General features: G+C 49.1%; 1 protein-coding gene and 1 pseudogene across 1 annotated transcript; one reads left to right on the plus strand and one right to left on the minus strand.

The window, feature by feature from the left end:
- Positions 1-9,905: 9,905 nt before the first annotated feature.
- On the minus strand, positions 9,906-92,066 carry LOC144806669 (B-cell antigen receptor complex-associated protein alpha chain-like). Its single transcript, XM_078672985.1, has 5 exons — positions 91,876-92,066; positions 77,644-77,985; positions 63,674-63,792; positions 15,004-15,072; positions 9,906-10,039 (listed from the first exon to the last, which is right to left on the minus strand). Exons 1-5 carry the CDS (start codon positions 91,967-91,969, stop codon positions 9,926-9,928), a joined length of 738 nt encoding a protein of 245 aa, XP_078529111.1. The 5' UTR covers positions 91,970-92,066; the 3' UTR covers positions 9,906-9,925.
- Positions 49,471-50,928, plus strand: LOC144806668 (RNA-binding protein 38 pseudogene; annotated as a pseudogene).
- Positions 92,067-144,179: the final 52,113 nt, after the last annotated feature.

The raw sequence follows: 144,179 nt of genomic DNA on the forward strand, positions 1-144,179 counted from the left end.
AGTTATCAGTCCAGCCCTCCTTCTCTGCATTCCTAAGCTACTGAATCGCATCAATAGTTTCCGTCACAGTCTAGCCTTTACGTCTCCATGTAAAGAGAAATACTGTATTAATGGTCATTTAATATTCTTCATCACGCACTACACGTAGAATAATACATGCACCAGTCTTAGAGTCTGTTAGCCTTTACCCCGATACCTTTTAGTTTATATCAACATGTTCTCTAAACATCAGATACTAGATAGTGTTAGGTACATGTCGCCCTGACTCTCCAGACTTCAGTCTCTGCTCCTAGCACAGAGTTCATAGCCCCCAGCTTCTCCTAGTAACACGTCATTGTCAGTTTGCGCGCACCATTAGGTTAGAGGTCCCGGCTCCTTAGGTAGCCCCCTCCATGTTTCCGCCCCATTTATGACATATTCTGTTACGTTTACATCACATGTCCATGTATACGCCTCTTGTTACACCTACTTTCACCCTTATCTTTCGCGACCGCTATTGACCACACCCACTGCTCCGCCTACTGTATTCACTGTAATGCAATTGTTTTAGTATATATGCTTGTACATTGTTATTAAAGTTAGCGCGCTCATTCCCTGTCCCCCCTGCAGGGCCCTGCCATCCTGTTTCCGTGCAGGTTGTCCTGTTCCTGTCCTTTATGCTGTATTAAAACCTGCAAACTCCTACTACCTCGAATCTTGACTCTTATTTATTGAGCTATCTGTTATTGCTATGTCCAGTCAAACCTAGATCCGGTATTATTTATTTATATACCACAAAAGCATGAAGATGCACCCATTTAAGAAGAACTTGAGTTGAACTCCTTTTGACTTGTGCAATATTCGTGAAAGTTGGCTTTTTTCTCTGTCGTTGCCAAAATGTGGAGAAGGTTCCTTATTAAAAGTAAGACTGAAGATGAAGTCTGAGACAGCAACATTAAATTCAGGAACGTAGTTTATTCGTAGGGTAAATCCAACTGACAATGGAGCACATTCGTTCAGCAGAGTATCCAACCGACAAATGACCCATTCTACAATGCATTTCAAAGAACATAGAAGAGTTACTTAAATGATACATAGTAAATATGGCAACATACTAAATAATGAATAGAACAACACATTACAGTGCTGCCACATATTTATCTATAGACTCTCCTGCCTCCTGTTTTCTTTGTTGGAAGTTGCACCTGTCTATGGACGTGCACACCACCGGTCTATAGTGGTTGTCTAGGTCTTCAAATGCGTGTTGGAACACGTCATCGTGATCAGCCTGTCGTGCTTTAGGTACAAGATTTTGGAAGACTCTGTTGCCTTCAGGGCCCAGGTTATGGAGTAGTATCCTCTTCTTTCTTTTGCTGGGAAACTCTCCGCCACTTTCATCTTCCAGCGCTTCTAGATAATTCATAAAGTATACCTTCCAATCTTCCCACTTCATTGAGGGTTCCCCTGGCCTGGGTAGGAAGGGGACCGGCGTTGCGAGCGATAAGGCTTGGGCACTCATCTGTGCTCTTCCTCCTTGGAGCTCTTCCGCCCCTCTGGGACTTCCTGGCTCACTAGGCCTGTGCTGGCGTGGTGGGCTCCTTTGAGGCGCAGGTTCGCCACCCGGGCTGTGCTGTGCCTGTTCCGCCTGGGCCTCAGGCGGTAAGGTCGGCTGCCGCAATCGTGGGGTGTTTCGCCGCGTGTAGAGGCCTCAGCTGGTGGGCCAGGTTGGGAACACGTGGTCACGTCCCCGCTCTTCACACCACTCCGGCAGCTGTATTCACTTTTGGCGCTAGACCCCAATGATCAGGCGTGCCTGTGGGTGGTCCTTGTGGTACGAATCCCAGGAGGTTTTTACGCTCCCCTTCATGCCCTCTAGTGGTCAGGCTGACCTGCTCACCTGTCCTTGGCTGTGAGCCTCACTCTCCGGTCACCGGCGGTTTCTGCGTGCTGTGGGCCAGCATTGTGTTTGCGGGCTCTCTCCTCTGCCACGCTCTCTACCCGGTTGCCACCTGCTGTGTATACTGGTTGTTGCCTCGTGGTCATCTGCTGCAATGGGTTGTCTGCAGAAGTGGTCGTATCGCGCAGCGCTCGTTATCCACCAACCCTCGACGCCAATTTGTAGAAGTGTGAGGGAACGCCAATAAGAGGCAGAGGCTGGGTTGCAGGTAAGTATGTTTATTTAAACTTGCAGGTACCGAGAGCGTCGGGATCCAGGACCGCGCTCTACGCGGGTTCCGCACCTCTCGCCAAGATGGCGGTCACGCTCTGCGTCGTTGCGTCACACCGCAACGACTAGAGCACGACACTACAAGGGATAGTTAGCAGTCCTGCCAAGTATCACGCATTAGGCGTGATACTAACGCATTTCAGTGTGGTGCTCTGCATCACCGCACTGAAATGCATTGTCACGCATAATTAATGCATGTCTCAGCTGTCACTGAAGAGCTGCAAAGTGTGTGTGGCAGCTTTGGCAGTGCGCTGCCGGTGCTCGCTAATCCAGCCGGCACTTGGGGCACTCGCAGGTGAGAAAAGGCTGGCAGATGGATTTAGATACAAAGTCTCTTTTTCATTAATTTCCCGGGGCTCTGAGTCAGTCAGGCCACCTGCCGACGTCACAGCTGTGGTCTAGTCAGACAGAATTGTCTGTATGACACAAAAAAACGTGGCCGTGGCGCTACGGGAGACGTCACGTCCTATGCCAGAGAGCATGGCGTTTGCATCTTGAGTGTTTTTTCGGCGGCCGGCCAGGTTTGGTTTGCCGCGCTGCTGCTCGCAATAACGAGTCCACACTGTCTGCAGTGGTGAGCACAATATGGCCGCCATTGGTGCCGTTTAAGAGGGAGAGTGCTGTCCAGGTAGTGGACGGCGCAGGTAATCTATGACAGAGTCAAGTCTGACCGTCACTGGGTTGCGGCGGCACTAGCAGTTTAGGAATCACGTCGAAGGACAGCTGCCACTGCAGCCTGGATCGATAGGATTGCTCTGGAGTGGTTCACTCGTGACCTGATGTGAGTCTGATGCCTTGAAGAGAGTCCCCGCCGAATGTGCCAGTCACGCAGCGATATCTGGCTGAAACAGATCATTCAAAACTCCGGAACAGTAAGTGTTGTTGTTTTCCAGCTACTTGTTGCCACCCAGCCCGAGTGTGTGACAGTCCGTGTAATAATAATACAAATTATTGGGAGTGCGTGCGCAATCAGGTGAGGCTGCTGCCACTCCTGCAGTCTGAGGCAGTGTGCGTGCTCACTTAGACAGGTGGCTCCTCATCCGTGACAAACAGTCCATGATGCGATTTGTAATATTCCAGCATGTCCTGAAAAATTGAATATTTTAGAGATTTAGCAAGTGCCATTGTTTGAAGTCGGGAAGTGTTGACAGAACGCAATGAGGGACAGAGGAATGGGGTCGCCGGGTGGAGCTGGGGTGGTAGAAATTTACCCCTCACACAAAATGGAATAAACTGAATTTACAGACTCTGAATGTATGCGCAAAATCACCTCGGAGGTTAGATAAACAAAGCGGAGGTACCCTATAAAACCGCCATTCCAAGGTTTAGCAGCTGATTTATGGTTTGAATTCACCATAAAGACTCCTCAGCTTAAACAAGTCTAATAGGAATTAGATTACAGAAAGCATTTGGAGGATTCGCACTCCTCACAAGCACACACCAGAGTTATCCTTTAAGTTGCCTTAGTAGCACCACTATCTGCCAAGTTTATATAGATCGTACGAGTTCTTGGTTTAGGTGGCATAACAGTCCCACAAGAGTTTGCACATGATGTAACAGCACAGAAGTGAGCAGAGCTTTCTATCCAGCTTTCTACATAAACTTAAAAAGTCAGATGTGACAGTTGAACTATCGCTCAGGTTATATAGCTGTAATGTGCAAGACCATAGACAGCAGAGCTGCCTGTCATCCTAAAGAGAACGTAAAAAGTCATGCCTAATGGTCTTCATTGACTCTTACTGAATATCAGGTGTGATCCGTTTCTTTAACCCAGGTACTGCACTGTATTTAATTTATTAATACAAGATTTTTGTTTTGTACCAAACATTTTCTTATCACTGAGGGTGTCACACGAGATTTAAATGTCAGTCATAGGTGCCTTTGAAACATACAAACGTAACTCATGCACGTGCTGAAAACTTGGCAGCTGTGTTTGGTCCACCTTGGTGACGGTCCGGTAACTCTGGTAAGTGGTGACGGAGAAAGTGTCACTCATAGTCGCTGCGATGTCACTCATAATTACACTGAAATTATAAAAATGTCACACATCACAATCTGAAACCTTGGCAGCTATGAGTTAGCAGTTGTTTCAAGAAAGCAATCTAATTAACAGGCACGCTTCTGGGTTTAAAAATTGCATTTTATGTATGTTCTAGCTGCCTCTTCTGTAATTCTGTGCTGAGGAGAACTGTCATTCTGTGCGCTTGCATGACATAAAACTGTAGTCCTTCTTCTATGTTCATGAAATGTCCCGGCTTTTGGCTTTAAAATTCTGGTCACCCTACCCGGGGTCCTCCTTGCCCCCACTACTCCACAAAACTAAATCAGACCTGGAAATGGAAAGTCATATCAGGAATACCGAAAGGCGCTGCGATGCCATACTAACGCAGATTGTGCCCTACAGAAGAGCCATTTAACAATAGCGCTTTCCTTAACAGAGACTGCCACCTGCAGGCCACATGATGATCTGCTATTAGATTGTAACCCTTTCTGTCATGATATAAACGTGTAGACTGCAGGGAAGGGCCATCAAACTTCCTGGCATGCTACACACATCCCTGACAATTGCCTGGAGCGTCTTTTGTCTTCCCACCCTCTTTTCTTCCTGAGTCCCACAATTCTTGGAAATCCAGATATTGTCCGCTTTTCCAAGAAATTCTGCTGCCATTTCCTTGTATTTCATTTTGCCAGAGTTTGGAGAGAGCGTGAGAATTCCTACTTTCCCCACACTGCAAACATGCTACATATTTTGCGAATATTTCGTTTTCACTTCCCAGCCTTCCCTCTGACCCTGGGAATACCCCTCAGAGAGCCCCAGAGACTGTCACAGCGAGGAGAACCAGGTCAGTCCAGTTTACGTTTATTGCACAACTATATCATCAGCATTGAAAATAACAGTAATTTTACAAATTAAAGAAAATCATTTCCAGCACATTAATGATGCACAAAGCTACACTAGGCGCTAGTTTTTAGGCAAGGGGGAAACAAGAGGTTACATTCCTAGCACATTCATATCATTTGCAGTATGTCAGATATTGAAATTATTTATTCAATATTTCGAATGAAACACATTAACAAAATAAACAAAGAAAAGATATGGAATACGGGCTTCACACTGAAAAAACAAATACATTTTTAAACAAGCTCCAAATTAAAACAAGAGACCCTGAGTTTGCTTTGCTGAGGTTAAATGTGCCTCCCTCCTCCTGCTCTTGTCGGTAAAGGCTGCATTTTAAGGCTGAGAAGGCCGCTATAGCTGCTACATAACACGAAATCAATACATATAACAAAGAGGGTCGGCGGGTCACCTCATCCGCCATTGCTTGCTAGCAGTGTCCGTCGCATTTTAGATGTGTCCACATTACAGTCATTCAGTACTGTAACTATCGCTCACGAGGTAAGCGTCCTCTTTATTCTACAGGTCAGCAGGGCAGAGTAGCCTATAGCCAAGATCCGTCCTGCCAAGTCCCACGCATCGAGGTTTAGACTCACGCATTTCAGTGAGGTCGCATCACCTCACTGAAATGCAATGTCATGCATTATAATAGCGCCTCTTCAGCTGCCACCTGGAGCGCTGCTACATTCATGCACTTTACAATTTGCAGTAAGACTATGCACTGGTTGCTGACGCGGCATTAGCAATCATGTCAGGACGGTCAGTGCCCGATGGCAAAGTGAGTTGTTTTGAGACAAAGCAAACACAAGGAGATGATGGACAGAGCGCTGAAACTTTTCAGACACTCACCCCCAGTCATGGATCTGGGTTGAATCCATCATCATTATTTTGCTCACTATGCCACCTCAGTTCAGACCCAGCCATATGCAAATCAGCCTTGACCCTGTGCCTCATGGGGACAGTTCAGCCCGAACTGCCAAGTCAGGATTTCCCTGAACCGGAAACAAGCTTCCTGGGACCGGTTTCTGGGTAACACCCTTCATCAGCCAGGCTAGCTTGAATCCAGTGGCAAAGTGCGCAAGGGACCCACATCTGGGCATACCCTGCCAACTTTGGACGAACAAATCAACCACAAGGAGATGATGATGGAGCGCTGAAACTGTTCAGACACTCACCCCCAATCGTGGGTCCCGTGCTCTCCATGCCACTGGAGTCAAGCTATCATGGCTGATGAGGGCTGAAAGCCAGAAACCAGTCCTAGGATGCTTGTTTCCAGTCCAGGGAGGACCTGACCTGGTAGTTTGGGCTGGACTGTTCCCATTGGGCGCAGGGTCAGACTTATTTGCATATGGCTGGGTCTGAACTGGAACGGCATGGTGAGCAAAAAAAACGATGGATTTTGGCCCAGATCTCTGTACTGGGGTGAATGTATGACATTGTTCTGCAATCTGTCCACCAATTGTTCTTTTTGTTTTGAGACACACTAATCGGCAGGTGCATGCAGAGACCAGGGCCAGATGTGCCAGGTGTTTCCGTCACCGCCCTGTGGTTGTGATTCTCCTCCCTATAACCCCCTGTTGCCTGGGTCACTTTACTGATATGCTGAGCGATTCATGCCGCGTCTAGAGCTTCATTGGCATCAAAGACTGAAGCACCGAAGTCGTGAGCTCCAAGGCCTGGTGAGTTCTGGCCTCGACTCAGCACTGGTCTCCCCTGCAGTGCGGTCCCAAACCAAGGGATTCAGGGGGAGACACTGCAGGTGTGTACGAGAAACACCGCTGCACGAGGACTCAGGGAAGGGGGGGAGGAAGGGAAGAAGGGTGGAAGAAAGTCGAGGAAGGAGAGTTAAATACATGTTAAACTTAAGGACGCTTTCACCATGATGTCACTTCACGCTGAGTAATCAGACAAATGTAGAGAAAGTTGGAAAGAAAGAGAAAAGGTGTCATCAGCGGTAGGCCTGTTTGAAAAGTAAAGTTTTTAAATGATTCCTAAACTCTATGAAATTCTTTTCAAAGCTGCAGCTGCCCCGGCAGAGAGCTCCATAGCATCGGAGCCTGAACAGAGACGCCCCCCGCTCCCAGACATCTCTTCCTGTAAGTTGGAATCACTGGGGGGCATATTATCAAGGAGGGCGATAGGCAGTTTTTGCCGCTTTAGCGGCCGTTTTCGACGATAATACTATTGCCCTATTAGCAAGCTGTCGCTATCAGCAGTTAACAACAGCTTGTAGGCGATAGCGAGCGGTTTGGGGCCTGCTTTGCATGTCAGCGATATTTATCGCTACTGATATGTAAAGTGGGTGTACCCAACCTGTTAGCGACTGAAAGCCGTCGCTAACATCGCTATAGCCTATTATCAACACAGGCGTAGTGATGGAAATATTTGCGCTAAGCGCGAATATCTTCAGAAACGAACACCTGCTCAGACCAGTTCTTAGCCATTATATCCAATGGGAGGTGGATATAAGCTAACACCCTGTTAGCGATAATGAGTCAATATCGCTTTATTCTCAACGATATTCACTGATTTTGCCGCTATCGCTGGGAATTTTATCGCTCTTGAGATAAACGTTGCTAATAGCACGTTATCTCAGCGATACAATCCCGTGATGCGCGGCGATAAAAAAATTGCTACTAACCCTACTTAGCGATAAATATCGCTATTTGTTGATAATATGCCCCTGGATTCTTTGAGTCGGAGGGACTTAAAAGTCGGGAGAGGGTTTACTCCCTAGTCCTTTCGGTCACAGAGTGAGGGACCTCAGAGCAGGTCTCTGCTGTGTTTCTTGCAGAGAAGCAGCTGGGCTGGGAGCTGCACCTGCTGGAAGCAGAATAAACCTATCTTTGATGCCGTGCTGGGGTGGGACTCTCCTACCCTTTCCTGTGCTGTGCACGGCCCAGCTGTACCTCTGTGCTGCTCTGCACCACTGGGAGCTGCCATGGCTGCTCTGCTCCCAACACTGCGTTTCTTTGTTTTATGTTGTGAAATAGTGAATTGTTGCAGAGGGAAAATAACTGCTTTCATCTCAAAGGGATGTATGACATTACAACGCGTATATTTACATTGCGGTACATTACATTGCGGTTTTTACAACACAAGTCGTTACAACGCCTTGCGTTGGAGGGCGCTGGACTTAGGAGTAGTATTTGTTTACTATTCCAACTCCAGTCTACGTACAGTAGGGAAGGTGTTGGATGGTAGATTATTCCATTCCTTGTCCTAGAGCGCCATCCAGCACAAGTCGTTGTTGCGTTGTAAAAACTGCAATGTAATGGCATTGCGATGTAATCCCCGTGTTGTAAACGATGTTTCCCTCTCAAAGAGCCCACCCCTGCAGAACTGGGCACGAGGGGTTGGGGGGGTGCTGGGGCAGTCAGGATGCTACCTTGTGCAAATGCTATAAGAAAGCATAGTTTTCAATGTGCGTACTCCTGGAAATTCAGGTCTACTGTAGAGCAGTCAGGCGTAAGCCAGGAGTAAGTCAAAAATAAGTTATAGTGACAGCTACTGACAGACCAATCTTTGGAAATGGGCACCGTGAATGGCCACCAGCCCCTCTACCACCCGGCTGTGCTGCCCATGTCTAAAGACGTAAGCTATTGATTCCCAGTTTCCTGGGCCTCCAGGCGCTGCGTGGTATGTGGAGGAGAGGGCACAGACCTCTGGACACAAGCCCAGGACCATTGGCCACCACAGGAGTATTCCGAACTTACTCCTGAATTCAGGTGACTGATCAATGAGTAAGTTACTTGCGTTCACAGCAAAATCTTTATGAACCCTGACTCAAGGTTTGTTCGAATACAGCAAGAGGATAGGGAGAAGGACAGAGTGAGCCAGCCCTGTCCCTATAGGCAAAGGGCCCGAGAGGTACCTATGTCCTCCTCCTCGGAGAGAGAGAGAGAGAGAGAGGTGCCCAGAGGGAGCCAGCCCTGTCCCTGAAGACAGAGGAGCCTAGAGGGAGCTACATTCTGTCCCACAGAGGCAGAGCGGCATAGAGGGTGCTATGTCCTGTCCTGCAGAGAGAACGGGGTGGGGGCACAAAAGGATCCAGACCCAGCCAGAGCTTAATTTGTGAAAGATGAGTGCCAGTACTCTCATCAGGTGGCCACTGCAGCTTGCACCACATATTGCCCCTTCCAGCGCTGCCAATGATAGAAACAACACAACTTCTAACCATCACACTCCTACAAGTGTGACAATTCAGACTATTTCAGGCCCCAAAAGCTATAAGAATGGCTTGGGAGGCAGGTAAAAGTAATTTTTTATGTAAATTGAATTAATAATGAATTGTTGTAGTGGTCATCTCTAAATTAGCCATACAGCGCCACCTTGTGGCAGAATGTTACAAGGGTCAGAGTTGACAATTAAGTACTGGTGCTACGCACCGGAAACCACCAGCTCAAATTAAGCACTGGACCCAGCCACTTTGTCAGTAGAGGAGAACAGAAGGAACCAGGCCCAGCCAATCTGTAGGTAGAGAATCACAGAGGGAGCCATACCCCTCACTTCTGTAAGTGGGGTAAAATAGAAAGAGTACCAGGCCTGCCTCCTGGAGGAAGAGGAGCTCAAAGGGAGTCAGGCCTGCGTTCCTGAAGGTAAAGGAGCACAGAGAAAGTCAAGCCCCGCCCCCTGAAGGGAGGTGACGTAGAGGGAGCCAAGCCTCCTTCTGAAGAGCCAGGCCCTACTCCCCTAAAGTGGGAGGCCCTGCGCCCCTAAAGTGGGAGGCCCTGCGCCCCTAAAGTGGGAGGCCCTGCGCCCCTAAAGTGAGAGGCCCTGCCCTGTAAAGTGTGGGAGAGGCCCAGAGGGAGCCTTCCTGTCCATCAGGGCTTCTCCAGCTGGATGTCGGGCAGCCGCACACTGGCCACGTCCTGGTAGGTGGACTGGAGGCCTCTGGAGATGTCTTCATACATGGAGCACTCGCCCAGGTTCAAGCCCTGACAAGGAAACAAAGGCAAACGTCAGGAATGGTGGTCCAACAGGTGAGGTGGGGGATACTGGGGTTAAAGGAAATAATGCTAAATAACATGTCCTTGACTCCCTGATTGAGAGTGAGGAAAGGCAGTGGTCAGCCCAGAATCACTGGGAGCGTTAGCGCTGGTAGTATATGATGCTACTAAAGATTTCTGATTGCACTCGCATGTCTACTGGTGTCTCTATTAGGTGCTAGCTCATGATTGCTGACCCCTGACTCTGGTGGGTGCTGACCCCTCACTCTGGTGTAGGTTGACCTCTGACTATGGTGGGTGCTGACCCTTGGCTATGGTGGGTGCTGACCCTTGACTCTGGTGGGTGCTGACCCCTGACTCTGGTTGGTGCTGACCCCTGACTCTGGTGGGTGCTGCCCCCTGACTCTGGTTGGTGCTGACCCCTGACTCTGGTGGGTGCTGACCGCTGACTCTGGTGGGTGCTGACCCCTGACTCTGGTTGGTGCTGACCCCTGGCTCTGGTGGGTGCTGACGCCTGACTCTGATGGGTGCTGACCCCTGACTCTGGAGGCGGCTGACCCCTGACTCTGGAGGCGGCTGACCCCTGACTCTGGTGGGAGCTGACCCCTGACTTTGGAGGCGGCTGACCCCTGAATCTGGTGGGTGCTGACCCTGACTCTGGTGGGTGCTGACCCCTGACTCTGGTGGGTGCTGACCCTGAATCTGGTGGATGCTGACCCTGACTCTGGTGGGTGCTGACCCCTGACTCTGGTGGGTGCTGACCCCAGACTCTGGTGAGTGCTGACCCCTGACTCTGGTGGGTGCTGACCCCTGACTCTGGTGGGTGCTGACCCCTGACTCTGGTGGGTGCTGACCCCAGACTCTGGTGAGTGCTGACCCCTGACTCTGGTGGGTGCTGACCCCTGACTCTGGTGGGTGCTGACCCCAGACTCTGGTGAGTGCTGACCCCTGACTCTGGTGGGTGGTGACCTCTGACTCTGCTGGGTGCTGACCCCTGTCTCTAGATGGGTGCTGACGCTTGACTCTGATGGGTGCTGACCCCTGACTCTGGTGGGTGCTGACCCCTGACTCTGGTGGGTGCTGACCCCAGACTCTGGTGAGTGCTGACCCCTGACTCTGGTGGGTGCTGCACCCTGACTCTAGATGGGTGCTGACGCTTGACTCTGATGGGTGCTGACCCCTGACTCTGGAGGAGGCTGACCCCTGACTCTGGTGGTGGCTGACCCCTGACTCTGGTGGTGGCTGACCCCTGACTCTGGTGGGTGCTGACCCCTGACTCTGGTGGGTGCTGACCCCTGACTCTGGTGGGTGCTGACCCCTGACTCTGATGGGTGCTGACCCCTGACTCTGGAGGCGGGTGACCCGTGACTCTGGTGGGTGCTGACCCCTGACTCTGGTGGGTGCTGACCCCTGACTCTGGTGGGTGCTGACCCCAGACTCTGGTGAGTGCTGACCCCTCACTCTGGTGGGTGCTGACCCCTGACTCTGCTGGGTGCTGACCCCTGACTCTGCTGGGTGCTGACCCCTGACTCTGCTGGGTGCTGACCCCTGACTCTGGTGGGTGCTGACCCCTGACTCTGGTGGGTGCTGACCCCTGACTCTGCTGGGTGCTGACACCTGACTCTGCTGGGTGCTGACCCCTGACTCTGCTGGGTGCTGACCCCTGACTCTGCTGGGTGCTGACCCCTGACTCTGATGGGTGCTGACCCTTGACTCTGGAGGTGGGTGACCCGTGACTCTAGTGGGTGCTGACCCCTGACTCTGGTGGGTGCTGACCCCTGACTCTGGTGGGTGCTGACCCCAGACTCTGGTGAGTGCTGACCCCTGACTCTGGTGGGTGCTGACCCCTGACTCTGCTGGGTGCTGACCCCTAACTCTGGTGGGTGCTGACGCTTGACTCTGATGGGTGCTGACCCCTGACTCTGGAGGAGGCTGACCCCTGACTCTGGTGGGTGCTGACCCCTGACTCTAGTGGGTGCTGACCCCTGACTCTGGTGGGTGCTGACCCCTGACTCTTGTGGTGGCTGACCCCTGATTCTGGTGGTGGCTGACCCCTGACTCTGGTGGGTGCTGACCCCTGACTCTGGTGGGTGCTGCCCCCTGACTCTGGTGGGTGCTGACGCCTGACTCTGGTGGGTGCTGACCCCTGACTCTGGTGGGTGCTGACCCCTGACTCTGGTGGGTGCTGACCCCTGACTCTGGTGGGTGCTGACCCCTGACTCTGGTGGGTGCTGACCCCTGACTCTGGTGGGTGCTGACCCCTGACTCTGCAGGCGGCTGACCCCTGACTCTGGTGGGTGCTGACCCCAGACTCTGGTGGGTGCTGACCCCTGACCCCTGACTCTGGTGGGTGCTAACCTATGACTCTGGTGGGTGCTGACCCTGACTCTGGTGGGTGCTGACCCCTAACTCTGGTGGGTGCTGACCCCAGACTCTGGTGAGTGCTGACCCCTGACTCTGCTGGGTGCTGACCCCTGACTCTGCTGGGTGCTGACCCCTGTCTCTAGATGGGTGCTGACGCTTGACTCTGATGGGTGCTGACCCCTGACTATGGAGGAGGCTGACCCCTGACTCTGGTGGGTGCTGACCCCTGACTCTGGTGGGTGCTGACCCCTGACTCTGCTGGGTGCTGACCCCTGTCTCTAGATGGGTGCTGACGCTTGACTCTGATGGGTGCTGACCCCTGACTCTGGTGGGTGCTGACCCCTGACTCTGGTGGGTGCTGACCCCTGACTCTGATGGGTGCTGACCCCTGACTCTGATGGGTGCTGACCCCTGACTCTGGTGGGTGCTGACCCCTGACTCTGGAGGAGGCTGACCCCTGACTATGGTGGGTGCTGACCCCTGACTCTGGTGGTGGCTGACCCCTGACTCTGGTGGGTGCTGACCCCTGACTCTGGTGGGTGCTGACCCCTGACTCTGGTGGGTGCTGACCCCTGACTCTGGTGGGTGCTGCCCCCTGACTCTGGTGGGTGCTGATGCCTGACTCTGATGGGTGCTGACCCCTGACTCTGGAGGCGGGTGACCTGTGACTCTGGTGGGTGCTGACCCCTGACTCTGGTGGGTGCTGACCCCTGACTCTGGTGGGTGCTGACCCATGACTCTGGTGGGTGCTGACCCCTGACTCTGGTGGGTGCTGACCCCTGACTCTGATGGGTGCTGACCCCTGACTCTGGAGGCGGCTGACCCCTGACTCTGGTGGGTGCTGACCCCTGACTCTGGTGGGTGCTGACCCCTGACTCTGGTGGGTGCTGCCCCCTGACTCTGGTGGGTGCTGACGCCTGACTCTGATGGGTGCTGACCCCTGACTCTGATGGGTGCTGACCCCTGACTCTGGAGGCGGCTGACCCCTGACTCTGGTGGGTGCTGACCCCTGACTCTGATGGGTGCTGACCCCTGACTCTGGAGGTGGCTGACCCCTGACTCTGGTGGGTGCTGACCCCTGACTCTGGTGGGTGTGGATCTCTGACTCTGGTGGTGGCGGCTGACACCTGACTATGGTGAGTGCTGACCCCTGACCCCTGACTCTGGTGGGTGCTGACCCCTGACTCTGGTGAGTGCTGACTCCTGACTCTGATGGGTGCTGACCCCTGACTGAGGTGAATGCTGACACCTAGCGCCGGTGGGTGTAGCTGTGTGTCTTCATGTTGTGTCTCTGTCTGCCAGAGTTTGCGTGACTTATTGTATTGTGTGTGCCTGCATCTGTGTGTGACTGTGTGTATGTATCTCTTTGTATGTGTCTTTCTAAGTGTGTTTATTTGGGTCTGTTTGTGCATGTGTCAGTCTGTGACAATGGTGTGTAAGTGTGTACCTATGTTTTTGTGTGCCTGTTTGTGTCTGTTGTGTGCTGGTATCCCTAAGTGTGTGTTTATATGTGTGTGTTCCTGTACATGTTTGCACATGTATCTGTATGTCTTTGTGTGTGCCTTAGACTTTGTGTCTCTGTGTTTAGGTCTATGTTTGTGTGGTGACAGTGTCTCTCTTTGCCTGTTTGGATGTATGTAAAGTTGTGCTTCTGTACGTTTGTTCCTGTGTGATTTTGTGTGTGTCTATATGGGTGCATTTTTGTGACTTCGTGTGTGAGTGTCTGTATGTGATTGTGTTTGCCTTGTTCTCTCTCTTTATATGTTTTTGTATGCATGTTTTGTGTGTATGCGTGCATGTTCGTATCTGCGCACCTGCAAGTGTGTGACTGTGTATGTGCCTGTTTCACATAGTGTATTTTTTTGTCTCTTTCTTTGTACGAGTGTGCCCATGAGTGTGTGCCTTTGTCTCCCTGTTTCTGTGTCTGTCTTTGTGTATGTGCCAGCATAGGTGTCTATCGGTATGCTTGGGTGTGTGCCCATTAGTCCTTGTGTTTGTTTGTGTGCTTCTGTGTGTGTCTACATGTTTGTATGTGCTTGTGTGTGCCTGTCTGTGTGCATGTGTTTGTGTGTGCAAGTCGCTGGCCCTCGAAGCCCACCTTCACCTAATGCAGGTTGTGCCTGGCTGTGAGTGTATATGCGTACATGTGTGTATGTTTGCCTTGCCCTCGGAGCCCACACTCATCTCAAAGAGGTTGTGCCTGATCTTCAAAGCTCACCCTCACCTCATACAGGTTGTGTCTGTGTGGGAGTGTGAATGTGTGCCTGCCCCTCGAAGACAATCCTCACTTCATGTAGGTTGTGCCTGTGTGTATGGTAGCCTGTTTGTGTCCCTATCCATGTGTGTGTCTTCGTTTGTGTGCACGTATGTGCCTAGCCCTCGAAGTCTACCCTCATCTCATACAGGTTGTGTGTATGCAAGTGTTTGTGTTAGTATGTGTGCCTATCTGTGTGTGTGTGTTTATGTGTGTCTCTGACCCTTGAAGCCCACACTCACTTCATACAGGTTGTGCATGTGCAAGTGTTTGTGTTAGTGTGTGTGTGTGTGTGTGTGTGTTTGTGTGTGTGTGTGTTGAAGCCCACACTCACCTCATACAGGTTCTCGCCCTCGTCCAGGTGCTTCTTAATCTGAAACTGCCGCTCATTCTCCCATCGTTTCTGCAGGAGAAGAGTAGAGGGGTGAGTTCATGAGAGTCATCCACTCCAAAGGCTGTGCTGGGAGAAGTACTCTCACACTTCACACAGTGTGGGTATAGCAGGGTGGAAGCGCCGTACAACAAGGTGTGTGCTGATATATGAGCGCCGTACAACAAGATGTGTGTTGATATATGAGCGCCGAACAACAAGGTGTGTGCAGATATATGAGTGCCGTACAACAACATGTGTGCTGATGTATGAGTGCCGTACAACAAGATTCCAATCAGGCTTCAGACCTGACTACAGTACGGAGTCAGCGCTTCTCGAGGTATCTGAGTCGATCCGAGAATGCACGGATAAGGAAGAGGAGGCCATGTTGGTCCTCCTCGACCTATCCGCAGCATTTGATACCATCTCCCATGATAAACTATTGTCTCGCCTGCAAGAAGTAGGTATCTGTGGAGCCCCTCTCTCATGGGTAAAATCTTTTCTGACTAACAGAGTGCAACAAGTGATGCTGGGATCCTTTCTCTCCTCCAAAAAACCACTGGTCTGGGGTGTACCGCAGGGCTCTGCCCTTAGCCCTCTTCTTTTTAATGTATATCTCAAACCACTAGCAGAAATAGTTGAATCCTGGGGCGTCAAAGTAACCTTTTACGCTGACGACACCCAACTGGTGTTCTCCTTCAAAGACCACACAGATAAATCATTCAACAACTTCCGCCTCTGTATGCTAAACATTGCCTCTTGGATGTCTGCCAACAATCTAAAGCTGAATACAGATAAAACTGAGGTCTTATTCTTTAATCAAAAATCACCCTTACCTTCCAATCTCTGGTGGCCGACGGAACTCAACCCCCCCCCGGAACCAGCTCAAGACGCCCGTAACCTAGGCTTTCAATTCGACACCGCCCTTTCATGTAAGACCCAAATCAACAAAGTCACCTCAGCCTGTTTCGGGAAGCTTCGAATGATAAAAAAAATCATCCCCTTCCTTCCGCTTGACTCTCGCAAAACAGTCATCCATGCCCTCATCACCTCTCATCTGGACTACGCCAACAGCTTGTACGTAGGTGCCCCCACGTACCTCATTTACCAACTACAAAAAGTTCAGAATGCGGCTGCTAGACTTATCTGCAATATCCCCTACCGTCATTCCATTTCACCTCACTTGACCAAACTTCACTGGCTCCCTATAAAAATGCGCATTCACTTCAAAACCTTAACCCTGGCCTTTAGAGCGCTCAATGACCGAGGCCCCTCCTACCTACGCCGCAGATTGAAATTTTCACAAGCTCCCCGAAACCTCAGATCCAACCACCTCCGCCTCATGTACTGCCCCTGTTTTCGTCTCACCCGCACGGGTGGAAGGACCCTGGCAGTGGCCACTTCCAAACTATGGAATCAGCTTCCCACTGAGATAAGGTTTCTGACATCTGAATCCCAGTTCCGGAAAAAGCTAAAGACATGGCTATTCTCCCAGATCTAATTCCTACCCTTCCTTTCACACTCCCCTGACCCTCCTGAGTCAGTGTCATCAGCGCCGGGACACCTCCGTTGGAGGTAGCTGTGCGCTCTACAAAACACTAAATAAATAAATAAATAAGGTGTGTGCTGATATATGAGCGCCGTACAACAACATGTGTGCTGATGTGTGAGCGCCGTACAACAAGGTGTGTGCTGCTATATGAGCGCTGTACAACAAGATGTGGGCTGATATATGAGCGCTGTACAACAAGATGTGGGCTGATATATGAGCGCCGTACAACAAGGTGTGTGCTGATATATGAGCGCCGTACAACAAGATGTGTGCTGATGTATGAGCGCCGTACAAGGTGTATGCTGATATATGAGCACAGTACAACAAGGTGTGTGCTGATATGTGAGCGCCGTACAACAAGATGTGTGCAGATATATGAGCGCTGTACAACAACATGTGTGTTGATATGTGAGCACCATACAACAAGGTGTGTGCTGATATATGAGCGCCGTACAACAAGATGTGTGCTGATATCTGAGTGCCATACAACAAGATGTGTGCTGATATATGAGCGCCGTACAACAAGATGTGTGCTGATATATGAGCGCCGTACAACAACATGTGTGCTGATGTATGAGTGCCGTACAACAAGATGTGTGCAAATACATGAGCGCTGTACAACAAAGTGTGTGCTGATATCTGCGCCGTACAACAAGATGTGTGCAGATATATGAGCGCCGTACAACAAGGTTTGTGCTGATATCTGCACCGTACAACAAGGTGTGTGCTGATATATGAGCGTCGTACAACAAGGTGTGTGCAGATACATGAGCGCTGTACAACAAGGTGTGTGCCGATATCTGCGCTGTACAACAAGGTGAGTGCTGATAATTGAGCGCCGCACAACAAGGTGTGTTGAGGAAAATGATATTTTGCCTGACCAAATATGTCCACTACATATACCCTATGTTACATGTCATGTGCATGTCACCCATGCATATTTCCCGTAGTGGCCTGAATCACTAGGCCTCTGCAAACATGTCCTGCAAGTCAAGTCATCAAGTCTCCCAAACGTTAAGCTAAAATGAAGGCCCATGTATTTGCATTTTGCATTGTGCTCTTTTAAATAAATATCGTACTGGTTGAGCCTGAAACCACTTTCTGAATTAATGTTTACATGACTCTTGGCATACTGAGCTGCAGTCACGTCAGCAAGAAGTCTGCCAAGACAGTATTATGAATAACAGTTATCCGTCTGCTGTACAGAGTGGCATCCCTGCCCGGTGAGGAAAAGTAAACAGACCCGTCCGATAGCCATTCTGTCTCCATTTAAGTGAATTACAGTGCTTGCACCCATAGAAAGCTCATGCAATGAACGAATAAATATGCCCTCTCTGTCTTTTAGTGATGAACAACTTGTGCTCCAGATAATACATCCCCTATCATATCAGATTGTACAAGACGTGCTCAAGTCGCCTTGACACAAGAGATCTCTCTACTAGGTTGAAAGTCAGCTTCCTCCCAATTACACGTCAATTGCACGTCATGTCCAAGTTGCACACAAGTAGGGCAGAGTTCCAGCTGGTCATGCAAACTCCTCCTAAGTACCCACCCACCTATGACACCTACCTATCACCTCGCTATGACTCATCAAAGTACACACCCTCATGTACACCCACATGTTCTTATCTCATTTTCTTTCTTGCTCTGCTTAGCCTATGTACAAGAAATGTATATATACTATGTTCAGTAAATAATTGTTAGAAGTTCCCTTCCTGAACCTCTGTGGTGATGGAACTGATTCTCCCTTTGACTCGAGTTATTGGAATAAAGCCCATTTTAACTCAGATACCACGGACTCTGCTTCTCACTTGATGCATGATACTTTGTTAATGCCTAGAAATTCTGCCAGTGTAATATTTTATTTACCACATAATTTGGCGCCCGAATAGGGACATATCCCTTTCCCCACTCGCCGGAGTTGTCGGTCTAGTCTTTGCCCCCTTCTACAGCCGTGACGGACTTCAAAGCGCTCCAGCAGGACTTCCTGCCACTCCCTCAGGCCCAGGAGGAGGACGGACTGCGACCAGGCATCCATGTGAGGCGGTGAGGAACGCGGGTCGTCTCAACCAGAGGCCCAGCCCGTGAGAGAGCAAGGTCCGAGGTCTCCAGAGGTCCACCTGTTCCAAGGCGCAAGCGTAGTCAAGTCAAGTTTCTGAGGCCTTCAAGTTTCAAGTTCTGCTTTCCCGGTGAGTACCACTATGGGGAATGCATCAAGTTCAAGACGGGCTCATTTTAAATGAGAACGGTCAAGACGGGCCCACGGTTAAACGTGGGCCCGGTAAAGACGTGTCTCATTTCTGAGACCGGTATGGTTGTACTGTATTTTCAGTGCACAAACTGTTTTTCAAGTACATGTTTAACTCTCTGTATCAGTTTCAGTGGCGGCTGGTGAGATTTAAAAGTGGTGGGGCGTAAACTGGTAATGATACTGCACCCTAGCGAGCGAGCGTAGCGATGGAGCCCGGACCCCCTAAGGAGGGTTCGGGGGGATTTCCCCCCGAGAAAATTTTGAAAAAATAGTGGAAAAATGGTGCATTTTCAAGCAAATTTGAGAAAGCAGGAAGGTTAAAAAAGCAATTGTGAAAGTGCAGGTATTACATTATTAAAGAGCTGTCATATAACATACTAGGTAGCTGCTTATTCAGTATAACAACAGAGCTTCATAACAGACAAATGCAGTGACTCACTGACCTATTTACAGCATTTTGTGATCTCGATCAGGTACAAGGTCCTTGCAGCAGGCATATTAACCTTCTCTGCTACCTTTCCATGAGTCAAAACCTCCATTAGACAAAACTCTGATCTCTCTCTAGGATAAACATGACCTGGGGCCACAAATTATGGCAGAGCAATGCGGGGAGTGTTTTAGGGTGTCCCATGGCAATGAGGGGTCATGGGCTCCAACTGAGTCAATTCTATTCAGTTCTTCACCTCTATAGTTCGGCCCCCCTTACCATGAGCCCAGCACTAAGCAGTGTCAGCAGCACCAAATAGACCTCGGTAGCGCCTGTCCTTTTAGGGGCGTCTGGGCAGTCAGCGACTACTGTCCTCTGACAACCAGACCCCTTTTTGCTGTTGATGTCCAGAGGCTCAACCCTAAGTGTTGGACCCAAAGCAGATCGCCAAGTAACCCTACAGCAGTGGCCCTGTGGGCAGTGAAGTCCCTTCGTCACACACCATGAAAAGCTAGAGTCGATCCACCTAACCCGGCCAGCAATGCTTGCCTGCCTGCCTTAAAATCCCAAAAGCCCCCTCTATGCAAACCACCCTCACACTTAATACCGTTTCTGTTCAGAAAAGCACCTAGAAGCAGTTCAATTATGTTGCGTGCGCCTTACAAACAACATTGTCATGGATTATAACAGAGGGTCGGTCTGTCTCACTACTCACACATCATGAAAAGCTAGAGTTGAGCTAATGCCTGCCTGCCATAATATGAAAACCTATTCAGTAGCACTTGAAAAAGGGAATTGTGTTTACATACGCTACGCGGAAATATTCCACTTCGGCTGCCAGCTGTTTCCATTATTTGTAAACAGAATGTTTCCCTGAATGGGGATGAAGCTCGACTCTGTTTGGTACTGACAGCTAGAGAAAGGAACAGTTTACTGAGCGGGATAAAATGCTTTACTGGCCCTTTAAAATGAAAATTGCATTCTACCTTTGTGGCCCCTGGCTACATCTTATCAGGTCTGCTAGAGACAGATTTTGCGTTAGCAAGATCTCATTTAACAGCAAACATGAGAATGCCTGGGAAAATATAAACAGGGGATTTCGGGGCTTTTTTGAGCACTTGTACATTTTGAATTGAGTTTTTCATTCGTAAGGGCAATGAAAAACAGTTCCTTTATGCGACTGAAATATGCAGTTTTCCTGACACACATTCTGCCCCCGGTACTCCCAGTGACTTGAGTGAGCATTCACAACAGAGACTACAGTAGTAGCCACATCTATCACCACAGAAGGGACCAGAGCGGCAACAACAGCTGTCACTACAGCAGTAACACATGTGCTGTCATAGCAGTTACCAATGACGCAATCACAGCTTCCATCATGACAAGGACCATACAAGCAACAACCGCTGTCTGCACTGCAGGGACAACAGCAGCGACCACAGTAGTAACCACACCAGTGGAGTATAATAGCATCAACAGTTTCGATTGAGTCACAACCGATGCGACAATTGCCACCACCACTGTAGCAACAACTGATGCAACAGCAGTAACAACGGCTGCAAGTACTACAGAGCTAATGATATAACAGGACTCCAGTAGTGATCAAAGGTGCCATCAGGGTAGAGACCAACGCAGTGACCACAACTGTAACCACAGCAGGGAAGACAACACCAACCAATGAATGCAGCATACAATCACAAGCGCTGAGTGCAAACCTCTCTCACACGTACTGGTGCTGCTCTCGAAAGCACCTCCTAGAAGCAATTTAACTAGTAACAGTGTGCGCTTTACAAACAAAATTAACTTGGTTGGATGTACCAGCAGGTAAGTGCTCACTAATAGGATTACTCATTAGTAGGACAAGGATGACGTATAGCTACCTTACTGTTTATAATTTAAGTTTTAGGTCCTTGCTCATGGCAGACCAACCAACCAAACCCACCCACACCCCCCCCACACACACCCCCCCCACACACACACACCCCACACCCACACACACAAACCCCCACACACAACCCCCCCACACAACCCACCCACACACACACAACCGCCCCCCCACACACACACACACACACCCACACACACACACACACACACACCCACCCACACCCCCTGCCCCACATCTACCATTCGAATGTGGGCCAAACCAGGGGTTAAAAGTGGGTGGCGGCCTCCTTAGAACCATTTTGGGCACCGACACCTATGTGTGTTCCAAATTAATCACTGCTCTTTGCTCTTCTAGGTCTCAATAAGAAAACAAAAGTGAGATTACGGAAATCTCACACACAAAGGAGATCAGTGCCAGCGCGTGCAGTGACTGCCGGAAGCAAACAACATGCGTCATTACTTTATTCACCTTCACACCACATGTCAGGCAAACAAACTTTCATAGTCTCGTTGTGGTCACGTAATGAACAACATGGGGGTTCACTCGAGCTGATAATGCAATGCGATGCAGTGGTTGCTTAACCTACAGATCTAATATTCCCCAGTTCTCTTAATACTACATTACTACATTCAGCATTTAAAATAGACTTAAGGTCAAACTTCACATCTCTGGTTGCAAACTGCAGCCCCAATATCTGGATTATCTGAGTGGAAAACATTGCCTTTCATGTGTCAAAAGTGGATAAAACATTATAGACCCATCTGAATTAAGTAGCAATCACTAAAGTTCTAAGAGACAATTTTTTAAAGAATCACATGCAGAGTCACAATGAAGGATGGTAGGAGCACTGTATGCTCCGTAAGCCAACACATTACACATACAACACCTAAAATAAGAGAACAGGCCATATTGAAAACAGTAAAACCATAATAACCATGTTATTGATCCTAGACAGATGAACGCTGAAAGCCACCCATCCTCATCACCACCCCTAGAATTGGTTTGCATAATGTTGTAAATCTGATCCCTACTGTACCTTTAAAAAATCTGATTGCTTTGTCTTCACCTATGCCTCATTTCCATTAAAGTAACTATTTTCTGTGTAAAGCACTCTATCACTGATGGGTTTCAATGGTGCTATATAAAAACCACTACAATGATTGCCAAACAACTGAGTTGGAAAAATAAATAAGTAAACATGCAATTTTTTAAATCATGCATGCGATTCAATCAGCTTTACCTCAAAGAACTTGTGCTTTAATGTGCTGTGACTTATTCTTGGTTTTCTATTTCTAAGAAACACTAAAGAAAAAAGTGCTTTGTTTAGTTGTGTCGAAGGGCTGCAGCACTACATTGCAAACCAGCGCCTATGGGGCCTACAAACGCAAAACCACAGTTAATTGCACAGATCTAAGGGGACTTTAACCCGGGCTGGAAATGTGTACAGTACAGGGCAAGTACACATGGAATGCGAGGATAAAAAGGCATCAGACCCATTATTTAGGCTTTGGCCTATTGTAGTTCGTATTAAGTCTCCATCCCTAACCCTGTGTGCTTCTTTGTGTGCTTATGCAATAAAAATGTCACAACATCGCAAAGATTCTCTGGCCAGTAAAGGCAAGCAACTATTACTTGTTGCTTTACAGGTTTATGTTTATTTTTTTGCAGTTTTATATGGCGTAATATCAACCTGAAAGTATTGTCGCTTTACATGAACGATTCATCACCACCCCCTTTTCTGAATCTCTTTACATGAACACCAGCTATTACAGAACAACATATTCATTTTTGTAGCCACAGGGAGATTAAGTAATGTGCCCAGACTCACACGATCTTGATATGGCGCCTAAAATAAACGTGTGAAAAGCAGGTCTACTGTATGGGATTACAACTCCAAATGTGTGAAAATTACCCCTGTTCAAGCCGAATCAGATATGACCTGCAGGAAACTCCTCCTTTCTGAAAATCAAACAGGCATGGGCCATAGGAACAGGTCCTGAGCCCCCGCCAACCCTACAACAACTCCGGCAATGTCTGAACCCCAACCTGATCCCACACACCAGAGTTAATAAAAAACGATTCCTTGAGCATTGTTGTGAAGGGCAGCCTTCTGCCAGTAAAACGGAAGCTTGGTAAACCACAGGCGGCACTGCAGTAGGCCTGCTTCTCACCCTTCCTGGGGCATGTGGCTCGATAGCAAGGCTCAGAAATGTGGTATGATAATTAGCAGCAGGCCCTGAAGTAAGTGAAAGAGAGCAAGAAGGGTGTGTTGATGAAAGGAAACACATCGAGGCACACAGGAGGAGAGGATTAAAAGAAGGTTTATAGTGATGTCCCGTACCAAGAGAGGTGTAGGAGGGACCCAATTACATATGCCTGTAGTTAAGGCAGGTTTGTGCAGGCATAAGTTAACCCCCGTAGTCTGCCTACCTATTGTTTCTGCAGCGTGCAGCCCAACTGTAACGGGTGACTGTGGCTCGGAGGAATGCATGTGGAGGCTCCAATGCCCGAGTGGAATGGAGCTTTTGTACATGAACCCCCTCCCCCCACCGCTCTGACAGGAATATGCATCCAGACATCACGTGCGTACTGGGCATTGTAACGTAACTGGTTCTAATCTATTGTAAAGCGCTCTGACACCTTCGGGTAATGTCAGGCTTTTAAATCTGCACTAAATAAATAACAATTTTGTAACGTAACTGGTTCTAATCTATTTTTACATCACTCTGACTGACACCTTCGGGTAATGTCAGGCTTTATAAAAATGCACTAAATAAATAACAATTGCGGGGAACAAGGCTTTGATGTTTTACTCCAAAGGCACGCAGCTGATTTGAGCTGTACAAGCTGCTAATGACCAACCTACTGCAAAGTCTTGCTTTTCACTCGTGACCTGCCCTTGACACTGCAAACAGATAAACCCACTCACCACGAAGAAGCTCTCGCTGCATCTAATGGCGGAAAGGAGCTCCAATTTCGGGAATACATCCCCTCACCGTCCCACAAGTACATGGCAAGGAGAGACACAGCAGATCTCTCTCTGGCGCCGTTCTTCGTTCTTCTCAGCAGTGGCAGTCAGCCACAGTAATTCTGCCAACGAACCACCTCCTGTAAGCCTGGGTGGTTGGTGTTTGGTGTACATTACAACGGACGCAAAATCTGCACGGCGCCACTTTCAGGTACAGGCGCCATCTAAGCACAACTTTCACGGTGCACAGCCAGCAGCAGTAACTTGAAATGTGCCCTGGCCCGCGCTCCCACAGGCAGTAGGAGGGAACTGACAGACACCGTAATTTGATTGGTCACAGTCAGGGCAGGGTGGGGTTAACACTACAGTGAGGCTTGCTCAGCTATGATTGATGTGTAGCCCTGGCTCTGTGGAGCTGAAGCCGTCAGCGCCCAGGAATAGCTTTAATGGCGGGGGAGGTCCTTCAGCAAAGACTTCAATAGCTTTGCCGAGCTGGTGACGTCACAACCCTCGGGGCTGTAGCTCCTCAGCCGGCAAATCTGTGTTGCTGGCGCATGCCCAGAGTTAATGATTTGTGCCTGCCATAAACCTGACTAGCGAACGCTGCCTGAAGTCATCAGACAGCCCGAGTCAGTTTACTGGCACGCCGCACTTTGGCACAAAGTTGTTTTCACTCGTCACAATTGTGCAATAAAATTAAAGCACAAATTAGGGGGCAGAAAAAGGACGAGGGCGTAGCCCCTCCGCCCATATAAAGGAACCGCCACTGATCAGTTTAGGTTGTATCTGTATCTGTTTCAGTGTTTAAATTGTTTAGTGTGAATGGTTGTTGATTGTTTCAGTCTATTTTTGTGTATTGTGTTTCCATTGTGTTGATTTCAAACATGCCACTGTTTTCAAAGTTACGTCAGATAGGGACCAGAAAGGGTATACTAGAATAGACAGTTAATATCCGGCCTAGAGACACACCTGGTCATTTTATGTATAATAAGCATGGGCTAGACGCCATTTGAAAAAGAAAGTCAAGACCCTCTCAGAAAGACGCTATTGAGTTATGGCGCAAAGAGTGACACAGGAGATCAGAGAAAGAATTCAATAAAGCAGAGAGAACTAAAACAAGCAGAGAAAAAATAAAGCCAAAGAAAAAGAACTACGGGATAAGGGGGAACAGGTCAAGACAGAACAGACTGTTAGAGAAAGAAATGCCGTCATTACTGGTAATTATCCCGCCCTGTCAGAAGAACTAGTTCAAGTGACCACCTCAGAAAGACCCAGTAGGTAGAGAACGCCACCACCTGTACCCTTTAGAGTATGTAAAATAAGTCGACAGCATCTGAAGCGTTCATTTCCTTGTATCTAGACGAGTCCCTTCTGGACTGCGAAAGCGCCTTGTAAATATGCCTTGTGAATAGCGTGTCATTTTTGTGACATGTTGAGTTTCTTGTAAATATGGCTTGTGAATAGCGCCATGTGGTTATGTTTTGTGCAGAGCATGTTATCATCAGGTCCCTAGCCATTACGTTAGGCAGGAGAGAGCTGGATCTCTTTCAAGTGTTTGGAGGAAAATGTTTTGAAGATGTGCGTATGTGTTATGTGATAACGTGGAGAGATGAGTTCATGACTTTCCCATGTACTGCAGTCATTGGGGAAAGATTGTGCTTCAGCTGCCAAAGAGTTAATTTCTTGTACTGAGTAGGCAGTATTTGTTTTAACATGCTGATCAACAAGGTGTTTGCGGGGGGGGGCGTGTTTTTGAGCGGAAATTCGTACCCGTTCCAGTGGAGGGATTTAGTTGCTTTTTGGTGAGGATTTAGGAAATAGCTTGGACTACTGTGATGCCAAATTTGAAAAGGATCTGAGCTGTGGAAGTGGTGAAAAAAGCATGTTTTGTGTGGAGGTGCGATTTGCCATGTTATCCAATGGGCGTATTTCTGAAATGTGAGATAAGGGTTTGCACCACGAAGAGTGCTTCAATGTTTTCACGGTTGGAAAGAAAATATGAAACAGACCCATTAGAGAATGTGCTTTAAATTAGTGTAATGCAACAGTGTTTTTTGTTTAAATAGGAATGTTCCTACAGAATATTTTTCCCAATGCAAGCTGCCCTTTAGAATAGCGTGTGACAGTTATCCCACTCACTTAGGAAAGTGGCTATTTGTAAATTAATGAACGTGGCTCTTTTTGATAGCTATAATACACTACCATCTTAATGCATTGCTAAGAGTCCCCTACATTAGTTCAATTTGCATTCATTTAGTTTCAAGGCTCACCTATGTACTTTGACAGGATGCTGATAGAAAGGTATAATGTTGCACGGTAAAAGCAGTGTTCATTAAACAAGACTCTCAACTGCAAAGTGCTTAGCATTGTGTGCAGAAGCAAACTGTCCCTTTTTGTGTGGCAATTTGCATGCTAAACAAATGCCCATGTTTCAAATGTCTTGCCTTCTAGCTGAATTAGTTAGACAAAAGTGTTTTTTAGAAAGTGGAGCTTTTAAGTAGCAGTACAGAATTATTTTAAAATGCTAGCATGTCACTAGGGGCCCGATGTAGGTAAAACGCATTTACCGATTTTAAAATACCGATCCGTACCGAATCGGTATTTCAAAATCGGAAAATGATATCTAGGAAATAATCATCGGAAAAATACCGAATCGGTAGCATTCGGTATCGAGAGTCGATACGTACCGAATCGCCAACTACCGATTCGGTATAGGCCGGGTCGGACAAGTCCGAATCGGAAAAAAAAAATGCGGAACCAACAGAATCGGTATACGCCGATTCGGAATAATAAATACGCCCCATGGGCCGAAAGGCCAATAGGAAGACATTATACATTCCGAATCGGTATTTACCGAACACATTCGGAAAATACCGAATCGGAAAATACCGATTCGGAGAATGCCGTTTTGCCGAGCTGGTTGAGTGACACTGAAGACATCAGCCAATGAGCTGTAAGCACCCTCCCCCACAGGGTGTGGCAACCCAGGCAGGTGCAACTCATCAGAACTTTCTGGAAAGCTGCCTGAGCTGAGCAAACACAGAGAGAGCAGCATTGTGAGCAGGATCCCTGAGAGACATGGACACCAGCACAGAGAGCCAGAAGGCAGGGCGTAAGCGCAATCCTAAATTCAGCACCATGGAGCTACAAACTTTGGTGGAGGAGGTGGTGAGGGTGCACACCCAGCTATATGGCAGGCAGTCCCTGACTGTCCCGGAGAGCACCAAGAGGAGGCTGTGGATCGACATCGGGGAGAAAGTGAATGCAGTTGGTGTCACCCACAGGAGCCTAGACGACCTCAAGAAGAGGTTTTATGACATCCGTGGCGTGACCAAGCGCAAACTGGCCGACCTGCACAAGCAGGCTGGACTCACTGGAGGAGGAACAAACCGTGCGCCACCCCTCACTCAGCTGGAGGAACTAGTGGCGACGACCATCGAGAGGGCCAGTGTCGTGGGCATTGGGGACCTGGATAGCTCATCCCGAGCTACAGCTACAGGTAAGAAGCATGCGCAACTTGACACACCATACCAGACACCTCCCCTACAGACCCAATGCACAGCCAAACCCCAGGCCAGTACAGCTAGCAACAGACATGAGCAATGCATCGTGCTAAATGTACTCAGCAAAAGTTACCAAAAATGCCACAGCAGAAGCATGAGATAAATAACTGTAATACAGCATCAACGTGTTTGTAATGAGATGTGCAATGCTTTAATAGTTGTGACTGGAACACATTAGCACCCACTTGACAAATGCTTCTTTGTTCCTAGGGGCACCATCAGGCGGGGGAGCAGCATCAGCTCCAGCACCAGCTCCAGCACCAACAGCCAGTGCGGCAGTGGCAAGCACCAGTGCAGCAGCACAGGAGGAGGAGGACAACAGCTGTGCCCTGGCAAATGAGGAGGACACAGGACATTCCCTCACAACTCCACACTCCCCCCGACTGTCTCAGTCTCAGTCGCCCTCATTGGTATTCTCCCCGGACAACACACCACCACAGAGCCACCCTGCACCTGCCACTTCCCCGACCCGGAGGAGAATAGTGGCTCCATTAGTCATCATGGAGGGGGCAGCGGGTCAGGCTCCTGCACAAGACCCCGTGACACCAGCGACACCAGAGCACACACAGCAGGGCAGCAGAATTCCACGTAGGCCACGTGCTACCAGCAGCCCAATACCAGCACCGGGAGGCAGCGTCTTCGCAGGGCTGGAGACCAGCATGGTCACAATACAGAGGATGCAGGCGAAATCCATCCTGGCCTGCCATCGCCAGTTGCGCCTGCACAACCTGCAGATGGGTGAGATGTCACAGGGCTTCAAGACCTTCGTTGACAGCAACAAGGACATAGCAACATCAATTGGCCGAATGACCACTGCCATCACCCAGCTCTGCACCAGGTTGGATGACCATGAGCTGAGTCGTCGCAGGGATGCAAGAGTCACGAACAGGTCACTCACCCGCCTTGCGGCTGCGACTGCCCAGCTATGCCAACGTGGGGCAAACATGGAGGCCAGCCTCACACAGAACATGTCCGAGGTCACTAGGGGCATGGGCCGTATAACAACAGCCATGGAGACACTACTCATCTCCAACACCGCAGTGAATCCCGTCCTGGGCGAGGCTGGGGACAGCAGCAGCCGCAGCAGCCCGGCCAGCGCTGCGTCAGAGCCGCGCCGGAGCACCAGGCGCTCAGCTGAGGCTGCAGGGCATTCTGAAGGGGGTGAGGTTCATCCCAGTGGGCCTGCTAAGCGCAGCAAAAAATAGGACTGCCACTGCGGGTGAGGCAACCCGGACATTGGACATTCCTACCCCTTGTTGTTTAACTTTTCTTTTGTTGCACATCAGTGCAGTAACGTTGATGCAACATTATTAAATTTAATTTCTGAACACATACATTGACCTGTTTGTGCATCTGTACTCACTCAGAAATAGTTGTCTGTGATCTCCTGACGCCTGTATCTGCCGTCAGATGGTGCAGAGACTCCAGCAGGTAGTGGTAGTGGGACAGCATTGTCATCGTCGGGGTCCTCGTAGTCGGATAACTCTACCTCAGTGCCTTTCCTGACTGCAAGGTTGTGCAACATTGCACAGACAGCAATAATCTTGCAGCAGGTGATGGGGGTATATTGCCTTGCACCTCGGCTCTTGTGCAGACATCTGAACCTGCTCTTCCAGATGCCAAAGGTCCTTTCCACTACGTTCCTCGTGCTTTTGTGTGCAGGGTTGTACCTCCTTTGGCTGGGTGTTGAGGGGTTGAGGTAAGGTGTGAGAATGAACGAGCGTAGGGCATATGCACTGTCGCCTGGAAGGAGAAGGGGTAACATTACTCACATGCATACATGTATTTCACACTGCAATTTTGGTAATGGGGGTCTGACACTGTGTCTTACCTAGGAGGTATCCTTCGCCAAATTCCCCTGCCATCAGCCGTGCATAAATCCCGCTACTCTGGAAGATATAGGAGTCATGGGTACTCCCCGGAAACTTTGCAACCAGGTCAGTGATCACACACTTGGCATTGCATATCACTTGCACATTTATGGTGTGCCGTGACTTCCGATTGCGGTATACGTATTCGGTGTCAGCAGGGGGGCAAATCGGTATGTGTGTGCCATCTATGCAGCCAATGATGTGGGGGAATCTTGCCATCTGATAGAATTTAGCTTTTGTCTGTGCCAGTTCTGCATGGGTGGAAGGGAAGGAAATGTAGTGGGCCATCCTCTGGATCATGGCATCAAGGAACTTGTGGAAGAACCTTGACAGGCTGCTCTGGGTCACCCCTCCTGCCACAGCAACTACACTTTGATAGCTGCCAGACGCCAGAAGATGTAGGCAGCATAGCACCTGCACCTGCACAGGGATTGCATGTGCCCTTGGGGTGGGGTGCTGCAACAGGGGTTGGAGGTCCCTGATGAGGTCTCTGATGGTGTCTGCCTCCAGCCTGTACCTCTGTAGGATCTCTGGATCTGTCAGCATGCACAGGGTCACCCTCTGCCTGTACACCTGCTCCTCTCTCTGCCATTCCCTCTCTCCTTCCTGCTGTAGCCGTAGCCGTCTAGCTATGACATAGAAAGCTGCCATGTTGCAAGTAGAACTGCATTTTGGGTCCTTTTTTATAGGTTGCACCTGGTTACCACCTGATTCCAATCCATGGTAATTTCCGACTCAGAAATACCGATTTTTGAGCAAAATCGGTATTTCTGTGCTTACCTACATCTCAATCTTAGGGTTTTCGCATGGAATCGGATTTTCACCGAATCGGAATATATACCAATTCGGCGATTTTACCGAATCGGAAAGTCACCGAGTCGGTCGGATTCCGAATCGGAAAAAAGTAGTAATCGGAAAAAATCTCCGATTCGGTAGATTACCTATTCGGAGATTTTTTCCGATTCCTACATTTTTCCGATTCGGAATCCGACCGACTCGGTGACTTTCCGAATCGGTAAAATCGCCGATTTCGCTGGATTTCGGCCTCCTACATCCCGTTGTCTGTATTCCGATTGGTAACGGCCGAAAATACCGATTTTCGGCCGTTACCGACCGACCTACATCGGGCCCTTAGTTACAAAAAAAATATATGTCTTTATTAATTTACTTTTTACCACGTTTTAAAGTTTGCTTCAGTTAAGTTAGAGAACGTGGGTTAAGCTCTCTGTCCTGGGAACAGATATGTTTTGAAGTACAAGGAATGTGTTATTTTGACCTTGAGACACAGTCCGTCCGAGATGGCCTGGTTCCCAGTAAATGATGTTTATGTAAAGGGAGGGCTTTTTCTCTCTTGGAGTGCCTGTCTTGTTGATATTGGCCATCCTCCAATTCCTTTCCGCGGACGATTATTGGCTGTTCTCCAGCTAAGTCAGGCTTCCTTCGCGAACAGAATAAAAATACTTGACGAGCCACGGAGACAATGTTTATGTAAAGGGGGGCCAAGTTGCTCCTCTGAAACGGTCAACACTAAAAGCTTCATTGACTTCAGATAAAGTCACGCTTGCAAATGGATAGTTATTCCCCCAGTAGTGTAAACAGAATAATTGGCAGGAGTCTTGCTCTTGCAATGAGTTCAGCATCTGGCAGTCATTCAATTGTAGATCTCAGTGTAGCCCGGCTTGGAGTTGATTCAAAACTCCGAGCGCGAACATAATTCTAGAGGGAGGGGCTGTTTCTCACAGAGGCTCCAGCCTTCTGTCTATGACAAGAATACTTTGGTTTTATTCAGATACATTTAGAGAACATATTGTAGGTAGTATGGTCATACTATTACCAGGATTTAGCGTAGGATTTATTGTAAAACTGCAGAGGTTTTGGATAGAGGTTCCCCAATATAAAATAGTGCTTTTGAATTGAGAATTCATTCTTATTTATTTAATTATTTATTTATATAATTATTTTTGCTAGATTGATGACAGTGAGCCCTAGCATTTACAGTCAGACACTAAAGACAGCTAGACAGTATTCACATGCCTGCCAACACAGCACTGATACAGTACATAAACGACATTCTAATTACAGCAAGATCAGAACCAGACTGTGACATTGCATCTCTGACAGTCTTGCACTTTCTGTGTAAAGCAAGTGGTGTACAACACTTGCTTTCCAAGGAGGGTACACCAGGTATACAGCTAACACGGTAGACAGTTAACACAAGAATCATACAGCTCATTACTAACCTTTCACAGCCCAGGACACAAAAGGAAGTACGTGCCTTTATTGGCCTCACTTCTTACTGTAGGCAATGGATTCCCCAGTATGCATATCTAGCAAACCGCTCATACAGTTAACTACACAGAAGGCAGCCATTTTGACTGTTCTCCCTAGGACACAAGAACACACCTTGGCATTTGAGGAATTAAAAAGAGCATTATGTCACGCGCCAGTTTTAGCGACTCCATGTCACAGTAAACATTTTATGCTTTTTTTATTTTTATTTATTTTTACATTGACTGTAGCGAGACTGACAGGATATGAACTGACATTATTTCAACCACACATAGAGATCAGACGTTGTAAGATTCTGAATCCTGCAACGCTTTTGCCCTCAAGTACAGTAAATGCATCACCACATGACTGTGTGGAAGTAATGAATAAACCAAGACAAGACCTGACAGATATTGCACTTCTAGACCCAGACCTGACACTCTATGTAGATGGATCATGCATGAGAACAAGTACAGGAGAATTAGTAGCAGCCTATGCTGTGACCACAGGAAATAGACACACTGTCTGCTCAAGCAGCAGAGCTCATTGATCTGACACAAAGCACTTGAAAGTAAACATTTATACAGATTCACAATATGCCTTTGGCGTAGTCTTGACCTCTCATGGTGCCAAGATTCAGCACAGCCGGCCTATTCAGGCCCTGTTAGAGGCCATACATTTACCTACAGCCATTTCTATCCTGAAATGCAAAGCTCATACCAAAGGTACAGACACCAACAGACACGACAAAGACAGAGGTACCATTACTGACAACATGTATGACAGTCAGGGTTCCCACTCAAGATGTACTCGACATACAGACATATGCCACCACAGATGAGATAAAGAGATGGACTTTTACAAGGAGGGGTCCAGACTGACCAAGGTTAGATGACTAAGGGAAAAAGCACATGGTTTCTTTCAGATTCTATGGTACAAGTAATCATAAGCCCAGCACATAGTCCAACACACGTAGGAGAGAAGATGATAGATGATGATAGACTGCTTACAGAATATTTGGTTTAACAAGCACCTACGTGCAGCAGTGAAACAGAAAGTGCGAACATGTATGAACATGTATGATCTGTTGTCAGTTCAATCCAGGTAAAGGCATTCCGGTGGAACAAGGCGGATTTCATCCTCCTGACCACCCTTTTGAAGTTCTCCAGATGGATTATATCCAAATGGACAGATGTAGAGGTTTAACAAGTATGTCCTAGTAGTTGTGTGTGCACTGTCTAGATGGACAGAAGCATATCCAGTTCCAGATTATACTGCTGTTACAACAGCCAGACAATTAGTGCGCAGTACTTCCCCAGCTATGAATCACCTCATGTGATCTACCTCATGTGATCTATTCAGATAACGATCAGCCATTCTCCTCTGAATTAATGAAACAAGTGTCCCTTCTGTTAGGTTATACATGGAAATTCCATTGTGTCAGACACCCAGAAGCCGCAGGCCTTGTAGAAAGACAAAATCAGACAATTAAGACAAAGTTGCTGAGATCTGTACAGACAAAGGCGTGGATTGGATGGTGGCCTTGCCGGTTGCCCTCTTTTACATGCGTATGGTAGCTCATTCCAGAACAGGCCTATCTCCTTATGAAGTGGTTTTCAGTAGACCGCCAAATATGTGGGGTACGCCTATGCCAAAGAAAATAACTGATGTTGACAGTAACATGCTGACAGATTACCTGGCTTCCTTGATTTCTGCACTACTCTCTTTTCATTCACAGGTTGCTGCCGCCTTCCCTGACAACACCCAGGTCAAGGAACATGCCATAGCACCAGGAGAATTTGGACTCCTCAGGATCTTTGATCGTTCAAGTCCCCTTGAGCCACGTTGGAAGACGCCGAAGTTGGTGGAAGGACGTAAAGGCCGAACTCACCTTCATCACTACAAAAGACACTTTGGAAATTTGGAACTTTGGAACTTTGGAACTTTGAAACTTTTAATAAAGAACACTGACCTTTGCTAGAAAATACCCCTCAGCAAGAGTATAGGTCTAGATTAAGAACTAGTAAGTTAGACGTAGTTTAATTGTTTAAGCCCACCCGGTGGTGAATCGGTTAGACTCGATTCTGACATGTATAAGATCACATATGAGAATAGCAAGAAGAGAGATAAGAAGGAGAAGTACTGCAAGGTATTACGCAGTAGATGTATAGTTACTTTGATCATCCTTTTTATTCTGTGCATTGTTATAATTGGTGTCAGTTTATTGCTACATGTTTTCTTTCCCATTTCCTCACATATACATTCTTCCAGTAACAGTACCATAGAACATACATTTAGTGACCTGCCTCCCCATGAATTGTCATATCGACTTGCACTACGTAACAATACATTTATTCGAATGTTACACCATTCTCACCAGACCAGCAATGCGACTGACTGCTGGGTATGTGGCCAACTGCCCCCTTATCAGAAAACGGAGGGAGTTCTGCCCTTCTACCCTTTACCGTTCTCACGCAATGGTTCGTGTGGAGCATGGTTTGCCTTAATGACCTCAATAGATAGAAGGTACATAGCTTATCCAGGTGGCTGGATATATGGAAACCTGAATAAAGTAATGAATGAAGCATGCTTTCCAGACAAAGACGGATTCCCCCAAAGAAAGGGAACCGATTTAGAGAATGAAGAGTACGAACAGGGAAATGCATCTGTTAATTTTATAATGTTAAACGTTCAGCCCAAGCAAAACACAGGTCCACCGTTTATATCAGTCCTGCCAGCAAAAGGTGATTTATGTGTTAGTAAGAAAGGCTCAGTACATATGGGACACAGCGAGTGTAACACTGTAGTAGAGTTTAATGATGAAGGACTTTCTTCTTTCAAAACATCACGCCATACCTATTTCATTTGCGGTCAGACAGCCTACGTACATCTGCCCTTAGACTGGGGTGGGACTTGTTATATAGCATTCTTATTGCCACCCGTTTTTCTAGCCCCATCAAATTATCATAGAGATTCACGACTAGAACATGTTAGACAAAACAGAGAGACAGATTCCGCAGGGATCGATCAGACTGAAACAGCATGGGAGCAATATACAGATTTCAACAGAGGATTCTTTTTCTTCATAGGTCCCGTCCAAAACAGTAAACTGATACGCAGGTTAACAAGGACTCTTGAAACAGTTGTAAATATAACTGCATCTGCCCTGGCGAACTTGACCCAGGAACAGTCTGCTATTAGACTTGTCGTTCTTCAAAACCGCCTCGTTCTAGACGTCATCTTGGCGGATAGGGGCGGAGCTTGTAGAGTCATCCGATCTAGTTGTTGCATTTTCATCCCAGATAATGCACCATCTGTGTATGAAGCAATAACAAGGCTCCACAAGATTGCTCATGCCATACATCAAGATCCAGGCACATGGACTTGGTCCAGTTGGTTCTGGGGTGTAATATCTGCATGGGGATGGAAAGTTATGTCCTTCCTAGGAATGGCCCTACTTATGGTATTTGGTTGCTGTCTCTGTCTGCAGTGTGGTCCGGCGATTTGCGGCCTGTGTGCCACTGCCTGTGTTCCTCATCCACGTAAACAAAGAGTTAAAGATGAACAAATGATTCTGTATGATGAACTATACGGTCTCATGAATATAGATGTATCCTAAAGGGTTATGTAGGGGACAAGGAGGGAATGAGGAAAATGATATTTTGCCTGACCAAATATGTCCACTACATATACCCTATGTTACATGTCATGTGCATGTCACCCATGCATATTTCCCGTAGTGGCCTGAATCACTAGGCCTCTGCAAACATGTCCTGCAAGTCAAGTCATCAAGTCTCCCAAACGTTAAGCTAAAATGAAGGCCCATGTATTAGCATTTTGCATTGTGCTCTTTTAAATAAATATCGTACTGGTTGAGCCTGAAACCACTTTCTGAATTAATGTTTACATGACTCTTGGCATACTGAGCTGCAGTCACGTCAGCAAGAAGTCTGCCAAGACAGTATTATGAATAACAGTTATCCGTCTGCTGTACAGAGTGGCATCCCTGCCCGGTGAGGAAAAGTAAACAGACCCGTCCGATAGCCATTCTGTCTCCATTTAAGTGAATTACAGTGCTTGCACCCATAGAAAGCTCATGCAATGAACGAATAAATATGCCCTCTCTGTCTTTTAGTGATGAACAACTTGTGCTCCAGATAATACATCCCCTATCATATCAGATTGTACAAGACGTGCTCAAGTCGCCTTGACACAAGAGATCTCTCTACTAGGTTGAAAGTCAGCTTCCTCCCAATTACACGTCAATTGCACGTCATGTCCAAGTTGCACACAAGTAGGGCAGAGTTCCAGCTGGTCATGCAAACTCCTCCTAAGTACCCACCCACCTATGACACCTACCTATCACCTCGCTATGACTCATCAAAGTACACACCCTCATGTACACCCACATGTTCTTATCTCATTTTCTTTCTTGCTCTGCTTAGCCTATGTAAAAGAAATGTATATATACTATGTTCAGTAAATAATTGTTAGAAGTTCCCTTCCTGAACCTCTGTGGTGATGGAACTGATTCTCCCTTTGACTCGAGTTATTGGAATAAAGCCCATTTTAACTCAGATACCACGGACTCTGCTTCTCACTTGATGCATGATACTTTGTTAATGCCTAGAAATTCTGCCAGGGTAATATTTTATTTACCACAGTGTGCTGATATATGAGTACCATACAGCAAGGTGTGTGCTGATATAAGAGCACCGTACAACAAGGTGTGTGCTTTATATCAGTGCCGTACAACAACATGTTGGCCGATATATCAGCTCCGTACAACAACATGTGTGCTGATGTATGAGCGCCATACAACAACATGTGTGCTGATGTATGAGCGCCATACAACAAGATGTGTGCTGATATATGAGTGCCGTACAACAAGATGTGTGCTGATATATGAGCGCCGTACAACAAGGTGTGTGCTGATATATGAGCGCCGTACAACAAGGTGTGTGCTGATATATGAGCGCCGTACAACAAGGTGTGTGCTGATATATGAGCTCCGTAAAACAAGATGTGTGCAGATATATGAGCGCCATACAACGAGGTGTGTGCTGATATATGAGCGCTGTACAACAAGGTGTGTGCAGATACATGAGCGCTGTACAACAAGCTGTGTGCTGATATATGAGCGCCGTACAACAAGGTGTGTGCAGATACATGAGCGCTGTACAACAAGGTGTGTGCCGATATCTGCGCTGTACAACAAGGTGTGTGCTGATATATGCGCGCCATACAACAAGGTGTGTGCAGATACATGAGCGCTGTACAACAAGGTGTGTGCTGATATATGAGTACCATACAACAAGGTGTATGCTGATATATGAGCACCGCACAACAAGGTGGGTGCTTTATATCAGTGCCGTACAACAACATGTGTGCCGATATATGAGCTTCATACAACAACATGTGTGCTGATGTATGAGCGCGGTACAACAAGATGTGTGCTGATGTATGAGCGCCGTACAACAAGATGTGTGCTGATATATGAGTGCCGTACAACAAGATGTAGGCTGATATATGAGCGCCGTACAACAAGGTGTGTGCTGATATATGAGTGCCGTACAACAAGGTGTGCGCTGATATATGAGCACCATACAACAAGATGTGTGCAGATATTTGAGCGCCGTACAACAAGGTGTGTGCTGATATCAGCACTGTACAACAAGGTGTGTGCAGATACATGAGCGCTGTACAACAAGGTGTGTGCTGATATCTGCACCGTACAACAAGGTGTGTGCTGATATATGAGTGCCGTAAAACAAGGTGTGTGCTGATATATGAGCGCCGTACAACAAGGTGTGTGCAGATACATGAGCGCTGTACAACAAGGTGTGTGCTGATATATGCGCCGTACAACAAGGTGTTTGCTGATATATGAGCACCGTACAACAAGGTGTGTGCTTTATATAAGTGCCGTACAACATGTGTGCCGATATATGAGCTCCGTACAACAACATGTGTGCCGATATATGAGCTCCGTACAACAAGATGTGTGATGATATATGAGCACCGTAGAACAAGGTGTGTCCTAATATATGAGTACCATACAACAAGGTGTAAGCTGGTATCAGAGCGCCGTACAGCAAGATGTGTGCTGATATGTGAGCGCCATACAATAAGATGTGTGCTGATATATGAGCGCCGTACAACAAGATGTGTGCTGATATATGAGTGCCATACAACAAGGTGAGTGCTGATATATGAGCGCCATACAACAAGGTGTGTGCTGATATCTGAGCACCATACAACATGATGTGTGATGATATATGAGCGCCATACAATAAGATGTGTGATGATACATGAGCGCCAGACAACAAGTTGTGTGCTGATATATAAGCACCGTACACCAACGTGTGTGCTATCGGAGAACCATACAACAAGGTGTGTGCTGATATATGAGCGTCGTACAACAATGTGAGTCCTGATATATTAGTGCCATACAACAAGGTGTGTGCTATCTGAGCACCACTCAACAAGGTGTGTGCTGATATCAGAGCGCCGTACAACAAGATGTGCGCTGATAGATAAGTACCATACTACAAGGTGTCTGCTGATATATGAGCGCCATACAACAAGATGGGTGATGATATATGAGCACCATACACCAACGTGTATGCTATCTGAGAACCATACAACAAGGTGTGTGCCGATATATGAGCGCTGTACAACAAGGTGTGTGCTGATATATGAGTATCATACTATAATGTGAGTGCTGATATATGAGCGCCGTACAACAAGATGTGTGCTGATATATGAGCGCCATACAAAAAGATGTGTGATGATATATGAGCGCCGTACAACAAGTTGTGTGCTGATATATAAGCACCATACACCAACGTGTGTGCTATCGGAGAACCATACAACAAGGTGTGTGCTGATATCTGAGCGCCATAAAACAAGGTGAGTCCTGATATATGAGTACCATACAACAAGGTGTGTGCTATCTGAGCACCATTCAACAAGGTGTGTGCTGATATCAGAGCGCCGTACAGCAAGATGCATGCTGATATATGAGTACCATACAACAAGGTGTGTGCTATTTTTCAGCGCCGTACAACAAGATGTGTGATGATATATGAGCACCATACACCAACGTGTGTGCTATCTGAGAACCATACAACAAGGTGTGTGCTGATATATGAGCGCCGTACAACAAGGTGTGTGCTGATATATGAGTTACAAGGTGTGTGCTGATATATGAGCGCCGTACAACAAGGTGTGTGCAGATACATGAGCGCCGTACAACAAGATGTGTTCTGATATCAGAGCGCCGTACAAGGCCTGTGCTGATATATGAGTATCATACAACAAGGTGTGTGCTGGTATATGAGCGCCATACAACAAGATGTGTTCTGATATCAGAGCGCTGTACAACAAGATGTGTGATGATATATGAGCGCTGTACAACAAGATGTGTGCTGATATATGAGGACCATACAACAAGGTGTGTGCTGATAATTGAGCACCGTACAAACAGATGTGTGATGATATATGAGCACTGTACAACAAGTTGTGTACTGATATATAAGCACCATACACCAACGTGTGTGCTATTGGAGAACCATACAACAAGGTGTGTGCTGATATGTGAGCGCCGTACAACAAGGTGTGTGCTGATATATGAGCGCCGTACAACAAGATGTGCGCTGATATATGAGCACCAGTACAACAAGATGTGTGCAGATACATGAGCGCTGTACAACAAGATGTGTGCTGATATATGAGTACCATACAACAACTTGTGTTGATATGAGCGCCGTACAAAAAGATGTGTTCTGATATCAGAGTGACATACAAGGTGTGTCCTGATATATGAGTGTCATACAACAAGGTGTTTGCTATCTGAGCACCATTCAACAAGGTGTGTGCTGATATCAGAGTGCGGTACAACATGATGTGTGCTGATATATGAGCGCCGTACAACAAGATGTGTGCTGATATATGAGCTCCGTACAACATTCTGAGTCCTGATATATTAGTACCATACAACAAGATGTGTGCTATCTGAGCACCACTCAACAAGGTGTGTGCTGATATCAGAGCGCCGTCAACAAGATGTGCGCTAATATATAAGTACCATACTACAAGGTGTGTGCTGATATATGAGCGCCATACAACAAGATGGGTGATGATATATGAGCACCATACACCAACGTGTATGCTATCTGAGAACCATACAACAAGGTGTGTGCCGATATATGAGCGCCGTACAACAAGGTGTGTGCTGATATATGAGTATCATACTATAATGTGAGTGCTGATATATGAGCGCCGTACAACAAGATGTGTGCTGACATATGAGCGCCATACAACAAGATGTGTGATGATATATGAGCGCCGTACAACAAGTTGTGTGCTGATATATAAGCACCATACACCAACGTGTGTGCTATCGGAGAACCATACAACAAGGTGTGTGCTGATATCTGAGCGCCATAAAACAAGGTGAGTCCTGATATATGAGTACCATACAACAAGGTGTGTGCTATCTGAGCACCATTCAACAAGGTGTGTGCTGATATCAGAGCGCCGTACAGCAAGATGTGTGCTGATATATGAGTACCATCGAACAAGGTGTGTGCTATTTTTCAGCGCCGTACAACAAGATGTGTGATGATATATGAGCACCATACACCAACGTGTGTGCTATCTGAGAACCATACAACAAGGTGTGGGCTGATATATGAGCGCCGTACAACAAGGTGTGTGCTGATATATGAGTTACAAGGTGTGTGCTGATATATGAGCGCCGTACAACAAGGTGTGTTCAGATAAATGAGCGCCATACAACAAGATGTGTTCTGATATCAGAGCGCCGTACAAGGAGTGTGCTGATATATGAGTATCATACAACAAGGTGTGTGCTGGTATATGAGCGCCATACAACAAGATGTGTTCTGATATCAGAGCGCTGTTCAACAACATGTGTGATGATATATGAGCGCTGTACAACAAGATGTGTGCTCATATATGAGGACCATACAACAAAGTGTGTGCTGATATCTGAGCACCGTACAACAAGATGTGTGATGATATATGAGCACTGTACAACAAGTTGTGTACTGATATATAAGCACCATACACCAACGTGTGTGCTATCGGAGAACCATACAACAAGGTGTGTGCTGATATATGAGCACCGTACAACAAGATGTGTGCAGATACATGAGCGCTGTACAACAAGATGTGTGCTGATATATGAGTACCATACAACAACTTGTGTGCTGATATGAGCGCCGTACAAAAAGATGTGTTCTGATATCAGAGTGACGTACAAGGTGTGTCCTGATATATGAGTGTCATACAACAAGGTGTGTGCTCTCTGAGCACCATTCAACAAGGTGTGTGCTGATATCAGAGTGCGGTACAACATGATGTGTGCTGATATATGAGCGCCGTACAACAAGATGTGTGCTGATATATGAGCTCCGTACAACAAGGTGTGTGCTGATATATGAGCACCCTACAACAAGGTGTGTGCTGATATATGAGCGCCGTACAACAAGGTGTGTGCTGATATATGAGCACCACACTACAGGGTGTGTGCTGATATATGAGCTCCGTACAACAAGGTGTGTGCTGATATATGAGCGCCCTACAACAAGGTGTGTGCTGATATCAGAGCGCCGTACAACAAGGAGTGTGCTGATATATGAGTATCATACAACAAGGTGTGTGCTGGTATATGAGCGCTGTACAACAAGATGTGTTCTGATATCAGAGCGCTGTACAACAAGATATGTGATGATATATGAGCGCTGTACAAAGAGATGTGTGCTGATATACGAGGACCATACAACAAGGTGTGTGCTGATATATGAGCGCCGTACAACAAGATGAGTGCTGATAGGTGGGCACTATACTAGATAGTTGTGTGGAAAATGACCAAATTAGGTATATATAAGCGGCGTTCATTTATGTTCACCCCACCCACTATTGAAAGTAAAGTGAAAATCGTGAAACAGTGGCCACGCCATCTTGTCCCTTTTAGGCCCCATCATGCGCGTAAGTGGCAGCCATGTTGTGTGTCGAGGCCTCTCTGCCCACTGCCAATAGCCTGCGCGTCTCTCTCTCCCCCTCACTCCCCGGCCTCGCAAGCATTCCCCCGCTCCCCGACGGCCCCCGGTCTCTCCTGCTTGGGCCATAAACGCACCTCTAACGCGACCCTGTCTCCGAGCCACATCCCGTGCTGAACCCCCTCGCTCTTTCATCTCATTCCAAGAACAGGCCCTTTTGATAACCTCTTCCTCCCTGCCTGATTGTCCGGCCTGATCCCAGGCCATCACCTAGCCCAACAGATGCAGTTTATTGCCCCCTACAGTAGGACCTCGCCTCACATCAAAGGAGCGGGGATTAATCAATGCTTTCGCACCCCGTAGATCCGACTGATCACACACATCCACGTTCCCAGCGGAATGTCCAGCTGAGCGATAACCACCACATGCTGAGATCGGGGTGGGAACTCTACTGTAGGTATGTGTGGGAACGGGCCCAGACCGGGGATTCTGAGGATGTCTTTTCTGTCCTTCAAAGAAACATTACGGATGCAGTGTATGTAATAAAGCCATAAACCTGTGTATAAGAGGCCAGGCCTCAGAGATGCGGTTAGAGCACCTCGAGAAGATACCCTGTTGTCTGATTTGACGTGTTCTGCTCCGTCGGAATAAACTCCTGTTTCCTGCCTTCTGTCTCCAGCGCCTGCCTCTTTGTTTGGTAATCTCGAATGGTATGAGAGGCGGCTAACGCCGGGCAAATACTGAAGGGTTCTTGGTCGAATTTGGCCCTTACCTTTTAACAATTGGCGTCCCAAACGTGGGGCCCATCAGCGACACGTGGATCCAGTGGGAGAGGTCCCAACGACAGAGTGAACGACTGCAACGATCGGGAAGTGCACCTGCCCGATAGACCCTCTTCTGGCAGCCGATCATCGGAACTTCACTGGTTCCGAGCAGACCTCTCGAGTGATCTACGGTCCTGACTGGGAACCATCAGGAGTGCCACAGCAATTACGGAGAATAGAGGATGATCAGGTGCTGGAAGCGGAAGACAAGAAACTGTCCATGCGGTCCGGGTAAGGTCGTGTAACACGACAAATTGCGAATTGATTGTTTGATTGTTTGAAAATACTAGTATTACTCATTTGATTGTTTCTGAGAGATTCTCTATTTGCAAACAAGCACAGAGTCGCAATACTCTGTTTAGTCTTTGCAGATAGTGAAGGGTAGGTAACGCAGGCTTTTGCCCCCATTGTAATCCGTCGTGCCTGCTTCCCTCTCCATTTGATTGATTGTTATCCAAGCATTTACTGCTTTGGAATGGGTTCTCTTTGGATCATTCTCTATTTGCAAATAAGCAAAGAGTCGCAATACTCTGTTTAGTCTTTGCACATAGTGAAGGGTAGGTAACGCAGGCTTTTGCCCCCATTGTAATCCGTCGTACCTGCTTCCCTCTCCATTTGATTGATTGTTATCCAAGCATTTACTGCTTTGGAATTGGTTCTCTTTGGATCATTCTCTATTTGCAAACAAGCACAGAGTCGCAATACTCTGTTTAGTCTTTGCAGATAGTGAAGAATAGGTAACGCAGGCTTTTGCCCCATTTATAATCCGTGCCTATTTTTATTCCTCATCTGATTGATTGTTTATCCGAACATTGATCGTTCGGAATTGGTTCTCTTTGGGTTATTCTCTATTCACAAATAAGCACAGAGTCGCAATACTCTGTTTAGTCTTTGCGGATAGTGAAGGATAGGTAGTGCAGACTTTTGTCCCCTTTGTAACCCGTCATGCCTATCTTCGCCCCGTTTGTTGGTAGTTGGTTCAGCCCGGACCGCTTATTAGAGGTGAACCATCCGGCTCCACTGGAGGACACCCCTAATAAAAAGGACATATATATATAAATACGGATTAGCCGCTGTATCGTGCTAGCAAACTATAACATAAAAAATCGTTAGGAAAAGCAAAAGGAATCGAGCAAAATCAGTAGGCCACTGATGGGATCTTTTTGACCCCGCTAAAATAGAAACATTAGGAACAACCCCTCATGAGAAATATGAAACTAGTGAGAAGAACCGAGCTCGACGCCATGATGGCTGCAAGACAGCTCGGCTCCGCCGCCCACCCCGCCCAAATAACGACAAACCCTATGCAAATATTATAAATATATACAACACTCCAGCAAAGTAACATGTTAAAACTTTTTATTAAACAACTATTTACATGGCAAACGGCTGCAACAACAATCCCAATGCATTCGACGCTGTTCCTGTCCCTCCTTCCTTAAAGTAGCAATGTTGGGCTACTTTGGGCTGCTTTTTAGTTGGTTTTGGGCTACAGAAAGTCTACAAAAGCCGTCAGCCGGCGAGGTAGCGTCGGTGGCGGCCTGGGGTGGAGGACCGTTGTGCGAATAGGCCGGAGGCAACCCAACGCGCCGAGGCCCGTCCACGGATCATCCAGAGGTGATGTCCAGCAAGTTGTGTGCGGGGGATGCCTTGCTGATGGCTCCCCCCTTTGTTGCCTGGTCCGGCCATCTTGTATATCTACGCCAGGAGATGGCGTGGGGCGCCCGCGGAGAGGCGGCACGGATGGTCCCCTCTCCCCCGCGCCCCCCCCAGGTGGAGGTTCCTCTCCTGCATCAAGACTGCCATTAGCGTTCCACTCAACGAGCCCCCGCGGTTGACTGGCCGGGGGACCCGCTCCGGTGGCCGTGGTGAAGGGCGGCTGCTGGGGGAGGGGCTCTCAAGATGGCAGCCGGCTCCCCGGGTTTGGGCCTGGTCCACTAGGATGGCTCTGGGCTACCATGGAACTCGGATGCTTGCCTGCTCGGGCATGAGCCCCACTCTTGAAGACGTCCTCTCAGTTTTAAAGATTCTACGAGAGTCGTTGGCCCTCGACTCCCGCGGGCTTCCGGTGGGGGCAACCGCCACTGCTGCTCGACTATCCCCCATGGATATGCCGCTGCCCCGGGCGACCGCCGCCTTATCCACATCTGGTGCCGAAGGAAAGACTGATTCAACGCATCTGTGGAGGGATACGCCTGCTGTCCCGCTCTCCGGAGTGGCCACAACGTTGTCGCAAGATGGTGATGCTCTCATGCTGACACCAGCTTTTGTCCGAATGACTAAGAGACACTGTAGACTGCCAACTCGATCAGTTCCGGTGGGACCTCAGCGTGACCCGGTAGGGAAGATTTTGCCTTCCTCGCCTTTAAGTCATGGTTCATGCTGCCCGTCTCTTCTGCTGGCATTAACGGAACATTTTTTTTAACTGCCGAAAGGGATTCTGGTCCGGCCGCTAGTTATTGGAGGCATTTGAACTATACTCTGGACCCGCCTGGCCTCGACCAAAATGGCGCCAGTATGGGCGGGACTTGCAACTCCTTATGACGATTCTAGTTACTTAGCCTTGATGGTTATGGGGGATGTATGTGGTCTTTGTGCACATGGCGGGTGGGGAAGTGTACTGACTGAGCATGCGGACAACCCTATTGATGTCGGGTTTATTTACTATTGATTATTGTATTATTAAAAGCTCCGAAGTAATCTTACTTATGATACTCGCCCATGGTATGCGTATGAACGATTTTATTGTAACTGATCCTGTTATACTTTCAATTATAAAATCAACCTTCACTGATCCTGCAACCGTTTGTCACGTTTAGTTTTTTCCAATTAAATGGCTCGCTCGTTACGTACTCCTATACTACAGTGTAATCTCTCCTTACCTCATGCGTTTCCCGTCTGCCCCGTGGCCGGCCTGTATGGTTGGAGGCCCGTATTTGAATGTTGACATTTTTACAATCAAGGTTTTTAAAAGGAAAATATATGGAACTAGCATCGTAACAGTCATTTAGATTGATAGGGTTGTTTTTTTAAATACCATGCTCTGCGAACAGGAACGACCCTATACCACCGTAAACTTTTTCTTTTCCTCGAATGAAAACATGAATCCGTCACCCCCCCCCCCACCTTATACTGAATACCCCTGGCCTTTGACCCTCTCCTACACGCGGTCTGTACTACTGCCCTCGGGCGATCTATGTAATGAACAGACTATCATTGGTTATCTTTTCCGCACTACCAGTTCCTCTGGGCTTCAATGCCGAGACATAAAGGGACTGCATCCCAGAGAAACAAGTCAAGTACGTGGTAGGTAAAAACATTTTCGTGTTTATGCGCGCTGATGTGCTTTGAACGCTGCACCCTCTCCCCCCTTCTTTTTCTTTTTGCAGGTTACATCGGAATTTCAGCTGAAGTATGGAGACGACCTAAAACCGCATTGTGTTCCACGCGAGGAAAATAGGCTAGCTCTGTGAGACGGTACATTATATGTAGGAGCTATCTCTGGGAGCGTGAAAAATTGTATGGTATGAATGTGGGCATGGGCCCTGATTTGCACGGTATGAATGCGTAAGTGTGGCGCACGTCTGGGTCAATAAAAGAATGCTTTTTGTATGATTGAGGCGTTGATCGAATGGTTAATGGAATAGGAAAATTAAGCCCGAACATGGTACCTGCATGTGAAAGACGAATAAAAATATAGCACTTACATTACTTAGGAATGACTCTCTCTGGAGCTAGCGAATGGGAGAGTGGCCTACACCAGAAACTTGAAGGCTTATTTCAGTACGACGAACCCAACCCCCAACCGATATCCCAAATGTACACCCAAAATAATGCGCACCAATGAGTCAATTTATGTGCTGACTAAATAAGAAAAGTTAAGAGTACCCCGGGTTGGGGTTCTTCCAGAACCCCCCTCAGCCCAGATATTAGGGATATTGTTATTTTTTTAGATTTACCCCTTCTTCTTCCACCCTCATAGAAAAGTCAGAATTGTACCACCGCACGTCCGACTAACACCCCTCCTTTACCTCAGCTTGGATCATCATTTGCTAGATGTTGGAAGACCCCACCGTGAGTATAAGCACGACTGGACTAGTGTCCGACCAATTAAAAAGGAGTAAGTATTTTTTCGAAGCGAGGTTACCAACAAAAATTGTCTACTATTAGGAAGGAAGGAGAACAACGAGCTCGACCCCCAGAATGAATTAAAGGGAATACTGAGAATACGCAACATGCATGACAAAGTCCTTTTGGCCAAAATAGCTCTGTGTTCTGTCTTAGGTTTCCGTACTTGATGTATGTACTGTCGCACCCTATCTGGTATTTGTGTGTACGTAAACTATGAATTTATGTTTTCCCTCAGCTTGTGTTTTTACGTGAAACCGACCCGTACTGTTCTATATGTGTGTGCACTGAATAACCTATTATTATCCACGTTTCTCTCTCTCTCTCTCTTTATGTTGTACGTGTACTAATAGCCTATTTGGTGCACACGACGCTCTCTCCCTCTGTGGGCTCCCTTGCTCCCTTTTGAATAAAGGACGACACTGTACCTCGCCGGTACAGGTATAATTGGCTTTAGACACGACAGTGTTTGAACAAATTGACAGAAACAAAACGATCGTATTTTGCCATATTACTACCTCTCCTTTCTGTAAAATGATGGAACTTAATTGCCTGAGAAAGAAAGGACAGGTAAGACGACTAATGTCCCCTAATCTGACACTCAAAAGGGAACTATATGTCAGTGGCTTTTGTTTTAATGCTTTAGTAACACCGCCCTCATCATTCGGATTACCACCGCCCATTGCACTTGAGTAGAATGTCCGAAACGTCCCCGTTTTTCCAGAATGGTCCCAGTTCTGTAACCAGCCGTCCCAGAAAATCTCAAAGACTGTAGCTGATGACCTTGTTTTTAAAGATAAATCGTCCAAAAGCTGATAAAAGTTAGCCGTTGCTGTCAGAAAAGAAAAAAATGCTTAACGTATGTCCTTCCCTGGAAAAGGTAGCTGTAAGCCCATGATAATAAGCACTTCACACTTTTTTATGAATTAGCAGACTCTGAAGAAAAATATAGCTCAACAGGATTCGTTTTAGAAAAACACAAGTCTTTACTGGAGAAGCCGGTTTGAATTCAATGAACCATGTAATTGTTGGATATCAGACTTCTTGCCACGCTCGCGAATATAACAGGAATAAACACCAGACAGACGATGTTTGAAAATAGAAAGATACTTGCAGACCTGCACCACAGCAATAATGCATGAGTTAACAGCATACACCGATGTAAGGATTACTAAGCACCCACCCTATCGTGACCAATAAACGTTTCCCCAACTACTTGGGGTTGGGAGAGAAATTAAAGTGTATAAACATCTTCCCCTGCCAGTTCTTTAAAAACTTGTTTTTTTTGTACTCATTTAAAGATAACGTGCGGTCGTCGGAGGAGAGGGGCCGGACGTGACGCACAGCCTGGCTGCAGATCGGAGAATATCTATGACCTCGACCAAGGTGGAGCCACTGAGCAAAGAGTTGCGGGACAAGGCACCATTCTCAACGTGGAAAGTGAAGGAAAGAAGGGCTGTCCAGAAGCCCCTGCATGGTTGATGAGCTCGTGCCGAAAGTCCCAGCCCATTCTGCCCGATTGATGGGCCCACTTGCTTGAAATTTCTGCCCTCCTTGGTCCGTTTCAGACCTGATCCCACTCCACCCTCTTTTCCCTCGGCCTCCCAAAGCACGCCCCATCACCCCTTTTTCCATATGGAGTTTTTGAACTTTGACTTAAAGAAGAAACACTGCACAAAAGATAGAATAGGGTTTGTCCCGGAAAGAAGAACGGGATACGGGTACCCCGACTAAAGTACCTATGGTAGATTAGTTAGGTAACAGGACAAACAGGACTGTGGTCCGAGAGCAATGAGTGGCCACACCCTGCAACGCGAAATCTGAATCCGAGCTGGACGCATAGCTCCACCGCCGGTGCTCAACAGCGCCAACGAAAGAAGAAAAACAATGAGAGCCTACCAGTGATGGCTCGCTGTAATAAGACACTGGAACGACGAACCCTTTTTAGGTCGAGCTGGTAAACTTGGATGCAGGTGTCCAGCTGGAGACCTAATGTTGCCTGTTACGGGGGAAGGAGAGACAAGAGGGTGTTACGAGCTTTTTCCCTGGATTTGTGTGCGGGAACGCGCACGTTCCGTCTCGCGCCATGCACATGCGCGCGCATACAGACAGACACTCGCTCACACCCCCCCTCCTCCACAGTCACACACACACGCACTCCAAGACACATACACACACGCACGCACGCACACACATACATACACAGCCCCCCCTCCCGCCGCACGCGCGCGCGACACACATGCCCCCCGCCCCCGCAGCTCAGCAACCCACTCACCGGCTTCCTTGGTGCAGCGGCTCTCCTCAGCTGCTCTCCTCAGCTGTAGGGCCCGGCAGCAGGACTCTTCCTCCCTCCTTCGGCACCGGGGCGCAGGGTAGGCTCCTGCCTGCTCCGGTGCTCCAAACAATCACGGCTCTTCCGTGGGAGGCGGGGTAGGCTCCCGCCCTCCTACTTCCTGTTTCCGGTTGTCGCGCCGGCCTGCCTGACTTCCTGGTTGCAGGCCGGCGGTACTCGAAAGGGGGAAAAACGACTCCGGCATAGTAAGATATTTTTGCAGTATGGTTTTCACTGGACCCACGAGTTTAGCTCAGGTTTTTACAAGCCCATCTGCTTCTGGTACACATCGGATCGGCGGTGTAGGGCGCGCATCAGGCGTATGGGGACCCGCGCTGCCTGAGGACTGCTTCCCGCTCCCGTTTTCAGCCCTGCCCGTTCAGAGCTCTTCTTCCCCCGCACATCGCCGCCGCCCACGGGTGCCCACAGCCCCTGTCACATGCTGCTCCAGCGCCTGCCGTTGCATAGTCCACCGGCCGCCATGCACACGCTGCAGAAGGACACCACCATGACCAAGATCTTTGCTGGCGGCCTCCCCTACCACACAACCGACGCCTCGCTCAGGAAGTACTCCGAGGTGTTCGGGGACATCGAGGAGGCCGTGGTCATCACCGACCGGCAGACCGGCAAGTCCCGGGGCTACGGCTTTGTGACCATGGTGGACAGGGCCGCGGCGGACCGGGCGTGCAAAGACCCGAACCCAATCATTGACGGGAGGAAAGCAAATGTCAGCCTGGCCTACTTGGGAGCAAAACCAAGGAATATTCAGAGTGGGTTTACCATAGGAGTTCAACAAATACATCCCGCCTTTCTACAAAGACCATATGGGCTGACACCTCAATACATCTACCCACAAGCCATTGTGCAGCCCAGCATGGTCATCCCCACCCCAGTCCAGTCGTTGACTTCTCCGTACATCGATTATACCACTGCTGCAGCCCAAGCCTATGCACAGTACACCACCGCGGCCTACGAGCAGTACCCCTATGCCGCCTCTCCTGTGGCGGGATTCATGGGTTACGGCTACCCCAGTGCGGCCCAGCAGCCCATCTCCGCCACCACCCCTGCAGCAGCCACCACCGCGGCCTTCCTCCATTATCCCCCTCAGCAGCTGCAGCCTGACCGGATGCAGTGACGTGGGGCGGACCAGGGGAGGTCCCCTACATCACCCTAGCAGGCACAAAAAAAGCAAAGAAAAAAAAACTTCGAATAAATATAAACTTTAGGTGCATATTTATACCTAAGCTATTTATAGTGTTAAGGGTGTTTAAACCCTTAAATCTGACTACACTTGTAAATGCGAACACTTCCTGTGCAACTTTTCAACTGGGAGACATTTCTTGAAGGCGGCCTGGACTGAACTACAAGTTCTGCGCACAAGTCAACCTGCTTTCCCAATTCTTTTTTTATTCTTTATCTCCTATTAATCTACAAACCTGCGATATGCTATGAGGTACTCAAAGGACAGTGGACACAAGCAATCGTCGTTTTTTTTGTTGTACAAACACTTTGTAACACTTGAGATGCCTTACAGAAATAACTAGTTTTTAATATTTATTGCGAATTCTATTCGCATGAGCTGTGAATTGCAGAAAGGAGTTTAGTAAGTATCTACCTTTGTCATTCTCATTTTACTAAATTATTGTATGTAGGTAAGTTGTAAAACAAATGCTGAGAATCATTTCAATATGCAAAAAAGAGAATATTGGCTTTTTTAAGACAGCAATATTTCCTTAGTCAAAGGCACTGTAACATTTTCTTATTGTAACTGTTTGAATCCTCGAATTTAGGTATATTTTTTAAATGGAAAAGAATTTTGATGGGTCTCGCAATTGCTGCAAGGTGGGGGCCTGTTTCAGTATTTATGTAAAGGCATATGGTACAAGCCCATTGGCTGGGGAGGGTGGAGGAGTTGGGAGGGGTTTAATGCAGATTTTGAACAAATAGTATTGAGCAGCCTACAGTCTCAAGTTGAATTCCTCACTTATTTACAAGGAACGCAGCATAAACTGTTATTGACACCCTGCCGATGCGATATTTGACACCCTGCTGATGCAATATTTCACTATTTGTAGAAATGTGGTTTAACGGCTCAAACATGTACTAAGTTCTATATGGAAATATTCATACATGCATCTGTAGGTTTTTTTATATTTTATTTTGAGAGCGGCTAATGGCACCTTTAAGTCGTATCCTGATATGGGGGCAACCGTTTACAGTAATGATCAAAGCCATTAACCTGTCTGGGCAACGGGAGATGTAGTTTTTTTTCCCCATTTTGCCCCCCCCCGCCTCTTTATATACTCTTTAATAAATGGCATGGTAAAAGCTGCTGATTATCGCTGCCCCACCTTCTTGTCTACCCACCTCACAAACCCTCCTCCTCGGTTCTGGGTCATTAACTATAATTGCCCACCTGACTGTGGTCCTCCTTGTCCCCTCAACCTTTCTCCTCCTTATTTGGTTCTCAAAATACACTTAAAAGTATAAATAAACGTCAAGCAATGTTTTAAAATAAAGTGACCATATTTAAGCTTCTGACAGACTATTGTCTCTTGCTTGTGTTGGCACCTCTCTAACCACTGCCCGATCTTGTGTCCGGTTGCTCTTTTCCTTATTAATTTTTTTTGGGGGGGGGGGTTGTCATTGTTTTAGTAAGCGTGAATGTGGGTCTTGGTTCACAAAAGTTCTTTAGAAAAGTTTAAGCTATTGCCATTATAAATTACAATAACTTTTATTTGAGTATTAGTTATTTAAAAAAATTAAACGCCATTATTATTTGTAATAGCAATACATCTAAGTCATGTAAATACAAAACATATTGCATTACAAATGCTATAGGTGTCACATTTGCGAAAGTTATAACTATTGGCATTGTAAATGACAAAGCTATTAATTTCGCTATTTTCAAAAACAACACATAAATAAAAACTTTGCCATTTACAATACCAATAGCTCAAACTTTCCTAATGCGAGACCTATTGCATTGCAAATGCTTGTTTTGAACATTGCCACCCCTTGACTGTCCCTTATATTGAGTTGAATTCCTCTCCCAACCGCTTTGTATTGATTACCACCCAATTGAGCTTTCGAAACCTTACATCGGTCACTTTCAACTGTACATGGATAACTAAGAAGGCGTTAACTCTGTATCTTGATGATTGTAGAACACCAGTTATGCACATGAACATGCTGTCTAGTTTTGACCCCCATGGGGTCCAGACCTCAAGTGATAATAGCCCTTATCCTGCCAGAACATTTTTTTGTATGACATCATGTTTGTATTCGGACGAATCCCCTACATCGTCTAAAGCAATGTCCCCGCCTCCAAGGTCTGCCGTATGACGCAGCTAATAATTTTGTATGCACTGTCTCCCCGCCCATCACATTGACTACATATGGTTATGTACGATTCTGTCTGCATTGATAGCAAAATTATTTCCATCTACCTGTAATGCATATGGGTTACCAAAGCGAATTGTATAACTAATGTCAGCTCGTACATCCTCACCTATGACGTGAACAGGAATGAACTAACTTATGATAAAAACTGGGGACTGTGGAAAATGACCAAATTAGGTATATATAAGCGGCGTTCATTTATGTTCACCCCACCCACTGTTGAAAGTAAAGTGAAAATCGTGAAACAGTGGCCACGCCATCTTGTCCCTTTTAGGCCCCATCATGCGCGTAAGTGGCAGCCATGTTGTGTGTCGAGGCCTCTCTGCCCACTGCCAATAGCCTGCGTGTCGCTCTTTCCCCCTCACTCCCCGGCCTCGCAAGCATTACCCGTGCCCCGACGGCCCCCGGTCTCTCCTGCTTGGGCCATAAACGCACCTCTAACGCGACCCTGTCTCCGAGCCACATCCCGTGCTGAACCCCCTCGCTCTTTCATCTCATTCCAAGAACAGGCCCTTTTGATAACCTCTTCCTCCCTGCCCGATTGTCCGGCCTGATCCCAGGCCATCACCTAGCCCAACAGATGCAGTATATTGCCCCCTACAGTAGGACCTCGCCTCACATCAAAGGAGCGGGGATTAATCAATGCTTTCGCACCCCGTAGATCCGACTGATCACACACATCCCCGTTCCCAGCGGAATGTCCAGCTGAGCGATAACCACCACATGCTGAGATTGGGGTGGGAACTCTACTGTAGGTATGTGTGGAAACGGGCCTGGACCGGGGATTCCGAGGATGTCTTTTCTGTCCTTCAAAGAAACATTACGGATGCAGTGTATGTAATAAAGCCATAAATCTGTGTATAAGAGGCCAGGCCTCAGAGATGCGGTTAGAGCACCTCGAGAAGATACCCTGTTGTCTGATTTGACGTGTTCTGCTCCGTCCGAATAAACTCCTGTTTCCTGCCTTCTGTCTCCAGCGCCTGCCTCTTTGTTTGGTAATCTCGAATGGTATGAGAGGCGGCTAACGCCGGGCAAATACTGAAGGGTTCTTGGTCGAATTCGGCCCTTACCTTTTAACAGTTGCTGATATATGAGCTCCGTACAACAAAGTGTGTGCTGATATCTGAGTGCTGTACAACAAGGTGTGTGCTAATATCTGAGCGCCGTACAACAAGATGTGTGCTGATATATGAGCACCATACTCCAACGTGTGTGCTATCTGAACACCATACAACAAGGTGTGTGCTGATATCTGAGTGCCGTACAACAAGATGTGTGCTGATATGTGAGCTCCGTACAACAAGGTGTGTGCTGATATATGAGCACCGTACAACAAGAAGTGTGCAGATACATGAGCGCCAAACAACAAAGTGTGTGCTGATATATGAGCGCCGTACAACAAGGTGTGTGCTGCTTTATGAGCTTCGTACAACAAGGTGTGTGCTGATATATGAGCGCCGTACAACAAGGTGTGTGCTGATATATGAGCACCGTACAACAAGGTGTGTGCTATCTGAACACCATACAACAAGGTGTGTGCTGATATCTGAGTGCCGTACAACAAGATGTGTGCTGATATATGAGTACCATACAACAAGGTGTGTGCTAATATCTGAGCGCCGTAAAACAAGGTGTGTGCTGATATATGAGCTTCGTAGAACAAGGTGTGTGCTGATATATCAGCGCCGTACAACAAGATGAGTACTGATAGGTGGGCACTATACCACCCCTGGTGACCATCTGGCCAATGATGAACTACTCCTACCAATGATTACCTTTGAGCCTATATTTCTTTTAGCCACTATGTCTGCTGTCTTGAGCTAGAACCTTAGATTCTTGGGCATCTGGCCTCTCCTGTTACACATAATATGTGCCACCTGACCTCCATTGGGACCTCTTGGTCCAGTACCGCAGCCATTACCCGTACTATCTCTTTCAATACTGTGGAATACGAGGGCAGGTCCATAGCGTGTGAAAAAATTGCCTCTCTCCCCAAAACACCTGGTACACAAGTCAATATTGCTGCCGTTCATTCGGTGTAAAAGTGTCCTTTAGATGTAAGATCTATGAAGTATACATAATTGTATAAGTTGAAATTGCACCTGTGTTGCCACTTTCCTAGGGCTTTGTATCGCCTCTGCCCAATCATCACCCTCCAGTTTGCCCAGTTCAGCTTCCCATGACCCGCGGAGGGCCACCAGTGGGTCCGGTGGTTTGTTCATTATTTTTTTCATATATGAGGGGAGTGGCCTTGTCAGTCATGGGATCTATATCTTGGAGTGGCGTGTATTCCGCTATGTGCTCACCGCCTGAGATGTGACACCGCGGCGCATGTTTCAGCTGTATGTAACTGTATTGCTCTGAAACAGGGTCGGTTGACAAAGTGTTTCAGGAAGACCACCGTCTTCTACCAGAAATATAACAAAGAAATGATTTCATGAATAGAGACGGTGTTATGAGCAAAAAAAGAAATACGGAAATTTGGAACCACAACAAGAATGGCTTCTAATGTAGTCCCCACATAATTCAACAAATTTTGATATACGAAGTTCATGAGTGGAACACATGAGATCGGCTGATCTCGTGAAAAAAGCTATTGATCCTGATGAGAACCCTGTGAATTCATAGTTGGGTTCGAAACGCGTCAACCATGCAGTTTTTCCAACAAGTGCAGCGAAAAGAAATTTACCCCTAGTCACGTTCTAACACAAGAAATAACCTCTTCCAAAATTTAAGTGAATATACTGTGACGCTTGACATGCAGTGGGTTCATTTAGAACAAGGCACAGTTGGGTATAAACGTAATATTTAGTCAATTAAATTAAAATGTGCTAAAAGGTGTTTTGTGTTGTATGTATATAAATGCATTTGTATGTATTTTGTTTTTTGTCACAAAATGTGTTAGGAATTGTCTTTTCATGTTTTTTTCATGTTGTGTTTAGGTCATGAATAATTGAACTTTTATGTGTAAATTGTAAAATTGTAAAACATGGTGGGTGTGGTTTGTGAATATGATTTGTGTAGACTGTTCAAACTTGTTTTGATATATGAATGAAACAATTAATTTCTAAAAATCTAAAATTAAAGAAAATCAAGTGAATTTTGGTGTCACATTCAGTTTGTTTATGTGTCCCTTCCACAAATAATGGAGTAAAAAGAGAACAGTATTGGCATTTTGGTGGTGTTTATGATTGTTCTGAGTCAGGCATCTCATATTCCGTTTGTAGGTCTTCAAAAGCTATCATCTTTTGCCTTCTCCACTTGTCTTCCAAACAGTCAAACCCCAGTAGTCCCCGTTTACGGAATGCTTGTAAGTCTCAGACCTTCCTTTGACTCATTTGAGTAACTTGTAGATGGATTAGTACTGTATCTACAAGGCACACACACCCATTTATAAGTAAACAGAAAGCTCCAACAGTGGAGCAAACATACATTTGTGATGTAGTTCGGTGTTATCAAAAGCTGCACTGCAATTGGTGCATTATTTATATAATGAATTACAGCTACAGACAGTAATAGGCTAAATGTTGACTTAGAACAGGTATGCACCAATTTACAGTCAGACAGTTTTGGCATAAAGCCTTGCACACCTACCTCATCGCCTTGTATGCCCTTTAGCCCTGTGATGTCATACCTCAGGGGTCCCTGCTTCCAATATTCTAAACAGAGTAGAATTCTCAAGCCAGAACGTAGGGGCCGATTCACAGAACTAATCTGACACAAAATCCTAAACGTACTACTTTTGGTATTCACAGAAGACATTTAGTTGTAGTAAAGTTAGGATTTTGTCTTACGTTAGGATTTTGTCTAAAGATAGGTTTTTTTTTAATTAGGATTTTGTCTTAAGTTAAACTTAAGTTAAATTTAAGTTTGTCTTAAATTTTGGTTTTAAGACATAATCCTAATTTAAGACATAATCCTAATTTAAGACATAATCCTAATTTAGGACAAAATCCTAACTTTACTACTACTAAATGCCTTCTGTGAATACCAAAAGTAGTAAGTTTAGGATTTTGTCTCAGATTAGTTCTGTGAATCGGCACCCTTGGGTTGGGATGCACTCTTCTATGTGTATGCTTAAACGGTTTTACAAGTGATGAGTAACATATTCCTTCACAAATCTTTAAGTAAAAGGCTTCTTTTCATTCTAATCGTTTTATGTTCCCACAATTATTGTTGGCTTACCAGCTGCAGCAGACATCAGTAAAAGCAACGTGTTTCGTTCCATTTAGGGAACTTCTTCAGGGCAGTCATGCCATTCTTCTCCTGTGTTTCTTAATTAATACCACACTTAAGTGGAAATAGAATGCCGATGAAAACAATAATATGAAGGTTCGAGGAGTATGACATTTTTTTTAAAAGAAATTATAACTGCTACAGTGTAAAACCATGGGTCTGGTAAGCCAGCAGTGAAGTAAAACACGTGAAGTTGGCGCTGGTCTAACACGGGGAATGGGATCTAGCCCAGGGCGAAAATTGGGAAACCTGTTGTACCAGCAGTGTGTGCACCGATGAGCAGGGGCACTGTAGGTATCATAGGTGAGAAGGCTAGTACCAGGAAGGGCCAATGTGTCTGGGGGCCCTGGAACCTGCTGCCACAGTGTGCTTAGAGCCACTCAGGGCTCACAGGAGGGAGTCTTGGGCCTGCTGGTACTGGGTCATTGAGTCCAGATCTCTAACAGGAGACAAGCCTGGGGACGTGTGCCCCTGGGTACACAGAGCCATAGTGGAGAAGCTGGGGCCAGACTGCTGCCAGGAAAAGCCACTGCATCTAGTGTCCCCAGAGGAGATGTCTGTGACCTGCTGGTACCAGGTTCAAGAGTCTCGGTGCCCACGCACCTCTCAAGAGGGAGGCCTGGGGCCTTATGCCACTCTGTCCTCAGAGCCACTCAGGGCCTCATAGTAGCGAGGATGGGGCCTGCTGATGGCAAGAAAGGGCCACTGAACCTGTGGGACACACACAGGATAAGCCTGTGAGCTGCTGGTACCAGAGGTCAAGGGTCACTATGCCCAAGGTCCTCTCTGAGGAGAGGCTCGGGGCACTGCCACAGCTTGCTTAGGGATCCCTCGAGGACTAACAGGAGAGAAGCCCTGTTAAAATGGTGCTAGGACCGCCCTCACAGGGGGTGGGCATGGGGCTTGCTGCAAAGTGTGCTCGGATGTAACCTGGAGTGAAACCAGCTCAACACTCAGACACCAAGGCTTGTTCAATGATATTTGAATGGGCCGTAGGTTGTTTAGTCACAGAGGGGCATATTATCAAGAACGGCAATAAAATTATTGCCGGTTTAGCGGCAGAAAACTGCGGCGATAATGGGCTTGATAATATGCCCTGGAGAATTCCAATAGAATTCCAATAGAAGCCCATGTTCACACCAGAACCGGCGATAATTTTAACGCCGTTCTTGATAATATGCCCCATAGTTTTAGGAAGTATGAAATAGCGGTGTTGGGTGTTTAGTGTGGATATTTTATTAGGTGTTGAGGTCTCTTTTTGCACTGTTGTACTTGCGCTTGTGTTTGCCCTCACTGTGAATGCTGGACCGGAAGTACAAGATGAAAGAACAGGTGTGATTGCTGAGCTAACGGTTTCCTATTTCTCTACCTTACCAAGCAAGTTAAAAGCAACAGCCTGTGCGAAAGGTGAGGGGCAAATCTGGTCCCACCCAGGGAGCCACAGAGACATTTTAAGGCATGTTGCAAAGTGGGCTTTGGGCCGGGGCCCCAGCCTTTCAGGGGGCCCCCTAATACAGCAGATGACCTTGAATAATTCTTAAACAGGTGGTTTTCCTTTAAAAAATCCAGGGGCATATTTACAAGGACTTTATCTCCGCTTTTTTGGCTCAAAAAGCCAAAGAAGCGGATAGAACCAGCGCCCTATTTACAAGAGGGTGCTAACATGCATAATCGCATGTTAGCACCCTTTTTTCCCAACGCCTCCCTTTGCATCTGAGATGCAAAGTGGGCGTTACTGGGCATACCCCGGACGGACTACCTTGCAAATGTCGCTGATGTTTACATCACGATATTTACAAGGCAGCTCACATGATTTTAGCAGACGTTAGATTTTGGCCAAAATCTAACGTCTGCTAAAATCCTGACTTAGCCATCCTTAACATAGGGGGAGGATTATGCTGATACGACCCTGTGGGTCGTATCAGCAAGGTTATCGCTGTTTTGCAGGGAACATCGCTGGCAAACCAGCGATGTTCCCTGCAAAAGGGCGATAACCTCACTATCTCTGGAATTTTTATCGCCCTGGAGAAACATGTTGTTAACCGCATCGCTGCGGCGGCTATTCCGCCGCAGCGCTAAGTGGGCGGGGCGGCCGCGCGGCGGCCGCATGCTGGTGACGGAACCGCTCCGTCACCAGCCGCGGTTGAGCTGTGCTCGTGACGGAGCGGTTCCATCATGGACCCGCCCGCTCAATAGAACGCGCCGCACAGGCGCGAAATCAGCGCCGCGCAGGCTCGGCGGCGGGGTCATGACGGAACCGCTCCATCATCAGCACAGCCCAACCGCAGCTGATGACAGAGCGGTTCCGTCATCAGCATGGAAAGGGTTAATAACGCGATGCCAGGGCGATAAATTCTAGAGATAGCCTGCGATAATATTATTATCGCTAAGCACGGCCAGCGATAATTATCGCTGGCCGTTGATAATATGCCCCGTAATGTGGGTGATGTGTGAGAATCTCTTGCAGCCATTTTGCAGAATTATGGGGCATATTAGCAAGAACCTCGTTAAACTTATTGCCTTTTTAGCTGCAAGAAACTTCCGCTAAAACGGCGATAATGGGCTTGCTAATATGCGTTATAGACTTCCAATAGAAGCCCAGTTTAGATGTGCAGGACATCTAACCTGGGCTTCTATTGGAATTCCATAACGCATATTAGCAAGCCCATTATGTTTCATGCAACATCCATAAAAAAGTTTCTTTTATATCAAAACAGGAGTGTACATATGAGAAATGGGGGGGTGTCACAAAGAGTATTTACAGTAATGTTAGTGAGCTGCTGCTGTGTTACAATATTGAAAACAAACAACACAATCGCTGAATATTAGATGCAAATACATTAAGAATTTGCACAAGTGTGCAAACTTGGCCCAAGAGGGCATAAAGAGCTCAAACTGGATCATAAACTCGAAGGTGTTCCAAACAGGGGCCGGCCGCCAAAACACGTTTGGTCCAGGGCCCCGAAAATACTTAAGATGTTCCTGGGGAGCTATCTTAGCAAAGGTTGTCCCTCTGTGAGGCTCTTCCAACCTGAACGAGGAAATTTCCTTCTTCAGCCTCCTGCGATTGCCCCTCTCTCACTCACACACATTCCTCCCACCCGGAAAAGCAAAACTGGAGGTCGCTTATTCTCCTACATCACACTCAGGACCTGAAAAAACCTCCCTCAACTAATCAGAGCCTCCTCCTCACTTCTTGAGACCTCACTCAACACCTCAGAGACTCCTCCTCCCTTCTTGAGACCTCCCTCAACACACCAGAGCCTCCTCCTCGCTTCTTGAGACCTCCATCAACACATCAGAGCCTCCTCCTTCCTTCTTGTGAACCCCCTCAACCAATCAGAGCCTCCTCCTCACTTCTTGAGACCTCCCTCAACCAATCAGAGCCTCCTCCTCACTTCTTGAGACCTCCCTCAACACCTCAGAGCCTACTCCTCCCTTCTTGAGACCTCCCTCAACACACCAGAGCCTCCTCCTCGCTTCTTGAGACCTCCATCAACACATCAGAGCCTCCTCCTTCCTTCTTGAGACCTCCCTCAACCCACCAGAGCCCCCTCCTCCCTTCTTGAGACCTCCCTCAACACCCCAGAGCCTCCTCCTCAATTCTTGAGACCTCCCTCAACACCCCAGAGCCTCCTCCTCCCTTCTTGAGACCTCCCTCAACCCACCAGAGCCTCCTCCTCAATTCTTGAGACCTCCCTCAACACCTCAGAGCCTTCTCCTCGCTTCTTGAGACCTCCCTCAACACAGCAGAGCCTCCTCCTCACTTCTTGAGACCTCCCTCAACACCTCAGAGCCTCCTCCTCCCTTCTTGAGACCTCCCTCAACACATCAGAGCCCCCTCCTCACTTCTTGAGACCTCCCTCAACACATCAGAGCCCCCTCCTCACTTCTTGAGACCTCCCTCAACACATCAGAGCCTCATCCTCGCTTCTTGAGACCTCCCTCAACACAGCAGAGCCTCCTCCTCACTTCTTGAGACCTCCCTCAACATCTCAGAGCCTCCTCCTAGCTGCTTGGGACCTCCCTCAACACATCAGAGCCCCCTCCTCACTTCTTGAGACCTCCCTCAACACACCAGAGCCTTCTCCTCGCTGCTTGAGACCTCCATCAACACTTCAGAGCCTCCTCCTCACTTCTTGAGACCTCCCTCAACACCTCAGAGCCTCCTCCTCACTTCTAGAGACATCCCTCAACCCCTCAGAGCCTCCTCCTCGCTTCTTGAGAACTCCCGCAACACCTCAGAGCCTCCTCCTCACTTCTTGAGACCTCCCTCAACACCTCAGAGCCTCCTGCTTGCTGCTTGAGACCTCCCTCAACACATCAGAGCCCCCTCCTCCCTTCTTGAGACCTCCCTCAACACATCAGAGCCTCCTCCTCCCTTCTTGAGACCTCACTCAACACATCAGAGCCCCCTCCTCACTTCTTGGGACCTCCCTCAACACATCAGGGCCTCCTCCTCCCTTCTTGAGACCTCCCTCAACACATCAGAGCCTCCTCCTCCCTTCTTGAGACCTCACTCAACACATCAGAGCCTCCTCCTCCCTTCTTGAGACCTCCCTCAACACATCAGAGCCTCCTCCTCACTTATTGAGACCTCACTCAACACATCAGAGCCCCCTCCTCACTTCTTGGGACCTCCCTCAACACCTCAGAGCCTCCTCGTCCCTTCTTCAGACCTCCCTCAACACACCATTGCCCCCTCCTCACTTGAGTTCTGCAAGAAGCTGAAGATCTGACTCTTCATACAAGCACCTCAGGGACCGCACCCACACACCAGCCACATGCCTGGATATCCTCTCTGTGATTAGTGTGCTATACAAATCAACATAACATAACAGAGGTTAATAGAATGCCAGCACTGACATCATACCAAGCACACACAGGTGTGTGAGGACAAGGGTATTCACACCTCACCAAGCCTGATGTGTCCATGCATGACATCACTCTCATATCGCGCCGGGACACTCATGAGTATCCGTGCGCGTTACAAGTGGACATAACATAACATAACATAACATAACATATCTAATCTTCACGGCACAGGCCCCGCAAGACTGTAAGCGAATAGTATCTCTCAATCCTCATGCAGAGGCCCCCCAGGGCTGTGGCAGGACAGTACCACTCACACCTCAGGCAGAGCCCCCCCGGGGTGCTGACCGGACAGTACCACTCAGACCGCAGGCAGAGGCCCTCAGGGTGGTGACCGGACAGTACCACTCAGACCTCAGGCAGGGGCCCTCAGGGTGGAGACCGGACAGTACCACTCACACCTCAGGCAGAGGCCCTCAGGGTGGTGACCGGACAGTACCACTCAGACCTCAGGCAGGGGCCCTCAGGGTGGAGACCGGACAGTACCACTCGGACCTCAGGCAGAGTCCCTCGGGGTGGTGACCGGACAGTACCACTCAGACCTCAGGCAGAGGCCCCCGGGGTGGTGACCGGACTGTACCACTCGGACCTAAGGCAGAGGCCCTGGGGTGCTGACCGGACAGTACCACTCGGACCTCAGGCAGAGTCCCTCGGGGTGGTGACCGGACAGTACCACTCAGACCTCAGGCAGAGGCCCTCAGGGTGGTGACCGGACAGTACCACATACTCCTGGGGCCGAGTCCCTCAGGGTGGTGACCGGACAGTACCACTCGGACCTCAGGCAGAGGCCCCGGGGTGCTGACCAGACAGTACCACTCGGACCTCAGGCAGAGGCTCTAAGAGTGGTGACCGGACAGTACCACTCAGACCTAAGGCAGAGGCCCCGGGGTGCTGACCGGACAGTACCACTCGGACCTCAGGCAGAGTCCCTCGGGGTGGTGACCGGACAGTACCACTCAGACCTCAGGCAGAGGCCCTCAGGGTGGTGACCGGACAGTACCACTCGGACCTCAGGCAGAGGCTCTAAGAGTGGTGACCGGACAGTACCACTCAGACCTCAGGCAGAGGCCCCTAGGGTGGTGACCGACAGTACCACTCAGACCTCAGGCAGAACCTCTAGAATTGTGCTCCGATAGGTCCACTGACTCCTCAGACACATGTCCCCTAGGATTGTGCTCAGATAGGGCCACTGACCCCCCCCCCTCCCGGCACTTTCCCCTAGGATTGAGCTCAGATGGGCCGCTGACCCTCCGGGAACATACCCCTAGGATTGTGCTCAGATAGGGCCACTGACCGCCCAGGCACATGCCCCCTAGGATTGTGCTGGGATAGGGCCACTGACAGCCCTGGCACATGCCGCCTAGGATTGTGCTGGGATAGTCCTACTGCCCCCCCTCCCAGCACATGCACCCTAGGATGTTGCTGGGATAAGCCCACTGACCCCCCAGGCACATACCCCCATAGGATTGTGCTCGGACAGGGCCACTGACCCCCCCAGGCACATACCCCTAGGATTGTGCTCAGATAGGGCCACTGACCCCCCCAGGCGCATCTCCCCTTGGATTGTGCTGGGATAGGGCCACTGATCCCCCAGGCACATGCCCCCTGGGATTGTGCTGGGATAGGGCCACTGATCCCCCAGGCACATACCCCTAGGATTGTGCTCAGATAGGGCCACTGATCCCCCAGGCACATGCCCCCTGGGATTGTGCTGGGATAGGGCCACTGACCACCCAGGCACATGCCCCCTGGGATTGTGCTCAGATAGGGCCACTGATCCCCCAGGCACATGCCCCCTGGGATTGTGCTGGGATAGGGCCACTGACCACCCAGGCACATGCCCCCTGGGATTGAGCTCAGATAGGTCCACTCACGCCTCCTGCACAGGTCGCACCCAGATTGTGGTGGGATAGGAATGCTTCCACCTCATGAATCTTCTTCCAATATTGTATTGTTGTAGGATCCCTCATATCTTATGCACAGCCTTCACCATCACATATGGCTAGTAAATAGTGACAGCTCACCTGGAATAGGAGGATGGTGCCGGGTACCACGGCACAGATCAGCAGGATCACACCCTCAGCCGTGATGATGGTATTCTTGGTCCCTTCCTCCAGCTGCAGCAAGGCTTTGGGAACAGGCTCTGCAAGGCAGCAAATTATAGAAGTCCTTGAGTTTTGAGTTAGAGTTCTGTGTTACCATCCCATAGAGCTCTAGTGCAACCGCGGAACTCAAGGGGGCGGAGTCCTAGAGCACCCCCCAGTAATGTGCTCAGGTGTGGAGAACATGGGACACCAGCCCCTAATGGACCCAAATCTTGTTCATGTCAAACAGAACCCTGCAAGGCCTTTTCATGAGTCCTGTGGAAGTCTTTGGTTACTGGCCAGTATCCTGGTGTGCCAGAGCCACAATACTAGCCCCCTCTAGTGTGGGTCCTTGACTGTTCAGCGGTAGCAAGGGTGAACAGACAGGGCTTACCCTGACAGGTGGTTCGGGTTAGAGGCTGAGACACAGTATGATAATAATATCCAGTAAACCCAATAGACAGTATCTGAAACCCAATTGACAGTATGTGATTTATCTTCAAAGAAGGATACCCATTTTATTAACAGGTAGTTAAATAGGTAGTTACCAGCGTGGCACTAGAGCTGATGCCATCCTCTAGGAAGGGTGTGTCAGCTCCTGGCTATGGCTTCAAATTTCTGAGAAGGGTCTGAGCCACAGGCAGTAGGCTTGAGTCTCAATCAGTAGGCAACAGTCAATAGGGTTGAGTCTCAGTCAATGGGGTTGAGTTTCAGTCAATGAGGTTGAGTCTCAGACAATGGCGTTGAGTCTCAGTCAATGGGGTTGAGTCTCAGTCAATGAGGTTGAGTCTCAGTCAATGGAGTTGAGTCTCAGTCAATGGGGTTGAGTTTCAGTCAATGGGGTTGAGTCTCAGACAATGGGGTTGAGTCTCAGACAATGGGGTTGAGTTTCAGTCAATGGGGTTGAGTCTCAGACAATGGGGTTGAGTCTCAGTCAATGGGGTTGAGTCTCAGTCAATGGGGTTGAGTCTCAGTCAATGGAGTTGAGTCTCAGTCAATGGGTGTGAGTCTCAGTCAGTGGGCTTGAGTCTTAATCAGTAGGTCTCAGTCAATGGGGTTGAGTCTCTGACAATGGGGTTGAGTCTCGGTCAATGGGGTTGAGTCTCAGACAGTGGGGTTGAGTCTCAGTCAATGGGGCTGAGTCTCAGACAATGGGGTTGAGTCTCAGTCAGTGGGGTTGAGTCTCAGTCAATGGGGTTGAGTCTCAGTCAATGCGGTTGAGTCTCATTCAATGGGGTTGAATCTCAGTCAATGGGGTTGAGTCTCAGTCAATGGAGTTGAGTCTCAGTCAATGGGTGTGAGTCTCAGTCAGTGGGCTTGAGTCTCAATCAGTAGGCCTGAGTCAATGGGGTTGAGTCTCAGTCAATGGGGTTGAGTCTCAGACAGTGGGGTTGAGTCTCAGTCAATGGGGCTGAGTCTCAGACAATGGGGTCGAGTCTCAGTCAGTGGGGTTGAGTCTCAGTCAATGGGGTTGAGTCTCAGTCAATGCGGTTGAGTCTCATTCAATGGGGTTGAGTCTCAGTCAGTGGGCTTGAGTCTCAATCAGTTGGCTTCACTCAATGGGTCCTCTTCAAAGAAGGATACCAGTTTTATTAACAGGACGTTAAATAGGTAGTTACCAGCGTGGCAGTAGAGCTGATGCCATCCTCTAAGAAGGGTTAGTCATCTCCTGGCTATGGCTTCATATTTCTGAGGCGGGTCTGAGCCTCAGGTAGTGGGCTTGAGTTTCAATCAGTAGGCTTCAGTCAATGGATCTGAGCCTCAGTCAGTGGGCTTGAGTCTCAGTCAATAGGGTTGAGTCTCAGTCAATGGGGTTGAGTCTCAGTCAATGGGGTTGAGTCTCAGTCAATGGGGTTGAGTCTCAGTCAATGGAGTTGAGTCTCAGTCAGTGGGGTTGAGTCTAAATCAGTAGGCCTCAGTCAATGGGTTTGAGTCACAGACAATGGGGTTGAGTCTCAGTCAATGGGGTTGAGTCTCAGTCAATGGGGTTGAGTCTCAGTCAATGGGGTTGAGTCTCAGTCAATGGAGTTGAGTCTCAGTCAATGGGTGTGAGTCTCAGTCAGTGGGCTTGAGTCTTAATCAGTAGGTCTCAGTCAATGGGGTTGAGTCTCTGACAATGGGGTTGAGTCTCAGTCAATGGGGTTGAGTCTCAGACAGTGGGGTTGAGTCTCAGTCAATGGGGTTGAGTCTCAGTCAGTAGGGTTGAGTCTCAGTCAATGGGGTTGAGTCTCAGTCATTGCGGTTGAGTCTCATTCAATGGGGTTGAATCTCAGTCAATGGGGTTGAGTCTCAGTCAATGGAGTTGAGTCTCAGTCAATGGGGTTGAGTCTCAGTCAGTGGGCTTGAGTCTTAATCAGTAGGTCTCAGTAAATGGGGTTGAGTCTCTGACAATGGGGTTGAGTCTCAGTCAATGGGGTTGAGTCTCAGACAGTGGGGTTGAGTCTCAGTCAATGGGGTTGAGTCTCAGACAGTGGGGTTGAGTCTCAGTCAATGGGGCTGAGTCTCAGACAATGGGGTTGAGTCTCAGTCAGTGGGGTTGAGTCTCAGTCAATGGGGTTGAGTCTCAGTCAATGCGGTTGAGTCTCATTCAATGGGGTTGAATCTCAGTCAATGGGGTTGAGTCTCAGTCAGTGGGCTTGAGTCTCAATCAGTGGGCTTCACTCAATGGGTTTGAGTCTCAGTCAACGAGCTTGAGTGTCAGCTAATACTAATAGGCCAAACTATCTGTTAGGGAGCTTAGTTCTCAGTCAATTGGCTTGAACCTCAATCAGTGTACTTCAGTCAATGGGTTTGAGTCTCAGTCAAGGGGCTTGAGTCTCAGTCAATGGAGTTGAGTCTCAGTCAATAGGTTTGAGTCTTAGTCAATCGACGGGAGTCGCAGTCAATGGGTTTGGGTCTCAGTCACTGAGCTTGGTACTCAGTCAATGGGCTTGAGTCTCAGTCAATTGGCTTGATTCTCCATCAGTGGACTTCAGTCGATGGGTCTAAGTCTCAGTCAATGGGTTTGAGCCTCAGTCAAAGGGCTCAAATCTTAGTCAATTAGCTTCAGTCATTGAGCTTGAGTCTGAGTCAATGGGCTTGAGTTTCAGTTAATGGGCTTGAGTCTCAGTAAATGGGCTTGGGTTTTAGTCAATGGGTTTGAGTCTCAGCCAGTGGGCTTGAGTCTCAATCAGTAGGCTTCAGTCAATGGGTTTGAGTTTCAGTCAATGGGTTTGAGTTTCAGTCAATGGGCTTGAGTTTTAGTCAATGGGTTTGGGTTTCAGTCAATTTGCTTGAGTTTTAGTCAATGGGTTTGAGTCTCAGCCAGTGGGCTTGAGTCTCAATCAGTAGGCTTCAGTCAATGGGTTTGAGTTTCAGTCAATGGGTTTGAGTTTTAGTCAATGGGCTTGAGTCTCAGTCAATGGGTTTGAGTTTCAGTCAATGGGTTTGAGTTTCAGTCAATGGGCTTGAGTTTTTTGTCAATGGGTTTGAGTTTCAGTCAATGGGCTTGAGTCTCAGTCAATAGGCTTGAGTTCCAGTCAATGATCCTGGCTCCCAGACAATGGGCTTGAGTCTCAGTCAATGGGCTTGAGTTTCAGTCAGTGAGATTGGCTCTTAGTCACTAGGCTTGAATCTCAATCAATGCTTTTGAGGCTCCAGACAAAGAAATACAATGTAGTGAAAGAGTATGATTCACCTGGGATTTTCTTTCAGTGGTTTATGGCCCTGGGTACAAAATGGACAACTCAGTGGAATGATGCCTGAGCTGCGGAGCTTTCAGTAAAACAAATGGTGAAAAGTTGATCTGGATACAAATTATGGCAACCAAACAAGGGTTCCAAACCACGTAAAATACATGGTAATTTTAGAGTGTCAGGATTCTCGGTGCTCAGTTCCAAGTGGCATTCAGTTAGGACACAAACCAGCTGGAGGGGAGACAAGTTTGAACTGACCTCCCAGTTCTTGCAATGGGGCACTCAATGTGAATCCCCCCTCCCCAGTGACTTTAAGGGTCAGTAACTCATGAAGGACCAGTCACAGCTGAGACTGTCTGGGCAGGGACAACATGGACCAGTCTACACCCACAGGGCTGAATGGCGTTACCAGGGTTTTAGGTGTTACTTGTCCTAAAAAACAGTGTAATAGGAATCATAAGGGTTAGAAGGATGGCTCACGCGCTCCCAGAATCAGAATGAGCAGCCGCGGCTGAGGGAGCGCAGCCTTAAGGTGGAGTGAAGAGGAAGGACATTCATGGTGGGGATGAGGGCAGATATCAGCCCCCAAAGGGAAGGCTCAGGGCTGGTGCAGGCTCTCCACAGACCATGGCAGGACGCTGTCTCTGCAGATCCACAGTCACAGGCCTTGATTGATGAATTGGAGAACCGTAAATTACATTAGCGTAGTAGGTGTAGTGGCACCAGGGTCCACAGGTTGGGCACTCTGAACCTCATTTATAGCAGTATTTTAATACTAGCTGAGGGCCTAGTTTCATTGCTGCACTCGGGCCCTTGACCCAATACTACCCTACTGGACCGCCATAGCTCTTCCATCAGCTGGGCCTTGTGCAGGCCTTCCAAACCTGTCAGAGGTCAGCTCCTCTCCACACTGGGCAGTGCCAATCCTCTCCATGCACCCAGGTCAGAGCTACAAGGTTCTCTTGAGTGCAAAGCTGGTCCCCAGTCTACCTAGCAGACCACTGGACGTGTGCCAACACTGCTCAACACCAGTATGCAGAGTCCCCGGTAGTCTGACAAAGTATGAGATACTGTCTTGAGGGAGGCAGACTTTATACAACTTTGGAAGTGCAGGCGGGAACCTCGGGACAGCCAAATTTGTGTTGTCTTTTAAGATGCCATGCGGAGTGCCTCAGGGCTCATCTTTGAGCCCTACTCTTTTTAATATTTATGTGGCCCCGTTGGCAGAAACTATTAGACAATGTGGCTTTTCGGTCATATCTTATTCCGATGACGCTCAAGTTGTGATCTCGGTATCGGACAATGTTGAGGAGACAGCAGAACACTTCAATAACTGTATGCTGCAGATTAACATCTGGATGCAGAGGAACTGTTTCAAATTGAACAGTGAGAAGACTGAGGTGTTGTTACTGGGCAACCATACCCCCTTCTGGTCCCCAAAGTGGTGGCCGGAGGATCTGGGTGATTGCCCAGTGCCAGTGTCAAATGTGAGAAATTTGGGGCTCATATTTGACCAAAGATTGACCTTTGAATGTCAAATCACTAAACTCACTTCCACTTTTTGGGGGATTCTTAAAATCATCAGGAAGATCCGCCCATTTATACCTATGGATGCATTAAAGACGGTGGTCACCACCTTAGCCATATCAAGGTTAGACTATGGAAATGCGCTGTATACAGGTCTTCAGACGCAGCTTCTGCTCAGACTCCAGCGGATGCAAAATGCAGCTGCGAGGTTGATATTGGATATTCCTAAATATGAACCAATAACCAATCGTTTAAAGGACCTCCACTGGTTGCGGGTGGGTCAGAGAATCATATTTAAGTCACAGTGTCTGGCTTTCAAGGCGTTGCAGGGGAAAGGACCTCTCTTTCTCAGAAATAAACTTAGGAAATATGTACCCACCAGAAATTTAAGATCAGCACAGTCTCACCTATTGGTAGTGCCAAGGTACAGGCAGTTGCACTGGGGGGGAGGAGCTTCGTCGTTGGTACAGCCAAGGTATGAAATTCCCTTCCCCTACAGATTAAAAAGAGCAACTCCTTGATGTCGTTCAGAACACAGCTGAAGACCTGGCTATTTAAAAACTAATTAGTCATTTTAAGCGTGTCTCAATCGGTACTCGAGTCTCCCAGACTAGGTCAGCGCCAAGACGCCCTCGGGCATACCCTGCGCTTTATAAAACGTAAAATCAAATCAAATCAAAACAGTCTTTAAATTTCCAAAGATTCCTACATTCCCTGGAAGAAGTCCCGGGACAAAGGAATCCAAGTTGATTGAAGCCAGGGTGTGGCCTGGGCTGAGAATGGAGGGCAACAGAGTTCACATAGCCAGGTAACAGGAAGGCAGGAATAGGAGTTGGGTTGGGACAAGCTTCACGGCGCTAAGAGAGACCTGTGGTCACTGTTGTGTCCTGTGTTTATGCACATGAAGACTCTACTGGTCCTCGGCAGACTCCTTACAAGTATTATGTAATCTGATGGGCGTGGCTGGGTGTGGTTGATAAAGTTTGTGACACAGTGCGTTCAGTTAACGGCTTCATGCTGAAGAATACAGATGTGCAAAGCAGAGCTCCGTGCGTGGCGTGGTCTGTTACATGCTCTCGGGCCGGGGAGGGCACTCCAGTCACTACAGAACAGGAGAGATGAGAATTGCTCCGTCCGCCCATCAGGTCATTTCATTCTAGGGGAGGAAGTCACAATTAAGGGAAGAGGCAGGCTGTCACTTCACCTGCAGGATACATGACCACACACAAGCGTGTGTGCACCCACGTGCACACACGCACACACACCGGGCTGCATCCCAGTTATGTGGGAATTGATGCAGGCTTCACAGGAGAGGGTCGAAGGTCACCTCCACACCGGATGTGCAGGTAAATCTGTCTGGCTGGATCTGAGGCAGTACCTTCACTTTAAGTTTAGGGGTACACTTTGTGTGTACCATGTACCCCCTTTTAACTGAGCTTGACTCTCTTCTCCAACATCTGTCATTGAAAGGTGGGCGTCCTCCTATGGGAGAGAAGACTGCTGATATTCCACATAGAGAAACAGGTCAGAAAAAGGCTCAGGACAGTGAGGCTTCCCACAGCCATGCAGAGGACTTCAGCTGAGAGAAACATCGGCCCCTCGGGGACCTGAACAGTGTTCATGGCAGAGGGGCACCTGCCCTTGGGTACCCGTACAGTGTTCATGGCAGAGGGGCACCTGCCCTTGGGTATCCCTACAGTGTTCATGGCAGAGGGGCACCTGCCCTCGGGTACCCGTACAGTGTTCATGGCAGAGGGGCACCTGCCCTTGGGTACCCGTACAGTGTTCATGGCAGAGGGGGCACCTGCCCTTGGGTACCCATACAGTGTTCATAGCAGAGGGGCACCTGCCCTTGGGTACCCGTACAGTGTTCATGGCAGAGGGGCACCTGCCCTTGGGTATCCCTACAGTGTTCATGGCAGAGGGGGCATCTGCCCTCAGGTACCCCTACAGTGTTCATGGCAGAGGGGGCACCTGCCCTCGAGTACCCCTACAGTGTTCATGGCAGAGGGGGTACCAGCCCCACAGGTACCCCTATAATGTCCATGGCAGAGGGGGCACCTGCCCTTGGGTACCCCTACAGTGTCCATGGCAGAGGGGTCACCTGCCCTTGGGTACCCCTACAGTGTCCATGGCAGAGGGGGCACCTGCCCTTGGGTACCCCTACAGTGTCCATGGCAGAGGGGTCACCTGCCCTTGGGTACCCCTACAGTGTCCATGGCAGAGGGGGCACCTGCCCTTGGGTACCCCTACAGTGTTCATGGCAGAGGGGGCACCTGCCCTTGGGTACCCCTACAGTGTTCATGGCAGAGGGGTCACCTGCCCTTGGGTACCCCTACAGTGTCCATGGCAGAGGGGGCACCTGCCCTTGGGTACCCCTACAGTGTCCATGGCAGAGGGGGCACCTGCCCTTGGGTACCCCTACAGTGTTCATGGCAGAGGGGGCACCTGCCCTTGGGTACCCCTACAGTGTCCATGGCAGAAGGGGCACCTGCCCTTGGGTACCCCAACAGTGTTCATGGCAGAGAGAGTACCTGCCCCACAGGTACCCCTGCAGTGTTCATGGCAGAGGGGGCACCTGCCCCACAGGTACCCCTGCAGTGTTCATGGCAGAGGGGGTACCTGCCCCACAGGTACCCCTGCAGTGTTCATGGCAGAGGGGGCACCTGCCCTTGGGTACCCCTACAGTGTTCATGGCAGAGGGGTCACCTGCCCTTGGGTACCCCTACAGTGTCCATGGCAGAGGGGGCACCTGCCCTTGGGTACCCCTACAGTGTCCATGGCAGAGGGGGCACCTGCCCTTGGGTACCCCTACAGTGTCCATGGCAGAAGGGGCACCTGCCCTTGGGTACCCCAACAGTGTTCATGGCAGAGAGAGTACCTGCCCCACAGGTACCCCTGCAGTGTTCATGGCAGAGGGGGTACCTGCCCCACAGGTACCCCTGCAGTGTTCATGGCAGAGGGGGCACCTGCCCTTGGGTACCCCTACAGTGTTCATGACAGAGGGGGCACCTGCCCTTGGGTACCCCTACAGTGTTCATGGCAGAGGGGCACCTGCCCTCGGGTACCCGTACAGTGTTCATGGCAGAGGGGGCACCTGCCCTTGGGTACCCATACAGTGTTCATGGCAGAGGGGCACCTGTCCTTGGGTACCCCTACAGTGTCCATGGCAGAGGGGTCGCCTGCCCTAGGGTACCCCTACAGTGTTCATGGCAGAGGGGCACCTGCCCTAGGGTACCCCTACAGTGTTCATGGCAGAGGGGGCACCTGCCCTTGGGTACCCCTACAGTGTTTATGGCAGAAGGGGCACCTGCCCTTGGGTACCCCTACAGTGTCCATGGCAGAGGGGGCACCTGCCCTTGGGTACCTGTACAGTGTTCATGGCAGAGGGGGCACCTGCCCTTGGGTACCCCTACAGTGTTCATGGCAGAAGGGGCACCTGCCCTCGGGTACCCGTACAGTGTTCATGGCAGAGGGGGCACCTGCCCTTGGGTACCCCTACAGTGTTCATGGCAGAGGGGGCACCTGCCCTTGGGTACCCCTACAGTGTTCATAGCAGAGGGGCACCTGCCCTTGGGTACCCGTACAGTGTTCATGGCAGAGGGGCACCTGCCCTTGGGTATCCCTACAGTGTTCATGGCAGAGGGGGCATCTGCCCTCGAGTACCCCTACAGTGTTCATGGCAGAGGGGGTACCAGCCCCACAGGTACCCCTATAATGTCCATGGCAGAGGGGGCACCTGCCCTTGGGTACCCCTACAGTGTTCATGGCAGAGGGGTCACCTGCCCTTGGGTACCCCTACAGTGTCCATGGCAGAGGGGTCACCTGCCCTTGGGTACCCCTACAGTGTCCATGGCAGAGGGGGCACCTGCCCTTGGGTACCCCTACAGTGTTCATGGCAGAGGGGCACCTGCCCTCGGGTACCCCTACAGTGTTCATGGCAGAGGGGTCACCTGCCCTTGGGTACCCCTACAGTGTCCATGGCAGAGGGGTCACCTGCCCTTGGGTACCCCTACAGTGTCCATGGCAGAGGGGGCACCTGCCCTTGGGTACCCCTACAGTGTTCATGGCAGAGGGGGCACCTGCCCTTGGGTACCCCTACAGTGTTCATGGCAAAGGGGGCACCTGCCCTTGGGTACCCCTACAGTGTTCATGGCAGAGGGGCACCTGCCCTCGGGTACCCCTACAGTGTCCATGGCAGAGGGGGCACCTGCCCTTGGGTACCCCTACAGTGTTCATGGCAGAGGGGGCACCTGCCCTTGGGTACCCCTACAGTGTTCATGGCAGAGGGGGCACCTGCCCTTGGGTACCCCTACAGTGTCCATGGCAGAAGGGGCACCTGCCCTTGGGTACCCCAACAGTGTTCATGGCAGAGAGAGTACCTGCCCCACAGGTACCCCTGCAGTGTTCATGGCAGAGGGGGCACCTGCCCCACAGGTACCCCTGCAGTGTTCATGGCAGAGGGGGTACCTGCCCCACAGGTACCCCTGCAGTGTTCATGGCAGAGAGAGTACCTGCCCCACAGGTACCCCTGCAGTGTTCATGGCAGAGGGGGCACCTGCCCCACAGGTACCCCTACAGTGTCCATGGCAGAGGGGGCACCTGCCCTTGGGTACCCCTACAGTGTCCATGGCAGAGGGGGCACCTGCCCCACAGGTACCCCTGCAGTGTTCATGGCAGAGGGGGCACCTGCCCTTGGGTACCCCTACAGTGTTCATGGCAGAGGGGCACCTGCCCCACAGGTACCCCTGCAGTGTTCATGGCAGAGGGGCACCTGCCCTCGGGTACCCGTACAGTGTTCATGGCAGAGGGGGCACCTGCCCTTGGGTACCCATACAGTGTTCATAGCAGAGGGGCACCTGCCCTTGGGTACCCGTACAGTGTTCATGGCAGAGGGGCACCTGCCCTTGGGTATCCCTACAGTGTTCATGGCAGAGGGGGCATCTGCCCTCAGGTACCCCTACAGTGTTCATGGCAGAGGGGGCACCTGCCCTCGAGTACCCCTACAGTGTTCATGGCAGAGGGGGTACCAGCCCCACAGGTACCCCTATAATGTCCATGGCAGAGGGGGCACCTGCCCTTGGGTACCCCTACAGTGTTCATGGCAGAGGGGTCACCTGCCCTAGGGTACCCCTACAGTGTCCATGGCAGAGGGGGCACCTGCCCTTGGGTACCCCTACAGTGTCCATGGCAGAGGGGTCACCTGCCCTTGGGTACCCCTACAGTGTCCATGGCAGAGGGGGCACCTGCCCTTGGGTACCCCTACAGTGTTCATGGCAGAGGGGGCACCTGCCCTTGGGTACCCCTACAGTGTCCATGGCAGAAGGGGCACCTGCCCTTGGGTACCCCTACAGTGTTCATGGCAGAGGGGGCACCTGCCCTTGGGTACCCCTACAGTGTCCATGGCAGAAGGGGCACCTGCCCTTGGGTACCCCTACAGTGTCCATGGCAGAAGGGGCACCTGCCCTTGGGTACCCCTACAGTGTCCATGGCAGAGGGGGCACCTGCCCTTGGGTACCCCTACAGTGTCCATGGCAGAGGGGGCACCTGCCCTTGGGTACCCCTACAGTGTCCATGGCAGAGGGGGCACCTGCCCTTGGGTACCCCTACAGTGTCCATGGCAGAAGGGGCACCTGCCCCACAGGTACCCCTACAGTGTCCATGGCAGAAGGGGCACCTGCCCTTGGGTACCCCTACAGTGTCCATGGCAGAAGGGGCACCTGCCCTTGGGTACCCCTACAGTGTCCATGGCAGAGGGGGCACCTGCCCTTGGGTACCCCTACAGTGTTCATGGCAGAGGGGGCACCTGCCCTTGGGTACCCCTACAGTATTCATGGCAGAGGGGGCACCTGCCCTTGGGTACCCCTACAGTGTCCATGGCAGAGGGGGCACCTGCCCTTGGGTACCCCTACAGTGTTCATGGCAGAGGGGGCACCTGCCCTTGGGTACCCCTACAGTGTTCATGGCAGAGCGGGCACCTGCCCTTGGGTACCCCTACAGTGTCCATGGCAGAAGGGGCACCTGCCCTTGGGTACCCCAACAGTGTTCATGGCAGAGGGGGTACCTGCCCCACAGGTACCCCTGCAGTGTTCATGGCAGAGGGGGTACCTGCCCTTGGGTACCCCTACAGTGTTCATGGCAGAGGTAGGGGTGGTGGTGTCTGCCCCTCAGGTACCCGTACAGCATTCATGGCACATGAGTACTGCCTCTCAGATACCCTTGCAGTACTTCTGCTTGAGGGGGTACCTGACCTCGGGTACCCCATACAGTGTTCATGGCAGAGGTAACGGTGGTGGCGTCTGCCCCTCAGGTACCCATAGTGTCCATGGCATGGGCGTGCTGCCTCTCAGGTACCTGTACAGTGCACCTGGTTGAGGGGGTACCTTTTATCCCTGTATATGCAGCTCTGCCACCCATAGTACACTGGCGGGCATTGGAACCTGGCACGGCAGCCTTGACCCTCCCTTCCCCACCCTCACAGACGCCGGCTGGAAGCACCTGATCTTCAGAGACAACCTGACCTCCCTTATCTAGCTGGGGCAGGTGGAAGGAAAAGAGACTGAGGGGCAGCAGGACTGGCAGGGGCAGAATGAGGCGTAAACAAAGAATGAAAGAGGGGTGACCTGGAAATAAAGGCAGATATGAGCGGGGGCCGTGATAGAGCCAATGAAGGGGAGGCGGGGTCTCCCTCCGCGTGACGCTGACTTCCTGTCAGTGCAAGGTCTGTCAGGTGTACTACTGCCACGTGCCCCCCTGACGCCCATGACTCCTCTTCCGGTTGGCACTTGTAGCCAGCAGCGCTTTGCTGTAGGAGCCTGTAGCTCTGATTGGGTGCTCTGAGTGAGGACTCCCTAGGCCCAGGTTCAGAGTAGGGTGACCAACCATCCAAAAATTTCACCGACCGTCCGTTATCTTAGTATGATGTCCGCAAGGCGTCCTTAATTTGGGGTCCCCAAATTATGGGCACCTTACAGACATCATACTAAAATCAATTTGGGAAATTTCATTAAAGGTATGCTGTTTCCCTGCCAGTGGCCCCATGAGTTTAAAAGTTTTCACTGGAGTCCTCTTGCACTTATCTTTTAACCCCTTAGCTGCGGCGGCTATTCCACCGCAGTGCTAAGGGGGAGTGGGGGCCGCGTGGCGCTCCCGTGCTTGTGACGGAACCGCTCCGTCACGAGCCTTGGGTGGGCTGTGCTTGTGACGGAACGGTTCCGTCATGGCCCCGCCCGCCCAATAGAACCCTCAGCGCAGGCGCGGAATTCGCGCCACAAGCGGGCCGTGACGAAACCGTTCCGTCACCAGCACAGCCCACCCGAGGCTTGTAACGGAACGGTTCCGTCACAAGCACGCAAGGGGTTAAACTGAAGAGGCTGCCTGCAGCGGGCCCCTCGCGGACTTCGCACGGACTGTGGAGTGGCGGTTGTCATTCTGAGACTGGAGCTGATTAGCACTTATAGATTGACAATGGGTCCTATAGTGGTGACAGCATGTGGTGTGCCTTCTCCTGCATCAGACTAGGGCAAGGCATTCTGCTTTTGTCTTGGGGCCACGCTGAAGAATATAAAATTAAAATAACTAACAGTGTTTTCACTGTACATTTAAAAGTAAGTTTTAAAAATACAAATAAAAAAATGCTGTTTAATGTTTATTGTTACATTAGCATAATCTTGATTGCAGAAAGGGCCTGATGTCGCTTTGCAAAGCTGCGCGCATACTAAAAAACTGTGAATTGCACGATTGTCTTAACCTTCTATCAACTTATTTTGACTTGTACTTATTTTGGTTCTCTATTTACTTACTTATATATTATTGTGCGACCTACTCTGATATGTCTGTAAAACGTATGTTTTGTCCCAAATTTTGGTCCTGAATTTTGACCTTCTGTCCAGAATTTTTGCCCTGACTTTTCTCCCTTTGTCCTGAATTTTTACGCTGACTGTCCTGAATTTGCACCCATGCCAGTTGGTCACCCTAGTTCAGAGGGGAAACAACCTTTATAACGCAATTTTTACAACGCACTATCATTACAACAAAACTTTTACAACGCAAGATCCATTACAACGCATGTCATTACAACGCAGTCATTACAACGCATACCATTACAACGCATACCATCACAATGCGTGTCATCTCAACGCAGTCATTACAACGCATACCATTACAACTCATACCATCACAACGCATAGTACCCTTACACTATCCAACACTTACCCTACTGTTGCACCCCCTGGAGTTAGAATAGTAATTTGTACCCCTACACTATCCAACACTTACCGTACTGTTGCACCCCCTGGAGTTAGAATAGTAATTTGTACCCCTACACTATCCAACACTTACCCTACTGTTGCATCCCCTGGAGTTAGAATAGTAATTTTTACCCCTATACTATCCAGTACTTACCAAACATGCGTTATAATGTTATGCGTTGTAAAGGTAGTATGCGTTGTAATGGAATGCGTTGTAATGGTAGTTTTAGGAAATTCGCTGTAATGGCATGCGTTGTAATGGAATGCATTGTAATGGATATTGCGTTTTAAAAATGCATTGTAAAGGCATGCGTTGTAAAAGTATGCGTTGTAACATCATACATCCGTTCAGGGAAGTGTTGGCTATCAGCTAGAAGAGGCTGGAGAGGGCCTCTGGAGCTATGAACCTCTAGCAGGGTTGGTGGGGACCCCCCCTCCCATGGTTCCCTGCGGTACTTACTCAGGACCCGCAGGTAGGTGCCGCAGGAGCTGCGGGACTTGCCCCCTCTGGGCATGGACACCTTGCAGACGTAGAGGCCGGAGTCTGCCTTCTCCACCGCGCTGATGGTCAGGTTGGCAGAGCCCATCCCTGGCAGGGAGTAGAACTTGTCCTCCGGATTCCTGCTGGTGGTGACATTGGTGACCACAGACTCGTTCCTGGCCGCCTGGGTGAGCTTCTTCCAGGTCACTATGACGCCAGCCTTCTCCGGAGCGTAGTGGCACTTGAGTGTGGCGCTTTCTCCCTCCAGGCACTGCAGGGAAGTGGGCACCCACTCAACCGAGAGGTTGGTGCCCTTGTGGCCTGCAAGGGGAGAGCATAGGGTGAGAAGAGCACAACTGTGGGAAAGGGGGTACAGGGGTAACAGTAACACTGCTACCTTATGCACATACACCTAGGCTATCTCATATGGATGTATGACGTTACAACGCACACTTTTACAACGCATACCTTTACAACGCAACATCCATTACAACGCATTCCATTACAACGCATGCCATTACAACGCAATTTTAAAAACTACATTTACAACGCATTCCATTACAACGCATAATACCTTTACAACGCATACAATTACAACGCATAGCATTTCATTGCATGTTTGGTAAGTATTGGATAGTGTAGGGGTAAAAATTACTATTCTAACTCCAGGGGGTGCAACAGTAGGGTAAGTGTTGGATAGTGTACGGGTAAAAATTACTATTCTAACTCCAGGGGGTGCAACAGTAGGGTAAGTCTTGGATAGTGTAGGGGTAAAAATGACTATTCTAACTCCAGGGGGTGCAACAGTAGGGTAAGTGTTGGATGGTAATGTTATGCGTTGTAATAGTATGCATTGTAATGACTGTGTGGTAATGACATGCATTGTAGTGGTATGCGTTGTAGTGTCATGCGTTGTAATGGTCGCGTTGTAATGGCATGCTTTGTAATGGATGTTGCATTGGAAAAGTTTCGTTGTAATGGTAGTGCGTTGTAAAAGTTGCGTTGTAAAGGTTGTTTCCCATCTCATATCATTATGCTAGTTCTTTACTCTTTGCGCTCACTTCTCGCCGATAGTGGCACACTATAAATACGCTGTTAGTTTAACTTGCACATTTCTCGTACACACCATTGTAACGCTTTATTTTTGTGCTTAGACACCGGTATCAGTTTGCATCTTATATGCAATTCATGTACTTCGAAGTCCTTATGTGATGTAACTGGTTCTAATGTAAAGCGATCTGACACCTTTGGGTAAAGTGCACGCTTTATAAAAATGCATAAATAAATAAATAAGCATGGGGCACCGCTGCCCTTGGTGTATGACAGGGGTTTTTATGCCCTGGAAAGAGTGAGTTGGGGTCCCGCAGAGCCTCGGTGTATGACTGGGGTGTCATTGAACTGAGGACAGAAAATGGGGGTGCTGCATGTATGGCCGGGGTGTCGGTGCCCATGGGGTACGATGAATGGGGGTGCTGCATGTATGGCCGGGGGTCGGTGCCCATGGGGTACGATGAATTGGGGTGCTGCATGTATGGCCGGGATGTCGGAGCCCATGGGGTACGATGAATGGGGGTGCTGCATGTATGGCGGGGTGTCGGTGCCCATGGGGTACGATGAATGGGGGTGCTGCATGTATGGCCGGGGTGTTGGTGCCCATGGGGTACGATGAATGGGGTTGCTGCATGTATGGCCGGGGTGTTGGTGCCCATGGGGTATGGTGAATGGGGGTGCTGCATGTATGGCTGGGATGTCGGAGCCCATGGGGTACGATGAATGGGGGTGCTGCATGTATGGCTGGGGTGTTGGTGCCCATGGGGTACGATGAATGGGGGTGCTGCATGTATGGCCGGGGTGTTGGTGCCCATGGGGTACGATGAATGGGGGTGCTGCATGTATGGCCGGGGTGTCGGAGCCCATGGGGTACGATGAATGGGGGTGCTGCATGTATGGCCGGGGTGTCAGGGCCCATGAGGTACGATGAATGGGGGTGCTGCATGTATGGCCGGGGTGTCGGAGACCATGGGGTACGATGAATGGGGGTGCTGCATGTATGGCCGGGGTGTCGGAGCCCATGGGGTACGATGAATGGGGGTGCTGCATGTATGGCCGGGGTGTTGGTGCCCATGGGGTACGATGAATGGGGGTGCTGCATGTATGGGCGGGATGTCGGAGCCCACGGGATACGATAAATGGGGGTGCTGTCGTAGCCTGGTGTGTGTGGCCAGGGGCATGATTGACCCGCGCTAGACAACGGGGGCAGTTTTGCAAATACTGGGATGTACTGCTCTGTACACAGAGTGACTGGGGTACCTCGGTACATGGCTGCAGTGTCACTGACCCCTGGCCAGAAATAGCAAGGTACCCCTGGCCAGAGCCAGCCTTTGTTAAGATAGCGCCTTGGGTGTGAGAGATTTGGCGCCCTTGCTGATGGTAATGAATTAAATGAGGCAGCAGGGGGTCCCCCGGCCCTAATTGTGTTTACTGGTCAGTGCCTGGATAAGCAGGGACTGGCCCCTGAACACAAACATCCCCGCATCCTCCAGCGCACTTGAATCTCCATCGCTTAGCTGCCTCACACAGATGATGGTTTTGTTGATGTGTGCCAACAGGGGTCCCTCTGAAGGGAGAGCAAGGAAGGGGGCTAAAGGGGAGTTAAAACACTGATGATGAAGGGCTAAAACCACTGTAAAATGGCAAATCGGACAAGAACAAACAGGCAAGGACAAGGCCGGAGCAAGGTGAGAAGGGTGTTGCTGTTGGCAGAACCTTAATGCACCCAGCTTCCTCAGAAAATTGGCGCCCTGGGCATGGGCTCAGCTCACCCACGCTAAAGCCACCCCTGACTGTGGCTTATTATTAGTAGGACACAAGCGGGAAACACCCATTGGGCTCACCGGGCTTCAGTACCTCCCCCCTCCCCCCACCGTCCTGTTTGTCAGCCGGACTGAGACAGCTTCGCGGGCTGGCGACCCTCTAATTGCAGCCGCACCCGAGTACTTCACAGGTCTTTAAAAGCCCATTTATTCTTAATGAGTCTTTTGTTGTGTTTTCACCCCGTCTTAGAGCCACTCTGCCTTTGGCTGGCAGAATTAGCCTCCCTCCCCCTCCCCTCCCCAAAATCTTTTTCAGCCTCTCTCGAAATTTGGCTCTAGTTGCCAGCCAAGGACGTGACTGGCCCGTGCACCGCGGTACCCTGGCACTGTTGGGTGAGAATGGAAGATGATTTTGTGTTCCCTGTGATAGGTTCTTCCTAAAGGCATAGATGGGCCACTGCCGCCCTCTAGTGGCTGGACGCAGAACACTCCCCGGTAGAGAAAAAAGATAAGCAAAGAAAGTGATGTGCAGCGTTCACCGGACAGCTTCCTCTTACAAACCATTGTTATTCTTTTATAACTCGCCCTTCGGTTACAAGGGTCTGGCTGCATAGAGAGGCCACTTTAAAACATCCTGGAGCGGATCCAGAACGCCTCAGCAAGACTCATCCTCGACATCCCCCGACACAGCCACATCTCCGGACACCTGAGAGACCTGCACTGGCTCCCGGTCAACAAGAGAATCACCTTCCGTCTCCTCACCCACACACACAAAGCCCTGCACAACCAAGGCCTGGGATATCTCAACAGCCGCCTCAACTTCTACACTCCCACACGCCAGCTTCGATCGACCAGCCACGCCCTCGCCACCGTCCCCCGCATCCGAAGAGCCACCACAGGAGGAAGGTCCTTCTCCTACCTGGCCGCCAAGACTTGGAACTCCCTCCCTACCCACCTCCGCCTGACCCAAGACCACCTCGCCTTCAGGAAGCAGCTCAAGACCTGGCTGTTCGAGCAGTAGCGGACCCCCCTCCCCAAGCGCCTTGAGACCCTCCGGGTGAGTAGTGCACTATATAAATGCTTTGATCGATGATTGATTGATTGGAGCGGGCGCAACTAGAAACAGCAGCTAGCCAGGAATCTGCACAGGAATGACACTCAAATCTACCTCAAGGTTGACTCCACTCATGATCTCGCCATCCTAAGCTCGACTCTCGTCTCCATTCAAAACTGGATGTCAACTCATCAACTGATTCTGAATCCCTCCAAAACTGAATTCCTCCTCCTCTCCTCCTCACTTTCTCCTCCCCCAGTTCAATCATGGATGGATCAGATGAATCTATTTAACAATAAACCCATCATTGTCAACAGCGCAAAATCCCAGGGTGCATACTCAACAAAAAACTCAATCTAATCTCCCACATCAATTCCATTGCAGAGTCTGCTTGATACCAACTGCGCCTTCTGTGGGGAATTCGTCGCTTCTTCCCGGAGCAAGACCTTAAAACCCTGGTCCAATCGCTGGTCCTCTCCAGACTGGACTACTGCAATTCTCTTCTTACTGGCCTCCCCAAATCCCACCTGTCCGCCCTTAAATCTGTTCTCCATTCAGCAGCTCATTTCATTTTTGGGGCCAAAAGAAGCGACCACATCACACCCATGTTATCCACCCTCCGCTGGCTTCCCATCGAGGCTAGAGCTATCTACAAGACTGCCTGTCTCACCCACAAAGCCTTGCACTCCTCCTCTCCTCGCTACCTGACAAATAAACTGAAACTCTCTGGAGGCTCTAGACCATCACGAAATGTGGAAAAACTACTGCTTGAACCTCCCACTTTTAAGAAGGAAAGGTCGATGGCCCAATCCTTTTCAGGCAACGCGGTGAGAATCTGGAACTCCCTTCCGCCTCAGCTCCGGACCACCACCTCCTCCCAGGCCTTCAAAACTGACCTCAAAGTTCTCCTCCTTCAAAGACACTTCCAAATTTAATTCACGCCCTCTATATTATCTGAAGGAAGACCTTCCATTATAGAAAATTCTATTCTCCATGACTATGGAAGTGCCGGGGTGGGGGTGTATTGAGAATTTATACAGAGAGAATGCAGAGGGCGTGGACAAGTTCCAGACTCGTTGTCGAAGAAGGCGGGATCGGCAGGGCACTGCGTGCCCCTACTTCTTTAATTTAATAGATTGTGTTGCCCTCATTTTTTATTTTAAACACGTGTCCCGGGACAGCAGAAATAGCCAAGACTAAAAGATAAAGCTCCGCTGTTCGGGGATGGGCAGGGCGGGCAGAGAAGGAACCGGACTCTGGGGCAGATTTACAAGCCCCTTGCGACACCAGTGCGTCACTTTTTGTGCCCTACCAGTAGCGCATATTATTGCTCCATATTTACAAGTTCAGAAAAAGCCACACTGCGTGGCTTTGCCTGTTTTTGGAAATATGGCCCCTTTACACACAACTTTTTGCGTGAAAGGGGCGTTCCATGGGTGTTGCTGTGGGCAGGGCTTTAAGTGGGGTTTATCCAGGTCTGAGCACCAGCAGTTATTTTCAGGGGGCCTCGAAACAGGTCTCTATCGGGCTCTATTTTCGGGCCTCGCAGAGGTAGTCTGTTTTCTTTTTTTTCTTGCATCAAACTTATTTTAATCATGACCCCCACCCCATTTCTATCTGTCACCTTCTGCGTCTCTTTCTCTCCCGTACTCTTTCCCTTCTCTTATTTTCCTCTTCTCCATCACCTTGTTTATCTCTCCCTGTTTGTCTCCTGTGTACCCTTCATTTATTGGTTCCACCCCCGTGCCTCATCTTTCTGTAAGTTAGTGCCTAGCTCTCTCGCTCGTTCATTCACCTCCTCACATCACCACATCCCTCCCTCTTTGCTCTTTACACTTGGGCGCTTGCGCTGGGATGGGGGTGTTACTGGTCTCTGTCCCACCCAAGTGGCAGCTCTCAGCACTGCTGCTGCTGTCAGTGGCGGGAACATCACATGCAGTCACTGTGAGGTTGTCGTGCCACGTAGCCACCCATCTCATTCACTCCCGATAAGGACAATCATGTCTATTCTGCTTCGTATCCGTAAAGGGGGTCACCATCACATCCAGAGTCTCTTGTGAGAGTCGAAAGGGCCAGCATCAAAAGCAGAGTTCTTTCTGACGGTGAATGGGACCTCCATCACCAGAGGCGCAACTAGAGCCAAATTTCGGGGGCTAATTCTTCCAGCAAGAGACAGAGTGGAGATGCAGGGGCTCTAAGAAGGGGTGAAAAAACAACAAAGCCTCATTAACAAGCAAATGGTCTTTTAAAGACCTGTGAAGTACTCGGGTGTGGCTGTGAGAATGCCCAGGAAGCTGTCTCAGCCGGGCTGACACACACAAGGGGGGGAGGGAGGAGGGTGGACGCTGAAGCCCTTTGACCCCAATGGGGGATGCGCGCCTGTCCATCACATCAAGAGGTAATGATTTTTCAGGCACCTATCTCCGAGTCATTCTGAGTAAAGCTTTGTTTGCTGGGTAAGTTATGTAGTACTAAGGAGAACAAAAAATATTGTGATTTCATAAATTTAGCGCCTTATTTTTGGTATGCATAAGATTGCGATCCTGCAACCAGTCTCCAAACACACACAGCCGCTCCAGAGTACGTCACAGGTCTTTAAAAGACCATTTGCTTGTTAATGAGGCGTTGTTGATTTTCACCCCTTTGTACAGCCCCTACAGCTCCACTCTGCCTATTGCTTGAAGAATTAGCCCCCCCAAATGTTTTCTTAGCCCCCCCCCCTCGAAATTTGGCTCTACTTGCGCCTCTGGGGAGGGTGATTGGCATTATCCATACATATCTTGCTTTAGACCACGCCCCTATGTGGATAGGCCACACCCCTTTAAGAGGTTTGCCCCGCCCCTTTTAGAGCACCCCCAGTTTTATTTTCCCATTTAAAGCCCTGCCTGTGGGTGTTCCCACGCAACACCCATGGACCCAGACACATTCCCAGCTTTACGAGAAATCATAAATCTGGAACTGCGTCTGCCTGCTACGCCTCCCCAGGGGAGGCCTAGGGAGGCGCAATGAGGAGAAATGTTTAATTTATCCGCGTTTTCTTTTCCTCTTTCTATGCGTGCTGCAAACCATGACTTAAAGAAACAGTTGATTACTCCCTCTTTCCTCTCCTTTCATTTATTTGTTCCTCTGTGAAATGGATCCAAAAAAGAAAAACACTTTTCCTGGAAATGTGATTTTTTGGGACCATTTTTCTATTCCAAAATGCAGCCTTGGGACCGAGAGAAATGAAAGGTTCAAAATGTGACAAATAACTAAATAAAGTAAGATAGAGTGGTCGCTTGATTTTATTCACACCCAAGCACATTAGCGCCACTTTACAAAGTTTGCCAGTGAAGCACTACTCGTTTTCTCGTTTTTGTTTTTTTAACATCATTGTTTTCCCTGGATGGGGAAGTGCACCATTCATGGAAGTACTGTGCAATACATGCGTGATGGGTGGATTGGAAAATAAATTGTGTACCGTGGCTCTGTGTTCAGGGATGTGGTCATTTAAAACCATACTGCTTACAGTTTGTGAGGATATAAGCACTGGACATTGAAACGGGTCCCTTCTGTAATCATGTCCTTAACTTTTCAGGCACAAATACTCATTGCTTCTTTAATAATAAGTGTAAAAGCGTTAAGATAGCCATGTTGTTCCTGCCTACTTCACTTAATCTTGCATTCCCCTGAGTGTTTCTTTTTCAAGGATGTTGGTACTTTTTTTTAGGCAGCATATTGCTCTTGTCTAGTGCGTAATTTAAATTGAGTCACATCCAGGTGTTTATAGTCGGCACAATTGGGTTGTAGTTGAAGCAGTGCGAGTTTCTCCCAGTGGGCAGTGTGGTGTTCAGTGGGGAAGACGATGTGGCACTATAGTCAGAGCTGTCGAATTTGGAACTGGGGAACCAGGGTCAGTCTTAATGACCAGTCCACCAGACCACTCTCCCGAGGGAGCACATTCCTTTCCTTTAAATTAGAAGAACCAGCAAGACCTTAGAAGCCCTGGTGCCATAGCACCGGCAGGTGGACCCTAGCGGTGGCAAGTGTGGGTTAACCTTGAAGGCCTGTCCACCACAATCCATGCAGATATTACCCTCCAGTCTTGCGGGCAGACCTATGAAGCAGCACACCCTAGAGAAACAGCGACTCTGGTATTGAGGTCACAGAACCCTTGAGCAGGGAGGTGCGACCGGTGTAATCGCACCAGGAGCTGACTTCAGGTGGGGTGTCATGTTTGCAAGTATATTATATTTTTAAAGCACTTGCTGCCTCCTTCCTGGATGCCAGCAATTTTCGGCAACAATAAAAATGTCATGATAAGTCCAGTGATTAATGTTCTTCCTATAGAGAGATGGAGTTCTCTCAAGTGGAAGTTTTGACAAGTGGAGAAGTAGCACAGAGGGTTAATGTGCCTGTTGCAAAGAACATGTGCCAAGCAGATCACAAAGTGCACATAATGTAAATAGGTCAGTGGGTTACTGCTTTTGTCAGAGAGATCCTTTTGTTACTTGAAGTTTATAAGACAAAATCCTATCATAGACCAGTGAGCTATTAACTGTCATCTAAGAGCCGCATGCAAACTGCAGGTTATAAAGTAGAGCGTTATGTTTTTTTCCGCAGTCTTTGATTATCCTAATGTTGCAAAAGGGGTTCATTTGGATAGAAATCAATTCTGGTTATTGAGGAGAACCCGAACCATGATATTATGTTTTAAATTCAGAGTTTGTGTTTCTCCAGACCAATCACTATTAAACTATGCTACCTACTGGTATGTCATGTGACTCCTACACCTTGTAGTCCTTTGTCTTATATAACATTTCCTATACAGTGATTTACACCTGTATGATTGATTGTCTCTGTGTAATGTGTGTGATATAAAGTTCTCTGACACCCTACACTGGTATCGGTGGTGCTGTAAGTCAAATTAAATGCATCTGAGCCAGAGTGTGGTTATGGAGACTTGAGGGGCACTGTTAAAGGGTGGCAGTGAGGGAATCCGAGACAGAGGGAGTCATTGGGGGCACCAACAAACATTGTCGCACAGGACTCCACCAGCGCTAAAGCCGGCCTTGCCTTTGAGACCAGTCCGCTGCCCCCTTTGGTACCTCCATTGGCCTTGTTTCAGCAGTAGTAGCTGCAACTCACCAGGGATCGGCAATGCAGGATTTGCACGCACACCAAAGGAAGTTCACAAACCTCAGTCTCGCTGCTTCATGCACAAGCACTTTTAACATGTGCTGCCTGCTTTGGGGACACTGGAATTATGCAGCAATGGAGGACAAAATGATGCTGCAGTGTTGACTAAATTATGCAGCAAAAAAGGGCTGAAGCATAATGCAGTATATTTTCTGATACTTTATTATTTTTAAATTTTTACATATGCTCCCAGTCTGTGCAAAGATTTTGCCTCATTAGTACCAGTGTAACATACAAATGCAGTAGTGAGAAAGGTGATCAGTCAACCTTTGAAAAGGGCTGTCCCCTTTGCAGAAACACAGGTCAGATTTGTTAGTAACTTTTGATCCGTTTGAGCTGCAAACAATTTATTAGTTAAAATCATCAAACTATGCAGCAGATAGCGCATTGTGTGGCAAATATTGCAGAGACATAATTGTATAGAAAACATTTGCAAACTAGGATATTTTGCCATTCATGTTTGAACTGCTCTTGTGGAAAAGGGGAGGAGAAGTGCTGATGACAGAAACTGCATGGCTCGGAGACTAATGTCTTGTGCTTCCACTTTTAAGAGTATTTGGGCCATTATGTGATTGGAAGCATGTCCCACTATGTGAATGTATTTTAATGTCACTAACTCATATTAAACCTTAAATAAACATGTGTATCCATTGGTTGAATTAAATAACGTACTAAGCTGCAACTGGGTAGTGAAATGCCAAATACAAAAAATTTGAATGATTTGCTCTTTCTGCCACACCTCTGACTCCGCCCACTGACCCAATCCTCAGGTTATTCCCGCCCTCTATTTCTCCATCCACAATTCCCCTACTTTTTTCCCCCTACTTCGACCACTGTATATATGAAAATGATCATTGTCATTAACGCCACAACAGGCAGGTAGTTCCTTATCTTAACTGCTTAAAATATACACATTATAATTTTTTAACCAAGGCGGTCAGTGCAATCCAGGGATCTCCCACAATCACTCAGGTTCTGGCGGGAGGTCGGCCGTTCTGGTTTGCATTTGCTCTTCTTTGCCGGCCATGACCAAGGCGCAGACAGACACCGTCTGAGTGTGGCCACAAATTTGGCACATCTTACCTTTGCATATGGCCATGTCTGAACTGGGGTGGCAGAGTGGGCTAAAGAACGGTGATGGATTAAACCCAGATCTCTTGACTGGGTGTGAGTGTTTGATTGGTTCAGATGCTCCGTCCATCACCACCCCCTTTTGTAACATCTTACCAGGGCTCTTTGGATAGAATTTGAGAAGCAAATATTAGAAGCTTCCTGGCATGCTCGAGCCCCGTAGGCCACACAGACCGGTTTAATGAATTGCCTACTCCAGTGGTCAAAGTGGGCGGGATCGGAAGGGCACGGCGGGCCCCTACTTCTTAAAATTTAAGCAATCCGTTCCCCTACTTTTCTGCTAAATGTGTTCCAGGACGGTAGAAATAGCGAAAGCTTATAGATGAGTTTCGGCCACTCATGGCCGTTCGGGGACGGGCGGGTGGGCATAGAAGGAAAATGACTCTGTCTGTCTTCCTTCTTATTCAGGGAAGACAAGGACAGTGTCCGCTTCCGCGGTGCCGCTGCTCCCATCTCTCTCACTTCTTTTACACTCTCTTCCCTTTATTTGCTCCCCTGTGAAATGGACCCAAAAAAAGAAGAAACCCTTTTGCTGCAAATGTCTGTAATGTATTGAAGACGCTTCTCATAAAGAATTTAGTAGGCTGATGATAATCTGCGGGTACCGGAGTACGAAGACCGATATAGTTCAAACAGGCATAACAGAGTTCTGAAATAGAACATGAAGGGATCCAATAGACTTATTAATTCCAATTTACATAAAAATAGACCTAACAGAGAAGAAATGGTGACATAGCATGCCACAATGTCTTTTTCTGACATTTTTCCATTCCAAAGGGCAGCCTCGGAAAGAGAAAAATGGTTAAAAATAAAAAAAAACTAAATAAAGCAAGTCAGAGTGGGCGCAAAGTGGCCAGATTGGTTTTATTCACAACAAAACACATTAGGACCCCTTTACAGAGTTTGCCAGTGAAGCGCCACTTTTGTTTTGTCGTCTTTCTTTAAACAACAGGGCATATTTACAAAGAGCTGCCCCCCTTCTACTCAGGCCTGGGGGGGGGCCCCAGGCCTGAGTAGAAGGGGGGCAGCTCTTGCCGTACCCCTCTTTTGAAGCATCGGCTCCATCGTGCCTCCTCACCCTCGGACTTGTAGTAGTCAAGCCCACACAGGTTGATGTAATTCAAGATGGTTTATTGTAGTAAGTTACAGGATAAGTTGATAAGATCAGAACAGACCCCACCAGGGGCTGCTCAGCCCACTCTCAACTGAGACTTCTCATCACAGGCTCCCAACATTGCTAAGCGCATCATCACTGCAACATCCCACTGGCTGAGCAGGTAGTGAAAATGGTAGAACATTAGAAGGACAGGATACTACAGGATGCCCTGGACCCCAAAGGTTGGCTCCTCCTTCAGGGCCAGCGGGCCCGTCCTCTGAGCCCCTGTCGGACAGTGACCGCGACAGGGTATAGGACGCACCTCACACCACCCCAGGGGCTGCCCCGACGGGGGTGATTAACATTCACAGTACAGTGCTCTCGTGATTTCTGAAGGATGAAAGTTTGCCTCTCAGGGGTGGGGCAGGGAGGGGGTCGCGCTTTCACTTCTTCTTTCAGAGTCCAGGCACGGGCCTCTGATTTGAAGTCACGGACGGAAGACTGTTACAACACCCCCCCCCCCCCTGCCTTAACACTGGTCTGAAGAGGGTTGCGTGTGGATGGATGTTGGAGTACCCGTACTGGTAAGCAGGCGCGCAACGCCCCGGCTTGGACTCAAGGGGCCTCATTTATGAGGCCTTGCGTGAGTTTTGCGCTTCCGATGTGTCACTTTTTGTGACGCATCGGCGGCGTAAAACTTGCCTCCTGATGCGCACTATTTACGAAGTGACGCATCTAAGCAGATGCGTCACTTTGTAAACCCCTGCGCTACATTATACCTGCGTCAGGTATAACGTATGCAGAGGGGGGCGTTCCCCCGCAAAAAGCCTCGTAATAGTGACGCAGTGAAATCTATGATATTTCACTGCGTCACTTTTAGGACGCTGTTGCGTCAAAATCTTGCGCCTGCCTCACAGCAGGCGTAAGACTGACGCAGTGCCCTTTCACATGGGGCTTGCCCCATGTGAAAGGAAGCATTGCTGGAGTTGTGGCACTTTTGTGACACACTCCAGCAATGCGTCACTTTTGCGCCTACAGAAACGTCAGAAATACTGACGTATCTGTAACTCCTTGCGACATGATGTGTCATACTGTAAATATGACGCATCAATCATGTCGCAAGGAGAGCGCAGTGAAAAGTGACGCATCGCTGTTTTCACGCAGCGATGCGTCACTTTTCATAAATGAGGCCCCAGGGGCTTCAGCCCCCCCCCCCCCCCCCCGTCGTGTGTGGCAGCCCGGGATGAGACAGCTTACCAGGCACACACACAGCCGCAACCGAGCACTTCACAGATCCTTAAAGACCATTTGCATGTTAATGAGGCATTGTTGTTGTTTCGCCCCTGCTAAGAGCCCCTGCAGCTCCACTCTGCCTTTTGCCTAAAGATTCAAACACCCCCCCCCCGAAAAATTTTCTTAGCCCCCACCGAAATTTGGCTCTAGTTGCGCCTCTGCTGGTAAGTTATTTGGTTTGGAGGAGCACATCTGTTTTGATTTATTTGGTAATTTAACCAATTATTTATCTCCTAAATGTTTTTTGCTAGAAGGTGCTAGAGCGCTACACTTGCTGTCAAACCAAGCGATGAGTTCAGAAGCCGCCATTACAAGTATGATAACCTGAATGCACCACTGTGCACTGTTCACGGAGTCGAAAACTCTTAATTTGTAGTAGTACCTGTACTTGGACAGCAAGGGGCGCTGCAAGTCTGCAGTTAAACTAGCAGAGTATTCACCCTGCATTCGCTCATTAAGAATGAGGCATGTGACCTGGGGTTACACACAGATCTCTGCTACGGGTATTTAAATTACACTTATACAGTACTTACTACCCCTGTCGATGCGTCTAACAAAGAGCCCTGAACTGTCGTACTAGAATTCAAACCTGTGGATTGTGAGTTATTCACAGATTTGTGTTAAGGGAATTTAAATTACATTTATATAGCACTTACTACCCCTGTCGAGGCGTCTAACAAAGAGTCCTGAGCTGTGGTACTAGGATTAAAACTTGTGACCTGGGGTACACACAGATCTCTGCTACGGGTATTTAAATTACATTTATACAGTACTTACTACCCCTGTCGATGTGTCTAACAAAGAGCCCTGAACTGTCCTACTAGGATTCATACCTGTGGATTGTGGGTTATTCACAGATCTGTGCTACGGGAATTTAAATTACATTTATATTGCACTTACTACCCTGTAGAGGCCTCTAACAAAGTGTCCTGATCTGTCGTACTAGGATTCAAACTTGTAACCTGGGGTTACACACAGATATCTGCTAAGGGAATTGAAATTACATTTATATAAGACGTGCTAACCCTGTCAAGGCGTCTAACAAAGGTTCCTGAGCTGTCTTACTAGAATGCGAACCTGTCGATTATGGGTTACTCACAGATATCTGCTAGGGGAATTTAAATTACATTTATATAACACTTGCTAACCCTGTCAAGGCGTCTAACAAAGGGTCCTGAGCTGTCGTATTAGAATTCAAACCTGTGGATTATAGGTCACTCATATGCCCTGGTACGGGAACTTAAATTACATTTATATAGCACTTACCACCCCTGTCAAGGCGTCTAACAAAGGGTCGTGGGGCCTGAGCTGCAGTACTAGGATTCAAACCTGTGACCCGGGGTTAGACACAGCTCGACGCACATTTGACATCTACATTTACAAAGCAAGTACCCAATGATAGCATTACTTAAGCATAATAATACAAATCATTTCAATATGTTAATACACATACAAATACATAATTATTTAACAATTCTCTGTCCAAACCCCAGGTAACAAGACTTCCAAAAAAACAACACACAAAAAAAGGAAGACCAAGCATAAAAGCATTGCACAGACTGCTGCAGGTGCACAAACCCACCGAGTTATCTTATTTGAGACACAGATCCCTGCATCAGGCGCGTTAACATGCTGAGCTATCTTACCAGTTGTTCCGTGGGAGTGCTCCCGGCTGCACACCGTCCCCATTAGGAGGAGCAGCAGCAGCCACAGAGAGGCCATGGATGGGCAGGGGGGCATCAGGTTCCTCGCTCGGAAGGGGCGCTCTGGCGTTGCCACGGACGGTCTCTCTGAAGATGTCGGTCTGAAGCAGTCACCCCTGCACTCTCCCTCCTGCACCACCTCGGGGGCAGTTGTGCGCCAGCACGGACCAGCCTACTTTGAATACACGGAGATGCGCCTCGCTGCACAGAGGCCACCTGGGCCTATCCGGGGCCTCTGCTCGGAAAGACGGGGCGAGGTGCTCGTGCCATCTGCCTCGAGATGCACTCCTCCCCCCTTCACCCCCACACACACCCTCCCGTGCTCCAGTGTGTGATTGCACCAGGCCCGACGGAAAACTTCATAATAGCGCCTTGTTTCTGTAGAGTTCTGTAGAGCGCTGCGAGTGCTTCAAACAGGGCTTGTTATTTTCAGCCAAGCTAAGCGTGCTCAGTTTATCGACCTTTGAAGGATGAAGAACCCTCTCCATACTGTAAGGTGGAGGGTAAAAATCCGTATTTGTAAAGCGCGAACTACTCATCCTCACGGGTCTCAAGGCGCTGGGGGCCGTTGTGGAAATTAAGGGGCATATTAACAAGCAGCAGCGATAATTATCGCTGACCGCTGTTAGCGTGAGGCAATCTATCGCGGCGATAATCTCCATGTTACCGTTGTATTAACACCGCTTAACACCATGGAGATAAAAATCCCAGCGATAGCGGGGATTATCGCCGTTTTCAATGGAATATCGCTGGTTTTCCAGCGATATTCCATTGAAAATGGCGATAATCTTGTTGATAGGGCCTGTGGTTTTAGCCACATAATCCACCCCCCATTACGGTATGCCTAAATCAGGAATTTAGCTGACGTTAAATTCCTGAGTTAAGCCCCTCTTAGCGACATAAATCGCAACGCTAATGCTGTCGGGGCCTCGTTGTTAATATTGCGATGCCCCGTTAGCAATAGATTTCCCTGAAGTATTCCCAGACAGGCCTACCTTGCATCTCATTCCCGATGCGAGGCTAGGCGATAAAAAAATCGGATCGCTAAGCGTTGAAAACCAACACTAAGTGGCCTTGTTGATACGGCGATGACATTATCGTCACTTAGTGTCTGAAAACGGATGCTAAAGCAGCGATAATGTATTTATCACCACCTTGTTAATATGCCCCTAAGTGAGCTATTGGCCAGAGTCACACTGTGCTGAGCTGAGCTGCCACCGGAGCAGGGAACCGAACTCTGTGCTCCAAAGTCAGCTGCCCTGGCCACTGCACCACACCTCTCCAAATGTATCTCTGGGTGAACAGTATTATCTTGCAGAACTACCTCAGAGCTCTGTCCGGCTGCAGAGCCATGTGTGGGTGCTAACAGTGGCTTTGAAAGTGGTGGGGCATAGCACATGCCAGGTATACACCGCTTTTTTCAAAGTCCTGCCTTGAGAGTCCCCCATAAGTTAAGATTTCCCTTCATTGTGTCAATGCCAGCATTTTGTTATGCCAAGAATCATGTACAATATTGCATTGCCAGAATTGTGCCACTAGTATTCCACTATATAGCATGGGTGGCCCTTATGCCAATATCACCTCCAGTGTTTCAGAGGCAGCATTTTATCATGGTTTGCTTCCCCAGCACCTCCACCCGTCCCCAGTATCCCACGACTGCCATCTCTAAGGCAAATCCTGGTCTCCAATATCCCAGCACCACCGTCGTGCCACTCGGGCCCCCCCCTATGTCAAGCCTTACGGCCAGTGTTTCTGAGTCTGCATGGTGCCTTTGGTGCCCTCTGTTGTGCCAAGAATCACCTCCACTGTCCCAGGTCCAGCACTTTCCCATCGGTGCCCTATGCCATTCATTTCCTCCAGTGCGCAAGAGCCGCCATTTTCCCACATGGGGCCATGCCAAGAATTATTTCTAGTTTATGTCTGGCCCTGCATTGTGCCATGGGTGCCCTGCATTATGCCAAGAATTTCCTTGCACCTGAATAGGCCTGGTCTGCCTTGCACAATGCTGTCTCCACCTCCTGCTGGGAAGCTGCACCAGAGAGGACAGAGCTGGTTTTGACTGAGCACAGAGCCTCTCTGCCACCAGACGCTGCGACCTGCAACGAAGCGGCAGGCACCGTTCGTGAAGAGCACGACGCACCACCCGACTTGCACCGCAGCCCGGACGCCTGCCGATGCCGCACCGTATCGACTCAGACGTCGTCAACGAGGCCGCTGCCTACACCGGAGCCGAGGGCACTACTCATAATCGGCTGGGACAATGTCCAGGGCAAAGTCCTAAAAAAAGAAGTGGGGGTACGCTGTCACCGGGAGTGACGTCACGACAGGAAGTGATGTCACGAAAGGTGCAGAGCTCCTCGTCCTAGAGAGGCCAAAGAGTGAAGTCCAGCTGTTTGGCAGGGGGGACAGCGTCCCCCGTAAAATAAGTGGGGGGACGCCGTCCACCCGCATGGTACCCAGACTCGAGCCCTGACAAACTCTGGAATGGCAGAACACAATTCAAATAAAAACGCCATGAGGACTTCAAGTCAGATATCTCGATCTAATATCAGAATAAAGTCAAGTATAAAAAAATCACCTAATACAAAGACATGACCCGGCGTGATCAGGCTTCTGACTTGGATATATTTGCTTAACAGTAGTGTATATGTGTGTTTTTGTGACACAACTACAGCACTGTGAGTGGGAGGGGGAAAACACGATTGACTCCACAGCATCGCATTTGTAAATTAGTGAGTGAACATGTGAGCATTAATACTTGGCACTTGTAGTGTCTGATTTGCACAAAATGAAACCAGGAAACCTGGAAAAATCACGGGTTCCATGCTTCAATTGTGTGACCGTAGGCAAATATTAAATTTCACAAAAATTCTGCTTTCTTCATTGTCCGTTAATGAAAGCGCATTCGAATATGTGAGTTCAGAATACCAGGAGTACAAAAATCTATTGTGTTTTCTTTTAGCATATGCTTTCTTTATTGTTTGCTATTTGTTGATTTATCCTCATAAAATATTCACACATTACATTGAAAATGTAATAGACATTGTATACATTTTATCAAAATTGTACAGAGGATGAAAGACACATTATAATGTCATTACATGTGGATCGTACCTAAGAGAGGCATGCTAGTGCAATAATTAAAAACTCAGGGGCATATTACCAAGGAGGGGCGATAGACAATTATCGACGATTTAGCGGCCGTTTTCGGCCGCTAAGCGGCAATAATTCTATCGCCCCATTAGCAAGCTGTCGCTCACTGATATTAGCGACAGCTTTTAGGCGATAGCGAGCGGTTTGGGGACCGCTTTGCATGTCAGCGATGTTTATCGCTAATGACATGCAAAGTGGGCGTACCCAACCCGTTAGCGACTGAAAGCAGTCGATAACGTCGCTATCGCCTATTAACAAGGCAGGCGTAGTGTTGGAAATATTTGCGGTAAGCGCAAATATCTCCAAAAACTAACGCCTGCCCAGAGCAGTTCTTAGCCATGTTATCCAATGGGAGGTGGATAACATGGCTAAGAGCATTTTGTCGCTAATGCGTGAATATCGCGGTATTCTCAGCGATATTCACGCTATCGCAGGAAAATATATCGCTTTGGAGATAAACCTTGCTAATAGCAAATTATTTCAGCGATAATTTCCGACGATGCTAAGCCTAGTTAGCGATAAATATCGCTAATCGTTGGTAATATGCCCCTCAAACCTACATCATTTATGGAATCTTACTGCACCTCTTTGGGCGGGAATCCCACCTTCTCCCTAATATGCTCCAACAGTTCCTGAAAATGACCACCTCGAATGTATCTCTATTTCAGAGCTGAAGCAGCCGGTGTCCGTCCCTCTGAGACAGAAACAGGAGCAGGAAGTTGGAGTGGAGAGGAGGGATTATATAAAAAAAAAAATCTCGGTGAAGGGAGCCTGACTTAAGGCAGGACAACCTCACACATTATTACAATGACGAAGAGGACTTCCATGGGGAAAAATGACTGAAGTAAGGTGTATTCATACTGAGCCTTTAATAAATAAAGGCACAACTAATTTGTGTAGCACTCTAGACATATAAATCCGCAATGTAATGGGTCCTTAATATTGTGACAGTTTCAAGTAATGTGTTACAGATCTATGAGATATACAACTAGAAGTCATCTAACGTGTATGTGGTTTTTTTTAAAGTTCAGAACATTTTTATTGATAGAATTAAGGGTGTCAGTACAAAGTTCTCAACATTAGATATGCATCATAGAGAACAATATTTAGTTTTCTTTAATAGACTATTATGTTGCTGTATAACAATCTGGGCCATATACCAGGTTTACATGACAGCTGTCTCGCCTCTCAGTTCAATCATGGTTTTTCTCTGTGCAGTGCAATAATGTGATCTATTAAAGTCAAAGCATCCACATGTTAAAGGAATACACTTATTCGACTTTTGAAAAGACTTCCCAATATTTCATATGATGCTTGGTATGTGATTTACATCGCAAACACTTTCAGGGCTCGGCTCGTGCATGGGTTCTAAGAGACGAGTCAGGCCATTGGCTCCGCTTTGGCTCGCCTCGCCTAGTTATTTTGTTGCTTTGCCCCCCTCTTGTTTTAAAGCCATTTTAATGGGGGTAGCCTTTTGTAAAGGAGTTAGCAGTCCAGTAGCTGGGGTGGGCGGAGCTAGGTGGGCAGAGGGGAAGAGGTGGGGACAGGACAGGAAAGGGTTAGACAGAGTAGGGACGGGGAACTGAGTAGACGTGCCAATAAAGGGTTGAACATAACTAAGCACGTGTCCGTGTATCATTGTAGTAGGACACTACAACTGGCGACGGAGGACGGGATCCAGCAGCAAACCCACCAGAATGAACCCCGTCCCGCAGCGTGGAGCGTCCCGAGCTCCGCTGCGACCGTGATCCTGCGGCGCCAGAAGAGAGCCCCCAGGAGCGACCTAGCGACCCTCGAGAGCGGAGAAGAGCCGAGGGAAGAAGAAAGAGCGCTGAGTGAAAGCGCCAGAGAAAAGAGCCGGTCGCGCTGGACGCGCGAGATCCACGGGCGCGAAGACCCGACAAAAACCGTGAGTGAAAGTCGGGAGCCCACTCCGACATTGCCCCATCACTGTCTAAAGCACTGCGCAAGCGAGAGAAGTGTCCCACAGGCAAGCGGCAAGACACCCCCAGCCAGCACCAACACCGCCGGAAAGTGAAGCGTCGCCGCCGGATGCGTGAGACTTAGCATCAAGTCGGCGCGCACAATTAGAAAGCCGCGCTGAGCAGCGGAAGACTCCCTTAAATCATACCCGAGAGGTCACAGTCTGCAACCACCTGCATCTGTGAGTCCAGTAGCCCTGGGTGTGTGTGTCTGGAGCGAGGGAGAGAACCTCGTGCACTGCAGAGGGGGCGGCCATCTTAAGGTCAGGCAACTTGGAAGACAAACCCCACACGAATGGGCAGCGGCCATCTTTGAGTCAGGCAAGAACCCAAGACGAGCACTTGTAGTGAACTTCTCCAGCTGCGACAGAGAAGCCAGCGGATCTAACAAAGCAAACACTGACAACTTGAAACAAACAAGCATTGATAGCCACAAGAGGACAATTCTTGGAAACGCACACCCGTCACTGAAAAAAAAAATCAGACACGAGCACTAAGAACCTCACCGCCAGGATGTCTAACCCTCCCGCGCAAAAGGAAATTAAGGGAGGCACACACCTGCGAGCACCTGAGCCACTGACAGTTACAACAGGAAGCAGCATGGGCCTAAAATGGCAAGAGTGGCTGGAGGACTTTGAGGACTACATCGAAGGGTCCAAAATAGAACCAGACAAAGACAAGATAATAGCCCTTCGCAATCTAGGAGGGCGCGAGATAAGCAAGATTGTACGAGAGATCCCAACTGCAGATGGTGACACCTATGTCAAAGTGAGAGACGTCCTAAATAACCGTTTTCTGCACAAGAGAAATGTCGACTATGAGCGACACAAATTCCACCAGCAGCGCCAGGGAAAGGAGGAACCACTGAGCTCCTTCATACATCGACTGCGACGGCAGTCCCAACATTGTGAGTTTACAAACTTCTCGCCGGATGCAGCCATTAAATCTCAAATAATCACTGGGTGTCACTCGGAATCGCTGAGACGGCGATTACTAAGAAAACCACAGGAACTAGCAGACATCGAAGAGAACTCCCGGTTATACGACCAAGCGGAAGAAAATGCGGCGGAAATCGAAACCGGACCCAGTACCAGCCATGAACACGCCAACCGTGTTACTGATCGACGGCATGGACGACAGGATCGGCGCGACAGTGGAAGACGTCACCCGCGAGACAGGTCACGGCGCTCCAGGTTCTCGCCCAGGCGACGCCCGGTCTACAGGAGGAAAGAACCTGAAAGGAGGGATCGACGACCCGAACGGACGCGGCGATGTTTCAGGTGCGGATACGACTACTCTCACATCGACTCCTGCCCTGCCATGGGCCAACGGTGCAGAAAATGTGGACGGTCCAACCACTTTGAGGCCATGTGTGGGGACTACCACAAAGAAAGACGCAGCGATAACGACAGACGCGATGGCACGCAGCGGCCCTCACGATCAGAGGCCAAACGTCATCACATCAGAGCAGTTCAAGGAGAGCCACCTAGTTCTCCCGCGTCTTCACACTCCAGTCACGAATCTCGACGCTCCAGATGGGACCGTCATTCTCCGTCAAGGGACTCCAGATCGTCCTCATCCAGGCGGTCGTCATACACCGTTGAATACGTCAACTTTGCTGACCACGATCAGTTTAAACGCTATCCACGTCTCAACATCAAAGTGGGCAACCACGCTGCTAAGTTCGTGATGGACAGTGGAGCGTCGCTCAACTACATATCAGTTGCTGAACATGACCGCATGAATCCAAAACCTCGTCTGCGTTTCGCGCCTGTCCGTGTCTACACCTGGATGGCGAAGAAACCACTCCAATGTTTGGGCAAGTTTGACACCACACTCACGTATGGTGACGTCTCCGTCCCAGCAGTCATCCACGTCATTAAAGGGCCCGAAGCCGACTGTTTGTTGAGCCTTCCCACCGCTGAACGCCTTCGGTTGGTGCACATCCTCTTCAACGTTAATGACAGCTCGGACTGCGCTGAGAAATTCCCCTCACTGTTCCAAGGATTGGGAAAATTGAAAGGCCGGCAAATCCATCTGCACATCAACGAGCAAATCAAACCGGTGGCTCAACACCCGCGACGGGTGCCATTTCACTTGCAATCTGCGGTTGAGAGTGAACTGCAGGAACTTTTGGACGCTGACATCACTGAGGGCCCCACTCCCTGGGTGTCCCCGGTGGTTATCGTCCCCAAGAAAGGGACCCACAACAAGGTCCGTCTCTGCGTGGACATGCGCCTACCGAACACGGCCATTGAACGGGAGAGACACCCCGGCCCACTCCTGAGCGACATGATCACAGCGCTCAACGGGGCAACAGTATTCTCTAAACTGGACCTGAACAAGGGCTACCATCAGCTCGAACTAGATGACAGTTCTCGTTCCATCACGACATTTGCCACACACCTTGGTCTATTCCGTTACAAACGGCTCAGCTTTGGCGTTTCATCAGCCACTGAAATCTTCCAGGAGGCCATACGACTCGTCATCCACCACGTACCAAACGCCATTAATTACAGTGATGATATCTTGGTCTACGGATCGGACGCGCGAGAGCATGACATCGCTCTCGATCGTGTCTGCCACGCCCTGATGGAAGCCGGTCTGACCCTCAACAAGGAGAAATGTGAATTTCATCAGTCGACCCTGAAATTCTTTGGACACATCTTCTCGGCTAGTGGCATGAAACCGGACCCGGACAAGATCGCCACGCTCAATAACACCAAGAGTCCGGCTGACGTCAACGACCTACGTTCCTTCCTCGGAATGGCGAGTTACTGCGCCCGCTACATTCGTGATTACGCCACTGTAAGCCATCCACTGAGGCTCCTCACGAAAGCTGGCACGCAATTCATATGGACCCAGGAGTGTGAACGTGCTTTCAAGAACATCAAACGCGCTGTGGAATCGGCTGATTGCCTCTCCTACTTCAACCCCAAGAGGAAAACGGAAATCACTGTGGACGCAAGCCCCGTGGGCTTAGGAGCCATCTTGGCACAGTACGACAATGAGTCGGATCAGAGGAGGATCATCGCCTATGCCAGTCGGAGCCTAACCGACCCTGAGAAACGGTACTCCCAACCAGAGAAAGAGAGCCTGGCTGTTGTGTGGGCGTGCGAACACTTCCACATCTTCATATACGGGAAACACTTCACACTCATAACCGATCACCAGGCTCTTGTCACGATCTATGGGAATCCCAAGTGCAAGATGCCCCCCAGGATTGAAAGATGGGGCCTACGGCTGCAAGAGTACATGTTCTCAATCATCCACAAACCGGGGAAGGCTGAGAATCCAGCTGACTATATGTCCCGCCACCCCCGAGACTCTTCAGAGACTGCGCCCTCCATCGCGGAAGAATACATTCACTTTGTGACTAGTCATGCTCGTCCACCGGCCATCCCCATGCACGCTATTCGGGAAGCGACCAATCAAGACACCATCCTACAAACAGTGATGAAGCGTACACAAACCAACAGATGGAGATACCACCCGCAGGAGGAAGAGGAAGACCCCACTGTCAAGAAAGAACTCCAAGCCTTCCGACATGTCTCTGACGAACTCTCTGTAACCGGTGACGACCTCCTCCTCAGAGATCACAGACTAGTCATCCCAGCGGCACTGAGGCAAGGAGTAATCGACCTGGCCCACGAAGGCCATCGAGGGGTCGTGTCCACCAAAAGAGCTCTGAGAGAACGTGTCTGGTTCCCAGCCCTCGACCAGATGGTCGAAGACACATTGAAAGACTGCCACCTCTGTCAACTGACCAGCCACAGTAATCCACCCGCACCTCTACAGATGACCCCATTGCCTGATGGGGTATGGCAAGAAGTTGCCATGGACTTTTATGGCCCCCTGCAATCAGGGAAGTACGTAGTCGTCATCATGGACGAATACTCCAGATTCCCAGTGGCCCAGTTTATATCATCCACCAGTGCCGCCTGCACCCTCAAGGTACTTGAAGAAACTTTCGCGACATGGGGCGTCCCCAAGGTCATCAAGACGGACAACGGGCCCCCATTCAATAGTCATGAATTCAGCGACTTCGCGAAACACATGGACTTTCAACACCGCAAAGTCACACCGCTCTGGCCCCAAGCCAACGGCACTGTGGAAAGATTCATGTCCACCATTAAGAGAACATTCCAGCAAGCCACGGCCGAGAAGAAAGATCTACAGTCAGCGCTGAACGAGGTCCTCAGTGCCTACAGAACCACTCCCCACTCCACAACAGGCCAATGCCCTGCGACCCTCATGCTCGGGAGGACAATGAGAAATCGGATCCCCACATGGGACGGAGCACTGAGGAAGCCTCCTTCGGATCAACAACACAGAGACATGGCCGCAACAGATCAGCGCCGCAAAGACAAAATGAAAGAATATGCGGATCACAAACGAAGAGCCCGGTCCCCCTCCCTGAGGGAAGGCGACAGAGTCCTTGTCAGACAGGAACAGCGCCAAAAGACTGATTGTCGTTTCAAGGATGAGCCTCTAACAATTACCCAACAAAAAGGCACTATGGTGACCGCGGAATCAGAGAACCGGCGAGTCACCCGCAACGCTTCTCATTTCAAGAAGTGCTCTCCTGAAGACCATGAAAATGTAACTATGATCCCCACACCTGAAGGCCGAGACAATCCTGAATCTGTCGCACCCGACACCGGACATTCCTCAGTAAAGGAACCCTCCACTGAAGGCGCCGTGTCCACACCAGCGAGACCTCGCCGTCACGTGCAGCCTCCCAAGAGACTGATCACAGAGATGGACTAATCTCTATTTTCACTTGTTGCTTTATTAAGAAAGGGGGAGATGTAAAGGAGTTAGCAGTCCAGTAGCTGGGGTGGGCGGAGCTAGGTGGGCAGAGGGGAAGAGGTGGGGACAGGACAGGAAAGGGTTAGACAGAGTAGGGACGGGGAACTGAGTAGACGTGCCAATAAAGGGTTGAACATAACTAAGCACGTGTCCGTGTATCATTGTAGTAGGACACTACACCTTTGTGACAGCAGTTGATGGGTGAGGTGTGGTTACAAAGGAAGAGGAGAGGGTGTTATATTCTGCTTCTGGAGTGTTGAGACAAGTGGAGAGAAATGATCTCACATAATTACTTTCAGTTCATGTTGGAGAAAAGGTAGACATCTTTGTAAAGATGGAGACTTAAGCACTGTCATGTGACCTTGTACCATCCTAATGTAAATGGGTAAGTTGAATGCTTAATAGGCAGGGAAAGAACCTTTACAACTGGCTTTCAAAGCTGGAATTTGCTTGACAAATTCATTACAAGCAACTTTGTTGGCTTACAGAGTAAGTCCTGATGAGGGGAGTGGTCAAACGGATGTATGACATTACAACGCATGCTTTTACATCGCATGCTTTTACAACGCGGTTTTTACAACGCATACCATTACAACGCATAGTCCTTTGGGGCGCTGGATAGTGAATAGTTTAATTTACTATTCCAACTCCAGTCCCCGTGGATAGTAGGGAAGGTGTTGAACAGTAAATTAAACCTATTCCCTATCCTAGAGCGCCCCCAGCGCAATGCGTTGTAATGGTTTGCGTTGTAAAAGTTGCGTCGTAAAGGCAATGCGTGGTAAAAGTTGCGTTGTAAAGGGTGTTTCCCGGTCAAACTCCATTTGAATTATTGAAAGGTCATAAACCTGCAACTATCCCTGGTGAATTTCTTGGATCATTTGCACTCTGACTCGAGTTTGAATGGAGAAATGTCCCCTGAAGTCTGTTTGTAGTGTGGAATGCTCCAAGGCTGCATTTTTGCATGCTGCTTTTTATACTATATATTAGAAAATTGTAATGTTGGGAGCTCCATTGTAGACAATGGAGTGCTCCCTCTCGGAGCTCGAGGGGATTTCAATCCCCTCGAGCTTCGAGAAGCACATTCTGTCCTCTAGAGACAGAATGTTCTAATAGCCTTATAGCTCTTCGTAGCTGGGCTATACCGGCTATTGAAGTCCCTCTCCCTTGTTAAAGGCCCTCCCCTTCGGCTCGGGCCTTTAACACTGGAGAGGGCCTTTAATAGCCGGTATAGCCCTCTACGGCGGGCTATAAGGCTATATTAATTACCTCTGCCCACACTTGACACTAACCCCTGTAGACACGCCAAGAGTTGCTGGTACCCCGGTGCCAGCATTGCTCTATATGGAAGACACTGTTCTGCTGGCCTGGACACCGAACGCCCTGCGGGCATTTGTGGACCGTGTTGTCCATTTTATGGATAGTCTTAACTTGGTTACCAATTATGGCAAGTCCCAGATCATGGCCTGTGGTCCAGGTAGGATTGCCACCCGCAGGCTTTTTATCAAGAGTCAGTCACTGCTCAGAGTAAATAACTTTCACTTGCTGGGAGTTATTTTTAATACTTCGGGGTCCTTCCAGCCCCACCTGAACAGCTCATGTCTTAAACTGAGTAGATCAGCTGGGACAATTTTCAACCTTTCATGCACAAGAAGGGAACCATCTGGTCACTGATGAAAGTACATAATGCACCGTGTGTCCCAGGTGCCACGTATGGGGTGGGGATTTGGGGATGCCATAAAAGTGCCCTTCTCCAGCTAGAAGAAAATCATATATGCCGGAGGCTTTTACACTTACCACCCGCAGCCTCCTGTTATGCACCCGGAGCTAAACCTGTGAGCGATACACAGCCAACAGGGTTCAGTTAGCCCCACCATTATTGTGGGTCAGTGTGTGGGCCAATCCGCACGCTCAACTCTGTAGAGACCTCATCTTGGATTCTCTCCGTTTGGATAAATGGAGCACTATTCCCTGGGTAGATTACATCTTGTGCACATTTCATGAGCTGGGGTTGACTTCTCTTTTTTTGTCCCCAAAGAGTATTAAAAAAATGATAAATCATTGGTCAAGAGCCACTTTTGGGATTTTTGTGAAACTAGAAGGCTGCAAACTGAGTTAACGAAAAACACGTTGTTGTTTTTTTACAGACACTTTGCTAGCACAGAGTCGTTTTTTATTTGACATTTTGCCTCACTCTATGGGAGAGGTCTTTCCATTTCCATATTAGGGCTCATGAGTGCAGATAACCCAACGGATATGTTGTGGAGACATGTTTTAACTTGTTCCTGTGATGGGGTCTCTGAACAATTGCTATTAAACTATATGTTTTTTTGCAACTTTTTTAGATTCCATCGCAGACTTTTTTCCTAAAATCTTTTAAAATCATTGGGCCATCGCAAATGTAGAGAGGCTTTGTTCCATTTGCAACTATTGAATACACCTGCTATTTGCTATAGGGTCTGGTCTTTTCGAAAAGCTGCAGTTAGAACTAGGAAAGAGTAACTGCAACAAATGATGGATGGAATGCTGAATGATTCAGGCATTCTTCCCCGGTCAAAAGATCTGGGTTAAATCCATTGTTCTTTTGCCCACTACGCCACCCCAGTTCAGACCCAGCCATATGCAAATCAGTCTTGATTCTGTGCCTCATGGGAACAGTCCAGACCGAACGGCCAGGTACTCCCTGGACCAGAAACAAGCTTCAGAGGACCGGTTAGGAAAACCATGGAGGGCCCGCTCTGTTTAAATAATATTTATCTGTTTGTCACTTTTTAAATTCTTTATTTTATGCTTTTTATCATGGTTTTAACACGCTTTATCCTATTTTTTTTGGCACCTTGCACTTTATACAAAGGTTGTCTAATGTAAGATTGCTTTGTGTCTTTTATGGTCAAAATTTGGCTGAAAAAAGATTAATTGATGACGATGATAACGAAACCTACAACTAATGTGGCTCTGCAGTTGTTGCTGTGTAGATAAAAGATGGATGTGGTACCTGGTAATGATACTGTCATGAGAGTTAAAGTTATGAAATATCAGAGGAAAACAAGAGACTGGATCAACCACAGAAGGGGAAATGCTGGCACCAGAAGCCTGACTATTGTGGTAGGATAAGTGGCCAGGACCAAAAAGCCTGGTTTGGTTGAGCAGGGATTGGCATGTTGATCAGATCCACAAGAGGAGGCGGAAGTGATGCGGTGTGCACTGCCAGGCTGGAGGATGCTACAGTTTGGAGTTTTGCTAGAGTATCAGTCTATTCTATCCAGGATCCATTTACTACCATACTTCATACTCATTTCCACCACAAATGCGGTTGTAGTGAATTGAAGGAGGGTGGCAGTGAAGCTGCGGATAACTGTGGGTTCTGAGATACACAAATTCTCACTGAGCACTCCACAGTAAATGTTATAATTCAAAACGTATAGTATGATTTGCAATAAGTCCAAATTATAAAGATCACATCATCCGATTGTCAATAAAAATCACGTCATCCAAAGGTCCTTATCGAGATAATATCCACTCGAATGTAATCTTGAGGTAAAAAGACACCGGGGCTCAATGTTCAATCCTGGTAGTATATCCAAGTAAGATTTATTGATAATTCTCCCATCAAATAATATTCTCAGCAGCCATACCTGGTTCTGAGATACACCTTCTGTGTCTAGTAGTGCTCCCTCTCTGAGACAGATGCAGGATCTCCATGGTTTTAGGCGACTCTTAAAAACCTGGCTCTTCCAACCGTAGAGAAGGCGCATATTGTTCTGTTCACACTGCTTTGTCAAGTGTTTTTGAGATAGCGCCGGGACACTCCCCGGAGTAGCCGTGCGCTCAACAAATACCTTATAACATAACATCACAAATGCACTGCCTGGAACAACTGTAGTGAACTGATGTCCTGGATCCAAGGATCTGTTGTTGATCCTTCTGAGCTTGTATCTGAGCAGCGTGTCAGATAAAGCACGCGTGTGAGTAGGGAACCAACGTGCTTGGATGAGTTTGTATTAGCTTAGTTGCATCAATAGATTTGTTGTTCAGTGATCTCTCTGGATCCTGCTGCTCTGTAGGTTGATCCCACATCAGCTGTCCTGGCCACCTGCCCTCTGCCCTATGAAAGACACTTTATGGACCCTGCCCAGCACACTAGGGTCTCCCAAGAGAGGTCTTCAGACACCCTGGAGCACCTGTCCATTTCCCAGAACTTGGACTCCCTCCAGCAGGCAATGCCAGTCTGCCAGCACCAGCGGGCACCCATGCCACCTGCTGCACTCTGAAATCCCAAGGCTTTAATCTCACACTGACAGCCTTCTGCTGAATCTCCTCTTTCACAAGTTATATTGATCAATGTTGCCATCCCTTTGCTGTTACTTTTCCATGGGCATATGTTTTAAGTCACTACCAGGATGTGGAGGAGAAGATAAGGAGTTTAACGAGAGTCCGGTACCCACAGAGGCACATCGCGTACAAAAGGGAAGCTGTTGGATTTAGCAAGATATACAGAAAGGTCCATGGAGCAGCCCTACTTGGGAAGGATCAGCTTTTGGGGGAGTCTCCATCTGACCCACAGTACAGCTGACACCCCCCACCTTCTCTGCCAACCTACATAATACCCAAAAAGCACTTCCCCATAGCTGCCCAGGCTGGCAAGGATGACTTCGAATACACGAGTTCCCCTGACATATCAAATCTTGGCGTTGAGCATCCGCTTCTCAGATGCTGGCTGTGGAGGAGTTGCAATCCCGCAGGTATGCCCCCTGCAGGTGCTGTTCCATCCCATATCTACACCGGCACCCTGGACATTGGCTGTGCCAGCTTGTGTCACCCCTGATACCTCTGGGTCACACCAACACCGCAGAGGGCCAGGTCAACTCAGTACTGCAGGAGCTGCTGGAGTATAGGTCTAGTATGGGGCACTGCTGCTCTGTGAGGAGGGACACAGAACCACAGGCACTATAATTGGGTGACGATGTCCAGGGTTCCATGTAGATTTCACCTCTGGAGCACTCACCGTCCTCTAGAAATAGTCCTTTTCAGCTTTTTATAGCAATTTGGTGACACAAGTAAGTAAAGTTGGGCTGCCAGGAAATTAATAGGTCGACCTGAGCCAGCCTAAGGTCTGGCCATCAAAAGATTCAGCATCTAAATGATACAGCAAAGGTGCTCTAGAATGTGAAAAATACTCTGAGATTATTATAGACTTTACCTTTAACACTTCTATTCTTTTTACATTAAGTTATTTAACTGCAATGACATATTTTAAAAGTAATTGTTTTAAACAGGGGTTGTTCCGAGTATGTTCTCTTTCACATAAACTGCTAAGACTAGGAAATAGCTGAATACGGAATATTAATATTTGTTGTTTACCTTGCAGTGATATACGAGTCAAGTAGAGATTATAACTCATCTTCCACAGAGAGTGCAGGTAATGAAACTTGAGGTAGGTATTCAAGTCGTAGGGAAAAGTGTCAGTGAACAAATGTTTAAGGCACTCATTTATCATATATTTAGTTTTCAGGAACTACAAGTTCCACATTCAAGTTCAGCGAGCTGGGTACACAGATACACTGCTGGAATAACCAATCACCTTTATATGTAAGTACAGACACCTATATTGCAAGTTACTTAAGACATCTCTGCCTTTTTGATATCCATCCATCTGGTAGACATCTGTGAGCAACAGAAGTGATGAGTCAGAGTGGTGGCGATTTACTCTCTTATCCCCTGCCCCTTTCCCCCTTTCTACCACTGACCCTCATGATCCCGTGTATGTGGTCAATGGTGGAGACTGTGAGGGACAGAAGAATGCATCACTGCCATCGGATTCAGATCAATATGTTAGTGTGCCCTAACCCTTTCTCTGAACCTTTCACTTCCTGCCTCCTCTTATTTTTATACTTGTTGTTTACAAGAAGAATAACATTGCATAGTAAAACAATAAATCACTTTGACACACCATGGTGCGCAACCTCTGCACACACATCTGACTATGTGAGCTAGCAATGGCACTTAAAGAAAATAATCCTAGCATCCTTGATTAATGTATGCCGATAGATGCTCTTCTGAAGGACAGAGATCACGCAAAAATACAGGTTGCTACAGGTGAACCAGAGCAATGGCTAGAAGGCTGGCTCAGTATAAAGTGTCCACCTATGCTGAGGCACTGTGCACTGTGTCCAGGCAACCCTTAGTCCCTGAAAATCAAAGCTCTCAAGGGGTAGCTGGGGAGAGCAGCTAAGGCGTATCCAGGAGGTTGTAAAGCAATTGCATGTACCAACTTAGTCAGTCAGTAAGCTTTTCACACAAGAAAGGACCACACCAGGTGAGTAGAAAAATACTTTATATTTATTACTAAACACTCTATGGGAAACCGCATTTACAACATTGTCTCCACAACGCGGTTCCTTTACAACGCGGTTGTTACAACTATTGCATTGGTCCCATGCGTACCATTACATCGCAAGTCATTTTAACAACTTCCTGTAGGGGGCGCGCTGGTGTTGGATTTACAATCCAACACCTTCCCTGCTGTTGCACAAATTTGAGTAGGAATAGTAAATAATACTATTCCTAAGTCCAGCGCCCCCCGTACAGCAAGTCATTGAAACGACTTGCGATGTAATGGTTTGCGTTGAAGCAAAACGGTCATTGTAACAACAGCATTGTAATGGAATGCGTGAACAACGTATTCGTTGTAAAGAGACATATTCTACTATACACTAACTTGGTATACCTTCTACCCGGAGGTATCAATTACACACAAGAAATACTTAGAAAATAGGTGAGTAGCATAGGAAAACAGATAGGGCCCAACCGGAGGAGAGGGGGGGACGGCGGCACAACCACATACTAAAATAGTGGAATGTGAGGTAAGTACTGTAGGAAGCTGGCTCTGCATATACTATACCAAAGTGAGGTAGCAAGCCTTTGAAGCTTCCCCTTTCGTGGGCCAGCCCACCCTGGAGGAGGAGGTATTACACTTCTACTCAGGATGGGCTTTGTTTCTGGACCCAGAGAGAGGAGTCCCTCTACCCAGGGGTCAAAAAACCTGTATGGTGGTAGCAATTGCGGGCAGCCATTCAAGAACCACACCAGTGCTGGTCAGTTTTCAGGAGGCATCTCTAAGATGCCCTCTGAGAGCATTTTACAGTAAATCCTACACTGGCAGCAGGGTGGGTTTAATGTGCTGAGAAGTTTGTTACCAAACTTTCTGGTTTTTAGTAAAGCCATTATGGAGTTGTGAAGTTTGTAGTGACCAACTCCCAGACCATATATTCTTTATGGCTTTACTGCACGTACAATGTTTATGAATAAACTTAGACTCTGTGGGGTTACAGGGCTCATGCCTCTGTACCCTCACATCAGGACTAGTGCACACTGCTAGAGGGGTGACTTACCTAGGCCTTAGGCAGTGGAATGCAGGCATGGCACGCAGGGTTGTGTGCCATGTCGACTCCACTTTTCTCTGCACCAAAACATGCAGTCTGCTTTGTCAGAGTGTGTGGCTTAAGGTGCAGGGCCTCTAAGGATGGCACAATAGGTGCTGCAGCCCTCAGAGGCCTTCCTTGGTCACAGTGCTCTTAGTACCCATGGTACCTTTTACAGGGGGCTTGCCTGTGGCCAGGGATGTGCCAATTGTGGATACAAAGGTACAATTTTGGGAAAGAACACAAGCCCTGGGAACCTCATTGGCAGGGACCCAGGGCACATCAAGTCGGGTTGCATCAGATGTCAGACAAAAATGGGGGTAACCATGCAAAGAAGGGGCACTTTTCTACATGTACCGAAGCTGAACTAGGATCCAAGGTTGGAGGAACCCAGGGGAAGCAAGGAACGTCCCAAGGTGAGTAGCCAGGGACCTTCAAGGTACCCGGGTGCAGAGTGGTTACACCGGGTCTGACATCCATAGAACAATACACGTAAGATGTGGTTTGGAATTTAAAATTCTAGGACCCTTTCCAAAGGACCCTGAATGAACCACTTGGAGGAAGGAAGGTTGGAGAGTCACCCCACTCGTGGATACCAAGAGGAGATGGATACCAGCACCAGGGAGCCTGGGTGCATAGGGGTGAAGTGATGTCGGAAACCTCTGTAGACAACAATGAAGGGTTGTGGAAGTTCTGCAGCTACAGTGTCTCGTGCACCAGGCTGCTGGGACCAGGACAAATAATCTAGCTGAGAAGACCGTGAAAGCAGAGGAGACAGAGTCCAAACCACCCGGAGGTGACCAGGAGGCACAGGAGCACAATACCAGCCCTGGTTGAAGGTCATAGCTGAGATGCGGTGAGAAGAAATCAGCACCTGTGGAGACCAGGCGATGTTGTAAAAGACCTGGAGCCTCTCACGAGCTGTACCACGCCGATTGACGTGTGCAGGAGGGCCAGTGGCCAACAGGACCATGAACAAACATTTGCAAACGTCACGGGTGAAGATGCAGGGATGCAGACCAGCAAGGGTAAGCCAGCATCCGCCCTCAACTTGATAGAGAGCCAGAAGGAATCAGTGAAGCCCCTGTAGCCGCGAAGGCTTCCGGGAGGGCTTAAGGGACCACAGAACACCATAGTGTATAGCACGTAATTTATTTATGGTTTCAAAATGAACGTGGAGTAGTAGGGTTGTAGGTATAATGTCCAAAATAATAAAAATTAAAAGATGCAGGTGAAGATTCCTTTCCCCAAAAAGTCTTGCTCCTGGTCCTCCGGGTACGGGGTCCTCTGCATCTCTCCCTCGTATGCGGCGGGCAAAGGGGGAGGGAAAAAGAAAGAACAGGTCGGGGTCAGTAACTGTCCTTGCGGTTTATGTTTTGTTTATGCTAGCGTCACCAGTGCAAATTGTGCAAAAAGGGGGGGGGGGTTGTGCGGGATGCGGTCTTCGGCCTTACTTCACCCGAGTGCCCGACCTCCCCATACCCTCCCACCACCCCCACCAGATCCCCTGAGGGGTACTCGCCTTATGCCATGGCCGTGGCGTCGGGACCCAGGGCGTCTTCTGCTTCTCTCAGCCCGTCGGGTATGGACACAGTATACAGTGCACTCTGTTGACTCCGTCTCCTCTGCTCCCCTCCGCCTTCACTTTCTTCCGCCTCTCCACTTTCACCGTCCTCCCTCTCTCTGCTTGCGCCGTCTTCCGTCTCTCCGCTTCCGCCATCCTTCGTCTCTCCACTTCCACTGTCGTGACGCCTTTCCTCATCCCCTGTGCCTTTTGTGTTGCTTTCTACCGCTTTCGTCAGTGACTCCTCTCTCCTCTCTCAGCCCGACACTAGACTGCTACCTGTTTCCGGCATGGATGTACGTGGCCCGTCTACCTTCCACTCCCGGTCCACCAGGGCACTGTCCTCCTCACAGCTCCCTTGAGGACCCTCTGGCAGCAGGCACGGGAGGTCACTAGGAAGCCACAGCAGCACACAGAAGAAGAAGTCCCACTGGCTTGGAGCTATGCAATGGCTCTTTTGAGCTTGAAGATCTTCTGTGATGAGAGCCAACAAGCCTTGGCAACGACAAACAGACGCAGTGTACAGAGAGGCAGTCACTGTTGGCTAGAGACAGATTACAGTCTCCAAACTTGCAGGGAAGACTGGTCACGTCTCTGGAGAACCACAAAACAACCACTTGTGTTGCAGATTTATTTATTTATTTATTTATATTATTTATTTATTTAAGCTTGTATCGCGCACAGCTACCCACAATGGGTTTCCCGGCGCCAGGGATAGACTGTAGAAGAAAGAGGGAGTGTCACCTTGACTTGAGGCCTCAGCCGACTATTGGTCACGCTTAGTAAAGAGCAGGGTCTTCAGAGCCTTACGGAAGCGGAATAAGTTGGTCTCAGATTTTAATGCCAATGGGAGGGAGTTCCAGTATTTAGGACCCAGGGTGGAAAAGGAACGGCCTCCCATTTTTGTCAACTTCCATCTTGGTACTGTGAAATTGCCAGTGTCCGATGACCTTAGTGAGCGCAGGGGTCTGTAGGGCTTTACCAGCCCCTGAACATATACTGGGGCGCTGCCCTGCTTGGCCTTGAACATGTAGCAGAGTGCCTTGAATTTAACACGTTCTGGGATGCTCAGCCAATGGAGGTCGCGCAAGGCGGCAGTGGCTGAGGAGCGTCTGGGGACGTTCTTTAGCAGGCGCGCGGCCGCATTTTGCACCACTTGCAGCACATGTATAGTGGCTTTATCTGCACCCAGGTAAAGAATGTTGCCATAGTCCAGGCGTGATGTTACAAGTGCCTGGACCACAGTTCTGCGGGAGAAAAGGGGGAGCATCCACAAAATCTTGTGAAGCCACCGCAAGATTGAAAAGCAGATGGCTGAAACCTTAGTAGCCTGTTGTCTCATAGTTAGCCTGTCGTCAATAATGACACCCAGGTTGCGAACTGCAGTAGAAGGTGTAGGCGCATTTCCCAGTTCGATGGGCCAGTGGCGGGGACCCCATAGATGTTTGTTCTGTCCCAGAATGACCACCTCGGTCTTCTCCCCATTCAGTTTGAGACAATTTCTCCGCATCCAATCGGCCACAAGAGTGAGGCCCGACTTGAGTGCGGAGATGTTGTTTACGTCTCTCCCTGATAAGGAGAAGACGATCTGGGTGTCATCTGCGTAGGAAAACAGGGTTAACCCAGCTTGTTCGACTATGGTTGCCAAGGGTTTAACGTAAACGTTAAATAATAGAGGGCTAAGAATTGAGCCCTGGGGGACGCCGTGGGTGGATGGACAGATGGCGGAGGCTGCTTTAGAATCCAGGCGATGCCCATGGGACAACAGGATCAGCAAACTGGTCGTCAAAGTCAAGGTGCCTGCAGATGCAGGGAAGTGACTCCTTCACTTCAAGGGAGATTCCTTCAGGCTGGGATGCAGGCTGACTCCTTGGTGACTCGGAGGATGTATGGCTGTGGAGTTTCAGATCTTGAAGAAGCACAGGAACGAAGATGCAGCAGGAATCTTCCTACCAAGAGCAGTCTTGTCGTGGCTCCTGGCTTGAAAAACAGTAGAGTTTGTGTGCCCACCAGCAGAAGAGTCTTTGAACAGTCTTCAGATGACAGGCAGCTGGATCTTGAAGTTGTTGTTGGGATGAATATAATGACCTACCCTCAGGGAAGCCCTTTAGAAGCATTCAAAGGAGAAAGGGTCTCTTCTGTGGTGACCCACCTATCAGATGGGGTAAGGGATGCTACTCAGATGTCCTAGCCAGTCAGGTGCTTCAAGGGGCCAAGATTCAACATGGCAGAATCAAGTGGCCACCTGGATGAGCTTTGGACCACCTCCCTGGGCAGGAGCTGGACAGGGTGTGGACATTCCCCTGACCTTGGTGTGGTTTTGAGCCATAGTGGAAGCCGAGGGCTTCTGGACTGGGGGAAACTGGTTTATGCAAGGAGGGCACCAAGTGTTCCCTTCAATGCAGTATGGTGGTGCTCAGAGGTGCCTCCACCCCACCTTCTTCTAAAGGAGAGGTAGGCACAGCTCTCCGTAGCAGGAAATCATTTGTTCCACTTCCACTGCCTGAGTTAGGCTCATCAGCAGGGGGCAGAACAGGGTCTGAAGCCGGCAGTAGCGCAGACTGGCAGGCAGACTCTGAAAGGCTACGTAAATAGGTATTGGGGCGTCCTCCAAGGAGCCCCCGGAACATGGTATCAAGCATCTAACACTGAAATCGGTGTAGTTGCATGATTCTAACATGTTTGATACCAAACATGACTAGGTTAGGGTTAGCCATTATGTAGATGGACATTTTAACATGCCAGTTTCCACTACATGCCTTAAGATGGCTGCCACATACTTACAAAGCCCAGACAAATGGAGTCTGGGGTTTGTAGGGGTACCTCTGTTCATGCTGGGGTACCCACATACTTAGAACCCTGCACCTGCCCTTGGACTGAAGGACCTACCTTAGGGGTGACTCATAGGTTTTACGTGCAGTGACATGGATATAAAGGAAATCTTATATCTAAAGTGAAGGGTGCATGCACCCTGTCACGCTGGGTGCAATGGCAGCTCTGCAGACACAGTTTGCATGGGCTCCTATGGGTGGCATTATATGTGCTTCACCCCATGGGGGAACCCTGGTGTACCAATGTCCTGTGTACCTCAGTACCATATACTAGGGACTTACAGTGGAACCCTAGTATGCCAATTGTGGTGTGCACAAAGTACTTACCAACAAATTTAGAGGAGAGAGAACTGCCCCAGGGGTCCTGGTTAGCAGGATCCCAGTGAACTACAGCCAGAACACACTGACACCAGGCAAAAAGTGGGGGTATCTATGCCAATGAGATCCTGCTTTCCTACAATGACCACAAGCTGCAAGGAGGAGTTTGATTGACCACGCAGCCTACCTGAGTGCAGGTGATAACAATTCCCTACACAGGGCGTGATACAAAATGCAGAGGAGTTACTAACATGCTGCAAAATCTATTTTATAATCCTCGACAATGGACAGGCGCACAAACTGTAGTACCGGCCCGAACCTTTCAAATGCAAAACACTGCAGGTCTCATATAAGCCATTAACAGTAAAATAATACTTTTCTTTATACAGAACTAGCCAAACAGGTATAGCTTATCTTGACTGGCACTCTGAGGAGTGGAGTGTATGCAGACTCAGGTATTCTGGGCCAAATCGGAATTACAGTTTGAGTAAACTAGGAATGTGATTAAAATTGACGATTGATGGCGGCCCTGCTCCTGAACAGTCAGCGACAGATCCTTGACCTTTGTGGTCCGAATGGTGTCGAGGACTTTCTTTGCCTGTACGGAATTTGTGACTGATCTTGGGGGGGGGGGGGGTTGCTATGTGGGCTGTCTTTCCTCTTCAGTTCGAGTCCTGAAGGGGGTGGGCCCGGAGAGTAATGGGCTGCCAGTTGGGGATCCATTGGCGGGGGAGGCTCTTGGCAGCAGCTCATGGGGCGCTACTCCCTTCACACCCTGCTGTACTCTGCGCTGCTTCGGAGACCCCTGCCTGCTTTAGCTAAACCTAAACAGTGAAACCATTTAAGAGTTACACACGAGACAGACACTTTTGGCAGAATCAAGAATGCAAAGGGCATAACATACAGTTTATAATCGAAAGTAACAAGGACACCCTGATAGTTTCCAATTTCTAGGACAGGGTAAAACACAATGAAATTAAATTCCTAGACAATCATATGAATAATAATTAGATGTCGCTGCGATCCCTATTGTCGGCGGTTCTGCTTACAACGAGCTAAGGGAGACAAGAGATGGGCACGCGCACCCTGCCGTAATCGGATCAGGTCGCGCGCGCGTTCTCCATCTCCTGTCTCCCTTGTAAGCCTCAGTGCACAGCACACAGAGACACACGCATGCTTGCGCAGGCACACACACAGACACCCGTGCACACATCCCCTCTCCCCCCCACCAGTCATCGGGCTCTTTTTACACACGCACGCCTACATACACACGCATACACACACACGCGCACACACAGACACACACACACAGACACACTTGCACACACACGTGCGCACACATCCCCCCTCACACCCCACTGACCGGGTTCTTTTCGCGTGTCCCTCTCTCCCTCGGCAGCCAGCGGGTCATTCTCGGCAACAGGCGGGGCTCGCCACGAGCACAGGAGCCCCGCTAGCTGACACGCAAATCTTCCGGCTGGCTTCAAGGGCACAGGAGCGCGGGGTAGGCTCCCTTCTGCTTCCTGTATATTTGCGGCCCCGCCCCCGTCCCAACACAGGTTGCCTGGCTTCCTGTTCAAGCCGGGCTGCGGCAGTGAGTTTTTTAGGTCGAGCGACCTATCTCAATACGCATGCGCATTGAGCGGGAGCTCGATATAAAGGGGCTTAAACAGAGGTTTTACTAGCTGGCGATTTGGTGCTGTGTCCGTGCGCTTTTAGGTCAATGCGCAAGCGCATTGACCTAAAATGCGCGTGCACAGCATCAAATCGTCAGCCATCTGTTGCCCAGCTTGGTGCCGCTCCACTCCCTGCGGCATCAAAGGCTTTCACGGCCGGCCGGCCGTGCTTTCAGTTTCAGGAGCCTGCATTGTTTTCACGGCAGGCCTCCGGCCGTGACTCGCATTTCTCCAAGCGCTGCCTTGTTATTGCCTTACAATGTTCAGATCTCTTCCAGGCTCCATTAAATATGTGCACGAGACATGTCTTTGAGGTGCTGAGAATGTCAGATATCCGCAGATGCCACTACACTGCACTGAGGGGAGCTCTGTACATATAATGTATGTTTATACATATCTTCACATTCTCTGAAACCTCACTGCGCATCAAACCTCTTTCAAGCATCACAGCATCAAGTCATACACGTCACTGTGTTAAGCCCCGGAAATAACCGTTAACATATGTATTGAGTTGGATTCATTTTGCATAAAATAAACTGTGCACTACATAAAAAACGTTTTACATCGTAATTGTATATATTCTTTTATTTTTGTTATCTTTTTGTCGAAGGCTCCCGCATCACGCACCTCGGTCTGCATTCTTAAGATTTGCTCCTCGGGTCTCCCCTGTGCTTAGCCCTAATGATCAACATAGAAAGCGCTTCCACAGGGATCCCTCGCATACCACCAGGCGCTGCAGCTTCTTAGACATCCCCCAACTACGTTCACATCTGAGCCCAACTGCGCCCTCTGTCTGCAGTTTCATGTCAGGTGTTTCATTCAACACGCAACGCGTTGAGACTGCAGGGCGTCACTCAAGTCCTCCTGGAGCAGAATAAGGAAAGCAACTCCAGCAATCCCCCCCCCCGCCCCTCCCCCAAGTAGTTTGTTTTTATTACGCTTTCTTTCGTTCTCTCCTTCCTCTTTGTCCCTTCCTCAGCCTTCCATTCATACTTCTCTCCATTCTTCATCCCTTCTTCTGTTCCTCTTCCTCTTTTACCCCCTTCATCCACCCCCTTAGTTATTACTCTCCTCTTTCATTCTTTCCTTCTTCCCTTCGTTGTTTCCTTTCTTCATTGCATCCATTCTTTCTTTCCTACTCGCTGTCATCTTCCTCCCCTCGCATACTTTCTTCCACTCCTCCATTCTTCCCACTCACTCTCTCCTCGCCTCTTCTTTCTTCCTCATCATTCTTTTTTAGGTCTCGCTGAACCAACCCTCTCACCCTGACACACCCTCACCCTCCCTCACACATCCATCACCACATCCACCACCACCACATCCACCACATGCACCACCACCGCATCCACCACCACACCCACCACCAGATCCACCACACCCACCACCACCACATCCACCACCACATCCACCGCATCCACCACCACCACATCCACCACCACCACATCCACCACCACCACATCCACCACCACCGCATCCACCACCACCAGCGCATCCACCACCACCGCATCCACCACCACCACATCCACCACCACCGCATCCACCACCACCACCGCATACACCACCACCGCATACACCACCACCACCACCACATCCACATCCACCACCGCATCCACCACCACCATCACTTCCACCACCATAACTTCCCCACCACATCCACCACCACATCCACCACCACATCCACCACCACTGTCACCACATCCACCACCACATCCACCACCACTTTCACCACATCCACCACCACATCCACCACCTCCACCACCACATCCACCACCACATCCACCACCACATCCACCCCCACATCCACCCCCACATCCACCACCATCACCACCACATCCACCACCACATCCACCACCACCACCACCATATCGACCACCACCATATCCCCCAGATCCACCACATCTATGTGTGTGTGTTTGTGTGTGTGTGGCTGTGTGTGTGTGTGGGTGCAAATGCAATGTTCTTGGATTTTCGTCACAATAAAATACACTGAACATAATCTTCACAAATGTTATTTACAAACGTTTAAGCTATTGCCATTATAAATTACAATAAATTTTATTTAAGTATTAATTATTTACAAAATTAAAAGCCATTGTTATTTGCAATATCAATACATCTAAGTCATGTAAATACAACACACATTGCATTACAAATGCACATTTGCGAAAGTTAAAACTATTGACATTGTAACTGACAAAGCTATTACTTTTGCTATTTTCAAAACCAACACATAAATAAAAAAAGTGTCATTTACAATACCAATTGCTCAAACTTTCCTAATGCGAGACCTATTGCATTTCCAATGCTTGTTTCAATACCTAACATGTTTTATCAACTCGTCACTGGAGTGGATGACACGGGCTTCAAGTGTGCCAAGCTTGCATTTGGATGAAAGGGGGGTAGGTCGAGCCATCGCGCATCTTGCTGCATTCAGAAGGTGGCATCAGAGCAATGGAGTAGCAAACCCAAGAGACATACAGCACCCACTTTTATTTCAGGGCAAGCAGCATGCGCACCATGGGCACAGCTCGGTGGGCACCGGGGGGCGGGACGGGTCTGCTTTGCGGCCTAGAGAACCTTTTACTTTAAGGAGAGCCGTCCGTCCCCCTGTTACACTTTAAAGGACACGTACTTGTTTTATACAGGTGACTCGGACCCCAAGCCATCCAAACAATACAGTGACAAATGCTACTTTTACTAAATAGTGTGGCGCCGACACTCCCTACTACTGGAGAGGGGGGCTGTGCCTGTGCGAGGGACACATAACGGGGTTCTTGGGACTTTTGAGCAGTGGGTACGGGTGGTGTCGGCACTTGTGCAGTGCACACCAGCCACAAGTGACAATATGAACCGCCAGCGTGCGAGCACAAACGAAGCTGCTGTGTGAAGTTGGTGCAGGTTGGGCAGCTCCATGATGCCCAATGCCCCATGAGTCTTGTACCTACATCACCGTCCTTTCATTCATGTCCCTCCAGATTCCACGTCCCAGCGAGGTCCGCCGTCCTAGCGGGACGTGTTTCCAAAACACGACAATTTCTCTCTCTTCCCTGCAAGTAAAAGGCCTCGAGTTAGCACCATTTCAAACGTGCAGAAACATACCACCGAGACCGCGCCAGCGCGCTCCCGCGGCCAGGGCGCAGTACTCTGGCTTACCATAAGCAGGTGTGGTTTCGGGTCCCTGGCTCTGGAGTTTGTTCGGCTCGGTTGGCGTGCGTTGGGATGGTCAAGGAGAAAATGTGCAAACTGTAAACTCTGGCTCGGGTTATGCACCGATCATCCCCGCATAGAGCATGGGATTGCGAAGTGCCACTGCGTGCCCCCCTGTCCACTGAACTGTAGGCTGCGGCACCCCTCAGCCCTCCAAGGGGGGCAGCGCAGATACACACACTAGACCGTACTCTGGGAAGTGCTGCTATCCTGTTGAAAGGAGTTCTCCACTGACCGTGGAACTGAGCCACCTGAGCTCTAGTCCCTGCTCCCCTGCTTGGTAAGGGTGTGTGATCCTGGGCAGATAACGTGACTTTTTGTGCCTAAACTCTCTTCTCTGTCGAAATGTATTTTACTGGATTGACGGGCACTTCTGAAGCCCATGTGCCATTAAACAGTCTATGCCCCGTGAAACGAGTTGAGAACATTAAAAAGGCGCGCTTTACCTACACCAACGAGCGGGTGCACGTATACTATATGTACGGTGTGCCCAGGGCAGCTGCGGAACAGTTCCACAGACGCCTCAGACCAGTAGTGGGCGGGGTGCAGCTCTCTGCTCAGTGACAGGCCAACAGCCTGTCATAAACTCTTTGGAAATATCACCACAGTTAGGGAGCCCATCGTATTTTTTCATGTAGTAATAAAGTTTTATATAGCACGAACATGACCCTTGCGGGTATCAGAGCGCTTTACAAGAATCAACGCTTCAGCATCTGTGCTAGTGGTGGTGGTAAGCCCGAGGAAACATGATTTCTCCAGTATAAGACAATCTATTGCGTGGTTGGGGTCCGATGGAGGAGGAAGGGAAAGGGGTGCATTCTGAACACGAGTGCGTGTGGCTTCTTTGCACTTATTGGTCGATTTCCATTTTTGTCATTTTGCTCTTGCACAGAAGGGATTGTTTATAGAATAAACACTGAGAAAAGCATTTACAATGCAATATGGCATTGTAAATGACAATGCCTTTTATGTACGTGTTAAGAAAACCTGCAAAGTTCAAAGTGTGTGTTTACGCACCGCTTGCAGGTTTTCTAAACACATAAATAAAAGGCATTGTCATTTACAATGCCAATAGCTCAAACTCTCGCAAATGCAACACCTATTGCATTGCAAATGCTTGTTAGTCAGCTGTAATTAAACTGAACAATAACAATGAAAAAGGTCAAAACAATTAATATAATAAAACGACATCGATATTTTATTCATTTATTCATTCATTACATAAAAAATTGTGCAAATGTCTAATACATAGTTCTATTTTACACACATATATAATAGAACCATACAGATCATGAAAAATCAATATTTTCCATAGAACAAAGTAGACAATGCTGTGGCAAGACTGTTTACTTTTCGACGCGCGTTTCGGCGTGAGTTGCGCCTTCGTCAGGAAAAAGCCACAATTCCTGTACTCCCGGAAGCGGTTGCCAGGGTTCAGAAGAGGTTAAAATATCCCATGTGGATAGGTACCTTATTTGTTATGTTCCAGTCCCACCAGGGTGGCACTGTTATCGATCAATTTGGATATCACTATACTGGATCAGTTTAATTGATCAGGTAAAGAGTTTCTTATATTTTGCGTACTTCAAAGACTGAAGAAGATCATCCGATCTTAGTAAAGGGTAAAAAGATGATCCAAAAAATTAAGATCCAAAAGATGGGCGGACTATAGGGGATTGGAGCTTGACCCGCCGCCAGACGATGCTTCCCTTGTACCCATTTGAATTGAGATGATGATTGTGATTTGTGAGGACGGACTCAGTGTGCTATATTGATCATGTAATTACTTAGTTGGGATGGCATATGCGCAATCGGGGGTGGTGCGGTTGGGGGTTGTTTGTTGGTATAAAAGTCTACAGCATTATTGTAATTTCACTAATGTGTGCTGCAGTCTCCGGGTTACGGAGCTATGCGATAGATGTGACCTGTGACAAATAAAATCTGTTTTAAAAATATATATAATAAGATCCAGGGACTATGTCTTGCATAGGTGGCAGACACTAGTTGTGTAGTAACGAGCGTGTGGCCAGATGATATGTCCTTAATAAGTGGTAACTACACGACGCAGGACCTGCTTCCGATGTGAAGCGGACTGCCCTTGTACATTGTTATTGTTCAGTATAATTACTAGGTATACAGATGCTTAACATGCAGTTTAACCAGCAGACTGCTCTGGAGGGGAGCTATGAGCTCCGAGTCGTACCGCTTGAGTTCGACCCTGGGTCTAGACCCTGCTTCAGACCCTGGCCTCAGACAGGTGATGTGAGAGGACTGGGTGTGAGTCTGCGTCGAAAGCTGTAGTCAGCTCCCAAAGGTCTTTAAAAGCAGAGTTTCCCTATCCGGGGTGATGCATAATTGATGTGGCGCTGCTGTAAACATGGATTCCATTCCATGCTTAGGACTGAACGCTGCCTGGGCTGGGTCCAGGCTGAGTGCTGATTACTGCTTAGACTTCCTGCCGCCTTAGTAAATAAAAAAGGTAGTAAGGTTGAGGGTTGTGTGATCTGCTGGTGCTTTCTTTATTTCTGGTATAACAGTCGCTTCCTTCCATATCTTAGGGACATGGCTTGCTTCCATAGACAGAGTACCGCGACACCGAACCATCCTCTCAGTTGTCTCCACTGACCCAACGTCAAGTTGCCATGACCTTGCCCTACAAGCGGAGCTCCAAAGATGGAGAGCTCAGAGTGAGGTGCATGACCGCCTTGTCCATCTTTCCCGATCCGGTCCTTACACGTGAGAGCACACCTCCTCCTTGAAGATATTGGGGCATATCAGCAACGCTTTGCGATAACTATCGCAAAGCATGCTTAGCGCTCCTTTCCCTAACGCCCGCTATCACAGGTTTTTAATTCAGAGATATCGCGTTATTAGCAACGTGTATCTCCAAGGCGATAAAAATTCCTGCAATAGCAGGTAAATGGTGGTTTTGCAGGGAAAATCACTGGTTTTCTAACGATGTTCCCTGCAAAACGGCGATAATCTTGCTGATACGACCCTGTGGTCGTATCAGCAGAATCCACCCCCTATGTTAGGGGTGGCTAAGTCAAGAATTTAGCAGTCGTTAGTTTTTGGAGAAAAAAGCAGTTTTCTCCAAAAACTAACGTCTGCTAAAATGCTAGGGCATCCTAGCTGATAGTGTGAAGCTGCGCTATTGATGTCCTGACATGTAGTGTATGTCAGGAACGCCCACTTTGCATCTCATTAGAGATGCAAAGGTAGGCGTAGTGCAAAAGGGTGCTAACATGCGAATATGCATGTTAGCACCCTCTTGCTGATAGGGCGATGGTTTTATCTCTGCTTTCCTGGCTTTTAAAGTAAAAAATGCGGAGATAAAGCCCTTGCTGATATGCCCCATTGTTCCCTAACCAACTCCAAAATACTTCCCCCAACATGGCCGCCATTGCCCAGGTTCCACTGCAAAGGGGAAGTAGTCACTCCAAACATCCTGTGGCACCAGTGTCGAGTGGAGTGCCCCAGTATATAGTATGATGGCCATACTGGAGGTGAGGAGACCTTCGCTGCCACCTCTGCGATTCAGCCTCCCCCAGCCTGTGATGTCCAACCGAGTCTAGGTGAAGAGTTCTGATTGCTGTGCCTCCCTAATTTTTAAGTTTAGGTTCCCTTGCTCTCTGGTCAGAGAACCCGTAGCGGGGTGTGAATGCGCTCGTTTTGTTTTTTCCCCTACTGCGCATTTCTCCCTCACTGGTCTCTTAGTGTACCGCCCTCCGGGTCCTGCCGCAGAATTCAAGTCTGCCATTATCGAGGCTGTAAGCTCTTTAGCCTTGACTGCGGCTAATTTCACTCTCCTCTGAGATCTTAATTTACATTTCGATCTCCCCGCAGACCCTGAAATTGGCAGCTTACTTGCTGATTTCGCTGCCTGCCAGCTAAGACAATTGGTGGTGGGGGCGACACATACTGCTGGTCACATGTTGGATCCAGTCTTTTTCAACATTTTGGGGCTTACAGCTAGGGCACCTAGATTAGTGTGCTAGTCAGATCATTGTTTAGGTTTCCTCTTCCTTCCGCTCCCTACCTCACTCCCTAGAGTCAATCTCAAAGCTACGCTTAGACGTTGCTGGCATAAGCTTAGGTTGGAGGAACTTCTTGCCACCCTAGGCGCTTGCCCTCCAACGCTTAGCACGGATCCAGAACAGGCCTACAAAACATTTTGTGAATGGCTCACATGTGCTTTAGACTCGCTTATTCCGGTGAAGCAGTCTGTTGGTCGCTGCACTAAATCCAATCCCTGGTATAATGACTCCCTTGCTATCTTGCGTAGTGCCTGTAAAAAACTTGAGTGGGTCTGGAGGAGGAATTACGACTCGGAGGCAAAAAAAAACGGTACCAGGATGGGATTAAAGCCTACCATAAAGCGATACATTTGGCACAGGCTGCTTACCTCACCGATGAAATCAAGGCTAGTAAAAATCCTATCAAATGCATTTTCAAAATTTTGAGTGATTTCAAAAACAGGAAAAAAAAACTCCTCATACATTTACTTCAGGCGAACAGTGTGAAGCTTTGGCCAAATTCTTTGTCCTGAAAGTAGAAACCATCTACAAATCTTTCCCCAGCTGCCACATAGATCAGGTAGCCACCCCGGTTCCTCGGCCTATTAACACTTTATTGGCTATCCCCACCATTACTAAGGATGAGCTTCTTGCTCTAAGTTGGGTTAAATCAGGATCCCCTTTAGACCCCATGCGGCCGGATCTCGTCAAAGACTGTCTTCCGGTCCTTCTCTTTATGCCAAGTGATCAACTCCTCTTTTTCCTCGGCGGTGGTACCACAGGCTTGGAAACTAGCTAGGGTGGTGCCCCTGCTGAAAAACCCCTCCCTTGACCCCACTAAGCTCGAAAATTTTAGGCCGATATCCCTTCTGCCCTGGGCCGCCAAAGTGGCGGAGGCCCACGCTAACAACATCCTTTCGAGCTTTTTGAACAGCAATAGCATCCTAGATCCCTCTCAGATGGGCTTCCACCCCGGACATAGTACCGAGACTGCACTCCTGGCGGTATGTGAACATCTACGGACTATTTTGGATGAGGGTCAAACAGCGGCGCTGATTTTGCTCGATCTCAGCGCCTCGTTTGATACCGTCTCCCATCAGATCCTATTACCGCCTGGTGGAGGCTGGGGTAGTGGGTCTGGCCTTCGACTGGTTCCGTTCCTTTCTTGCTAACAGGGCGTTTCAGGTTACAGCGCCCCCCTTTCTTTCCCATGTCCATCCTAGTAAGCAGGGGGTTCCGCAGGGCTTTGCTTTAAGCCCCTGCTTGTTCAACCTCTAAGTCCAGCCTTTGGCGAGGGTAGCGTGTGAAGTCGGCCTGACCTTGGTGTCATACACCGACGATACACAGCTGGTGGTCGCCCTCTCAGATGGCGGTGTTCAGGGCTCTGTGCCGTTTCGAACTGGGCTTGAGGCGATTGCCAAGTGGATGACCACCAACTGTTTACATCTTAATGGTAGCAAATCTGAGGTGCTGTTGGTGGGTAGAAACAAGGACCTTTGGAGCACTCAGTGGTGGCCGACATCCATGGGTAATGCCCCAATCCCCAAGCCAGCGGTAAAAAATCTGGGGATCTGGCTTGATTCCACTCGTGGGTTCCAGGGACACACAAAAAAGGTGGCCGGCACTTGTTTCGGTCTCCTACGTGGCCTTAGGCCCTTCCTGGGATTTTTTTATCCTGCTACACGCCAATTGATTGTTCAGGGTACTATCCTGTTGTGCATAGACTACGCGAAATTCTCTTTTGTTAGGGGCTAATAAGGTGGATGTGCTCCGCTTTCAGAGAGTCCAAAATGCTGCGACGCGGGTCCTGCTTAGGCTCCCTAGATTCTGTTCTACATCGGGCGCCATTAGGTGACTCCATTGGTTGCCGTGAAAAAAAGGATTGAATTTAAAGCACTGTGCCTAGCGTTTAAAATCTTCAAATTTTCTTCCCCAGAAATGTTATCCAGACTGCTGACCCCATACGTTCCCAACCGCCAACTACGTTCGGCGGAGCAGCTGTTGGCTGTGGTCCCTCGTGTGAAACGTGCTAGAGCCGGGGGGAGGTCCTTCGGCCTTCTGGCCGCGAGGCTGTGGAACTCCCTTCCTGCTTAGATCCGCCATTTGGATGGTTTGTTCCCCTTCCGTAAGGCCATTAAAACATTTTTGTTCCCCAGATAATTGCTTTGCTACTTCCGCTTTTTTCCGCTAGCGCCGGGACGCCCCTTTGCTGGGGCAGCTGCGCGCTTTACAAAATTACTTAATCATAATAATAATAATGCCTGGTGCAGGGCCAGGGGACAACCTAGAAGGTTGCCCCGCCTGAAGCACGTTAACTACAGCCTGACTTGCTCCCCCTCTATGTATGCGTGGAGGACACCTAGCCATCACCAGCTCAGGGATCCCTCCAGGCCAAAGATCCCCGCCTGTGAGTGCAGCATGACCCTGAAGGCCGGGCCGAAAGCAACAACCCCAGCAATGGGGAGAGGATGTAACCTTATGGCTAGAGCGGTCGACCTCGAAGCTCGGGAACCGGGTTAGAGTCTTGCGCCGACACTCAACATCCTGTGATTCTGGGGAACTCATTTAATCTCCCTGTGCCTAACAAAAATGAATGTGTCCTTCTGTAACGAAACTGGTGCTCATGTAAAGCGCTCTGATACCCGATGTCTCGGGTCTAGTTTGAGCTATGTAAAACTCTGTAAAAAATCAAATAAATAAATGGCGAGAAGATCGTGATGTGTATTTATGTAATATATTTGCCCAACCCTAATCACTTTAACTTTTCTTAAAATGTAACCTTGAGTGAATTTGCATCTTGTAAATATGTAACTCTAACCTCTAGTATCTGTAGGAAACTTATGTACTTACTACCATTCTGATGTGAGTTTAGAGTTTATCTGTTTGTATCTTTTATGTAATTCATGTACTCTGAAGTCCTTATATAATGTAACTGGTTCGATTGTAAAGTGCTCTGACACCTTCGGGTAAAGTTTGCGCTATATAAAAACGCATAAATAAATACCAAGCAAACTACATAAATAGAAGCATGATATAGGTGATTCCCTGGGAACTGGACATCGTGATCTTGCATATGGACACTGAAATCAGCCTGCAGGTGCCTTTCAGCTAGACGCAGTGCCTTTCTGGTGGCTTCGATGCCTTTCTGGTGCCTTCGATGCCTTTCTGTTTCCTTTGATGCCCTGCTGGTGCCATCGATGCCTTTCTGGTGCCTTCAATGCCGTTCTAGTGTCTTCGATACCTTCGATGCCTTTCTGGTGCCTTCAATGCAGTTCTGGTGCCTTTGATGCCTTTCTGGTGCTTTCAATGCCATTCTGGTGCCTTCAATACCAGTCTGGTGCCTTCAATGCCTTTCTGGTGACTTTAAAGCCTTTCTGTTGCCTTCGATACCTTTCTGGTGCCTTCAATGCAGTTCTGGTGCCTTCAATGCCTTTCTGGTGCCTTCAATGCAGTTCTGGTGCCTTCAATACCTTGGATGCCTTTGATGCCTTTCTGGTGCCTTCAATGCGTTCTGGTGCCTTTGATGCCTTCCAGGTGCATGTAATGTCTTTTAGCTGCCTTCGATGCCTTTCTGGTGCCTTCGATGCCTTTCTGTTACCTTCGATGCCTTTCTGGTGCCTTCGATGCCTTTCTGGTGCCTTCGATGCCTTTCTGTTACCTTCGATGCCTTTCTGGTGCCTTCGATGCCTTTCTGGTGCCTTCGATGCCTTTGTGGTGCCTTCGATACCTTTCTGGTGCCTTCGTTGCCTTTCTGGTGCCTTCGATGCCTTTCTGGTGCCTTCAATGCCTTTCTGGTGCCTTCGATGCCTTTCTGGTGCCTTTGAAGCCTTTCTGTTTCCTTTGATGCCCTGATGGTGCCATCAATGCCTTTCTGGTGCCTTCGATGCCTTTCTGGTGCCTTCGATGCCTTTCTGGTGCCTTCGTTGCCTTTCTGGTGCCTTCAATACCAGTCTGGTGCCTTCAATGCCTTTCTAGTGACTTTAAAGCCTTTCTGGTGCCTTCGATGCCTTTCTGGTGCCTTTGATGCCTTTCTGGTGCCTTCAATGCAGTTCTGGTGCCTTCGATGCCTTTCTGGTGCCTTCAATGCCTTTCTAGTGACTTTAAAGCCTTTTTGGTGCTTTTGATGCCTTTCTGGTGCCTTCAAAGCCTTTCTGGTGCCTTCGAGGCCTTTCAGCTGCCTTCGATGCCTTTCTGGTGCCTTCGAAGCCTTTCTGGTGCCTTCGATGCCTTTCTGTTACCTTCGATGCCTTTCTGGTGCCTTCGATGCCTTTCTGGTGCCTTCAATGCCTTTCTGGTGCCTTTGTTGCCTTTCTGGTGCCTTCGATGCCTTTCTGGTGCCTTTGATGCCTTTCTGGTGCCTTCGATGCCTTTCTGGTGCCTTCGTTGCCTTTCTGTTTCCTTTGATGCCCTGCTGGTGCCATCGATGCCTTTCTGGTGCCTTCAATGCAGTTCTGGTGCCTTTGATGCCTTTCTGGTGCTTTCAATGCCTTTCTGGTGCCTTCAATACCAGTCTGGTGCCTTCAATGCCTTTCTAGTGACTTTAAAGCCTTTCTGGTGCCTTCGATGCCTTTCTGGTGCCTTCGATGCCTTTCTGGTGCCTTCAATGCAGTTCTGGTGCCTTCTATGCCTTTCTGGTGCCTTCAATGCCTTTCTAGTGACTTTAAAGCCTTTCTGGTGCCTTTGATGCCTTTCTGGTGCCTTCAATGCCTTTCTGGTGCCTTCGATGCCTTTCAGCTGCCTTCGATGCCTTTCTGGTGCCTTCAAAGCCTTTCTGGTGCCTTCGATGCCTTTCTGTTACCTTCGATGCCTTTCTGGTGCCTTCGATGCCTTTCTGATGCCTTCGATGCCTTTCTGGTGCCTTCGTTGCCTTTCTGGTGCCTTCGATGCCTTTCTGGTGCCTTCAATGCCTTTCTGGTGCCTTTGATGCCTTTCTGGTGCCTTCGTTGCCTTTCTGTTTCCTTTGATGCCCTGCTGGTGCCATTGATGCCTTTCTGGTGCCTTCAATGCAGTTCTGGTGCCTTTGATGCCTTTCTGGTGCTTTCAATGCCGTTCTGGTGCCTTCAATACCAGTCTGGTGCCTTCAATGCCTTTCTAGTGACTTTAAAGCCTTTCTGGTGCCTTCGATGCCTTTCTGGTGCCTTCGATGCCTTTCTGGTGCCTTCAATGCAGTTCTGGTGCCTTCGATGCCTTTCTGGTGCCTTCAATGCCTTTCTAGTGACTTTAAAGCCTTTCTGGTGCCTTTGATGCCTTTCTGGTGCCTTCAATGCCTTTCTGGTGCCTTCGATGCCTTTCAGCTGCCTTCGATGCCTTTCTGGTGCCTTCGAAGCCTTTCTGGTGCCTTCGATGCCTTTCTGTTACCTTCAATGCCTTTCTGGTGCCTTCGATGCCTTTCTGGTGCCTTCGATGCCTTTCTGGTGCCTTCGATGCCTTTCTGGTGCCTTCGTTGCCTTTCTGTTTCCTTTGATGCCCTGCTGGTGCCATCGATGCCTTTCTGGTGCCTTCAATGCAGTTCTGGTGCCTTTGATGCCTTTCTGGTGCTTTCAATGCCGTTCTGGTGCCTTCAATACCAGTCTGGTGCCTTCAATGCCTTTCTAGTGACTTTAAAGCCTTTCTGGTGCCTTTGATGCCTTTCTGGTGCCTTCGATGCCTTTCTGGTGCCTTCAATGCAGTTCTGGTGCCTTCGATGCCTTTCTGGTGCCTTCAATGCCTTTCTAGTGACTTTAAAGCCTTTCTGGTGCCTTTGATACCTTTCTGGTGCCTTCAATGCCTTTCTGGTGCCTTTCGATGCCTTTCAGCTGCCTTCAATGCCTTTCTGGTGCCTTCGAAGCCTTTCTGGTGCCTTCGATGCCTTTCTGTTACCTTCAATGCCTTTCTGGTGCCTTCGATGCCTTTCTGATGCCTTCGATGCCTTTCTGGTGCCTTCGATGCCTTTCTGGTGCCTTCGATGCCTTTCTGGTGCCTTCGTTGCCTTTCTGTTTCCTTTGATGCCCTGCTGGTGCCATCGATGCCTTTCTGGTGCCTTCAATGCAGTTCTGGTGCCTTTGATGCCTTTCTGGTGCTTTCAATGCCATTCTGGTGCCTTCAATACCAGTCTGGTGCCTTCAATGCCTTTCTAGTGACTTTAAAGCCTTTCTGGTGCCTTCGATGCCTTTCTGGTGCCTTGGATGCCTTTCTGGTGCCTTCAATGCAGTTCTGGTGCCTTCGATGCCTTTCTGGTGCCTTCAATGCCTTTCTAGTGACTTTAAAGCCTTTCTGGTGCCTTTGATGCCTTTCTGGTGCCTTCAATGCCTTTCTGGTGCCTTCGATGCCTTTCAGCTGCCTTCAATGCGTTCGGGTGTTTTTGATGCATTTCTGGTGCCTTTGATGCCTTCCAGGTGCATGTGATGTCTTTTAGCTGCCTTCAATGCCGTTCTGGTGTTTTCAAATGCCTTTCTGTTGCCTTTGATGTTTTTCTGTTTCCTTTGATGCCCTGCTGGTGCCATCGATGCCTTTCTGGTGCCTTCAATGCAGTTCTGGTGCCTTTGATGCCTTTCTGGTGCTTTCAATGTCGTTCTGGTGCCTTCAATACCAGTCTGGTGCCTTCAATTCCTTTCTAGTGACTTTAAAGCCTTTCTGGTGCCTTCGATGCCTTTCTGGTGCCTTCGATGCCTTTCTGGTGCCTTCAATGCAGTTCTGGTGCCTTCGATGCCTTTCTGGTGCCTTCAATGCCTTTCTAGTGACTTTAAAGCCTTTCTGGTGCCTTTGATGCCTTTCTGGTGCCTTTGATGCCTTTCAGCTGCCTTCGATGCCTTTCTGGTGCCTTCGAAGCCTTTCCGGTGCCTTCGATGCCTTTCTGTTACCTTCAATGCCTTTCTGGTGCCTTCGATGCCTTTCTGGTGCCTTCGATGGCTTTCTGGTGCCTTCGATGCCTTTCTGGTGCCTTCGATGCCTTTCTGGTGCCTTCGTTGCCTTTCTGTTTCCTTTGATGCCCTGCTGGTGCCATCGATGCCTTTCTGGTGCCTTCAATGCAGTTCTGGTGCCTTTGATGCCTTTCTGGTGCTTTCAATGCCGTTCTGGTGCCTTCAATACCAGTCTGGTGCCGTCAATGCCTTTCTAGTGACTTTAAAGCCTTTCTGGTGCCTTCGATGCCTTTCTGGTGCCTTCGATGCCTTTCTGGTGCCTTCAATGCAGTTCTGGTGCCTTCAATGCCTTTCTGGTGCCTTCAATGCCTTTCTAGTGACTTTAAAGCCTTTCTGGTGCCTTTGATGCCTTTCTGGTGCCTTCAATGCCTTTCTGGTGCCTTCGATGCCTTTCAGCTGCCTTCGATGCCTTTCTGGTGCCTTCGAAGCCTTTCTGGTGCCTTCGATGCCTTTCTGTTACCTTCAATGCCTTTCTGGTGCCTTCGATGCCTTTCTGGTGCCTTCGATGCCTTTCTGGTGCCTTCGATGCCTTTCTGGTGCCTTCGATGCCTTTCTGGTGCCTTCGTTGCCTTTCTGTTTCCTTTGATGCCCTGCTGGTGCCATCGATGCCTTTCTGGTGCCTTCAATGCAGTTCTGGTGCCTTTGACGCCTTTCTGGTGCTTTCAATGCCGTTCTGGTGCCTCCAATACCAGTCTGGTGCCTTCAATGCCTTTCTAGTGACTTTAAAGCCTTTCTGGTGCCTTCGATGCCTTTCTGGTGCCTTCGATGCCTTTCTGGTGCCTTCAATGCAGTTCTGGTGCCTTCTATGCCTTTCTGGTGCCTTCAATGCCTTTCTAGTGACTTTAAAGCCTTTCTGGTGCCTTTGATGCCTTTCTGGTGCCTTCAATGCCTTTCTGGTGCCTTCGATGCCTTTCAGCTGCCTTCAATGCGTTCGGGTGTTTTTGATGCATTTCTGGTGCCTTTGATGCCTTCCAGGTGCATGTGATGTCTTTTAGCTGCCTTCAATGCCGTTCTGGTGTTTTCAAATGCCTTTCTGTTGCCTTTGATGTTTTTCTGTTTCCTTTGATGCCCTGCTGGTGCCATCGATGCCTTTCTGGTGCCTTCAATGCAGTTCTGGTGCCTTTGATGCCTTTCTGGTGCTTTCAATGCCGTTCTGGTGCCTTCAATACCAGTCTGGTGCCTTCAATGCCTTTCTAGTGACTTTTAAGCCTTTCTGGTGCCTTTGATGCCTTTCTGGTGCCTTCGATGCCTTTCTGGTGCCTTCAATGCAGTTCTGGTGCCTTCGATGCCTTTCTGGTGCCTTCAATGCCTTTCTAGTGACTTTAAAGCCTTTCTGGTGCCTTTGATGCCTTTCTGGTGCCTTCAATGCCTTTCTGGTGCCTTTGATGCCTTTCAGCTGCCTTCGATGCCTTTCTGGTGCCTTCGAAGCCTTTCTGGTGCCTTCGATGCCTTTCTGTTACGTTCAATGCCTTTCTGGTGCCTTTGATGCCTTTCTGGTGCCTTCGATGCCTTTCTGGTGCCTTCGATGCCTTTCTGGTGCCTTCGATGCCTTTCTGGTGCCTTTGTTGCCTTTCTGTTTCCTTTGATGCCCTGCTGGTGCCATCGATGCCTTTCTGGTGCCTTCAATGCAGTTCTGGTGCCTTTGATGCCTTTCTGGTGCTTTCAATGCCTTTCTGGTGCCTTCAATACCAGTCTGGTGCCTTCAATGCCTTTCTAGTGACTTTAAAGCCTTTCTGGTGCCTTCGATGCCTTTCTGGTGCCTTCGATGCCTTTCTGGTGCCTTCAATGCAGTTCTGGTGCCTTCGATGCCTTTCTGGTGCCTTCAATGCCTTTCTAGTGACTTTAAAGCCTTTCTGGTGCCTTTGATGCCTTTCTGGTGCCTTCAATGCCTTTCTGGTGCCTTCGATGCCTTTCAGCTGCCTTCAATGCGTTCAGGTGTTTTTGATGCATTTCTGGTGCCTTTGATGCCTTCCAGGTGCATGTGATGTCTTTTAGCTGCCTTCAATGCCGTTCTGGTGTTTTAAAATGCCTTTCTGTTGCCTTTGATGTTTTTCTGTTTCCTTTGATGCCCTGCTGGTGCCATCGATGCCTTTCTGGTGCCTTCAATGCAGTTCTGGTGCCTTTGATGCCTTTCTGGTGCTTTCAATGCCGTTCTGGTGCCTTCAATACCAGTCTGGTGCCTTCAATGCCTTTCTAGTGACTTTAAAGCCTTTCTGGTGCCTTTGATGCCTTTCTGGTGCCTTCGATGCCTTTCTGGTGCCTTCAATGCAGTTCTGGTGCCTTCGATGCCTTTCTGGTGCCTTCAATGCCTTTCTAGTGACTTTAAAGCCTTTCTGGTGCCTTTGATGCCTTTCTGGTGCCTTCAATGCCTTTCTGGTGCCTTTGATGCCTTTCAGCTGCCTTCGATGCCTTTCTGGTGCCTTCGAAGCCTTTCTGGTGCCTTCGATGCCTTTCTGTTACGTTCAATGCCTTTCTGGTGCCTTTGATGCCTTTCTGGTGCCTTCGATGCCTTTCTGGTGCCTTCGATGCCTTTCTGGTGCCTTCGATGCCTTTCTGGTGCCATTGTTGCCTTTCTGTTTCCTTTGATGCCCTGCTGGTGCCATCGATGCCTTTCTGGTGCCTTCAATGCAGTTCTGGTGCCTTTGATGCCTTTCTGGTGCTTTCAATGCCTTTCTGGTGCCTTCAATACCAGTCTGGTGCCTTCAATGCCTTTCTAGTGACTTTAAAGCCTTTCTGGTGCCTTCGATGCCTTTCTGGTGCCTTCGATGCCTTTCTGGTGCCTTCAATGCAGTTCTGGTGCCTTCGATGCCTTTCTGGTGCCTTCAATGCCTTTCTAGTGACTTTAAAGCCTTTCTGGTGCCTTTGATGCCTTTCTGGTGCCTTCAATGCCTTTCAGCTGCCTTCGATGCCTTTCAGCTGCCTTCAATGCGTTCGGGTGTTTTTGATGCATTTCTGGTGCCTTTGATGCCTTCCAGGTGCATGTGATGTCTTTTAGCTGCCTTCAATGCCGTTCTGGGGTTTTCAAATGCCTTTCTGTTGCCTTTGATGTCTTCTGGAGCCTTTGATGTCTTTCTGGCGGAATAAGATCATCAGATTCCGATGGCTATTCGGTCCTTCAACGAAATAATCTTTATTTCGGCACGAAGTTAACATGTAATGACGTTCCATTGGCTGAATTAACTGGCCTTTTCTCACCTTGATAGTTCTGGTCTTCCGTATATTACTGAACAGTATATCTGAATGTGCTCTCCCTGGTGGCCCCCAGTGCCTTGGCATGAAGATCCGCGACTCCCAGAACCGCAGTCTCTGTCCGAGGGCTCCCACATCAGCTGTCCTGGCCGCCTGCCCTCTGCCCTAAGAAAGACCTTTGATGGCCCTGCCCACCACACCCCGGCCTCCCAGGGAGGACTTCAGGCGCCCTGGGCAGCTGTCCACATCCCAGGACCTGGACTCCCAGCTGGCGGTGCCCGTCTGCCAGCACCAGCTGGCACCCATGCCACCTGCTGCGGTCTGAATTCTCGGGGTTTGCCTCTCACCCTGACAGGCTTCTGTCTGGTGCACCTCTTGTTTCAGCAGGACATGAGGTTTGCCAAACTTTGCAGCTCCTTGACTACGTGCGGCCTCCTTGACTAAACGCCAGTCTAGAGCAGAGGATAAACGCAACCCACGCAACAGGTGCCGGCTGTGAGGCTGTGCCAGTCCCTGGCCCTCTCCATCTCCCAGCAGCCCTGTCACCCTGGTGCCCCTGTCATGCGTCAGATGCAGGATGAGAGGGTGTGCCAGCCCCTGTCCCATCTCCCAGCAGCACTGCCATTCTGGTGCCCCGGGCACCTGTCAGGTGCAGACTGTGGGGGTGTGCCAGTCCCTACCCTCTCCCAGCAGCACTGCCACCCTGGTGCCCCGGGGACGCGTCAGGTGCCGGCTGTGAGGGTGTGCCAGCCCCTGTCCCATCTCCCAGCAGCACTGCCACCCTGGTGCCCCGGGCACGCGTCAGGTGCCGGCTGTGAGGGTGTGCCAGCCCCTGTCCCATCTCCCAGCAGCACTGCCACCCTGGTGCCCCGGGCACGCGTCAGGTGCAGGTTCTGAGGGTGTGCCAGTCCCTACCCTCTCCCAGCAGCACTGCCACCCTGGTGCCCCGGGGACGCGTCAGGTGCCGGCTGTGAGGGTGTGCCAGCCCCTGTCCCATCTCCCAGCAGCACTGCCACCCTGGTGCCCCCGTCATGCGTCAGGTGCCGGCTGTGAGGGTGTGCCAGCCCCTGTCCCATCTCCCAGCAGCACTGCCACCCTGGTGCCCCGGGCACGCGTCAGGTGCAGGCTCTGAGGGTGTGCCAGTCCCTGCCCTCTCCCATCTCTTAGCAGCACTGCCACCCTGACACTGGCTATGAGCCGTGTTTGCCCCCATTGAACACCTCTAGGCCACACCCACATCACACAGAGGGTCACCTTAGTACCGTAAGTGCTGGGATAGGGGACTGCAGCTCCAGCAGGGGGCGCTGTGGCTCTGTGAGCAGAGAGACAGAACCACAGGCCCAGGACCGGGGCGAGGACGCCCTGCGCCCCTCCCGGAAGAGTTCAGCTCCTGGAGAGCCCAGCGCTGCAGTCATTTCCGCCTTTCCTGTCCATTGGTGGAACCAGGGCCGGCCTTTAGCATGGGCGAGCTGGGCCCAGGCGCAGGGCACGGATGCCCAGCGCTCCAGGGAGAGTTCACCCGCTGGACACCTTAGACTGGAAACACCCATTCCGACCCGGCCCTTCCTGTTCCATTGGCGGTACCACCAGGTAGAGGTGAACAGGTGAAGCCGATCCTGGCGTGGCTCTGCGACCCATCAAAAGACTGGCATCGAAATGGCACAGCCAAGATCCCATTAAAATCATTTAAGATTAAAATAGATTATTCCTTGAAATATTGCATTTTTTCTTTAAGTTCATAAGATGGAATTGACAGCTTTTAAAAGTCATAGTTTTAAAGCATAATCTTCTGCTCACTTCCAATGCCCGGACAACTCTGCCATGCGTGAACCGAGAGATGTCAGTTTGTAATGTGCACTGCATTTATGGGGAAAACATTTGGGGGCAGATTTATCAAGGTGTTGCGTTCGCTCTTGAGCTACGCAAGGGGGCGCAAGAGTGACGCAAAACCTAAGTGAGATTTATCAAGAAACGCTAGGCCATCTTTGGTGACACCGCGTGGCTTGATTGTATTGTATTGTAATTGCATATATGTAGCGCTTACTATCCCTGTCGAGGCGTCGAAGCGCTTTTTCGGCGAGTAGCACGCTACTCCGGGACCCATAGAGGATTAGTGTTGAATTAGTATAGTGAAACATGCAAGTACAGTTCAAGTGGTGGATAGGTTAGTCAGTTATTTGGATTTGGAATGATAGCAGAAGGATAGAAGAGGACAAAGGTTTGTATTTATATAGCGCTTGTTGACGCACGCTATTCAGGAAGCCTACAAAGGATTAGTGGTGAATTAATATGGTAAAATATTAAAGTAATTTAGTGGTGGATATTAGTCAGTTACTTGGATTTAGAAGGATAGCGGAGGGATAAAAGGGGAAGAAAGATTTGCATGCATATAGCACTTGTTACCCCTGATGGGTGTTGAAGCGCTTTTTCGGCGAGTAGCACGCCACTCCGGGACCCATAAAGGGGTAGTGTTGAATTAGTATAGTGAAACATGCAAGTACATTTTAAGTGGTGGATAGGTTAGTCCGTTATTTGGATTTGGAAGGATAGCAGAAGGATAGAAGAGGAAACAAGCATTTACAATGCAATGGTTTTGCCTTTGTTAAAGTTAGAGCTATTGGCATTGCTCTTGACATTATTTTTGTTTATGTTTTTTTTAACATAAATAAATGGTATTGTCATTTACAATGCCACTAGCTTTATCTCTCGCAAATGACACACACAAACACCCACAGAGAGCCCCCCCACACACACAGAGCTCCCCCCACACACACACCCACACAGAGCCCCCCACAAACGCAGCCACACAAAGCCCCCAACAGAGGCACGAAAACAGGGTCACAAGCAGGCAACAGAGTCACAAGCAGGCAACAGAGGCACGAAAACAGGGTACACGGACAGCGGAGGGGGGGGTGCTGGAACGGGCATACAGACAGCGGAAGACAGCAAGCACTCACAAAAAGTAGAGAAACATCCCGGGCTTCAGATCCGAGGGAGGTGTGGGGAATTCAGCGAGAGCACTTTGTAAAACAAGCATTAGAAATGCAATAGGTCTCGCATTAGAAAAGTTGGAGTTATTGGTCTTGTAAATGACATATTTTATTTATTTGTTGGTTTTTAAAATTACTAAATTGATTGCTTTGTCATTTACAATGGCAATAGTTATAACTTTTGCGAATGTGACACCTATAGCATTTGGAATGCAACATGTTTTGTATTTACGTGACTTAGATGGCAGCTCTGGTCGTTAGGCCACATCTCTAGAGAGCAGGAGAGTGCAGCAGGGGAGAGAAGCACAGCAATGCAATCGGTCTCGCATTAGGAAAGTTTGAGCTATTGGTATTGTAAAGGACACCTTTTTTATTTATGTGCTTGTTTTGAAAATAGTGAAATTAATAGCTTTGTTATTTACAATGCCAATAGTTTTATCTTTCGCAAATGTGACACCTATTGTAACACAATATGTGTTGTGAGGGTGAGTGAGGGTGAGGGGTTGAGGGTGAGGGGTTGAGGGTGGGTGAGGGGTTGAGGGTGAGTGAGGGGTTGAGGGTGAGTGAGGGTGAGGGGTTGAGGGTGAGTGAGGGTGAGGGGTTGAGGGTGAGTGAGGGTGAGTGGTTGAGGGTGAGGGGTTGAGGGTGAGGGGTTGAGGGTGAGTGAGGGTGAGGGGTTGAGGGTGAGGGGTTAAGGGTGAGTGAGGGTGAGTGGTTGAGGGGTTGAGGGTGGGTGAGCGGTTGAGGGTGAGGGGTTGAGGGTGGGTGAGGTGTTGAGGGTGGGTGAGGGTGAGGGGTTGAGGGTGGGTGAGGGTGCGGCGTTGAGGGTGAGGGGTTGAGGGTGAGGGGGTGAGGGGTTGAGGGTGAGGGGTTGAGGGTGCGGAGTTGAGGGTGCGGGGCTGCCTTCGATGCCTTTCTGGTGCCTTCAAAGCCTTTCTGGTGCCTTCGATGCCTTTCTGTTACCTTCGATGCCTTTCTGGTGCCTTCGATGCCTTTCTGATGCCTTCGATGCCTTTCTGGTGCCTTCGTTGCCTTTCTGGTGCCTTCGATGCCTTTCTGGTGCCTTCGATGCCTTTCTGGTGCCTTTGATGCCTTTCTGGTGCCTTCGTTGCCTTTCTGTTTCCTTTGATGCCCTGCTGGTGCCATTGATGCCTTTCTGGTGCCTTCAATGCAGTTCTGGTGCCTTTGATGCCTTTCTGGTGCTTTCAATGCCGTTCTGGTGCCTTCAATACCAGTCTGGTGCCTTCAATGCCTTTCTAGTGACTTTAAAGCCTTTCTGGTGCCTTCGATGCCTTTCTGGTGCCTTCGATGCCTTTCTGGTGCCTTCAATGCAGTTCTGGTGCCTTCGATGCCTTTCTGGTGCCTTCAATGCCTTTCTAGTGACTTTAAAGCCTTTCTGGTGCCTTTGATGCCTTTCTGGTGCCTTCAATGCCTTTCTGGTGCCTTCGATGCCTTTCAGCTGCCTTCGATGCCTTTCTGGTGCCTTCGAAGCCTTTCTGGTGCCTTCGATGCCTTTCTGTTACCTTCAATGCCTTTCTGGTGCCTTCGATGCCTTTCTGGTGCCTTCGATGCCTTTCTGGTGCCTTCGATGCCTTTCTGGTGCCTTCGTTGCCTTTCTGTTTCCTTTGATGCCCTGCTGGTGCCATCGATGCCTTTCTGGTGCCTTCAATGCAGTTCTGGTGCCTTTGATGCCTTTCTGGTGCTTTCAATGCCGTTCTGGTGCCTTCAATACCAGTCTGGTGCCTTCAATGCCTTTCTAGTGACTTTAAAGCCTTTCTGGTGCCTTCGATGCCTTTCTGGTGCCTTCGATGCCTTTCTGGTGCCTTCAATGCAGTTCTGGTGCCTTCGATGCCTTTCTGGTGCCTTCAATGCCTTTCTAGTGACTTTAAAGCCTTTCTGGTGCCTTTGATGCCTTTCTGGTGCCTTCAATGCCTTTCTGGTGCCTTTCGATGCCTTTCAGCTGCCTTCAATGCCTTTCTGGTGCCTTCGAAGCCTTTCTGGTGCCTTCGATGCCTTTCTGTTACCTTCAATGCCTTTCTGGTGCCTTCGATGCCTTTCTGGTGCCTTCGATGCCTTTCTGGTGCCTTCGATGCCTTTCTGGTGCCTTCGATGCCTTTCTGGTGCCTTCGTTGCCTTTCTGTTTCCTTTGATGCCCTGCTGGTGCCATCGATGCCTTTCTGGTGCCTTCAATGCAGTTCTGGTGCCTTTGATGCCTTTCTGGTGCTTTCAATGCCATTCTGGTGCCTTCAATACCAGTCTGGTGCCTTCAATGCCTTTCTAGTGACTTTAAAGCCTTTCTGGTGCCTTCGATGCCTTTCTGGTGCCTTGGATGCCTTTCTGGTGCCTTCAATGCAGTTCTGGTGCCTTCGATGCCTTTCTGGTGCCTTCAATGCCTTTCTAGTGACTTTAAAGCCTTTCTGGTGCCTTTGATGCCTTTCTGGTGCCTTCAATGCCTTTCTGGTGCCTTCGATGCCTTTCAGCTGCCTTCAATGCGTTCGGGTGTTTTTGATGCATTTCTGGTGCCTTTGATGCCTTCCAGGTGCATGTGATGTCTTTTAGCTGCCTTCAATGCCGTTCTGGTGTTTTCAAATGCCTTTCTGTTGCCTTTGATGTTTTTCTGTTTCCTTTGATGCCCTGCTGGTGCCATCGATGCCTTTCTGGTGCCTTCAATGCAGTTCTGGTGCCTTTGATGCCTTTCTGGTGCTTTCAATGTCGTTCTGGTGCCTTCAATACCAGTCTGGTGCCTTCAATTCCTTTCTAGTGACTTTAAAGCCTTTCTGGTGCCTTCGATGCCTTTCTGGTGCCTTCGATGCCTTTCTGGTGCCTTCAATGCAGTTCTGGTGCCTTCGATGCCTTTCTGGTGCCTTCAATGCCTTTCTAGTGACTTTAAAGCCTTTCTGGTGCCTTTGATGCCTTTCTGGTGCCTTCAATGCCTTTCTGGTGCCTTCGATGCCTTTCAGCTGCCTTCGATGCCTTTCTGGTGCCTTCGAAGCCTTTCCGGTGCCTTCGATGCCTTTCTGTTACCTTCAATGCCTTTCTGGTGCCTTCGATGCCTTTCTGGTGCCTTCGATGGCTTTCTGGTGCCTTCGATGCCTTTCTGGTGCCTTCGATGCCTTTCTGGTGCCTTCGTTGCCTTTCTGTTTCCTTTGATGCCCTGCTGGTGCCATCGATGCCTTTCTGGTGCCTTCAATGCAGTTCTGGTGCCTTTGATGCCTTTCTGGTGCTTTCAATGCCGTTCTGGTGCCTTCAATACCAGTCTGGTGCCTTCAATGCCTTTCTAGTGACTTTAAAGCCTTTCTGGTGCCTTCGATGCCTTTCTGGTGCCTTCGATGCCTTTCTGGTGCCTTCAATGCAGTTCTGGTGCCTTCAATGCCTTTCTGGTGCCTTCAATGCCTTTCTAGTGACTTTAAAGCCTTTCTGGTGCCTTTGATGCCTTTCTGGTGCCTTCAATGCCTTTCTGGTGCCTTCGATGCCTTTCAGCTGCCTTCGATGCCTTTCTGGTGCCTTCGAAGCCTTTCTGGTGCCTTCGATGCCTTTCTGTTACCTTCAATGCCTTTCTGGTGCCTTCGATGCCTTTCTGGTGCCTTCGATGCCTTTCTGTTGCCTTCGATGCCTTTCTGGTGCCTTCGATGCCTTTCTGGTGCCTTCGTTGCCTTTCTGTTTCCTTTGATGCCCTGCTGGTGCCATCGATGCCTTTCTGGTGCCTTCAATGCAGTTCTGGTGCCTTTGATGCCTTTCTGGTGCTTTCAATGCCGTTCTGGTGCCTCCAATACCAGTCTGGTGCCTTCAATGCCTTTCTAGTGACTTTAAAGCCTTTCTGGTGCCTTCGATGCCTTTCTGGTGCCTTCGATGCCTTTCTGGTGCCTTCAATGCAGTTCTGGTGCCTTCGATGCCTTTCTGGTGCCTTCAATGCCTTTCTAGTGACTTTAAAGCCTTTCTGGTGCCTTTGATGCCTTTCTGGTGCCTTCAATGCCTTTCTGGTGCCTTCGATGCCTTTCAGCTGCCTTCAATGCGTTCGGGTGTTTTTGATGCATTTCTGGTGCCTTTGATGCCTTCCAGGTGCATGTGATGTCTTTTAGCTGCCTTCAATGCCGTTCTGGTGTTTTCAAATGCCTTTCTGTTGCCTTTGATGTTTTTCTGTTTCCTTTGATGCCCTGCTGGTGCCATCGATGCCTTTCTGGTGCCTTCAATGCAGTTCTGGTGCCTTTGATGCCTTTCTGGTGCTTTCAATGCCGTTCTGGTGCCTTCAATACCAGTCTGGTGCCTTCAATGCCTTTCTAGTGACTTTAAAGCCTTTCTGGTGCCTTTGATGCCTTTCTGGTGCCTTCGATGCCTTTCTGGTGCCTTCAATGCAGTTCTGGTGCCTTCGATGCCTTTCTGGTGCCTTCAATGCCTTTCTAGTGACTTTAAAGCCTTTCTGGTGCCTTTGATGCCTTTCTGGTGCCTTCAATGCCTTTCTGGTGCCTTTGATGCCTTTCAGCTGCCTTCGATGCCTTTCTGGTGCCTTCGAAGCCTTTCTGGTGCCTTCGATGCCTTTCTGTTACGTTCAATGCCTTTCTGGTGCCTTTGATGCCTTTCTGGTGCCTTCGATGCCTTTCTGGTGCCTTCGATGCCTTTCTGGTGCCTTCGATGCCTTTCTGGTGCCTTCGATGCCTTTCTGGTGCCTTTGTTGCCTTTCTGTTTCCTTTGATGCCCTGCTGGTGCCATCGATGCCTTTCTGGTGCCTTCAATGCAGTTCTGGTGCCTTTGATGCCTTTCTGGTGCTTTCAATGCCTTTCTGGTGCCTTCAATACCAGTCTGGTGCCTTCAATGCCTTTCTAGTGACTTTAAAGCCTTTCTGGTGCCTTCGATGCCTTTCTGGTGCCTTCGATGCCTTTCTGGTGCCTTCAATGCAGTTCTGGTGCCTTCGATGCCTTTCTGGTGCCTTCAATGCCTTTCTAGTGACTTTAAAGCCTTTCTGGTGCCGTTGATGCCTTTCTGGTGCCTTCAATGCCTTTCTGGTGCCTTCGATGCCTTTCAGCTGCCTTCAATGCGTTCGGGTGTTTTTGATGCATTTCTGGTGCCTTTGATGCCTTCCAGGTGCATGTGATGTCTTTTAGCTGCCTTCAATGCCGTTCTGGTGTTTTAAAATGCCTTTCTGTTGCCTTTGATGTTTTTCTGTTTCCTTTGATGCCCTGCTGGTGCCATCGATGCCTTTCTGGTGCCTTCAATGCAGTTCTGGTGCCTTTGATGCCTTTCTGGTGCTTTCAATGCCGTTCTGGTGCCTTCAATACCAGTCTGGTGCCTTCAATGCCTTTCTAGTGACTTTAAAGCCTTTCTGGTGCCTTTGATGCCTTTCTGGTGCCTTCGATGCCTTTCTGGTGCCTTCAATGCAGTTCTGGTGCCTTCGATGCCTTTCTGGTGCCTTCAATGCCTTTCTAGTGACTTTAAAGCCTTTCTGGTGCCTTTGATGCCTTTCTGGTGCCTTCAATGCCTTTCTGGTGCCTTTGATGCCTTTCAGCTGCCTTCGATGCCTTTCTGGTGCCTTCGAAGCCTTTCTGGTGCCTTCGATGCCTTTCTGTTACGTTCAATGCCTTTCTGGTGCCTTTGATGCCTTTCTGGTGCCTTCGATGCCTTTCTGGTGCCTTCGATGCCTTTCTGGTGCCTTCGATGCCTTTCTGGTGCCATTGTTGCCTTTCTGTTTCCTTTGATGCCCTGCTGGTGCCATCGATGCCTTTCTGGTGCCTTCAATGCAGTTCTGGTGCCTTTGATGCCTTTCTGGTGCTTTCAATGCCTTTCTGGTGCCTTCAATACCAGTCTGGTGCCTTCAATGCCTTTCTAGTGACTTTAAAGCCTTTCTGGTGCCTTCGATGCCTTTCTGGTGCCTTCGATGCCTTTCTGGTGCCTTCAATGCAGTTCTGGTGCCTTCGATGCCTTTCTGGTGCCTTCAATGCCTTTCTAGTGACTTTAAAGCCTTTCTGGTGCCTTTGATGCCTTTCTGGTGCCTTCAATGCCTTTCTGGTGCCTTCGATGCCTTTCAGCTGCCTTCAATGCGTTCGGGTGTTTTTGATGCATTTCTGGTGCCTTTGATGCCTTCCAGGTGCATGTGATGTCTTTTAGCTGCCTTCAATGCCGTTCTGGTGTTTTCAAATGCCTTTCTGTTGCCTTTGATGTCTTCTGGAGCCTTTGATGTCTTTCTGGCGGAATAAGATCATCAGATTCCGATGGCTATTCGGTCCTTCAACGAAATAATCTTTATTTCGGCACGAAGTTAACATGTAATGACGTTCCATTGGCTGAATTAACTGGCCTTTTCTCACCTTGATAGTTCTGGTCTTCCGTATATTACTGAACAGTATATCTGAATGTGCTCTCCCTGGTGGCCCCCAGTGCCTTGGCATGAAGATCCGCGACTCCCAGAACCGCAGTCTCTGTCCGAGGGCTCCCACATCAGCTGTCCTGGCCGCCTGCCCTCTGCCCTAAGAAAGACCTTTGATGGCCCTGCCCACCACACCCCGGCCTCCCAGGGAGGACTTCAGGCGCCCTGGGCAGCTGTCCACATCCCAGGACCTGGACTCCCAGCTGGCGGTGCCCGTCTGCCAGCACCAGCTGGCACCCATGCCACCTGCTGCGGTCTGAATTCTCGGGGTTTGCCTCTCACCCTGACAGGCTTCTGTCTGGTGCACCTCTTGTTTCAGCAGGACATGAGGTTTGCCAAACTTTGCAGCTCCTTGACTACGTGCGGCCTCCTTGACTAAACGCCAGTCTAGAGCAGAGGATAAACGCAACCCACGCAACAGGTGCCGGCTGTGAGGCTGTGCCAGTCCCTGGCCCTCTCCATCTCCCAGCAGCCCTGTCACCCTGGTGCCCCTGTCATGCGTCAGATGCAGGATGAGAGGGTGTGCCAGCCCCTGTCCCATCTCCCAGCAGCACTGCCATTCTGGTGCCCCGGGCACCTGTCAGGTGCAGACTGTGGGGGTGTGCCAGTCCCTACCCTCTCCCAGCAGCACTGCCACCCTGGTGCCCCGGGGACGCGTCAGGTGCCGGCTGTGAGGGTGTGCCAGCCCCTGTCCCATCTCCCAGCAGCACTGCCACCCTGGTGCCCCGGGCACGCGTCAGGTGCCGGCTGTGAGGGTGTGCCAGCCCCTGTCCCATCTCCCAGCAGCACTGCCACCCTGGTGCCCCGGGCACGCGTCAGGTGCAGGTTCTGAGGGTGTGCCAGTCCCTACCCTCTCCCAGCAGCACTGCCACCCTGGTGCCCCGGGGACGCGTCAGGTGCCGGCTGTGAGGGTGTGCCAGCCCCTGTCCCATCTCCCAGCAGCACTGCCACCCTGGTGCCCCCGTCATGCGTCAGGTGCCGGCTGTGAGGGTGTGCCAGCCCCTGTCCCATCTCCCAGCAGCACTGCCACCCTGGTGCCCCGGGCACGCGTCAGGTGCAGGCTCTGAGGGTGTGCCAGTCCCTGCCCTCTCCCATCTCTTAGCAGCACTGCCACCCTGACACTGGCTATGAGCCGTGTTTGCCCCCATTGAACACCTCTAGGCCACACCCACATCACACAGAGGGTCACCTTAGTACCGTAAGTGCTGGGATAGGGGACTGCAGCTCCAGCAGGGGGCGCTGTGGCTCTGTGAGCAGAGAGACAGAACCACAGGCCCAGGACCGGGGCGAGGACGCCCTGCGCCCCTCCCGGAAGAGTTCAGCTCCTGGAGAGCCCAGCGCTGCAGTCATTTCCGCCTTTCCTGTCCATTGGTGGAACCAGGGCCGGCCTTTAGCATGGGCGAGCTGGGCCCAGGCGCAGGGCACGGATGCCCAGCGCTCCAGGGAGAGTTCACCCGCTGGACACCTTAGACTGGAAACACCCATTCCGACCCGGCCCTTCCTGTTCCATTGGCGGTACCACCAGGTAGAGGTGAACAGGTGAAGCCGATCCTGGCGTGGCTCTGCGACCCATCAAAAGACTGGCATCGAAATGGCACAGCCAAGATCCCATTAAAATCATTTAAGATTAAAATAGATTATTCCTTGAAATATTGCATTTTTTCTTTAAGTTCATAAGATCGAATTGACAGCTTTTAAAAGTCATAGTTTTAAAGCATAATCTTCTGCTCACTTCCAATGCCCGGACAACTCTGCCATGCGTGAACCGAGAGATGTCAGTTTGTAATGTGCACTGCATTTATGGGGAAAACATTTGGGGGCAGATTTATCAAGG

The sequence above is a fragment of the Lissotriton helveticus genome, unplaced genomic scaffold (assembly GCF_964261635.1).
Source record: "Lissotriton helveticus unplaced genomic scaffold, aLisHel1.1 SCAFFOLD_1036, whole genome shotgun sequence".
In the NCBI taxonomy this organism is placed as follows: Eukaryota; Metazoa; Chordata; class Amphibia; order Caudata; family Salamandridae; genus Lissotriton; species Lissotriton helveticus.

Coding starts and splice junctions, on each gene's coding strand:
- LOC144806669 (XM_078672985.1), bottom strand. CDS start 91,969: ATGCCCCCCTGCCCATCCATGGCCTCTCTGTGGCTGCTGCTGCTCCTC. Junction 63,793..77,643: donor CACCTACCTGCGGGTCCTGA/GTAAGTACCGCA, acceptor GCTGCCTTGCAG/AGCCTGTTCCCAAAGCCTTG. Junction 15,073..63,673: donor GCACCATCCTCCTATTCCAG/GTGAGCTGTCAC, acceptor CTTCTCCTGCAG/AAACGATGGGAGAATGAGCG.